This window comes from Oncorhynchus nerka, linkage group LG13, assembly GCF_034236695.1.
Source record: "Oncorhynchus nerka isolate Pitt River linkage group LG13, Oner_Uvic_2.0, whole genome shotgun sequence".
Classification (NCBI taxonomy): Eukaryota; Metazoa; Chordata; class Actinopteri; order Salmoniformes; family Salmonidae; genus Oncorhynchus; species Oncorhynchus nerka.
Genome location: NC_088408.1, coordinates 26,700,565 through 26,821,263, shown reverse-complemented (window position 1 = coordinate 26,821,263; position 120,699 = coordinate 26,700,565). Strand labels below are relative to the sequence as shown.

At 44.1% G+C, this 120,699-nt stretch overlaps 3 protein-coding genes across 3 annotated transcripts; all 3 read left to right on the top strand.

Moving 5' to 3' along the window:
- Positions 1 to 4,206: 4,206 nt before the first annotated feature.
- Positions 4,207 to 11,784, top strand: LOC115139273 (uncharacterized). Its single transcript, XM_065026965.1, has 3 exons — positions 4,207 to 7,036; positions 7,160 to 11,154; positions 11,469 to 11,784. Exon 1 carries the CDS (start codon positions 4,207 to 4,209, stop codon positions 6,064 to 6,066), a length of 1,860 nt encoding a protein of 619 aa, XP_064883037.1. The 3' UTR covers positions 6,067 to 7,036; positions 7,160 to 11,154; positions 11,469 to 11,784.
- Positions 11,785 to 23,282: 11,498 nt separating this feature from the next.
- On the top strand, positions 23,283 to 73,689 carry LOC115139274 (metabotropic glutamate receptor 1-like). Its single transcript, XM_065026297.1, has 10 exons — positions 23,283 to 24,144; positions 27,350 to 27,602; positions 63,028 to 63,263; positions 63,552 to 63,560; positions 63,828 to 63,839; positions 64,881 to 65,127; positions 65,810 to 65,978; positions 67,100 to 67,226; positions 70,638 to 71,568; positions 72,856 to 73,689. Exons 1-10 carry the CDS (start codon positions 23,418 to 23,420, stop codon positions 73,679 to 73,681), a joined length of 3,537 nt encoding a protein of 1,178 aa, XP_064882369.1. The 5' UTR covers positions 23,283 to 23,417; the 3' UTR covers positions 73,682 to 73,689.
- A 2,961-nt stretch (positions 73,690 to 76,650) lies between these two features.
- Positions 76,651 to 107,572, top strand: LOC115139275 (ras-related protein Rab-32-like). Its single transcript, XM_029676465.2, has 3 exons — positions 76,651 to 77,032; positions 95,399 to 95,676; positions 106,207 to 107,572. The coding sequence occupies exons 1-3, from the start codon at positions 76,819 to 76,821 to the stop codon at positions 106,354 to 106,356; spliced, it is 642 nt and encodes a 213-aa protein (XP_029532325.1). The 5' UTR covers positions 76,651 to 76,818; the 3' UTR covers positions 106,357 to 107,572.
- Positions 107,573 to 120,699: the final 13,127 nt, after the last annotated feature.

Below are 120,699 nucleotides of genomic sequence, written 5' to 3'. Positions count from 1 at the left end.
TCTTGAGAACTAGTCTGTCTGCTAAACGTTAGTCGAGCGAGCTAATTCAGGAAACCCAGCAGACCAATTGCAGACTTTCATAGTCAAATCTCAGAATAGCCATTGGATTTTAAAACATCTCATTCTATCTTTTTTTGTTTAGTAGCGGTATACCAGACCACGTGATAAGCAATACCACCTCCAGAGAAGAACAGATATAGCCCTTGGTTCACTCCAGACCTGACTGCCCTCGACCAGCACAAAAACACCCTTTGGCCGACTGCAATAGCATCGAATAGTCCCCGTGATATGCAACTGTTCAGGGAAGTCAAGAACCAATACACACAGTCAGTGTGCAAAGGCTAGCTTTTTCAAACAGAAATTTGCATCCTGTAGCTCTAACTCCAAAAAGTTCTGGGACACTGTAAGGTGCATGGAGAACAAGAGCACCTCCTCCCAGCTGCCCACTGCACTGAGGCTAGGTAACACTGTCACCACCGATAAATCCACGATAATCGAGAATTTCAATAACCATTTATTGAAATTACTGAAAAAAATACTTTATTTACTGAAAGTACTTTATTTATTGAAAACCAACATTTTCAGACAAGATAGAATGGCCAAAGGGGGCGGTAATTGCAATCTACTGCAAATATAGCCTGCAGAGTTCTGTCCTACTATCCAGGTCTGTACCCAAACAATTTGAACTTCTACTTAAAAATCCACCTCTCTAAAAACAAGTCTCTCACCGTTGCCGCTTGCTATAGACCACCCTCTGCCCCCAGCTGTGCTCTGGACACCATATGTGAACTGATTGCCCCCCATCTATCTTCAGAGCTCGTGCTGCTAGGCGACCTAAACTGGAACATGCTTAACACCCTAGCCATCCTACAATCTAAGCTTGATGCCCTCAATCTCACACAAATTATCAATGAACCTACCAGGTACCACCCCAAAGCCGTAAACACGGGCACCCGCATAGATATCATCCTAACCAACTTGCCCTCTAAATACACCTCTGCTGTTTTCAACCAAGATCTCAGTGATCACTGCCTCATTGCCTGCATCCGTAATGGGTCAGCAGTCAAACGACCTCCACTCATCACTGCCAAACGCTCCCTGAAACACTTCAGCGAGCAGGCCTTTCTAATCGACCTGGCTGGGGTATCCTGGAAGGATATTGATCTCATCCCGTCAGTAGAGGATGCCTGTTTTTTATTTAAATGCCTTCCTAACCATCTTAAATAAGCATGCCCCATTCAATAAATTTAGAACCAGGAACAGATATAGCCCTTGGTTCTCTCCAGACTGCCCTTAACCAACACAAAAACATCCTATGGCGTTCTGCATTAGTATCGAACAGCCCCAGTGATATGCAAATTTTCAGGGAAGCTAGAAACCAATATACACAGGCAGTTAGAAAAGCCAAGGCTAGCTTTTTCAAGCAGAAATTTGCTTCCTGCAACACAAACTCAAAAAAGTAAACACTGTAAAGTCCATGGAGAATAAGAACACCACCTCCCAGTTGCCCACTGCTCTGAAGATAGGAAACACTGTCACCACCGAGAAATCCACTATAATTGAGAATTTCAATAAGCATTTTTCTACGGCTGCTCATGCTTTCCACCTGCCTACCCCTACCCCGGTCAACAGCACTGCACCCCCCACAGCAACTCACCCAAGCCTTCCCCATTTCTCCTTCTCCCAAATCCAGTCAGCTGATGTTCTGAAAGAGCTGCAAAATCTGGACCCCTACAAATCAACCGGGCTAGACAATCTGGACCCTTTCTAAAATTATCTGCTGAAATTGTTGCCACCCCTATTACTAGCCTGTTCAACCTCTCTTTTGTGTCGTCTGAGATTCCCAAAGATTGGAAAGCAGCTGCGGTCATCCCCCTCTTCAAAGGGGGGGACACTCTTGACCCAAACTGCTACAGACGTATATCCATCCTGCCCTGCCTTTCGAAAGCCAAGTTAAACAGATCACCGACCATTTCGAATCCCACCGTACCTTCTCCGCTGTGCAATCCGGTTTCCGAGCTGGTCACGGGTGCACCTCAGCCACGCTCAAGGTACTAAACGATATCATAACCGTCATCGATAAAAGATTGTACTGTGCTGCCGTCTTCATCGATCTGACCAAGGCTTTCGACACTGTGAATCACCGTATTCTTATCGGCAGACTCAGCAGCCTTGGTTTCTCAAATGACTACCTCGCCTGGTTCACCAACTACTTCTCAGACAGAGTTCAGTGTTTCAAATCGGAGGGCCTGTTGTCCGGACCTCTGGCATTCTCTATGGGGGTGCCACAGGGTTCAATTCTCGGGCCGACTCTGTTCTCTGTATATATCAATGATGTCGCTCTTGCTGCTGGTGATTCCCTGATCCACCTCTATGTAGACGACACCATTCTGTATTCATCTGGCCCTTCTTTGGACACTGTGTTAAAAAACCTCCAAACGAGCTTCAATGCCATACAACACTCCTTCCGTGGCCTCCAACTGCTCTTAAACGCTAGTAAAACTAAATGCATGCTTTTCAACCGTTCGCTGCCCGCACCTGCCCGCCCGACTAGCATCACTACTCTGGACAGTTCTGACTTAGAATATGTGGACAACTACAAATATCTAGGTGTCTGGCTAGACTGTAAACTCTCCTTCCAGACTCATATTAAACATCTCCAATCCTAAATTAAATCTAGAATTGGCTTTCTATTCTGCAACAAAGCCTCCTTCACTCACGCCGCCAAACATTCCCTGGTAAAACTGACTATCCTACCGATCCTCGACTGCGGCAATGTCATTTACAAAATAGCCTCCAACACTCTACTCAGCAAATTGGATGCAGTCTATCACAGTGCCATCCGTTTTGTTACCAAAGCCCCATAAACCACCCACCACTGCGACCTGTGTGCTCTAATCTGGCCCTCGCTACATATTTGTCGCCAGACCCACTGGCTCCAGGTCAACTATAAGTCTTTGCTAGGTAAAGCTCCGCCTTATCTCAGCTCACTGGTCACGATAACTACATCTACCCTTAGCACGCGCTCCAGAAGGTATATCTCACTGGTCATCCCCAAAGCCAACACCTCTTTGGCCGCCTTTCCTTCCAGTTCTCTGCTGCCAATGACTGGAACGAATTGCAAAAATCGCTGAAGCTGGAGACTTATATTTCCCTCACTAACTTTAAACATCAGCTATCCGAGCAGCTTACCGATCGCTGCAGCTGTACATAGCCCATCTGTAAATAGCCCATCCAATCTACCTACCTCATCCCCATATTGTTTTTATTTAATTTTCTGCTCTTTTGCACACCAGTATTTCTACTTCCACATCATAATCTGCACATCTATCACTCCAGTGTTAATTAGCTAAATTGTAATTACTTTGCTACTACGGCCTATTTATTGCCTTACCTTCTCACGCCATATGCACACACTGTATATACACTTTCTTTTTTTCTATTGTGTTATTGACTGTACGCTTGTTTATTCCATGTGTAACTCTGTGTTGTTGTTTGTGTCGCACTGCTTTGCTTTATCTTGGCCAGGTCGCAGTTGTAAATGAGAACTAGTTCTCAACTAACGTACCTGGTCAAATAAAGGTAAAATAACAATATATATATATTTTTTTAAATCACTGCATTAAATCTCTGCAAGTCATTCTATTTGATTTATTTATTGAACATTTATTTAACTAGTCAAGTCCGTTAAGAAGAAATTCTTATTTACAATGGCGGCCTGCCAGGGATGTGGGTTAACTGGTCTAGGAACAGTGGGTTAACTGCCTTGTTCAGGGGCTGAACGACAGATTTTTTACCTTGTCAGCTCGGGGATTCAATCCAGCAACATTTCTACCCTTTCTAACCACTAGGCTATCTGCCGCCTCTATAACTCCAAGCTATGTATTTGAGGTATATGGTTATTTTATGACTTGGGGTTGTTGGTTATTGTTTTAATAGACTTTACGTTACATTACAGAAAGAAAGCACACTGCACCTAAAGGAAATATCTTAAGTTGACCGATTGTGGGAAGTACTATAGTATGACTACTGTTAGCTCAAGGGACGAAGCACTCTTTACCTCTCCTCTAGTCACCTGCCTGCTACTTCATAGCCCTTTATGTGACCCTAGAGTCATACAATTTAAAGCTAAAAACAAATCTATAGCTGTAAATGACGTTGTCTCCAGATGGGCAGAGGTAAAACAGACGGGGCAAATGTTCACTAATGGCCTGCTACAACACTGCTGCAGATGCTATACCATCCAGCTACAACGCTGCTGCAGATGCTATACCATCCAGCTACAACGCTGCTGCAGATGCTATACCATCCAGCTACAACGCTGCTGCAGATGCTATACCATCCAGCTACAACGCTGCTGCAGATGCTATACCATCCAGCTACAACGCTGCTGCAGATGCTATACCTTCCTGCTACAACGCTGCTGCAGATGCTACAACGCTGCTGCAGATGCTATACCTTCCAGCTACAACGCTGCTGCAGATGCTATACCTTCCTGCTACAACGCTGCTGCAGATGCTACAACGCTGCTGCAGATGCTATACCTTCCAGCTACAACGCTGCTGCAGATGCTATACCTTCCTGCTACAACGCTGCTGCAGATGCTACAACGCTGCTGCAGATGCTATACCTTCCAGCTACAACGCTGCTGCAGATGCTATACCTTCCAGCTACAACGCTGCTGCAGATGCTATACCTTCCAGCTACAACGCTGCTGCAGATGCTATACCTTCCTGCTACAACGCTGCTGCAGATGCTACAACGCTGCTGCAGATGCTATACCTTCCAGCTACAACGCTGCTGCAGATGCTATACCTTCCTGCTACAACGCTGCTGCAGATGCTACAACGCTTCTGCAGATGCTATACCTTCCAGCTACAACGCTGCTGCAGATGTTATACCTTCCAGCTACAACGCTGCTGCGGATGCTATACCTTCCTGCTACAACGCTGCTGCAGATGCTACAACGCTGCTGCAGATGCTATACCTTCCAGCTACAACGCTGCTGCAGATGCTATACCTTCCAGCTACAACGCTGCTGCAGATGCTATACCTTCCAGCTACAACGCTGCTGCAGATGCTATACCTTCCTGCTACAACGCTGCTGCAGATGCTACAACGCTGCTGCAGATGCTATACCTTCCAGCTACAACGCTGCTGCAGATGCTATACCTTCCTGCTACAACGCTGCTGCAGATGCTACAACGCTTCTGCAGATGCTATACCTTCCAGCTACAACGCTGCTGCAGATGTTATACCTTCCAGCTACAACGCTGCTGCGGATGCTATACCTTCCAGCTACAACGCTGCTGCGGATGCTATACCTTCCTGCTACAACGCTGCTGCGGATGCTATACCTTCCAGCTACAACGCTGCTGCGGATGCTATACCTTCCAGCTACAACGCTGCTGCGGATGCTATACCTTCCAGCTACAACGCTGCTGCGGATGCTATACCTTCCAGCTACAACGCTGCTGCGGATGCTATACCTTCCAGCTACAACGCTGCTGCGGATGCTACAACGCTGCTGCGGATGCTATACCTTCCAGCTACAACGCTGCTGCGGATGCTATACCTTCCAGCTACAACGCTGCTGCGGATGCTATACCTTCCAGCTACAACGCTGCTGCGGATGCTATACCTTCCAGCTACAACGCTGCTGCGGATGCTATACCTTCCAGCGTCTTCTTCAAAGGGTCAGACCAAATGTCTAACCTCAACTTATTTGTTTCAGCTTACCCTTATGAAGTGTTCCACTACTCATCTGAAATTGGGGATTTGGACAAAACGTTTTTCAAAGGGTGGTATCATTTATTCATTTATTTTCCTGTGAAGGACCGTCCGCTTGTGCTGTTTGTCAAAGAAGAAACAGATCTACTTGACTCTGATATTATCAATGAAGCAGGCAGTGATGGTGTGATATTGTTCAGTATCTACCTGCCACCAGACTTTCCCCCTGTCCTGCAGCCACTAACCATGGAGTTCTTTGGGCTCTTCAAGGCTGAGTTTTTCAGTGATGCTTGTGACATCCCCCTCTTTATAGGGACTTTGTCCTTAGGCACATAGTTGCCACAGTGTTGAAGCAGACATAGGATGCTTTTGAAACTGAGAGGACTGTGAAGGATGGGTTCGGGAGGACAGGTATCTTTCTATTTGACCACCATGTCATGGCTTGGTCCGTTTGGTGTGGGAGGGAAAAGATGAGGCCCGAGTTTGGTTCTGCTGGACCCTGTGATGATGGGCCAAAGGAAAAACGACCCGAACTTGTGACAGACAAGTGTGACAGACAGTTCTTATGACAATAAGAAGGCATTAAAGGCAAGTTCTCTATATAACAATTACTTTGCGTCTCGGAATATCCCGTGATTAATTTACACAAAATTAATATAACGTCATGTCACCATTGTATTGGTACATGTTGATCTTATGATTTACAGGTGGAATCTGACGCCAAACCAGTGTTGCCTGGGTCGTTTCTGCCAGTTTCTCTGCCATCAGAGTCTGTTAAGAAAGGAGATATTAGATGTGGTGGTTAAAAAATAGGAGGAAATTAAGGAGGAGTTGAATGTTGTCAGACATATCTTCAATAGACCCAAATATTTTGAAAAATGCCAATAATCAACATTAGATGATTATCAAAGAAAAACTGTCATGCTCCACTTTTCATTCTGTATACCCACCCTGATCACAAGAGCCAGCTATAGTTCACTTTTCATTCTGTATACCCACCCTGATCACAAGAGCCAGCTATAGTTCAATTGAAGTGCGTTTGGCATTTCTATTATGTTAGCAGTTTGTAATTAGAAGTTTTACTTTGAAGCCTTCATCATTTTTCTGTTCTGATGACTTCATTGCAGTATTTCCCAAGAGATCACAGCCATGACTCCATTGAGAGATGGTATGAGACTTCGGGCCCTGACGATATATCGGAAGCGTCCCAGGAGATAACAGAGGATTCTTCAGACTTATCAGACGGCCCTGATGAATTGTTTGACATCAAACAGATTTAGAATCCGTTGACGAAGAAGAAGAAGAGGTACTTATCATTTGGCCTGATATGGAACAGAATTCCAAGACCAACATCAGAATCTATTGTGAAACAGGGGGAGAATGTAGCCTCTGTTCGTTCATACACGTGTTTATCTCTGTTTTGTTGCAGTTACCTGAAACTTCACAAGCTGTGAGAGGAAAAGCATCTTCAAAGTCACTGCTGCCAGAGAAACAGTCACCTCATTGTGAAACATTTTTAATTGCACTATTGGGCCTAATCTAAGTGTCTAACCACAGAAACACCGGTTAGAATGGTCTCATTTGAATTTTTAGCTCATCTATGCCTTTACTACGGAGATTTAAGTTGTGCTTCAAATATAGTTTTTTCATGCTGACAAGAAGTGAGTAAACAATAGATACAGGGCTTGACATTATGGCTTGTCCGCTTCTCCGGGGGCAATTTTTTTTTAAACTGTCGGACAACCAGAATATGGATTTCAGATGTCCGAATGGACAAGTTTAAAAAAATCACAATATCAAACCTTCTTAATGCTTTTAATTCTGAACAGAATTGGAAAAGGCAGCACACATCAGGGCAGTGCATTTTTTTTGTGTTTTTTCCCCCACCTTTATTTATTTATTTAACAAGGTAGGCCAGTTGAGAACAAGTTCTCATTGACAACTGCGACCTGGCCAAGATAAAGCAAAGCAGGGCGACAAAAACAACAACACAGAGTTACACATAAACAAACGTACAGTCAATAACACAAAAGAAAAGAAAAATAGAAAAATCTATATACAGTGTGTGCAAATGTAGAAGAGTAGGGAGATAGGCAATAAATAGGCACTAGAGGTGAAAATAATTACAATTTAGCATTAATACTGGAGTGATAGATGATGATGTGCAAGTAGAGATATTGGGGTGCAAAAGAGCAATAGGGTAAGTAATAATATGGGGATTAGGTAGTCGGGTGTGCTATTTACAGATTGGCTGTGTACATGTACAGTGATCGGTAAACTGCTCTGACATTCTTACTAAATTGCTTATATTCCTATTTGCTATAGCCTATTTAAATAAATATGTTATATTTACACAAGGCAAGAGAAGGATGTAGATACTAAGAGTCTCACCAAAGCAGCGCAGAATATCCGGTCAGAAAATATATATATATATTTTTCGCTCTCTAGAATGTTGGATGATCTGGGCCAAAATCTATTTTTATAGCGGACACTCTGGTGTTTTATTGTTATAGAAGCCCACATTTGATATTTTCTCTCCATTTTATATGAATATGACTTGGCCTCTTAAGCCACTCTTTCAGTTTAAGGCATGCTAGACTTTTCCTGCCGCGCTAGTTCATGATCAAACAAGTTTGAAGTTGTTTTTGAATAACCCTAAAACATGGGAGCCCTAAGGTAATAATGAACGGGATATAAGAAACAACAGCAAGTTATAGAAATCAAATGAGACATTTTTACAAACCGTATAGTTGAGCAAAGCATTATAACACAAATGATGCATGCATGCGAGGCCGGGAAAGAAATCCTCCTTTTGCCACCGAGCAAAAGCCTAATCCTACTAATTAAAATATCATAAAATCATTAAGACAATTAAAATGATGAGTATTTTCCAAACTATTCTAATACAGACAACCCATAACACACACAACCAGCGAGGCTCGTTGACTGTGACTCACTCATTCCATCTGCGACCTCTTCAGCACACACACACAGATAGCTAATGCAACCTGGTCTCAGAGCATTTCGTATCATTCTGTGCGTAAATCCGAAACATTTGATTTAGTGTGATATGTTTCATATGGTATGTATTAACTTGTGATTACAATTCGTATGATATGTTACGAATAGAAATTCGTACATTATGTTACATTCGTATACATTTAGCTAAATTTGTGAAACGTAGGACATGTTACGAATTCCAGTTTATTGTTGCTTTGGTTAATTAAAGGGTTAAGGTTAGGGGAAGGGTTAGCTAACATGCTAAATAGTTGCAAAGTAGTTTAAAAGTATTTGTATAGTTGCAAAGTTGCTAATTAGCTTAAACGTTAAAGTTGCCCATGATGAGATTCAAACACACAACCTCACGACAATTTCATAAATGTGTCAAGTGCAGCGTCTGGTTGCTCTTCATTACACACCACAGACCAACACATATTCTTTACATCTACAACATAGGAATCATTACAAAACTTGTATGACCTCTTAAACACTATATTAGGCCCAGCCTTTGGAACTTTGGTTTTCATAGACTATATTGTGATCACTACATCCGATGGATTTGGATGCTGCTTTAACGTAGATTTCTGCAGCGTTAGTAAAGATGTGATCAATACATGTTGATGATTTAATTCCTGTGCTGTTTGTACACTGAAAACCTGAACCAGGTTGCAGGTACTAGTTACAGTTTGAAGATGTAAGCCAGTCAATATGTAAATCACCCAGATAATATAACTCTGTTGATATCAGATACCTTATCAAGCCTTTCACATATGTTATCCAGATACTGACTGTTAGCACTTGGTGGTCTATAGCAGCTTCCCACCAGAATGGGCTTTAGGCGAGGCAGATGAACCTGTAGCCATATTACTTCAACAGTATTTAACATGAGATCCTCTCTAAGCTTTACAGAAATGTGGTTGTGAATATAAACGGCCACAGCTCCAACTTTGGCATTTCCGTATTTTCTGTAACTCTTATAACCATGTATTGCTACCACTGTACCATCTAAGTGAGTTTCAGAGATTGTCCGAATATGAATGTCACCTGTTACTAGCAAATGATTGATTTCATGAACCTTGTTCCTTCAGCTACATATGTTAACGTGGGCTATTTGTTGCACTTTTCTTGGATGCTTGATTGTTTTATTGCTTTACTGGGAAGCTTAGCAGAGGCAGACATACTCAGGTTATTTGTATTAGTGCAGGGTGAGCTGGACACAGTGGACTTCCAACTAGGGCACACCGCCTCAGTGCTAACAGTATCACTCTGGTTCATAAGCACATGATTACTGCATACATAAGCTGTGGGATCAGCAGAGGCATTCAGGGAAATAAATTAGGTTACTTACATTGCGTCTTCCAACGCACCTGGGATAATGTACATTTGCTGAAGCATTATGACAACTAGTCTCGAAGCCAGTTACAGAGGGCTAAAAGTCTGCTGAACCATTCAATGCCTCGATGTAGGCAGCGAGACAGATATTATGGGCCGTTTGTTGGTGTCAAGTAGTGGCCCAATCAGTTCTTTAAAATCCATTTTCAGCTGTTCTGAGCTGCCCTTCATAATGTCATTGAATCCCACAGGAACTATGATAGACTCCATTTCCTGACGCTGGTTTAAAGTGTTTGCGAGCTGCTTATTGATGTTCTGTACTCGTGCTCCTGGATAGCACAAAGTGTTTGCTCCAGGGACTGAGACATTGAACTGCCCAATACAATGGCTGGAGAAGGGAATGGTGAAATCTGCACATTCCCACCCATCACACAATTCGTTGAGTATTTCACGAGCCCACGAGAGGCAGGATAGCATACGTAACATGTAACATCTTTTAGTACAGAAATAAAATAAAATTGGGATGGCCCGCAAGAGGCAATAATATCATCAATGGGTAAGCACAGAAAATGATTTCCGATCCCTCCTATGTACTTCACTAATGTTCAGTCACCCTTTTGGCCGTTGGAATTACAAACCTTTTGTTTCTTTGGGACAAGTAACTTCAGCTTTTGTCCTACTTGTCCGATGGACAAGTGGCTAAAAACGTTAATGTCAAGCTCTTGACATATCACTGTGTCAGTCAGAATACAGTGCCCATCCCATCTAACATTTTCCCCCTCGTAATCTCAAATAAGGGGACTTTGTCTTTGTCCCATCCTAGGCCAGAGCCAGATGTGCTTTGTAGGAATTAGGATTAGGCCTGTGATTTAGAAACTATGTTACAATTGATGAATTTGCAATCTAATTTGATTGAATTATGTAATTTGATCATCAGACTTGGTGGATGAGTCTGGTGACAGCTCTGACCACGAGCCATTGGTTAAGATGATCAGGAAGCCTCCAACAGACTGCCAGCTGAGCGAGAGAGTGAAGGCACTGCTGAAATACACAGACATGGCGGATGTGACAATGAAGCAAATCTACAATAGAGTAAGAGGACATATATCCAACGTTATTAACATTTCCAGATCTAACTTAAAATCACATGCTGCACACCAGATTATGTAATCCTTCTCTCCGGATGATGTTATCAAAAACACTTAACTTCTATCATTTTTTACTCCAAAACAGAAATCTGCTGTTGGGGTGGTGCTGGAGATATGTTAATGTTGGGGTGGTGCTAGATATGATATGTTAATGTTGGGGTGGTGCTGGAGATGATGAATTTGATGTTGAAAAAGGGTGGAATTGTCCTTAAAATATTTTTGTGTAATCATTATCTTCCATTGTGTGATCTCTCTTAGGTGTTTGAGAGGTGCCCCCGGTATGACCTGTCTAACAAGAAGGACATCATCAAGCAGACAGTGAAAGAGGGGATTTCTTTACAACCCAGGGTTTTAATCAAGCCATATTCATAGCTTTGACAGATAACATTATAATCAATGATCTCAGGAAAACATAGTTGATATCGTGACAAAGACTCTGGGATTCCTGTATATGCTTTTCCAGGACGTTTCATTTATATTTTTAAGTTCAGACTGTTTAAATACTATACAATTTCATGCAACTTATTTGTTTTACTTGCCTAAGTTTTGTAAATAAAGTATTTATTGTACTGTACTGATTTGGTTTATGGTGCTCCTCTCTACGGTACAGTGTACACACATTGCATTATTTATAAGCACTACCCAAATAAGATTTTGAGAAATCCCCACAGAGTGAATTTTCATTGTGATCCACAGAATGTTAGAGATGTTTACTAATCAACTGTAAACAACACCTTTCAATTTGGATTTGTTGTGGATACCTACAGCAGATGAGACAAGGCAATTAGCTTGCCCAGCAGCCCTGCCCTCAGGCCCCACTGCTTGGAGTAATGCTCCTTTGCTCTCCCTTCATCTCCCCCTCCTCCCATAACAAGATGACTCATTCTCTTCATGTCGTCAGACGCCATGTTCCCAATGTAAGAGCAGACTGACTCACTCTTCATTTGCATATGATAATACAAATCTTTAATGCTTAACTCATGTCCTCTTGACTAGGACGAAAGGCGGTTTCACCAAAAGAGCTGGCAGTACCTCTGGAGCACTTTCTGGCATGGCAAGCAGAGGTGGTATGCCTACTATAAAATGCATCGAATGTTGTCACCACCAGCTAATTCATAAGGAACAGGGAAGGCTGTCCATGATATCAGTGCATAACTACCATGAATGAGACAGAATGTCCATATAGGGTTTTCTAATTGTGTGTACTTTTCATATACATAGCCTTTGATTAAAATAGCCTCTAGCCTATAGATTCTCATTGACAGGAAATTCCTAAAGTTCCCAACAACTTTTTAAAGTTTTGACTTCATGCGAACTTGCACTCGAACGGTTTTGTTGAAATGTTAGGTTTGCCAACAGCGTTTCATTGATTTCATTGACTGCTGAGTTTTCAGTTGACTGACGGAGGGAGGCTACATTTCAGTAGTCACTGCAGCGGTCGCGTGCATAATGACTTCACAGCGGGGATTTGTTCCTTTTGATTTCATCCTGTTACAATGTATCTGGTAGACCTACCGGTAGCGGTAAGTGGGGAAGCCAGAAAAAAAGCCATGTGACAACTTACGTGTTGTGATAGTTGCATTGTTTGCTCTATTACCTGTTAGTTCAAATGCCTTGCGACCGTGATATATAGGCCTAAGGCTGAGACGATAAGGAGACACAGTGGCATAATAAATTCAACCACACCTTTATTTCATCACAAAACTAGAGAGCAACCTCTGTCCAGTGAAGTCCACAAAGCATATCGCATGTAACAAACAGTTACATCACCTACAGCATGGTCAAGTAAGTTAATGTTTCTGACATTCTCCCAACTACTAAATTACTATTGATTGAGAACCACAGAGTTACCGCAAGTCACAAAGAAACAGGAGCTGCCTCCACTATTCCAGCACCATTTCAACTTCAACATTTCAACATCATCAAATCACCAATGTTTAGTCTAATACAGTGACAACTAAAAGATACCGAAAACTATTTAGTCTAATCGACGTAAGCTACGCTGATCAAAAATAAGAATACAACATGCAACAATTTCAAAGATTTTACTGGTTCATATAGGGAAATCGGTCAAAATTAATAAATTAGGCACTAATCTACGGATTTCACATGACTGGGCATACAGATACTTTTATAAAAAAATAAGTAAGTATCTGGTGTGATCACCATTTGTCTCATGCAGCTCGGCATCTTCACATAGAGTTTTTTTTGGGGGGGCACTCTGTCCACAACGCCATCAGCAAACCGCTCACCCACTTGACACCATACACCATGCCTGCCATCTGCCTGCTACAGTTGATCCTGGGATTCATCCATGAAGAGCACACTTCACCAGTGTGCCAGTGGCCATTGAAGGTGAGCATTTGCCTACTGAAGTTGGTTACGAAGTGGAACTGCAGTCAGGTCAAGACCCTGGTGAGGATGACGAGCATGCAGATGAGCTACTTGAGACGGTTTGTGACAGTTTGTGCAGAAATGATTCAGTTGTGCAAACCCACAGCTGTCCCGGGGGCTGGTCTCAGATGATCCCGCAGGTGAAGAAGCCGGATGTGGAGGTCCTGGGCTGGCGTGGTTACACCTGGTCTACGGTTATGAGAACGGTTGGATGTACTGCCAAATTCTCTAAAAACTGTTGGAAGTGACTTATGGTAGAGAAATGAACATTCAATTATCTGGCAACAGCTCTGGTGGACATGCAGTCAGCATGCCAATTGTACGTTCCTTCATAATTTGAGACATCTGTTGCATTGTGTTGTGTGATCATGTTGTTTAATCAGCTTCTTGAAATGTCACTCCTGTCAGGTGGATGGATTATCTTGACCAAAGAGAAATGCTCACTAACAGGGAGATAAACATATTTGAGTGCAACATTTGAAATAAATAATATTTGTGTACATATGGAACATTTCTGGGATCTTTTATTTCAGCTCATGAAAAATGGGACCAACACTTTACATGTTGTGTTTATATTTCTTTTCAGTGTAAATATGTGGCTGTCCATGATTATGATTTCTCTGCGTGTGTGTGTGTGTGTGTGTGTGTGTGTGTGTGCGTTCGTTCGTGCAAATAGAAAAAAACATGTTGACTCACTCTACTTGTAGAGAAACTTCAATGCCATCCTCCTATTTTTCATGTTGACGAAACGGTCTATGACTCATACAGTACAAGTTGAGTCAGCTAGTTAACATCAGCCTTCTACATTTTGCTACATATTGAACTACCATCCTACCAGGCCAGGGGCACAATGGTTGGACCAGAATAGCCATTATAATCATTGGCCAGTACGGAGAATGTAGTGAAACTACAAGTCCAAATCCATATTTCCATCCATGGCTAATTTAGGAAATATCCTATTTTAGCTAGATAGCTATCCACCGGAGGACAACAATACAACAAGGTGCAACAATTCAAGTTGTTTCTGTCAGTGATGTTTGGCTCTTGATGTGATTGGGGTAAAGCCAAATCCAATCTGTCTTCCCTTGACACTATTTTGGTGTGCCAGGACTGTTTATAGAGTTGAGCTCACTCATTTTAGCTCAATGCTGACTGGCTATTATTTTATACTTTTTTATGAAGTGAGGCCAAATGCTCGCTGGCTTCCCTTGCATTCAATACCATACTTATTTTGACCAGACAACATCAGATATACATGTATGGCCTACACATGCAGAGACAGATGCTTTCTCTGGTGAGATACATTCAGCCTCTTGCGAATTGAAGGGAAATTATGAAACACAGTGAGACGAAAGATATGATTTTAAATTGTTTAAATTTTTATTCGTCATTTTTGGGTGGAAGCATGGCTTTCCTTGGCATCCATGAATACACGTCACTGCAGCCTACATAGGGACACAGCGGTAAGGGTGGTCGACTTCGAAGCGGTGGTTAGATCTAACAACTCCTTGTTTGTGCAGCTAGCACAGTACGTGTTCCGTCTGGCAATGATGCTTGAGCAACAGGCCGTCACTTGGGCATTTATTATTCTGGAGATGGAACTAAAGTACCCATAAAAGGCCTATTTGGTTCAGCAGTTAACCAGCTCCAATATCTTGTATTGCAACGGAGCTGTTCATTGTAGCCAGTGCTGAAACATTCGTATTTTTGCATATTTAGGCCAGAAGTGTTTTACAGTGTGATATAAATAAAGTAATGTTGGATCTTTGATTGAAATTCAAATAAACCTCTTAAATACATTACATTTTGTAAATCCCAATTCACTCTATATGACAAGCTACATAAACTCTTCATTATAGTTCTGATGGGCCATCAATCTCGTTGCAGTAACTTTGATGGATGGGTGTAGACCACCCTTTTCAAGACAGTTCCAGCTGTCACCAATGACGTCAGGCCGAACATGAAGGGTTGTCCTCTCAAAAGGTGAAAGATTGATTGATAGGTCTTCACTTCACACGGAAACATAGATCGGCAACATTTGACTCGGTTTGAGATATGAGATCACACCATTTGTCACAATGTCCGGTCATGATAGTGACATCAATATTGTAGAGGGATAAAACACTACCAAGGCTTGGCAATAACATTCAGTTGTGCATTCCCTGATGAAGGCACTCTTAGCTATTATCCATGGACATAATTTGCACCTTGCAGAGACCGCATATAGCCCAAGCTATAGCAGGAGAATATTTAGGGAGACCCTTCTAAATAATAGGATCTGTATCTAGGCTACGTCCGACTTATATCTCAAATTAACTCTACGATAAACACTGAGGTCCCCCGAAGCACCTACTGCCGACGTCTCCCTACCCCTCAAAATGTCACTGTTAGTCTGGATCAATATCAGCTTCACGATCCTGGGGCAGCAGCAGTTGCAGTTTCATAGTCTAGTCTCCATAAATGTTTATTTGTGTTGTGGAGCGCCGGACGGACTTGACTCACACCTCAACCCTATAATGTAAAGAGGAGGCTGCGGTCATGCCCCAGGGTCCGGGTCGCATCTGTCTAGGGTCTGCGTGGGATGCTCACGCGGGTTGCAGACTGATGTACTGATGTAGCCTAAAAATATAAATATTAAAAGTTACTTCGTAAACTTGGTCGAGACAAACCACAGACCCAGAGTACTTATCAATAAGGACTAGCAAGCAAAGAACTATCTGTCTGTAGTCTATTTGATGTTTAGGCGTAAGGCCTACTTTTTCAGTAAAAACTGGTTTAATTCGACCTCACACATTTTCATGACATTCATAGGCTCGGCCTACGTATGCTGCGTTTACGCAGGCAACACAGATCTGATTTTTTGCCCAATTATAGGCAAAATATCAGATCTGATAGGTCAAAAGACTAATGGCAAACATAGCAAACATAGACTAGTGGCAAACATATCAGAATTAGCCTGCCTGTGTAAATGAAGCCTTGAACACCTGCAATGTCAGATAGTGAGACCTATCATGATTTTTGATCATGTTGGCCTACATGCTGGTCGAAGCTATAACCACAAGAGGGCGAAATTGTTTCATAAACTATTCTTTGCTCAGACAAGTTGCACTACAAAGTTACTAGACCTACAGTGCCTTCAGAAAGTGCATGACTTGACTTTTTCCACATTTTGTTGTTACAGTCTGAATTTAAAATGGATTATATAGATTTTTCTTGTCACTTGCTCTACACAATACCACATAATTAGTTATTTTTTGACAAATTCATTAAAAATGAAAAGCTAAAATGTCTTGAGTCAATAACTATTGAGCCCTTTTGTTATGGCAAGCCTAAATAAGTTCAGGAGTAAAAATGTGCTTAATTAGTCAAATAATACATATCATGGCCTCACTGTTTACAATAATAGTGTTTAACATGATTTTTGAATAACTACCTCATCTCTCTACACCACTCATACAATTATCTGTAAGGTCCCTCAGATGAGCAGTGAATTTTCATTCATTACACTTTGGATGGTGCATCAATACACCCAGTCACTACAAATATACTGGCGTCCTTCCATGGAGAGGAAGGAAACCACTCAGGGATTTCACCATGAGGCCAATAGTGACTTTAAAACAGTCACAGAGTGTAATGGCTGTGATAGGAGAAAACTGAGGATGGATCAACAACATTGTAGTTATTCCACAATACTAACCTAAAAGACAGGGTGAAAAGATGGAAGCTTGTATATAATACAAATATTCCAAAACATGCATCCTGTTTGCAACAAGGCACTAAAGTAATACTGCAAAAGAATTTGGCAAAGCAACTCACTTTTTGTCCTGAATACAAAGTTTTATGTTTGGGGCAAATCCAATCCAACACATTACTGAGTAGAATGCTCCATGTTTTCAAGCCTAGTGGTAGCTGCATCATGTTATGGGTGTGCTTGTAATCGTTAAGGACTGGGTAGTTTTTAATAATAAACGGAATGAGCTGAGCCCAAGCAATACCCTAGAGGAAAACCTGGTCCAGTCTGCTTTCCACCAGACACTAGGAGATGAACTCTACCTACATGTAAATTGTTCTTAAAACTTCTTAAATCATTGTTGGTTAAGGGCTTGTAAGTAAGCATTTCACTGTAAGGTGTTGTATTCATGTTTTATTCGGTGCATGTGACAAATAAAATTGGATTTGATTTGAATTCACCTTTCAGCAGGACAATAACCCAAAACACAATGCCAAATCTACACTGGAGTTGCTTACAAAGAAGACAGTGAATGTTCCTGAGTGACAAAGTTACATATTTCACTTAAATCTACTTTACTATGGCAAGACCTGAAAATGGTTGTCTAGCAATGATCAACAACTAATTTGATAGAGCTTGAAGAATTTTGAAAAGAATAATGGACAAATGTTGCACAATGAAGGTGTGGAAAGCTCTTAGAGATTTACCCAGAAAGACTCACAGCTGCAATCGCTACAAAAGATTATTCTACAATGTATTAACTCAGGGGTGAGAATACTTACGTAAATTTGATATTTCTGTTTTTCATTTTCAATACATTTCAAACCTTTTTTTAAGTATGTTTTCACTTTGTCATTATGGGGCATTGTGTCTAGATGGATTAGAAAAAAATAGCACAACAAAATGTGGAATAAATCAAGGGGTATGAATACTTTCTGAAAGCACTATAAGAACGTTTAAAAAGATATTCGGCAAACACCAGAGGGCAGTCTGTTGCTTTAAAAAAGAAGGTTGGTTGGAGTCACTGTCCTTGGTGCTGAAGCTGTCCAACGCATGATGCTGTGTGCCACTTATTTGAATTTGTGGATACGTTTATTAATTCATTATTTTTTACCATTGACGCAGGCTATATTTTCCCTTCAAGTCTATGTGAATTTATTTCTGATTGAGGGGGGTTGCAATAGGCCTACATTGCTCTCTGGCTCAACATACAGTACCAGTCAAAGGTTTGGACACACCTACTCATTCACGGGTTTTTCTTTATTTTCACTATTTTCTACATTGGAGAATAATAGTGAAGACATCAAAACTATAAAACAACACATATGGAATCATGAAACAAAAAACATGTTAAACAAATCAAAATATATTTTATATTAGAGATTCTTAAAAGTAGCCACCCCCTTGACGACAGCTTTGCACTCTTGGCATTCTCTCAACCAACTTCATGAGGAATACTTTTCCAACTATCTTGAAGGAGTTCCCACATATGTTGAGCACTTGGTGGCTACTTTTCCTTCACTCTGAGGTCCAACCCAATCTCAATTGGGTCGTAGTCGGGTGAATGTGGAGGTCGGGTCATCTGATGCAGCACTCCATCACTTTCCTTCTTTGTCAAATAGCCCTTACACAGCCTGGAGGTGTGTTTTGGGTCATTGTACTGTTGAAAAACAGTGCAGAATAGATGGGATAGCGTATCGCTGCAGAATGCTGTGGAGCCATGCTGGTTAAGTGTGCCTTGAATTCTAAATAAATCACAGACAGTGTCACCAGCAAAGCACCTTCACACCATCACACCTCCTCCTCCATGCTTCATGGTGAGAACCACACATGCGGAGATCATCCATTCACCTACTCTGTGTCTCACAAAGACATGGAGGTTGGAACCAAAAATCTAAATTTAGACTCTTCAGACCAAAGGACAGATTTTCACCGGTCTAATGTCCATTGCTTGTGTTTCTTGGCCCAAGCAAGTCTCTTCTTATTATTGGTGTCTTTTAGTAGTGGTTTCTTTGCAACAATTTGACCATGAAGGCCTGATTTACACAGTCTCCTCTGAACAGCTGATGTTGAGATGTGTCTGTTACTTGAATTCTGTGACGCATTTATTTGGGCTTCAATCTGAGGTGAAATTAACTCTAATGAACTTATCCTCTGCAGCAGAGGTAACTCTGGGTCTTCCTTTCCTGTGGCGGTCTTCATGAGACCCAGTTTCATCATAGCGCTTGATGGTTTTTGTGACTGCCCTTGAAGAAACTTTCAAACTTCTTAACATTTCCGGATTGATTGACCTTCATGTCTTAAAGTAATGATGGACTGTTGTTTTTCTTTGCTCATTTGAGCTGTTCTTGCCATAAAATGGACTTGGTCCTTTACCAAATAGGGCTATCTTCTGTGTACCACCCCTACCTTGTCACAACACAACTGATTGTCTCAAATGCATTAAGGAAAGCAATTCCACATATGAACTTTTAACAAGGGCGGACCTGTTAATTGAAATCCATTCCAGGTGACTACCTCATGAAGCCCATTGAGAGAATGCCAAGAGTGTGTAAAGCTGTCATCAAGGCAAAGGGTGGCTACTTTGAAGAAATCTCAAATCTCAAATATATTTTGATATATTGGTTACTACATGATTCTACACGTGTTATTTCATAGTTGTGATGTCTTCACTATTATTCTACAATGTAGAAAATAGTAAAAATAAAGAAAAACATTGGAATGAGTAGGTATGCCCAAACTTTTGACTGGTACTGTATGGAACTCATGTTGTCTTGACTGTTAGGCATATTTGGATATGGTTGAGTGGGGCAGTCAGTGACTTATAATGTTATTCTAGTGCGTTTTCACACGGTTCTGTCTGGCCTACAGTCACGCTTGTCATTGTGCTCAGGTAACATCTGCTATAGCCTTCAGTATCTTAAATTCCATTCAGTGGTGGAAAAAGTACCCAATTGTCATTCTTGAGTAAAAGTAAAGATAACTTAATAGAAAATGACTCAAGTAAAAGTGAATGTCACCCAGTAAATTACTACTTGATTAGAAGTCTAAAGGTATTTGGTTTTAAATATACTTAAGTATTGAAGGTATAAGAATAAATAATTTCAAATTCCTTATATTAAGCAAACTAGACAGCACCATTTTAAAAACATTTTTACGGATACCCAGGGGCACACTCCAACACTCAGATATAATTTACAAACGAAGCATTTGTGTTTAGTGAGTCTACCAGATCAGAGGCGGTGGGGATGGCCAGGGATGATCTCTTGATAAGTGCATGAATTGGACCATTTGTGTGCCCTGCTAAGCATTACAAACGTAACGAGTACTTTTGGGTGTCATGGAAAATGTATGGAGTAAAAAGTACATTATTTTCATTATGCGTGTTGTGGGGTAAAAGTAAAAGTTGTCAAAAATATAAATAGTGAAGTATAGATACCCCAAAAAACGACAAGTAGTACTTTACAGTATATTTTACTTAAGTACTTTACATCACTGATCCCATTGACTGTTCTCGGTAGGCTATCAAATAGGGTTTTGACTATATACCGCTACGACCAGAAGTGACTTTTTCATAGCAGATTAGGAAAATTAACGTAGTAGGATAGGAAAATTAGGTTCAGGTTAGGAAAAGGGTACGGGTTAGCTAAAATGCTCTCCTAACCTGCAACGAAAATTAACTTCCGTTCGTTGCTAATCACAATCACCAAATAGGTAGGCAGGCTACTACAGTGTGTCAACCATTCCTATTAAGTGTTCTCGCTCTCTCTTTCTCTCTCTCAGACACGCACATAATTATGCGCGGTCTCCATATCCACACTCCACGGGGTGCGTGTCAGAGACACGAGACATGTCCTCGTATGCGCTCCGGTTGTTTACCGATTAAATGCCTTCTGCTACTGGCTCCCCGCGTGCCCACGGAACACGCCCCTCTCTAGCTTCGTGGAGTCCTTGTTAGTTCTAATTGTTTTTCCAAACGCTGTTTGATATTATGTACAGTTCTTCCTCTGCTGTCGCCCAAACCCATTTGGGCACAGAAATGACCCAACTCTAAACCAAGCACACCTCCAAAAATTGCAGAACTTTCGCATTTGCAAAATACCAGTTGACTTTTACCAATTAACTAAATCTAGCTCTTCTGCCACCAGCTACCCGTTAAGGTCTTCAACTTCAAATATAGGCGGGAAGCCAAGATTTTTCGAACCTTGAGGTGCTTCCTTAAAAGGGTACTACTTCGATTTAAGTCAGACTGCAACCAGCAGGCATTTCTGGCATCCATCCAGTGCCCTCCGCTTTTAAAGGTCAGACAGTGTGGATGAAAATGTACAATGTATAGCCTATAGGTGGATTATCTAGGGTGGACCACGATGATGGTCACTGAACCCTTAATATAAAACATTACATTTGTTTGATGATTCCTCCATTACCTGGAAAAAAATGGGGGTATTCTCACACTGAATGTGCTTTTGCTGTGAGACGGGTCCCGTTGTGGCATTGGGTAATGGCAGGGTCACAATTCTGTAGATAAACACCATTTATCTTACCCGTCTAAGCGGCTCGCGCACCGCTCAACTCTCCATTGCGGCACCACTGTTTGAAGCTGATTAACCCTCGTGTGAAGAATGATACCATTGTCTATTGTATAAGAATAAGTGACCTGTAGTGGGGGTTTAAACGTTCAGCGTTTTGCCCTATTAAGGCTGCAGCTTTTATGACCCGGTTTATGAAATGTGGTGAGAAACTGTCAGAGCGAGAGAAGAAGAAGAGGAGGGGTGGGGGGCTCTCGTGCTCTCACTGGAGGAGCGTGAAAAAAACGTCCGTTCGAGCGATACAAACTCAACTATCAAAGCCAAGGACCGCGCTGCACAGAAGACCGAGCAAGACACGCGATATGTCTCGCGGATTCAGGTACGTCCCAAGTTTTTCTACCAAATTAATTTATGAAAGAAGAGATGTACAGGTTAGGGCAGGTGTCGGTTTTGATATGCTCGTGACAAGGACAGCTAAGTGTAAAGACTATGTATCGGCTTCTCTCCTGTTCGATAATGCAATATCATTGAATGTTTGGAATCAGGCCACTGAGGTTTGTGAGCAATGAATTCGGACAGATGAGGGTGAAAAATATTGCATGCTGCGCGTTGGATCGTACAGAGCATGATATATGGCTTATATGCCTAGAGAGACAGCATGGAAATCTGATCTGTATGTTCAAATATAATTTCACACCACTCAGTGCAACGATGTTCCATGTCATCAGACTGGGTATCAAGGATTTGTTCAGTAGTGTCCAATGAAGGGAATATAAATGGACATGGATTGGTTTAGGAACTCAATTAGATACTTTCTAAACCGTGGAAATACCAGCACATAGCTTCACTAGGCAGTAGCCTACATCAGCAGCACCTGTACGACGCCGTTTCTCAATTATCGTATGACTTCGTTAGTGCGCTGTCCAATGTGCTGAAATTGCGTTCCGGGCAACTCGGTTTCTCAATGGACCGTACGATTGCCATATGCTCTTATGGGGAAATTGGGGGAAACGATGATAAACTGTCTCAAATTTTAAGTATGCTATAATTTATGTTACCTGTCTGAGACAATCGAACGACTAAAACAAATTGACTTCAGTGTTATTCTCAATAAACTTGTAATGATAATTGCCCCCGTGGGATAAATAAAGTATATTGAATTTAGTCGAATTCTTATTTTATGTTCTGCAGTTCTTGTTTGCAAATGGATACTGAATTAGCCTTATTTCTAGTAGGCATGTTGTGTTTGGGCTATGAACCTAGTCAATTTAATAAGAATATGCTCGTGTTTATTGCGAGGGCCACCATTATTTACAAACCCATGTAATATAGAGACTATATGATAACTGTAAGACGTTGCATATCTGTTGCTGCCTTCACAATCTTGCTTGATCTTTTATGATCTCTCTCCAGGTCTGTTTGGATATGCTCAGGGCGCTGTGTTTCCAAACAATGGTCACTGGGTTAAACGTGGATATACTGAGAGACTGTCAAGGTTTCTGCTCAACTGCCCGGAGCGGATAGTACGCCCGTGCAGCTGGCACCGCTCACAGGATGTGGAATATGGCACATGTAAATATGGGTTTCCTCGCGCTCCTGTGTCTTCCGACGCTGTTTTTCGACGTCCTCGTGCTGTCCCACAAAAGCAACATCTATGAGCGGTCGGCAGTCCCGCGAGCCGCACCTCGCTCCGTGGCCCGGATGGATGGAGATGTGATAATCGGTGCCCTCTTCTCCGTCCACCACCAGCCGTCTGCTGAAAAAGTGGCTGATCGTAAGTGTGGGGATGTTCGGGAGCAGTACGGCATCCAGCGGGTAGAGGCCATGTTCCACACCCTGGACAGGATCAATTCCGACCCTTTCCTGCTCCCCAACATCAGCCTGGGCTGTGAGATCCGGGACTCCTGCTGGCACTCCTCCGTGGCCCTGGAGCAGAGCATTGAGTTCATCCGGGATTCCCTCATCTCCATCCGGGATGACAAGGACGGCTCCAAGTGGTGCATAGACGGCACGCCGTCCAACCAACCCCCGCCCTCCAAGAAGCCTATTGCGGGGGTGATTGGGCCGGGTTCCAGCTCCGTTGCCATCCAGGTACAGAACCTCCTACAGCTCTTCAACATTCCTCAGATTGCTTACTCAGCGACCAGTATCGACCTGAGCGACAAGACTCTGTTTAAGTACTTCCTGCGGGTCGTGCCCTCTGACACGCTCCAGGCCCGGGCCATGCTGGACATAGTCCAACGCTACAACTGGACCTACGTGTCTGCGGTGCACACGGAGGGTGAGTCACTCAACCCACTCAACACAGGGGTTCTGAAAGCTGTGTGTGGGGTAGGATAGGATTAGGCCCAGTAGGCATGGGAGGACTGGCTCGGCTTTGGAGAGGGTTTTTACATGCTGTCAAGTTGATTTTGTCTCGTATGTGTTTGGGTTTGAGATAAGATAATGGTTAAGGTAAATATGCCTAGCTATAGAGGTGGTGGATAAATTGTTAATGTGGTTTGTACACAGATAAGTACTTGCTAGCAAGCATGTGTGTCCTCCTCCCTGTCATCCTCGCTATGGGTGTGCTCCTATGTGCAATATTGCTTTGGAGGGAAACTTGCTGTGTAATGGAATTCCCGCTCTCCAGACAGAACTATACATCTGGTGCAGTTTAAGTATTCACACACCACAGGCAAAGTCGGTTCTTTAGCCGTTCATCATACCTACACCCCAGCAACACATCCAATCTCTCAAGCCACAATTCAGTCAAATTGTGGTCAATGTTATCAGAATGGAAATGCATTTGGGTGTTTATTGGTATCTATTTATATTAAAAGGAAATAAGATGCTAGATGTTATGTCTCCCAGGATGTTAAATTTGATGCTAATTCTATTCCATTAGAAAATAACAGGCATGCTCTATCGTCTTCATTATTCCTAAGCATGTCTTAATTAATCAATCAGCCTATCCATATTCAACAGGGGCACTAATGGACTGTTTCCCCTCTGCTCTGTGTGGTGTAGCCTACTATCAGGCTGGGGTTACAGGTGGTGGAACCACATCATTAAATAGTCATTTAAAGTATCTCTGGGTGGAATCATAGAAATAGAATCCCGCTGGTCCATCCATACTAGTAATTCTAATTCTATGTGTGTAACTAATACATACAAAAGTTCCCCCGTTATGTGTATTGATAGAAATCAACTCCCATCTGTGTTATTGCTATTCAGATGTAGCGGAATTACTGTGTTGAGGGTGTTTCCATCATATCTATCCCTGGAAGGGATGTGTAGTCTAAGCACAGCTTGCAAAGGGGTTCTGGCAATGCCCCTCAATACCTGAAATAACAGCACATCAATACAGCAGCCCACATAGCTTCTCAGCAGCACTTGTCTGAAGGTGTTATCGGCTGTGTGTGAGTGTGCTGTCCAGGGTGCTGAACTTGTTAATATACCAGTAGAGTACTCCACAATGCAAACACACACCATGTAACTCAATCACATAAAACTCTTTCACCAGTTTACCACTATTGTAAGTGGACGAGGGTAGAATGAGATGTGGAGATAGCTAAATTGTAGTTACTACAAGTAAATCTCTGCCATTAGCAATTAGCCAAGGCTCCTCAGCGTAAACCTCAATGAAATGTACCTAATGATGAGAGTAGGTAATGATTGACAGGCGGAGTGTATGGCCACTAAGGAATTCTGGGAGTTGTTAGAGGGATATGTGATAGAGAGGCCCTAAAGGGAGGGTTGAACTTTGAATCAGCTTGTAAAGGTGGAACCTAGAAACCATTTAGTCTGGAAAACCAGACCCTAGGCAACACAGTGTCTAAGGTCTGGTTTCAATGATGGACTCTTTTGCAACTACGTCACTGCCTATGCTACTACTTTATCCACTTGAATAAAATACAAAATAGTCGCGAGCAAGATGGAAATCACAGAGGTTATTTTTAATGTGATTTTCACAAGTGGCTAGTATGCATCAACTATCTTAACCAAAACCACTGTAAAGGTTGTGCCTGAAAACGTCGCTTTTGAATCATGACATTTTGGCATGTCTGCATCGTGATTCGTTGGGAGATTCCTCAGAAGGTTTTTATTCCTCTTATTAGCGTTGAGGCAGTGACGTAGTTCCTCTATGCCAAAAGAGTCCATCATTGAAACCAGACATTAGTTACTGTGTTACCTAGGGTCTGTTTTTTCAAGACTAGAAACCTGTAGGGGGGTCACAAAGTTCACAGGTCACGGTCAGGTTGAGGGGCAGGCAGGGCCAGAAGAGAGTGGAGGTGAAGTGCCATGAGGCTCAGCTAGGGGGTGCCAGGTATCTGACTGTCACCAGACCTGGTAGGTAGCAGTCCACTGGGACCAAAGATAAGAGTGTTGGCATAATAAGGGTGTTGTATGTGAAGGAAAACAGTGGAGGATAACAGGATGTGTAGTAGCCACAGTCAGAGTACAGGGCCCCTGTTTTGATCTTCTACAAGGACCATTTTGCCCAATGTGATGGCCACAACATTGGATTCATTGGATCTAACTAAACACATCTCTTCAGTTTGAACTATAGGCCTACTTGCCTATTTGACGTTTAGAATATTAAGTGTATTGGGTAAATGGTGTTTCTGCACTTTGGGAATGCTTTTGGATTGGTTAAAAGTGTAGTATCTGCGGTGAGATGAAAATTGAGTGAGTATGTTAATTGATATGAGATATTTGACTGAATACAACACTGAAATCCTTACATTGAAATGCTATGAATCTAAGGGGTTTATAATTGATCAACCATTATGTGAATTCACCTGTTCAGATAGAACTGTTATACTGGCAAACTAACAATTGGAGCCTAGTCTATAATATCATGCCAGAGTAATGCCAATTCAGCCCTTTCTCATTTTTCAGAATAAGACAGGTGTGTATGAGGACAATGATTGTGTAAACAAAGGCACTGCATTAACATTGCAGACACATCTTTGATTGAATCCAGCACTTTGAATGTACATAATCCTCTTTGCAGCATCCTCCATGCACTACTAGGACTATGTCCCAAATGGCACCCTTCCTCTACAGTGCACTTCTTTTGGCCAGAGCTTCATCAGCTCTGGTCAAAAGCAGTGCACTGCATAGGGAATATGATGCCATTTCAGACAGTCTATCTATGTAAAATAAGACAGCATTGCAAAGCTTGTACAACTGATTAGGATGTTATCATGGGAGAATGTAGCGCAGTCCTCTCCACCCCATTCAGCATCCCTGATTGCAATCAGTAGGCACTAGACTATCTGGCTATATCAGAAGATGGATCAGGACAGCAGCACAGTCACAATACACTCACGGCCTGATGACTCAAAGTCATCAGACTACCACAGTTGTTAGTATGGCTGAATCCAGTCACTATCAGCCTGGAGGAACTTGAGCATTTTCTGTTCCAAAATGGTGACTCCTCGTTGGCCATTTTGTGTCTGCAGTGGTGACTTACCCCTCTGTTTCTCTCTGAACCCTAGGAAACTATGGGGAGAGTGGCATGGAGGCCTTCAAGGAGCTGGCCACCCAGGAGGGTCTGTGCATCGCCCACTCTGACAAGATCTACAGCAACGCTGGGGAGAAGCACTTTGACCGCCTGCTTAAGAAGCTCCGTGAACGTCTGCCCAAGGCTCGCGTGGTGGTGTGTTTCTGTGAGGGAATGACTGTACGCGGCCTCCTAATGGCCATGAGACGTCTGGGTGTGGCTGGAGGAGAGTTCCTCCTCATTGGCAGGTAAGGCACAAGCCTTTAACCTCATAGTCCGCCCCATCCCGCATGCGGTATCGTTACTACAGCCTCAAGCTCATTACCATAACGCAACGTTAGCGATTTCTAAAAATCGCAAATGAAATGAAATAAATATGCCTGCTCTCAAGCTTATCCTTTTCTTAACAATCCTGTCGTCTCAGATTTTCAAAATATGCTTTAGAACCAGAGAAAATCAATAATTTGTGTAAGAGTGGTGATAGCTAGCTTAGCATTTAGCGTTAGCATTTAGCACGCAACATATTCACAAAAACCAGCCAAGGAATCAAATAAAATAATTTACCTTTGAAGAACTTCAGATGTTTCAATGAGGAGACTCTCAGTTACATAGCAGATGTCCAGTTTTTCCTGAAAGATTCTTGTGTAGGACACATCGTTCCCTTTTGTTACTATGCATTTGGCTACCGAAACTAACCGAAAATTCAGTCACCTACACGTCAAACTTTTTTCCGAATTAACTCCATAATATCGACTGAAACATGGAAAACGTTGTTTGAATCAATCCTGAAGGTGGTTTCTCATATATCTCTCCATTGAAAGCACCGTCCTTGAAGCCTGCTTTGTTGTCTGATTCGAATGGAAAAACACTGGGAGCTGACTTTTGCGCACCAAATGCCACGCAGACACCAAGCGGGACATTTGGCAATTGTAGTCTCTTATGGTCAATCTTCCAATGATATGCCTACAAATACGTCACAATGCTGCAGAGACCTTGGGGAAACAAGATAAAGTGTCCGTTGATTCCTGTCGCATTCACAGCCATATAAGGCGATCATGGAAAACGTAGCCTCAAAAATCCTGTTCATTTCCTGGTCGGTCATACATCTTGGTTTTGCCCGAAGCATTTGTTCTAAGGGACTCACAGTGAAAATCTTTGCAGTTCTGGATACGTAAGAGTCTCTTCTTTCCAAAACTATCAATTCCAAGCATATTCGAGCATCTTTTCGTGATAAAATATTGCGCTTAAAACGGGCACGTCTTTTTATCCAAAAATGAAATACTGCCCCTAGAGTACTAACAGGTTTGAAGGCACTGATTTCTGGGTAGTTTTGGGCAAAGGGTGGCTTTGTGCCGCATACTTCCAGACACGCATGTCACCAAGGCAACCAAATCAAATCAAAGTTTATTTGTCACGTGCGCCGAATACCTTACAGTGAAATGCTTACTTACAGGGTCTAAACAATAGTGCAAAAAAGTATTAGGTGAACAATAGTAAAGAAATAAAAACAACAGTAAAATGACAGTGAAAAATAACAGTAGCGAGGCTATATACAGGCACCGGTTAGTCGGGCTGATTGAGGTAGTATGTACATGTAGATATGGTTAAAGTGACTATGCATATATGTTAAACAGAGAGTAGCAGTATCGTAAAAGAGGGGTTGGCAGTTGGTGGGTGGCGGGACACAATGCAGATAGCCCGGTTAGCCAATGTGCAGGGGCACTGGTTGGTCGGGCCAATTGAGGTAGTATGTACATGAATGTATAGTTAAAGTGACTATGCATATATGATAAACAGAGAGTAGCAGCAGCGTAAAAGAAGGTTTGGGGAGGCACACAATGCAAATAGCCCGGGTAGCCATTTGATTACCTGTTCAGGAGTCTTATGGCTTGGGGGTAAAAACTGTTGAGAAGCCTTTTTGTCCTAGACTTGGCACTCCGGTACCGCTTGCCATGCGGTACTAGAGAGAACAGTCTATGACTGGGGTGGCTGGGGTCTGACAATTTTTAGGGCCTTCCTCTGACACCACCTGGTATAGAGGTCCTGGATGGCAGGCAGCTTAGCCCCAGTGATGTACTGGGCCGTACGCACTACCCTGTGTAATGCCTTGCGGTCGGAGGCCGAGCAATTGCCATACAAGGCAGTGATGCAACCAGTCAGAATGCTCTCGATGTTGCAGCTGTAGAACCTTTTGAGGATCTCAGGACCCATGCCAAATCTTTTTAGTTTCCTGAGGGGGAATAGGCTTTGTCGTTTCCTCTTCACGACTGTCTTGGTGTGTTTGGACCATTTTAGTTTGTTGGTGATGTGGACACCAAGGAAGTTGAAGCTCTCAACCTTACAGCCCCGTCGATGAAAATGGGGGCATGCTCGGTCCTCCTTTTCCTGTAGACCACACTCATCTCCTTAATCTTGGTTATGTTGAGGGATAGGTTATTCTTCTGGCACCACCCGGCCAGGTCTCTGACTTTCTCCCTATAGGCTGTTTCATCGTAGTCGGTGATCAGGCCTACCATTGTTGTGTCGTCTGCAAACTTGATGGTGTTGGAGTCGTGCCTGGCTATGCATTCGTGGGTGAACAGGGAGTACAGAACGGGACTGAGAATGCACCCCTGAGGGGCTCCAGTGTTGAGGGTCAGCATGACAGATATGTTGCTACCTACCCTCATCACCTGGGGGTGACCCGTCTGGAAGTCCAGGATCCAGTTGCAGAGGGAGGTGTTTAGCCCCAGGATCCTTAGCTTAGTGATGAGCTTTGAGGGTACTATGGTGTTGAACGCTGAGCTGTAGTCAATGAATAGCATTTTCACGTAGGTGTTCCTTTTGTCCAGGTGGGAAAGGGCATGGTGGAGTGCAATAGAGATTGCATCATCTGTGGATCTTTTTGGGCGGTATGCAAATTGGAGTGGAATTAAACCAAGTGGAACCAAGTGCAATTAAAGCAGATACCACTAGTGCCAGTGAGAAATGTTTGCCAGTAATTAATAATTTGTATCTGTTAAAGACACAAAACTGGAGAGGAAGTGCTGTCTCTTCATATGTTGTTTCAATGTGTAGCTTTTGGAGACCTTAAGAATTGGCATGGGCATTGTAGGATAATCACCTATATCCACTACATAAAACATTCCACAGACTATGAGGACCTACCAGTATCACATACTAGGTACATACTGTAGCTATAAGCGTACCGGTATGAAAAGAAAGTTTTGTTGAACGTGATCTTCACAAGTATATCCACAAAGCCTTCAAAGGTGTTACACGGAGTGGAACAGGGGAACCCAAGAGCAGACTCAGATGAGGAGACTGGCATGAAGTAACCCAGGTATTTATTGACACACAGGGGGGAGATGGAGTGCAGGTCAGGGGAAGCTCGGGCGGGTTGCTGGAAACCAGGTGCAGAGACTGAGGCTGGAGCGAGAGGGGTTGAGGCAGGGTAAGCAGGTCCGGAGGGGAGTCCAATGTAGTAGTAGAGTGGGGAATCCAGGACAGAGTAGCAGGATAACGAGATGTGGGACAGGAGACAGAGACCAGAGTCAGAGCGGGCAGAACTGTAGCGGAGAGGAAAACAGCATCAGGCAAGGAAAACAGGCACAACAGGTTCTGAATAGTAACACATGGCTGGAAACGGAGACTGACTGAGCAGAAATTACGATCTGTCAGTGTGGAGGTGACAGGGCTGAGTATTTGTAGAAGTCTTGATTATGGAACACGTTGCCAGCACACCTGTCCCTGCCCACACAATCACACAGAGAGAGAGAGAGGGAGAGAGTACTGGGGGAGTGGCGTCAGGTCAAGGAGACACAGGATGAGCAATAGAGGGCGTTGCAGGAGCAGATGTGACATTACCCCTCCCCCTCTATTGGCACCACCCAGATAAGCCCGATCAGGCTTATCTGGGTGTGAGGTATAGAAATCCCGTAAGAGGGAGGGGTCCAGAATGTGACTGCGGGGCACCCAGCAGCGCTCCTCCGGCCTGTATTCCTCTCAGTTCACCAGGTACTGCCAGCCACGATGGTGCACGTCCAGAAACCGCCGGACGGTACAGGCAGGATGGTCATTGATGGGCCGAGGGTGTGGAGGAGCTGCTGCAGGAAGAGACAGGAGACTGGAGCAGACAGGTTTAATCAGGGATACATGGAAGTTAGGTTGGATCCTGAGAGAGGTTGGGAGTTTCAGGCGCACCGCAGAGGGGTTAATGACACGGTCAATTTCAAAGGGACCAATGATTCGGGGTGAAATTTTCTTCGATGCTAACTTCAATGGCAGATCCTTCGATGAGAGCCATACCTTTTGACATGGGGTGTAGTCTGGAGCTGAGGCCTGGCAACGGTTGACTTGGGACTGGGTCCTGTCTGAGACACGAAGAAGGGCAGCCCGGGTCTTCCTCCAGGTACGGTGACTATGGCTGAGATGGTCCTGGACAGAGGGAACCGCAACCTCTTGGGCAGGGAACAAGGGGCGTTCGTAAACCAGAGCACACTTGAAGGGCGACATACCTGATGAGTCGTTGGTGAGGTGGGCATATTCAACCTAGGGTAGCTGAGCACTCCAGGATGAAGGGTTAGCAGAAGTCAAGCAGCGTAGGGCAGTCTCCATCTCTTGGTTGACCCGTTTGGTCTGGCCGTTGGTCTGGGGGTGATATCCAGAAGAAAGACTGACATTAATACCAAGAGCTGAACAGAAGGATCTCCATGCCTGGGAGGTAAACTGGGGACCTTTGTCACAAACAATGTCAGTGGGGATGCCATGCAGACCAAACACATGGGCTACTAACAGGTCCATAGTCTCTCTGGAGGACGGGAGTTTGGAGAGGGGAAGAAGTGAGCCATTTTGGAAAACCTGCCAATTAAGGTGAGGATGACGGAGTTACTGTTAGCTGGGGGGAAGGCCAGTGACGTAGTCCAGAGCTATGTGTGACCAGGGATGACTGGGTATGGGAAGAGGGTGCAGCAGACCGGAAGTCGGTTTAGTGGAGGTTTTGTTTCGGGCGCAAACCGAACAGGCTGAGACATCTCTCTCCATGGTGGGCCACCAAAAGCGCTGACGCAGGAAGGTGAGGTTCATACCAGGGCGACAGGTGAGGTGGGTAGAATGGCCCCACTGAAGAACATCAGAGCGAACACAATCTGGAACAAACAGAGCATTACTAGGACCGTTACCTGGGTCAGGCTGGTTCTGCTGAGCCTGGCGGAATACGGGACTCGATCTCCCAGGTGACGGCGGCAACGTTGCAGGTGGATGGCACAATGGCTTCTGGCTCGGTACCCATGTTGTCGGTGGTGAACTGGCGAGAGAGGCCATCAGGCTTGGTATTCTTCAAACCAGGGGCATTAAGTGAGTGTGAAATTGATTCTACCAAAGAACAAGGCTCACCTGGCTTGCCGGGAGTTCAGACATTTGGCGGTCTGGATGTAGGACAAGTTTTTATGGTCAGTCCACACGATGAAGGGGTTTACAGAGCCCTCCAGCCAGTGACGCAATTCCTCTAGAGCCAGCTCAACTGCCAGGAGTTCCCGGTTTCCGATGTCAAAATTCCTCTCTGCAGGTGAGAGCTTACGGGAAAATAATGCACATGGGTTGACCTTCTGATCAGAGGGGGAATAGTGAGACTAACAGCACCTACCCCGGTGTCAGAGGCGTCCACCTCCACAATGAACTGGAGTTCTGGGTCAGGCTGAGTAAGGACCGGAGCGGAGGTGAAGTGATGCTTGAGTTCCAGGAATGCTGCCTCTGCCTCAGGAGTCCAGTGGAATGGAGTGGAGGTGGAGGTGAGAGTGGTGAGAGGTGCTGCCAGATGGCTGTAGTTGCGGATGAAACCTTGGTAAAAATGAGCAAACCCCAGGAAACGCTGTACTCATCTCCTTGCTTCAGGTTGGAGGGCGCAGACCACTGTGACTGCCATGACCTTGGCGGGGTCCATACGTAACTGTCCCTGTGCAATAATATAACCCAGGAAAGACACTGTGGCAGCATGGAACTCACATTTTTCAGCTTTAACAAAAAGCTTATTTTCCAACAGCCATTGAAGAACTTGGCAAACATTTTACTGGTGAGCCTCAGGGTCCTTGGAAAAAATTCAGGATGTCATCTAAATAGACACAATCAAAGCATCCAATCACATCCCTCAGCAAGTCATTGACTAGGTTCTGGAAAACAGCAGGAGCGTGAGTGTGTTCCGTTAGTAAGACCAAAAGGCATTACCAAATACTCAAAGTTACCAAGTGGTGTGTTGAATGCAGTCTTCCACTAGTCCCCCTCTCTTATGCGGACAAGGTGGTAGGCATGCCAGAGGTCGAGTTTGGTAAACACTGTGGCACCATGGAGGGGGGGAAAGCAGAGCTGATGAGTGGCAAGGGGTACTTGTTCTTAACAGTGATATTATTCTGCCCATGGAAGTCTATGCACGGCCTCAGTGACCCATCCTTTTTCTTCACAAAGAAAAACCCAGCACCCACTGGGGAGGAAGATGGCTTGATAAGTCCTGCAGCCAGAGAATCCTGGATGTACCTCTCCATAGCCTCTTGCTTGGGGCGAGAGAGGTTAAACAACCGGCTACTGGGGAGAGAAGCTCCAGGCTGGAGGTCAATGGCGCAGTCGTACAGCCGATGAGGCGGCAGCGACAGGGCATGGTGCTTGCTGAACACAGGAGCTAGATTGTGATACTCGGGAGGGACTGATGACAGATCCGGAGGTTCTGAAATGAACTGGGGCACAGACAAGGCAGGGGGAAGGACAAAATGTAAACAAGTTGAGTGACAAAATTAACTCTTCAAAATGAAGTGGTTACTTTTCCGGTTGTCCAGTCAATCTGTGGGTTGTGTAGCTTTAACCATGGATGGCCAAGAACCAGGACAGTCGAGTAAGGACAGTCGAGAGTAAGGACAGTCAATGTGGAAACTGATCTTTTCCTGGTGATTTTCAGAGAGACGCATGATGACAGGGACGGTTCCCTCACAGACACGGGGCGAGGAGCTGTCCATTGAGAGCGTTGGCATCGAGGGGTCATCCCTGGACACCAACTCGTCCTTGAAGGTCTCAGTGAGTGTGTTCCGGAATGCTCCCTGAAGGGCCTCCTCAATCCAGCCACTCTCAGGGGCGAGGGTGCGAAACTCATCAATCATCAATCTCAGCAACACTATGGGGGCCTTGACGGAGGGACAGGAGTCGTTTAGCTGCATCCTTACCGCAGACGGGTGGTCGAAGACTTTCTTCATCTCCTCCGTGAATCTGGAGTAGGAGAAGCCGATGGGGGACTCTCCCACACCGCCGTGGCCCAGGAAAGCGCTGCTCCACGGAGGCAGCCAATCAGAAAGGAAATCTTGGCACGTTCGCTAGCAGAAGAGTAGGGCTGTTGCTCAAATACTAGTGAACATTGTACCAAAAAGGCTCTGCAAGCTCCAAGGTTGCCATAGTAACGCTCGGCAGTTGGAGCAAACGGCTCCGGGAGTGGAGGACTTGGAACTGGTTGTGAGCTCTGGGTGAAGGGTCAGCCCTGTAGGTCAGACAGGCTCTGTGAAAGCTCCTTGATGTGCTCCAGATCATACTGTTACGCGGAGTGGAACAGGGGAAACCAAGAGCAGACTCAGACGAGGAGACTGGGATGAAGTAACCAAAGTATTTATTGAAACACAGGGGGAGATGGAGTGCAGGTCAGGAGAAGCTCGGGCAGGTTGCTGGAAACCAGGTTCGGAGGCTGAGGCTGGAGCAAGAGGGGTTGAGACAGGGTAAGCAGAGGAATCCAAGGGAGTAGTAGAGTGGGGAATCCAGGACAGAGTAGCAGGATGACGAGATGTGGGACTGGAGACAGGGACCAGAGTCAGAGCGGGCAGAACTGTAGCAGAGAGGAAAGCAGCGTCAGGCAAGGAAAACAGGCACAACAGAATAACAGGATCTGAATAGTAACAAACGGCTAGAAACGTAGACTGACTGAGCAGAGATTACGATCTGTCAGCGTGGAAGTGGCAGGGCTGAGTATTTGTAGAGGTCTTGATTATGGAACACGTTGCAGCTGGTGGGGATCTGCTCTGACTCCAGTACACCTGTCTCTGCCCACACAATCAAACAGAGAGAGAGAGAGAGAGAGAGAGAGAGAGAGAGAGAGAGAGAGAGAGAGAGAGAGTACTGGGGGAGTGGCGGCCGGACAAGGAGACACAGGATGAGCAGTAGAGGGCGTTGCAGGAGCAGATGTGACAAAAGGGCTTTCAGCTGCTCTTTTGAAGTCAAAACAACCCTTTCCCCTCTCTCTATCTCCCACTTTCTCATTCCTCCCCCACCCTCTCTCTTTTCTGATGGGCCCATCCTGGTGGCAGAGGGCACATCCATTGTTGTCTGAGAGGCTCTCTATGTGTCAACGCTGGGTGACTCCAGCGTGAATCTCTCCCATTAGAAGAAGAGGAAGGGGGGAAATGGAGAGATACATTCACAGTGTGACAAACATCCAGTACACCCTCAAGACTAGGGTTGCAAAGGGAGGGTATATTACTAAAAACTTTAGTTTAACAGTAAAGTACCCAAATTTTGGTACCTTTCAAGTTTTTGGAGGGTTACCATAAATTGCCATAAATTACATGTTAATTACCAACATTTCAGAAGATTCCGGTAACTTTGGTATATTCCCGGTAGCTTTGCAACCCTAATCAAGACCTTCGAGGACAAGGACAATCCTCTGTTGTCATCAAAAGTGATGTCTCAAACCTGACCTCCACTGTCTCCTTTCATGGTACATGACATCCTCTCTATTTATTGGGGATTTTTGGGGTGTGGAGGTTGGTTGTAGGACATTGGTTCTTCTAGCTGCCAGGCTTATGTCTGAGGAGGACATTGATGAGACAGGCAGAGTGATAGGGGGGGCAGTAGACTCTAAGCCAGGGTAAGTACCGTTCTTAGTGGATTTGACGAACGCTTCTCAAAACATTGCCCAAACGCTGCTCCATCATCAGGGCCATCTTCGTGGAGAGCCCTTCTGTTTTCTCTCACAGCTCTGGAGATGGAGGCTGTTATGTCTAAACAGCAGGGATGAAGGGAAATCAGTTGCCTTCGTCAGGTTGTCTTTGTGTTGTTTGTGTCACATTCTATTCTATGGGAATTCGGTGTTTTTTGGAGGGGAAACAGAGGCACTCTCTCTTTTCCATATTAATTATCCATCCTAATGAAGCTCCAGTGTTTCCCACTCTCTCTCTTCTCTCCTTCCCTATTCCTTCCTCGCTCTCTCTCTCATAGGAGAGTGGGTCTTTTTTTAACTGGTGTGGAGGTCTCTATGGGAGAGAGAATGAAACTGGTGGCTTAGCTCCACATGCTTCTGGGTCAGAGAGAGCGAGGAGTGAGAGAGGAAGAGAAAAAGTGAAAGAAAGAAAGAGAGGAGTGAGAGAGAGAAAAAAAGTGAGAGAGAGAGAGTGCCTGAGAGGAGAGAGGGGAGAGAGCGAGAGAGAGTAATAAGAGAGAGAGAGAGGAGTGAGAGGAGTGAGAGAGCAAGAGGAGAGAGAGAAAGAGGAGTGAGAGGAGTGAGAGAGAGAAAAATCAATTGAACGAGAGAGAGGGGAGAGAGAGAGGAGTGAGAGAGAGGAGAGAGAGATGAGTGAGAGTGAAGAGAGAAAGAAAAAGGAATGAGAGAGAGAAAGAAAGTGAGAGACAGTGAGAGAGAGAGAGAGAGAAAGAAAAAGTGTGAGAGAGAGAGAGAGAGTGAGAGAGAGGAGTGAGAGAGAGAAATAAATAAAGTGAAAGAGAGAGAGAGGAGTACGAGAGAGAGAGGAAGAAAGTGTGAGAGAGAGAGGAGTGAGATGCGTGTGAGAGAGAGGAGAGATAGATAGATAGATAAATAGATAGATAGATAGATAGATAGATAGATAGATAGATGAGGAGTGTGAGATAGAGGGGAGAGATAGAGAGAGAAAGGAGTGAAAGAGAGAGAAGAGTGAGGGAGAGATCTAGGAGTGAGAGTCAGAGAGGAGTGTGAGACAGAGAGAGAGAGAGAGAGAGAGAGGAGTGCGAGAGAGAGAGGAGGAAAGTGAGAGAGAGAGAGGAGTGAGAGGTGTGTGAGAGAGAGGAGAGAGAGAGGAGTGAGATGCGTGTGAGAGAGAGGAGAGAGCAAGAGGAGTGAGAGGCATGAGAGAGATAAATAAAGTGAAAGAGAGAGACAGGTGTGAGAAAGAGGGGAGAGAGAGGAGTGAGAGAGGAGTGAGAGAAGGGATTGAGAGAGACCGGAGAGAGAGATGAGTAAGAGAAAGAGAATAGAGAGAAAGAGGAGTGAGAGGAGTGAGAGAGAGAGATTAATAAAGTGAATGAGACAGTGAGAGAGAGGAGTGAGAGAGAGAGGGGAGAGATAGAGAGAGAACGGAGTGAAAGTGAGAGAGAGAGAGAGAGAGAGAGAGATAGGAGAGAGAGAGAGAGGAGGGAGAGAGGGAGAGAGAGAGGAATGAGTTAGAGAGGAGTGAGAGAGGGAGCAAGGGAGAGAGGAGAGAGAGAGAGAGCGGAGTGAGCGAGATAGAGAGAGGAGTGAGGGAGAGAGAGAGAGGAGAGAGTGAGAGAAAGAAAGGAGAGACAGAGAGAGATGAGTGTGAAAGAGATGGAGAAGATATGAGTCAGTGAGAGAGAGTGGAGAGAGAGGACAGAGAGGGAGAGGAGAGCGAGAGAGAGAGAGGAGTACGAGAGAGAAAGAAAGTGAGAGAGAGAGAGGAGTAAGAGGCGTGAGAGAGAGAGCGGAGAGAGAGCAAGAGGAGTGAGATCCGTAAGAGAGAGAAATAAAGTGAAAGAGAGATTGAGAGAGTAGAGAGAGAAAGAGGAGTGAGAGAGATATAAATAAAGTGAAAGAGAGAGACAGGAGTGAGAGAGAGACGGGAGAGAGAGAGGAGTGAGAGAGAGAGGAGTGAGAGGAGTAAGAGAGAGAGATAAATAAAGTTAAAGAGAGAGAGTGAGAGGGAGCAGTGAGAGAGAGAGGAGAGATAGATAGATAGATAGATAAAAAGGAGTGAGAGAGAGGAGTGTGAGATAGAGGGGAGAGATAGAGAGAGAAAGGAGTGAAAGAGAGAGAGGAGTGAGAGAGAGAGCTAGGAGTGAGAGTGAGAGAGGAGTGTGAGACAGAGAGAGAGAGAGAGAGAGGTGTGCGAGAGAGAGAGGAAGAAAGTGAGAGAGAGAGAGGAGTGAGAGGCGTGTGAGAGAGAGGAGAGAGAGAGGAGTGAGATGCGTGTGAGAGAGAGGAGAGATAGATAGATAGATAGATAAAGGAGTGAGAGAGAGGAGTGTGAGATAGAGGGGAGAGATAGAGAGAGAAAGGAGTGAAAGAGAGAGAGGAGTGAGACAGAGAGCTAGGAGTGAGAGTGAGAGAGGAGTGTGAGACAGAGAGAGAGGAGTGCGAGAGAGAGAGGAAGAAAGTGAGAGAGAGAGAGGAGTGAGAGGCATGTGAGAGAGAGGAGAGAGAGAGGAGTGAGATGCGTGTGAGAGAGAGGAGAGAGCAAGAGGAGTGAGAGGCATGAGAGAGATAAATAAAGTGAAAGAGAGAGACAGGTGTGAGAAAGAGGGGAGAGAGAGGAGTGAGAGAGGAGTGAGAGAAGGGATTGAGAGAGACCGGAGAGAGAGATGAGTAAGAGAAAGAGAAGAGAGAGAAAGAGGAGTGAGAGGAGTGAGAGAGAGAGATAGGAGAGAGAGAGAGAGAGAGAGAGAGGGGAGAGAGAGAGAGAGAGAGGAGGGAGAGAGGGAGAGAGAGAGGAATGAGTTAGAGAGGAGTGAGAGAGGGAGCAAGGGAGAGAGGAGAGAGAGAGAGAGCGGAGTGAGCGAGATAGAGAGAGGAGTGAGGGAGAGAGAGAGAGAGGAGAGAGTGAGAGAAAGAAAGGAGAGACAGAGAGAGAGGAGTGTTTAAGAGATGGAGAATGGAGTTAGAGAGATATGAGTCAGTGAGAGAGAGTGGAGAGAGAGGACAGAGAGGGAGAGGAGAGAGAGAGAGAGAGAGAGAGAGTAGTACGAGAGAGAAAGAAAGTGAGAGAGAGAGAGGAGTGAGAGGCGTGAGAGAGAGAGCGGAGAGAGAGCAAGAGGAGTGAGAGCCGTAAGAGAGAGAAATAAAGTGAAAGAGAGATTGAAAGAGTAGAGAGAGAAAGAGGAGTGAGAGAGATATAAATAAAGTGAAAGAGAGAGACAGGAGTGAGAGAGAGAGGAGTGAGAGAGAGAGGAGTGAGAGAGAGAGGAGTGAGAGAGAGAGGAGTGAGAGGAGTAAGAGAGAGAGATAAATAAAGTTAAAGAGAGAGTGAGAGGGAGCAGTGAGAGAGAGAGGAGAGATAGATAGATAGATAGATAGATAAAGGAGTGAGAGACAGGAGTGTGAGAGAGAGCTAGGAGTGAGAGTGAGAGAGGAGTGTGAGACAGAGAGAGAGAGAGAGAGAGGCGTGCGAGAGAGAGAGGAAGAAAGTGAGAGAGAGAGAGGAGTGAGAGGCGTGTGAGAGAGAGGAGAGAGAGAGGAGTGAGATGCGTGTGAGAGAGAGGAGAGATAGATAGATAGATAAAGGAGTGAGAGAGAGGAGTGTGAGATAGAGGGGAGAGATAGAGAGAGAAAGGAGTGAAAGAGAGAGAGGAGTGAGACAGAGAGCTAGGAGTGAGAGTGAGAGAGGAGTGTGAGACAGAGAGAGAGGAGTGCGAGAGAGAGAGGAAGAAAGTGAGAGAGAGAGAGGAGTGAGAGGCATGTGAGAGAGAGGAGAGAGAGAGAAGTGAGATGCGTGTGAGAGAGAGGAGAGAGCAAGAGGAGTGAGAGGCATGAGAGAGATAAATAAAGTGAAAGAGAGAGACAGGTGTGAGAAAGAGGGGAGAGAGAGGAGTGAGAGAGGAGTGAGAGAAGGGATTGAGAGAGACCGGAGAGAGAGATGAGTAAGAGAAAGAGAAGAGAGAGAAAGAGGAGTGAGAGGAGTGAGAGAGAGAGATTAATAAAGTGAACGAGAAAGTGAGAGAGAGGAGTGAGAGAGAGAGGGGAGAGATAGAGAGAGAACGGAGTGAAAGTGAGAGAGAGAGAGAGAGAGAGGAGAGAGAGAGAGAGGAGGGAGAGAGGGAGGGAGAGAGAGAGGAATGAGTTAGAGAGGAGTGAGAGAGGGAGCAAGGGAGAGAGGAGAGAAAGAGAGAGAGCGGAGTGAGCGAGATAGAGAGAGGAGTGAGGGAGAGAGAGAGGAGAGAGTGAGAGAAAGAAAGGAGAGACAGAGAGAGAGGAGTGTGAAAGAGATGGAGAATGGAGTGAGAGAGATATGAGTCAGTGAGAGAGAGGGGAGAGAGAGGACAGAGAGAGAGAGAGAGAGAGAAAGAAATAAAGAAAGACTGATGGAGCATCACAGACGCCAAACCTGTGTGTGTGTGTGTGTGTGTGTGTGTGTAAAGCTTGGCTACAGTGTCATGGTCACAGGCTTGGAGGTTGGTTGACAGATATTAGCTCATCAAAACACAGCCTGCTATTCCATGCTAATTTGTGCCCTCGCCTGCCAGCCGAGAGAGAAGCTGTTGATGTGTATGTGTGTTTGTGAGACAGAGAGAGAGAGAGAGAGAGAGAGAGAGATTTAATTTAGAGAGATTTAATTTAGAGTTTAGGGTTTTAGAGGGAGTGTGAAAGACAGGCAGAGATACAGAGAGAGACAGAGATGAAACAAGGTTAGGAGGGCTCATAGTTGAAATAGGGAGTGTGATAGAGGGAGAGTGACTTGAGTGAGACATAGTGAGGACAAGAAATGGAGAGAGAGAGAGACAGAGAGAGTGAGGGGGTAGAGGATCTCTCTCTATGGCTGACAGTAATACATAAAATCACAGTGTGAGAGAGAGAAAGGGCCCGAGAGAAAGAAGGAGAATCAGACAGAGAGAGATACAGACAGGCAGATGGGCAGGTTTAGAGTCTGAGAACTGTCAACATCTCTGCTGTTGAACACTCGCCTGCTCTTCAGACGAGGGCCAGGTGCACTCTCATACGGGAACACTTTATTCCGGCAGCCCTAGGCCTGCCCCACTATCTCCCCAACTCACTCTCCTCTGCTCTTCTATTCTATTCTCAGTCATATGGCTCGTCCTTTGTCTCCATCTCTCTGTGATGTTGCAGAGGGTAGCTAGCGAGGGAAGGAATCAGACTGTTGCAGATTGATCGTCTCCATGGTTTCACTACAGCGTGTTGTATCTTTTGCTCTGGACGTTTATGTCAATCTTTTGGGCCCTGTCGCAATCTGTGCGTGACAGATCTGTCTGTAGAGATCTCTGGGGATTAAACCAATGCCTCGGTCTGTACTTTGAATCAAAGTGTTTTTCATGACTTCAGCCAGTTTCATGTCAGCAATAGATAGATAAATATATTCAGAAAGAGAATGTGATTGGTAAGCAATTGTATTATGTGTCAAGGCACAGCTAAGCAAAAGTGGAAAGTAGTTAGGTTGGGTGTGATGTTGCATGCCATGTCACTATGGTGAATGGCTCTCATTGTCTGGGAGCTCTTTGTTACAGACTTAATATCCCCTTCTATCTCTCTCTTCTGACTGTCATACACTTATGCAGAACTAGATCACAATAAATGAGCAGTTTTTCATTGATGACATCCGACAGCCCAGAAAATGAGTCTCCCCCCTTTCTTTTTGGCTGAACATTAAAACGTTACTCAGGATCATCTTAGGTAACTCAAATATTTACTTTCTTACAACATGTTTCGTGGAGTAGCGTTTACATGCAGCCACCCATGGATTTCCCATTAAAAGTGAATCATCCAAGCAGGTATTTTACATGTCTGGTTCCCTACCTTAGATTGTCTGGGTGGTCATTGTGCCTAGCAATAGCATGAGCAAGTGATTCCTTCAATTAAAATGAATGTTTCCATTGAGCTTAAACAAGAATGAATGCTCCTCCCTCGCTGACTGGATGAAAGTATATTACTTGCGGCATTATTTATTCAATTACATTTTGTTCCCTGGCCGTCAGTAGATAGAAAAATGAATGAATTTGATCCTGCCTGTTGTGTGGTTGGGTTTGTCTAAAGAGATGTATGGTTCAGGATTAGTTCTATCGTTCTTATCACAGCCATGGGTCCCAGGTTCAGACCAGACCTTCGGGGTTTAGGGTTCTGATTAGTCACTTGGCGTTAGATTTGATGTCTGATGGCGTGATGTCTTGGCTGGTGTTGGAGGCATGTGAGAGGAACTGTATATTCGAACCCAGGATGTGCTTGGGTGTGAATACTGAACAGATGTCGCATCACAAGGGGGCACTAGCACCTCATGTCAGTGGGACGTCCCGTAGAGGGAATCATAGATCTGGGGAGAAGGGACTATTATCACACGTTGAGCTCTGACCCCGGAGTGAGCTACAGACACTGGTCTACTCTACACAGACTCCCAGTATAGCGTACTGAGCTGTGGAGAGAAGCACATCTGTGACTCTAGAACCCTTGCGAGCTGTCTCCTCTCACTCATAGTATATCTCTTTCTTGTATGGAATAATATGCCTGACCTTCTTACTGATTTGACTTAATTATCCATGGGGTAAAGTACAGTTCTGTTAGCTCAGCGGTGAATCTGTCTGTTTGATCATGATTGACACACAAAGTAGCGATTAGTGGGGTGAAGAAACACTGCTAAGAGACTATTTCCCTCAACGGTGTTGGCTGTTAGTCGCATCATATCTACCTTTAGTCATCACCACCAGTGCCTGTTCCATCCATTAACCAACCTCCCCCATTAGAATGACTGTGTGGGGAGCAGAGTCAGTCCCACCCACCTGCTCGCAATTAGTACCATTCATATCCTATATCTCCCCCTCTAATGCTGCCTGCATCAATGCTGTTATTACTACAGACATTTGCATAAGCTGCTTTTCCACTTGTTGTACTCACTCATTTTAGCCCCAGTCTTTTTTTCATTTAGATTTTTGTCTGTTTCCTATTTTGTATGGCAACCATAAATCCCTCACACTCTTCAATTTTATTTTGCAAAATGGAGATAGGCAGGCAGAGACAGACAGACAGGAAGACAGGCACATTAGCAGCCCAGGGACTTTTATGTCTGAGAGATGGAGGTGAATCAGTATTTTCTGTCTCTCTCTTCTCTCTCTGTCTCTCCCCTCTCTCTCTTCTCTCTCTGTCTCTCCCCTCTCTCTCTTCTCTCTCTGTCTCTCCCCTCTCTCTCTTCTCTCTCTGTCTCTCCCCTCTCTCTCTTCTCTCTCTGGCTCTCCCTTCTCTCTCTGTCTCTCCCCTCTCTCTCTTCTCTCTCTGTCTCTCCCCTCTCTCTCTTCTCTCTCTGTCTCTCCCCTCTCTCTCTCTGTCTCTCCTCTCTCTCTCTGTCTCTCCGCTCTCTCTCTTCTCTCTGTCTCTCCCTCTCTCTCTTCTCTCTCTGTCTCTCCCTCTCTCTCTTCTCTCTCTGTCTCTCCCCTCTCTCTCTTCTCTCTCTGTCTCTCCCCTCTCTCTCTTCTCTCTCTGTCTCTCCCCTCTCTCTCTTCTCTCTCTGTCTCTCCCCTCTCTCTCTTCTCTCTCTGTCTCTCCCCTCTCTCTCTCTGTCTCTCCCCTCTCTCTCTCTGTCTCTCCCTCTCTCTCTTCTCTCTCTGTCTCTCCCCTCTCTCTCTGTCTCTCCCCTCTCTCTTCTCTCTCTGTCTCTCCCCTCTCTCTCTTCTCTCTCTGTCTCTCCCCTCTCTCTCTTCTCTCTCTGTCTCTCCCCTCTCTCTCTGTCTCTCCCCTCTCTCTCTTCTCTCTCTGTCTCTCCCCTCTCTCTCTTCTCTCTCTGTCTCTCCCCTCTCTCTCTTCTCTCTCTGTCTCTCCCCTCTCTCTCTTCTCTCTCTCTGTGAGGCAGTGCCTTTTCCATTTCCTTAACGACTGGGCTCTGGTTATTCTCCCAGCTTAAATAAATGAAACATTTAAGGAGGCAGAGAGAGGGAGAGAGAGAGAGAGGAGTACGACGACATATTTAGCTGTGTCCTGCTTTTCACAGGCTTTTATCTCTCCTCTTCCCTATCTCCATCTCTGAGGAATGAACGAACAGGTAGCAATTCCTGCATATTCATTATTGCACAGCCAGAACAGAATGGAGTGAGCAGATTCATTATCTCCCTAAATTAATGGGCTACTTTCTCATTAGATTAGTACTCTGCAATCACTGATAATGGTTCAGATTGAATAAGTACCTATGTAGTCAGGTAATGCAGGGCTACATTATGAACATTTGATAGGGAGACTTCTCACCTTCTTCTGGATTTACTCCTGTTTTGGCATCCCTCATCCCCAGTGTTGCTTGGGTAGGCCTAGGACAGCCTAGGACAGCCTGGGCAACCAGCATGGGGTGCATTATAGTGAAGTAGGTCAGTATAGTGGGACAGACGAGGCTTGCCTGTGATTCCTGCCTTACAGCTTATATTTGTACCCTTTTCTCAGAGAAGGCTGTGAAGTGAAGGGTGCTGTTTTTCTTTCAATTTCCTACAATTCTACACATTTTGCCATGACATATGCCATGTTAATATGGTATCTGAGTGAGAATGAGAACAAAATCAATGTGGGCCCCTGAAGCTTAAGGCCCCTGGGCATGTGCCCTGTGTGCCGGTCAGTAATTCAGCCATGATTACTACAGCTGGCGCATGCACGCTGACACGGTCGTCAGTTGTACGGTGTTTCCTCCGAAAACATTGGTGCGTCTGGCTTCGGGGTTAGTGAGCAGTGTGTCAAGAAGCAGCGCGGCTTGGCAGGGTCGTGTTTCACAGGACGCATGGCTCTCGACCTTCGCCTCTCCCAAGTCCGTACAATGGGACAAGACTGTAACTAACAATTGGATATCACAAAATTGGGGAGATGACGTTGCCAAACGACGTTGCCATGAGCAGCACCACAGATAATGAGTGAGATGCAAGACTTCACTCTCCCACAGTCACACACAGATGTGTACAGGTTCACTTCACAGTGTGGAAGCCACGGGACCAAAACAGCAGAGAAGTTGAGCCTCACTCTATTTGAAGAAATTACCAAGGTCGGGACCTAGTTGTCCTCATATGTAGCTACGGCCCTAGATAGAGGGAGAGGGAGGGAGGGAGGGAGAGAGAGTGGGAGAGAGTGGGAGAGAGAGAGAGAGAGAGCGAAAGTGAGAGAGGGAGGGAGAGACAGATAGACAGAAATAAATAAATACATCTCTACTCTTCTCCTTTCTGTGCCATGTTGCTACCCTTTTTACCCATTTTACAAATCTGGGTTTAGAATCTGGGTTTAGAATCTGGGTTTAGAATCTGGGTTTAGATGTGATATTATTTTGAGTGATATTAGATGTAGTTGATTAGGGCATGTTGTGGGGGCGTTGGCTAGTCGAGTGATATTAGATGTAGTTTATTAGGGCATGTTGTGGGGGCGTTGGCTAGTCGAGTGATATTAGATGTAGTTTATTAGGGCATGTTGTGGGGGCGTTGGCTAGTCGAGTGATATTAGATGTAGTTTATTAGGGCATGTTGTGGGGGCGTTGGCTAGTCGAGTGATATTAGATGTAGTTTATTAGGGCATGTTGTGGGGGCGTTGGCTAGTTGAGTGATATTAGATGTAGTTTATTAGGGCATGTTGTGGAGGCGTTGGCTAGTTGAGTGATATTAGATGTAGTTTATTAGGGCATGTTGTGGGGGCGTTGGATAGTCGAGTGATATTAGATGTAGTTTATTAGGGCATGTTGTGGAGGCGTTGGCTAGTCGAGTGATATTAGATGTAGTTTATTAGGGCATGTTGTGGGGCGTTGGCTATATTAGATGTAGTTTATTAGGGCATGTTGTGGAGGCGTTGGCTATTAGATGTAGTTTATTAGGGCATGTTGTGGAGGCGTTGGCTAGTCGAGTGATATTAGATGTAGTTTATTAGGGCATGTTGTGGGGCGTTGGCTATATTAGATGTAGTTTATTAGGGCATGTTGTGGGGGCGTTGGCTAGTCGAGTGATATTAGATGTAGTTTATTAGGGCATTATTAGGGATGTTGTTAGGGCATGTTGGCTAGTTGAGTGATATTAGATGTAGTTTATTAGGGCATGTTGTGGGGGCGTTGGCTAGTTGAGTGATATTAGATGTAGTTTATTAGGGCATGTTGTGGGGGCGTTGGCTAGTTGAGTGATATTAGATGTAGTTTATTAGGGCATGTTGTGGGGGCGTTGGCTAGTTGATATTAGATGTAGTTTATTAGGGCATGTTGTGGGGGCGTTGGCTAGTTGATATTAGATGATTTATTAGATGTGGGGGCGTTGGCTAGTTTATTAGATGTAGTTTATTAGGGCATGTTGTGGGGGCGTTGTTGAGTGATATTAGATGTAGTTTATTAGGGCATGTTGTGGGGGCGTTGGCTAGTTGAGTGATATTAGATGTAGTTTATTAGGGCATGTTGTGGGGGCGTTGGCTAGTTGAGTGATATTAGATGTAGTTTATTAGGGCATGTTGTGGAGGCGTTGGCTAGTCGAGTGATATTAGATTCAGTTTATTAGGGCACGTTGTGGAGGCGTTGGCTAGTCGAGTGATATGAGATTCAGTTGATTAGGGAGGCATTGGCTAGTCGAGTGACACTAGATTCAGTTGATTAGGGAGGCATTGGCTAGTCGAGTGACACTAGATTCAGTTGATTAGGGAGGCATTGGCTAGTCGAGTGACACTAGATTCAGTTGATTAGGGCATGTTCTGGGGCGTTGGCTTGTCGGGTGATACTAGATTCAGTTGATTAGGGCATGTTCTGGGGCGTTGGCTTTTCGGGTGATACTAGATTCAGTTGATTAGGGCATGTTCTGGGGCGTTGGCTTGTCGGGTGATACTAGATTCAGTTGATTAGGGCATGTTCTGGGGCGTTGGCTTGTCGGGTGATACTAGATTCAGTTGATTAGGGCATGTTCTGGGGCGTTGGCTTGTCGGGTGATACTAGATTCAGTTGATTAGGGCATGTTCTGGGGCGTTGGCTTGTCGGGTGATACTAGATTCAGGGTATTAGGGCATGTTCTGTGGCGTTGGCTTGTCGGGTGATACTAGATTCAGGGTATTAGGGCATCTTCTGGGGCGTTGGCTTGTCGGGTGATACTAGATTCAGGGTATTAGGGCATGTTCTGGGGCGTTGGCTTGTCGGGTGATACTAGACTCAGTTGATTAGGGCATGTTCTGGGGCGTTGGCTTGTCGGGTGATACTGCACAGATATGTACACTACATCATGTCCCTTTTCTGTTAACTGGGATTTGTGATTTTATAGAGAAAGTCCATTTTGCTCCCCGATGTTAGCATGTTGCTAACGTTACAATCACCATGGAGATGTGGTTTTGTTTGATGAGAGGCTAGGAGGCTTGGCTGATTGTCTCTGAGTCTAGACCTGTCAGTCAGTCAAACAATAGCCTCTAAGGAATATAGCTCAATACTCTGAAAGTCCACAGTTTTAATTCTAGCATATATCACATAAAATGTCACAGAGAAGGCAACGATAGGTCTGCAGCTTTTCTGGGTGATTATACTCAATAGTAGTTCCAAAGTATTTTACAATTGACTTATGCATCTAAGTTGCATCTCTTTATGTTTCACTGAACAAGAGGTTTTACAACATGAATTAGAATATTCCTAACGTATCACAGACTTTAATTGAAAGCAGAAAAACATTGTCACGGATGCCTTGTTTTTTTTCTAGTATGAAGGACTAGTATGAAATGATCAGAAGAGCATACCTGGGTTGGCATCTGGATGTCATTGTGACAGAACACGCTGAGGTTGAAACAATGTCCCTGTTATGATGGCCCCCTTGCTTATTTTCTGTTTTTATAGTTTGCACACATACACAAGTAAGCAATTACACACAGTTACACACACACACACACACACACACACACACACACACACACACACACACACACACACACACACACACACACACACACACACACACACACACACACACACACACACACACACAGTCTAACTGTAAAATGTTCTCTCCCTATGTGGGAAATGTGTAGAGTTGCAGAAAATTAGCTTTAAAATAGTAAAATGTTGTCTCTTCGGCCAAGAACACAGACTCTTACATTTTTGGTGGGAGCTGCGCCATTGGCCATGCCCGCTGTCTGCTTGTGTCAAATGGGTCAAAACAAGGGAATGCATAATGAATCTCTTACTTTAACCTTTTTTGGAAACTCTTGTACAATCAATTCTTTCCCTCAGGAGACGGTGCATGTGATTAAGATTCTACCCCGCCAATTAATTCATGGCTTCATAAATATACAAATGTGTTAGCTATCCAACTGGAACTAGATCATCTGAAATAGTCAGGGGATTCGTTCGTTTGTTCTCTCTCCTGGCACTCGGCTGAAAGCTCTGTTGTGTTTTAGACATGAATTATCTAACTGTTGGTTCAGCAGCTCCTCCACAGCAATGTCTCACAACACTGAGGATCAGTCAATCATCTAGCCAGTGTTCACACACACACTGATCTCTAATTGACCACTTGATGCATGTGGTAATTTGGACTTGAATATATTTCTGTAAGAATAAAAGGAAGGGTGCTGCCTCCAGTGATTCAAATAGCTGTGATGTGGTGCGACTAATATTAGTAGCAGTGGTAGGTGTTGAACAGTCTTAGTCTAACTGTGGTTAGGTCTGTGTTTTCATGAGATACAGTGCATTCAGTATTCAGACCCATTGACTTTTTCCACATTTTGTTACGTTACAGCCTTATTCTAAAATTGATTAAATGATTGCTTTTCGTCATCAATCTACACACAATACCTCATAATGACAAAGTGAAAACAGGTTTTTAGAAAAAACTGAAATACCTTATGTAAATAAGTATTCAGGCCCTTTGCTATGAGACTTGAAATTGAGCTCAGGTGCATCCTGTTTCCATTGATCATCCTTGAGATGTTTCTTCAACTTGATTGGAGTCCACCTATGGTAAATTCAATTGATTTGACATGATTTGGAAAGGCACACACCTGTCTATATAAGGTCCCACAGTTGGCAGTGCATGTCAGAGCAAAAACAAAGCCAAGAGGTTGAAGGAATTGTCTGTAGCGCTCTGAGACAGGATTGTGTCGAAGAACCGATCTTGGGAAGGGTACCAAAATATTTCTGCAGCATTGAAGGTGAAATTCGATGAAAATCTGCTCCATAGCATTCAGGACCTCAGACTGGGGCGAAGGTTCACCTTCCAACAGGACAACAACCCTAAACACACAGCCAAGACAATGCAGGAATAGCTTCTGGACAAGTCTATGACTATGTCCTTGAGTGGCCCAGCCAGAGCCCAGACTTGAACCCGATCTAACATCTCTGGAGAGACCTGAAAATAACTATGCAGCGATGCTCCCATCCAACCTGACAGAGCTTGAGAGGATCTGCAGAGAAGAACGGGAGAAACTCCCCAAATACAGATGTACCAAGCTTGTAGCAGAAACTACTCAAATACAGGTGTGTCAAGCTTCTACCTTCATACCCAAGAAGACTTGAGGCTGTAATTGCTGCCAAAGGTGCTTCAACAAAGTACCGAGTAAAGGGTCTGAATATTTAAGTTTTTAAAATTTGTTAAAACCTGTTTCTGCTTTGTCGTTATGGGGTATTATGTGTCGATTGATGATACAGTTGAAGTCGGAAGTTTACATACACCTTAGCCAAATACATTTAAACTCAGTTTTTCACAATTCCTGACATTTAATCCTAGTAAAAAATTCCCTGTTTTAGGTCAGCTAGGATCACCACTTTATTTTAAGAATGTGAAATGTCACAATTTTTCGCAACAAAGCATCCTTCCGTCACGCCCTGACCTTAGTTATCTTTGTTTTCTTTATTATTTTTGTTAGGTCAGGGTGTGACGAGGGTGGTTTGTTTAGTTTTTGTATTGTCTAGGGGTTTGGTATGTCTAGGGGTTTACATGTCTATAGTTGCCTAGATTGGTTCTCAATCAGAGGCAGCTGTTTATCATTGTCTCTGATTGGGGACCATATTTAGGTAGCCATATTCCTTGGGTATTTTGTGGGTTGTTATTCTGTTTCGTTGCCTGTTCTGCACTAGCCAAATTAGCTTCACGGTTTGTTTTGTATAGTCTGTTCAGTGTTCATTCTGTCATTAAATAAGTATGTACGCTTACGACGCTGCGCCTTGGTCTCCTCCATATGATGACTGTGACACCTTCACTCATGCTGCCAAACATACCCTCGTAAAACTGACCATCCTACCGATCCACGATTTTGGCGATGTCATTTACAATATAGCCTCCAACACTCAACAAATTGGATGCAGTCTATCACAGTGCCATCCGTTTTGTCACCAAAGCCCCATATACTACCCACCACTTCAACCTGTACTCTCTCGTTGGCTGGCCCTCGCTTCATACTCATCGCCAAACCCACTGGCTCCAGGTCATCTACAGGTCTCTGCTAGGTAAAGCCGCACCTTATCACAGCTCACTGGTCACCATAGCAGCACCCAGCTGTAGCAAGCGCTCCAGCAGGTATATCTCGCTGGTCACCCCCAAAGCCAATTCTTCCTTTGGCCGCCTCTCCTTCCAGTTCTCTGCTGCCAATGACTGTCATACTTTCCAGGTCCATACCCAAACAGTTCGAACTACTAATTTTGAAAATTACCCTCTCCAGAAATAAGTCTCTCACTGTTGCCGCCTGCTACCGGCCACCCTCAGCTCCCAGCTGTGCCCTGGACACCATTTGTGAATTGATCGCCCCCCATCTAGCTTCAGAGTTTGTTCTGTTAGGTGACCTAAACTGGGATATGCTTAACACCCCGGCAGTCCTACAATGTAAGCTAGATGCCCTCAATCTCACTCAAATCATCAAGGAACCCACCAGGTACAACCCTAACTCTGTAAACAAGGGCACCCTCATAGACGTCATCCTGACCAACTGGCCCTCCAAATACACCTCCGCTGTCTTCAACCAGGATCTCAGCGATCACTGCCTCATTGCCTGTATCCGCCACGGAGCCGCAGTCAAACGACCACCCCTCATCACTGTCAAACGCTCCCTAAAACACTTCTGTGAGCAGGCCTTTCTAATCGACCTGGCCCGGGTATCCTGGAAGGACATTGACCTCATCCCGTCAGTTGAGGATGCCTGGTCATTCTTTAAAAGTAACTTCCTCACCATTTTAGATAAGCATGCTCCGTTCAAAAATGCAGAACCAAGAACAGATACAGCCCTTGGTTCACTCCAGACCTGACTGCCCTCGACCAGCACAAAAACATCCTGTGGCGGACTGCAATAGCATCGAATAGCCCCCGTGATATGCAACTGTTCAGGGAAGTCAGGAACCAATACACGCAGTCAGTCAGGAAAGCTAAGGCCAGCTTCTTCAGGCAGAAGTTTGCATCCTGTAGCTCCAACTCCAAAAAGTTCTGGGACACTGTGAAGTCCATGGAGAACAAGAGCACCTCCTCCCAGCTGCCCACTGCACTGAGGCTAGGTAACACGGTCTCCACCGATAAATCCACGATTATCGAAAGCTTCAATAAGCACTTCTCAACGGCTGGCCATGCCTTCCGCCTGGCTACTCCAACCTCGGCCAACAGCTCCTCCCCCCCCGCAGCTCCACGCCCAAGCCTCTCCAGGTTCTCCTTTACCCAAATCCAGATTGCAGATGTTCTGAAAGAGCTGCAAAACCTAGACCCGTACAAATCAGCTGGGCTTGACAATCTGGACCCTCTATTTCTGAAACTATCTGCCGCCATTGTCGCAACCCCTATTACCAGCCTGTTCAACCTCTCTTTCATATCGTCTGAGATCCCCAAGGATTGAAAGCTGCCGCAGTCATCCCCCTCTTCAAAGGGGAGACACCCTGGACCCAAACTGCTATAGACCTATATCCATCCTGCCCTGCCTATCTAAGGTCTTCGAAAGCCAAGTCAACAAACAGGTCACTGACCATCTCGAATCCCACCGTACCTTCTCCGCTGTGCAATCTGGTTTCCGAGCCGGTCACGGGTGCACCTCAGCCACGCTCAAGGTACTAAACGATATCATAACCGCCATCGATAAAAGACAGTACTGTGCAGCCGTCTTCATCGACCTCGCCAAGGCTTTCGACTCTGTCAATCACCATATTCTGATCGGCAGACTCAATAGCCTCGGTTTCTCGGATGACTGCCTTGCCTGGTTCACCAATTACTTTGCAGACTGAGTTCAGTGTGTCAAATCGGAGGGCATGCTGTCCGGTCCTCTGGCAGTCTCTATGGGGTGCCACAGGGTTCAATTCTCGGGCCGACTCTTTTCTCTGTATATATCAATGATGTTGCTCTTGCTGCGGGCGATTCCCTGATCCACCTCTACGCAGACGACACCATTCTATATACTTTCGGCCCGTCATTGGACACTGTGCTATCTAACCTCCAAACGAGCTTCAATGCCATACAGCACTCCTTCCGTGGCCTCCAACTGCTCTTAAACGCGAGTAAAACCAAATGCATGCTTTTCAACCGATCGCTGCCTGCACCCGCATGCCCGACTAGCATCACCACCCTGGATGGTTCCGACCTTGAATATGTGGACATCTATAAGTACCTAGGTGTCTGGCTAGACTGCAAACTCTCCTTCCAGACTCACATCAAACATCTCCAATCGAAAATCAAATCAAGAGTCGGCTTTCTATTCCGCAACAAAGCCTCCTTCACTCACGCCGCCAAGCTTACCCTAGTAAAACTGACTATCCTACCGATCCTCGATTTCGGCGATGTCATCTACAAAATTGCTTCCAACACTCTACTCAGCAAACTGGATGCAGTTTATCACAGTGCCATCCGTTTTGTCACTAAAGCACCTTATACCACCCACCACTGCGACCTGTATGCTCTAGTCGGCTGGCCCTCGCTACATATTCGTCGCCAGACCCACTGGCTCCAGGTCATCTACAAGTCCATGCTAGGTAAAGCTCCGCCTTATCTCAGTTCACTGGTCACGATGGCAACACCCATCCGTAGCACATGCTCCAGCAGGTGTATCTCACTGATCATCCCTAAAGCCAACACCTCATTTGGCCGCCTTTCGTTCCAGTACTCTGCTGCCTGTGACTGGAACGAACTGCAAAAATCGCTGAAGTTGGAGACTTTTATTTCCCTCACCAACTTCAAACATCAGCTATCCGAGCAGCTAACCGATCGCTGCAGCTGTACATAGTCTATTGGTAAATAGCCCACCCATTTTCACCTACCTCATTCCCATACTGTTTTTATACTGTTTTTTTATTTATTTATTTACTTTTCTGCTCTTTTGCACACCAATATCTCTACCTGTACATGACCATCTGATCATTTATCACCCCAGTGTTAATCTGCAAAATTGTATTATTCGCCTACCTCCTCATGCCTTTTGCACACATTGTATATAGACTGCCCATTTTTTTTCTACTGTGTTATTGACTTGTTAATTGTTTACTCCATGTGTAACTCTGTGTTGTCTGTTCACACTGCTATGCTTTATCTTGGCCAGGTCGCAGTTGCAAATGAGAACTTGTTCTCAACTAGCCTACCTGGTTAAATAAAGGTGAAATAAAAATAAAATAAATAAAAATAGGAAAAATTACTTGTGTCATGCACAAAGTAGATGTCCTAACCAACTTGCCAAAACAATAGTTTGTTCACAAGAAATGTGTGGAGTGGTTGAAAAACAAGTTTTAATGACTCCAACCTAAGTGTATGTAAACTTCCGACTTGAACTGTATTTTAGTTTTTAATCCAGTTTAGAATAAGGCTGTAATGTAACAAAATGTGAAATAAGTCAAGGGGTCTGAATACTTTTTGAATACACTATTTAAAGGTATGTACAGCAGGGTACAGCGACAGCATGAAGACAGTGTAATTTTGTCTTTATTGCAAACTCTGATGTGAATGTAGCAATGTCTACCTTGGCAACAGTTCATGAATAATTTATGGGGGCGTTAAATAAATGCTCCACACACGCAGTCTATTTCCCAAACACACACACACACACACACACACACACACACACACACACACACACACACACACACACACACACACACACACACACACACACACACACACACACACACACACACACACACACACACACACAAAAGTCTATTTCCCTAACCCAATCTGTCTTTGCCATAGCCTGCTGTTGCACTACTCCACTTCTCTGTGTGGACACATATTGGAGGTCCCTGTATAACACTGTATCAAATATAGCACTGCAAATGCAGTTAGCTACCTATGCCCTGAGCATGGACTGGTGATGGGAAGGGAGGGAGGGGTTTGAGGGTGGGGTAGTAGGCACAGTGCACAATAATGATGGTTGTTTTGATTGTGAATATCTGATGGGAGGAAGAGTGACGGTGGTTTGGGATACGCATGGAAATGCACATAGAGCCTCAGACGCAAAAGTAACCGTGACTAATCAATTTCATGTGTTTCTGGCCTGAACTCAATTAAGAGAGGGGAAGATAGGATTCTGTTGGCCAACCTTTCTAAAAAATAGAACAAAAACACCCAGAATTCAGAAGCGAGTCAGTGGAGGATGATTAGGTGTTAACAATATTGGAGTGGTGAACATAAGTGAGCTCGACAGGGAGACATTTCCCTGTGCCTCTATCAGTGCTAAAAACGGTAACCCTACGAAATATTCGAGCAGCCAACTATATCACTCCTTATGCTTTGTTTCTCGTGGATATAGACCCTTAAAATGGTTGAACATGGCATCCACATACACTCCTCTCATACAGACTCCTCACACACACACACACACACACAGACACGGAGTATACCAAACATTAGGAACACCTTCTTAATATTGGGTTGCACCCCCTTTTGCTCTCAGAACAGCCTCAATTCGTCAGAGCATGGACTTTACAATGTGTCAAAAGCGTTCCACAGGGATGCTGGTCCATGTTGACTTCAATGCTTTCCACAGTTGTGTCAGGTTGGCTGGATGTCCTTTGGGTGGTGGACCGTTCTTGATGCACACAGGAAACTGTTGAGTGTGAGAAACCCAGCAGCGTTGCAGTTCTTGACACAAGCTGGTGCACCTCGCACCTACTGACGAATTGAATACCCCGTTCAAAGACACTTAAATATTTTGTCTAGCCCATTCACCCTCCGAATGGCACACACACACAATCCATGTCTGAATTGTCTCAAGGTTTAAAAATCCTTCTTTAACCTGTCTCCTCGCCTTCATCACACTGATTGAAGTGGATTTAGCAAGTTACACCCATAAGGGATCATATCTTTCACCTGGATTCACCTGGTCAGTCCATGTCATGGAAAGAGCAGGTGTTCTTAATGTTTTGTACACAGTGTTTGCTCTTGTCAGGGGTAATTGGCTACTGGCTGACTCACTCTCTAATTGGAGGATAGCTGTCAACAGTACAGGTATTCAAGGATGCTGCAGCCAGCAGCACAGAGAAAATAAGAGCCAATGAGTCTAGCCACATTACAGATGGAGAGAGAGAGTATAGCCACCGCCCACAAACACGGACAGCCACACCAAAACGAACACGCCAGAGAAGAGAAGAGCACAGCTTAGAGGAGCACTGTATATCTAGTCATTTATTTTCTTCGTCTGTCTCAGGCTTCAGATGCTTGTCTAAACGAGCTTCATTTAATGGGGAATCTAACACAGAGGGAAAGAAAACAAACAAATAGGCAAATTGGGGGACCCTAGTAGACAGTGGCAGTCAGTGCCGTTTAATATGGAGGATGATTACATTTTGAATGGGCATGGCCTTGTTTCTATTACAGCGTGTTGGATGACTGTCATTCATATTCCATTCACCTAGTGAAATGTAGGATAGGTTTAGGCTACTACATGATACGCAAATTTTCCCTGTAGCCATCATGAGGTTGCTACAACCTAGCCTATGACTGAACATTTACAACGTAGGTGCACAGGTCGAGAGAATTTTGACTAATCAATGTGACAGTGAAACATTCAATACCTCCTTTCACACACTTGCCTGCACCTAGCTGGTCTAGGGTGCAATCATTAGTCCAACAGCTGCAAACAAACGTCTCTATTGGACAAATTCAGGTGTGTTTATCCCTGTTTCGTTCCGTTAGAGAAACATTTTTCAACAAAATAGGCACAATGAATACACCCCTGATCACACACCCACAAAGTTAACTTTCATAGCAACCACATACAAACAGCTCATTGTATACAGTGCCTTCAGGAAGTACTCAGACCCCTTGACCCCCCCCCAATTTAAAAAAAACTTTACATCCTTATTCTAAAATGGATTTAAAAAATAAACATCTCCTCAGCATTCTACACACAATACCCCATAATGACAAAGCGAAACAGTTTTTTTGAAATGTTTGCAAATGTATTAATATTAAACAGGAAATACCTTATTTTACATAAGTATTCAGACCCTTTGCTATGAGACTCGAAATTGAGCTCAGGTGCATCCTGTTTCCATGAATCATCCTTGAGATGTTTCTACAATTTAATTGGAGTCCACCTGTGGTAAACACAATTGATTGGACATGATTTGGAAAGGCACAACTGTCTATATAAGGACCCACCGTTGACAGTGCATGTCAGAGCAAAACCCAAGCCATGATGTCAAAGGAAATGTCCGTAGAGCTCCAAGACAGGATTGTGTTCCCAAGAACAGTGGCCTCCATCATTCTTAAATGGAAGAAGTTTGGAACCACCAAGACGTTTGATAGAGCTGGCTGCCCAGCCAAGCTGGGCAATCGGGGGAGAAGGGCCTTGGTCAGGGAGTTGACCAAGAACCCGATGGTGACTCTGACAGAGCTCTGGAGTTCCACTGTGGAGATGGGAGGATCTTCCAGAAGGACAACCATCTCTGCAGCACACCACCAATCAGGTCTTTAACTATGCAGTTTTTTGTTTTTTTACGTGTTATTTCTTACATTAGTACCCCAGGTCATCTTAGGTTTCATTACATACAGTCGAGAAGAACTACTGAATATAAGATCAGCGTCAACTCACCATCAGTACGACCAAGAATATGTTTTCCGCGACGCGGATCCTGTGTTCTGCCTTACAAACAGGACAACGGAATGGATCGCATGCAGCGACCCAAGAAAAAAACTCAGAAAAAGAGGGAAACGTAGCGGTCTTCTGGTCAGACTCCGGACAAGGGCACATCGCGCACCACTCCCCAGCATTCTTCTTGCCAATGTCCAGTCTCTTGACAACAAGGTTGATGAAATCCGAGCAAGGGTAGCATTCCAGAGGGACATCAGAGACTGCAATGTTCTCTGCTTCACGGAAACATGGCTTACTGGGAAGACGCTATCCGATGCGGTGCAGCCAACGGGTTTCTCCACGCATCGCGCCGACAGAAACAAACATCTTTCTGGTAAGAAGAGCGGCGGGGGCGTATGCCTCATGACTAACGAGACATGGTGTGATGAAGGAAACATACAGGAACTCAAATCCTTCTGTTCACCTGATTTAGAATTCCTCACAATCAAATGTAGACCGCATTATCTTCCAAGAGAATTCTCTTCGATTATAATCACAGCCGTATATATCCCCCAAGCAGACACATCGATGGCTCTGAACAAACTTTATTTAACTCTTTGCAAACTGGAAACCATTTATCCGGAGGCTGCATTCATTGTAGCTGGGGATTTTAACAAAGCTAATCTGAAAACAAGACTCCCTAAATTTTATCAGCATATCGATTGCGCAACCAGGGGTGGTAAAACCTTGGATCATTGTTACTCGAACTTCCGCGACGCATATAAGGCCCTGCCCCGCCCCCCTTTCGGAAAAGCTGACCACGACTCCATTTTGTTGATCCCTGCCTACAGGCAGAAACTTAAACAAGAGGCTCCCACGCTGAGGTCTGTCCAACGCTGGTCAGACCAAGCTGACTCCACACTCCAAGACTGCTTCCATCACGTGGACTGGGACATGTTTCGTATTGCGTCAGATGAAAATATTGACGAATACGCTGATTCGGTGTCGAAGATGTCGTTCCCATAGCAACGATAAAAACATTCCCAAACCAGAAACCGTGGATTGATGGCAGCATTCGCGTGAAACTGAAAGCGCGAACCACTGCTTTTAATCAGGGCAAGGTGTCTAGTAACATGTCCGAATATAAACAATGCAGCTATTCCCTCCGCAAGGCTATTAAACAAGCTAAGCTTCAGTACAGAGACAAAGTGGAATCTCAATTCAATGGCTCAGACACAAGAGGCATGTGGCAGGGTCTACAGTCAATCACGGACTACAAGAAGAAACCCAGCCCAGTCACGGACCAGGATGTCTTGCTCCCAGGCAGACTAAATAACTTTTTTGCCCGCTTTGAGGACAATACAGTGCCACTGACACGGCCTGCAACGAAAACATGCGGTCTCTCCTTCACTGCAGCCGAGGTGAGTAAGACATTTAAACGTGTTAACCCTCGCAAGGCTGCAGGCCCAGACGGCATCCCCAGCCGCGCCCTCAGAGCATGCGCAGACCAGCTGGCCGGTGTGTTTACGGACATATTCAATCAATCCCTATACCAGTCTGCTGTTCCCACATGCTTCAAGAGGGCCACCATTGTTCCTGTTCCCAAGAAAGCTAAGGTAACTGAGCTAAACGACTACCGCCCCGTAGCACTCACTTCCGTCATCATGAAGTGCTTTGAGAGACTAGTCAAGGACCATATCACCTCCACCCTACCTGACACCCTAGACCCACTCCAATTTGCTTACCGCCCAAATAGGTCCACAGACGATGCAATCTCAACCACACTGCACACTGCCCTAACCCACCTGGACAAGAGGAATACCTATGTGAGAATGCTGTTCATCGACTACAGCTCGGCATTCAACACCATAGTACCCTCCAAGCTCGTCATCAAGCTCGAGACCCTGGGTCTCGACCCCGCCCTGTGCAACTGGGTACTGGACTTCCTGACGGGCCGCCCCCAGGTGGTGAGGGTAGGCAACAACATCTCCTCCCCGCTGATCCTCAACACGGGGCCCCACAAGGGTGCGTTCTGAGCCCTCTCCTGTACTCCCTGTTCACCCACGACTGCGTGGCCACGCACGCCTCCAACTCAATCATCAAGTTTGCGGACGACACAACAGTGGTAGGCTTGATTACCAACAACGACGAGACGGCCTACAGGGAGGAGGTGAGGGCCCTCGGAGTGTGGTGTCAGGAAAATAACCTCACACTCAACGTCAACAAAACTAAGGAGATGATTGTGGACTTCAGGAAACAGCAGAGGGAACACCCCCCTATCCACATCGATGGAACAGTAGTGGAGAGGGTAGCAAGTTTTAAGTTCCTCGGCATACACATCACAGACCAACTGAATTGGTCCACTCACACTGACAGCGTCGTGAAGAAGGCGCAGCAGCGCCTCTTCAACCTCAGGAGGCTGAAGAAATTCGGCTTGTCACCAAAAGCACTCACAAACTTCTACAGATGCACAATCGAGAGCATCCTGGCGGGCTGTATCACCGCCTGGTACGGCAACTGCTCCGCCCTCAACCGTAAGGCTCTCCAGAGGGTAGTGAGGTCTGCACAACGCATCACAACGCATCACCTACACCACCCGATGTTACAGGAAGGCCATAAAGATCATCAAGGACATCAACCACCCGAACCACTGCCTGTTCACCCCGCTATCATCCAGAAGGCAAGGTCAGTACAGGTGCATCAAAGCTGGGACTGAGAGACTGAAAAACAGCTTCTATCTCAAGGCTATCAGACTGTTAAACAGCCACCATTGAGTGGCTGCTGCCAACACACTGTCATTGACACTGACCCAACTCCAGCCACTTTAATAATGGGAATTGATGGGAAATGATGTAAATATATCACTAGCCACTTTAAACAATGCTACCTTATATAATGTTACTTACCCTACATTATTCATCTCATATGCATACGTATATACTGTACTCTACATCATCGACTGCATCCTTATGTAATACATGTATCACTAGCCACTTTAACTATGCCACTTTGTTTACTTTGTCTACATACTCATCTCATATGTATATACTGTACTCGATACCATCTACTGTATGCTGCTCTGTACCATCACTCACTCATATATCCTTATGTACATATTCTTTATCCCCTTACACTGTGTATAAGACAGTAGTTTTAGAATTGTTAGTTAGATTACTTGTTGGTTATCACTGCATTGTCGGAACTAGAAGCACAAGTATTTCGCTACACTCGCATTAACATCTGCTAACCATGTGTATGTGACAAATAAAATTGGATTTGATTTGATATGGTAGAGGGGCCAGACGGAAGCCACTCCTCAGTAAAATGCACATAACAGCCTGCTTGGAGTTTCCCAAAAAGCCCCTAAAGACTTTCAGACTATGAGAAACAAGATTCTCTGGTCTGATGAATCCAAGATTGAACTCTTGGCCTGAATCCCAATCATCATGTCTGGAGGAAACCCGGTACCATCCCTACGGTGAAGCATGGTGGTGGCAGCATCATGCTGTGGGGATGTTTTTCAGCGGCAGGGACTGGGAGACTAGTCAGGATAGGGGAAAAGATGAACGGAGCAAAGTACAGAGAGATCCTTGATGAAAACCTGCTCCAGAGCGTTCAGGACCTCAGACTGGTTCACCTTCCAACAGGACAACGACCCTAAGCACACAGCCAAGACAACGCATGAGTGTCTTCGGGACAAGCCCGGACTTGAACCCGATCGAACATCTCTGGAGAGACCTGAAAATAGAAATGCAGCGACGCTCCCTGTCCAATCTGACAGAGCTTGAGAGGATATGGAGAGAAGAATGGGAGAAACTCCCCAAATACAGGTGCGCCAACCTTGTAGCGTCATACCCAAGAAGACCTGATGCTGTAATCACTTCCAAAGGTGCTTCAACAAAGTACTGTGTAAGGGGTCTGAATAAATGTGATTCTTTTTATTTCTTTTTTATAAATTAGCAAAAATGTTATGCTCAACAGAAACAGGATGCACCTGAGCTCAATTTTGAGTCTCATAGCAAAGGGTCTGAATATTTATGTAAATGAGGTCGTTCTGTTTTTATTTGTAATAAATTTGCTAAAATTTCAAGAAACCTGTTTTCGCTTTGTCATTATGGGGTATTTTGCATTGATTTGATGAGGATTTTTATTTATTTAATCAATTTTAGAATAAGGCTGTAACTTAACAAAATGTGGAAAAAGTAAAGTGGTCTGAATACTTTCCGAATGGACTGTAGACCTTCATTGCAAAACAGTGTGTTTTAATTCATTATTTGGTGAAGTGAATATATTTAGAATAGTTTTATCTAAAAAGGATAACTTTTGAAATGTTTCACAATTTATTAATTTTTTTATTCACTGAGGAGGATGGTCCTTCCCTTCCTCCTCTGAAGAGCTTCCACTGTTACTGGAGCTGACAATTAAGATGGAAGCCATCTTTGTCCTGTCTTTGTTATATTATCCACAAAGAGATGGAGATAGTAGTGGAGAGAGACATTGTGTCACGCCTTCTCCCTCTCTTCCTTCCTCTGGTGCTCTAGGGCGCCAGACTGCCCAACATTACACACTCAAGCCACCTTCAGTACGCACAACTGCTGTTCCCCGTCACGCGCATCAGCGCTCATTGGACTCACGTGGACTCAATTACTTGCGTAATTTCCTTCCCTATATCTGTCTGTTTCCTAGCTCTGTTCCCTGCTGTTTGTCATATGTCCTTGTTTTTCCGTGTGCTGATGCTGTTCCTGTCGGGTTCTATGTCCGTTCCTGAATAAATGTTTGACTCCCCGTACCTGCTTCTCCTGTCCGGTGTCACTCCTTACAGAATCCCGAAGCCATCACACAAAGCATCGGGTAGTACTGGTGTTCCGTTTGGTGGTGACGTCGGTTCTGGGTCGCCGCCGATGGAACCCGGGGGTGCCTAGCCAGCTCGTTGGACTTCCACTCCCTAGCTGGCTCAAGAGGTTTCCTTGCCCCGGTTGGCTCGGAAGGAGCCAATTCCATTTTATATTCCCTGCTTCGGGATTGCTTGTCATATGTCCTTGTTTTTCCGTGTGCTGACGCTGTACCTGTCGTGTTCTATGTCCGTTTCTGAATAAATGTTTGACTCCCCGCACCTGCTTCTCCTGTCCGGCGTCGGTCCTTACACATTGGGATTAATCAATGGCCACAGAGCTAAAGCTAAGGGGCTAGTGATCCCTACAGATTCCATAGAAACTATAGTAGACTTGAAGGTCACTGCCTATTAGCTTGAAGAGGAAAAGATGGACCTTTGCAGTGGTTGTTATCTGATTGTTGGGACAATTTGACACATGGCCTAAGCTCTGCTACACTTTTTTCCCCTTCTCTCTTAATGTGGCCTGGTCTGAAAGGATATTGTCAGTGAACTTAACAATGACAAGACAGTGAGTCTGTTCTAAATTGCTCACCTCAGAATGGTAAGCAGCCAGAATGTAACAGCACCATTGCTCTGGCTAGCAGTGTCACTGGATGAATGCCGGAAGCCCTCCTTATGAATTCATGTGGAAATGTAACACAGACATAATTCTTTAGTAAATTATTTAATTGGTTTTCTTTTGGGTTGAAAGCTTTTTTCTTCAAAATGAACTTGCCCTTCCCTCTTCAAAATATTGAACTGACTGTGCATCAGGGCCCTGATTGAACTATTAAATTAAACATTCATTATACTGTAGTATAAATAGCCTTTCTTGATAATTGATTAGTTAACCATGCACGATTTAAGTGAAATGGGGTTTTACCAATAAGTGCCCGATCAGCAGCATTTTCATTGTTTTACAAAAGTCTCTCTCTCCCCCCTCTCTCTCCAGTGATGGATGGGCAGATCGTGATGAGGTGGTAGAGGGGTATGAACAGGAAGCTGAAGGTGGTATCACGATGAAGCTGCAGTCAGAGGAAGTGAAGTCATTTGATGACTACTTCCTGAAGCTGCGTTTGGACACCAACTCACGGAACCCGTGGTTCCCAGAGTTCTGGCAGTACCGCTTCCAGTGCCGGCTGGCCGGACATGCACAGGAAATGAAGAAATACAAGAAAGTCTGCTCCGGTGAGAATCACTAATAAACTACATTACCCAGAGTCATGAGGAATTAGCAGGGTTTACGTTGGGAGGAGGAAGGAAATACCTCTTAAAATCAACGAAAGCAATCGGAAGAAAATGATCTAAAATCATCACAAAAAAGGAGGTTATATATTGACTGCAATTTCAATACATGATGAGTTAGTTAATATGAATAGTTAATCTTAATGCTTTGAAATGGCAATTGTATGATAATGATATTGATGTCTCCCTTTTTCCCCCTTTCCAAATACTCTCTCTGCTTTCGAACAAAAGGTGATCTAGGTAAACTGAGTTGTTGCCCCACCAAAATCACTAACACATTTTTTAATGGATATTATTCACAACAAATCACAATTAACATACCGATTAGATGTATCACCTGAAACCATGCTCAATAAGCATGCTTTCAAACATTTTGTTAGAAAAGCTTTTCCAAGTATCGATGCTGTTATGAGTATATTCACCTCAACCTCTCTGAAGACTTATTACACCAATATGGGTTGATCTATGATAGTTTGCTGTATCTCATGTTATGTTCTCTTCCTAAAGATCTCCAAGGTGGTAAGTGTATATTTCAGGATTAAGAGGATGATGACTTTTCCCGCACTTGCATCGTACTGTATAAGCATATCACTTCACTTCGGCAAGACTTGTAGAGTTTGACTGGTGCCATCTCTGAGGATCATGTTGGACCCTTGTTCTACCTCTAGACCAGTGAAATAAATAGAAGCTTCAAATTGGCTGCTGTGTTCGGAGAAAGCCTGGGGTAGGGTCAAATCAGTCAAACTCTACTGTACAAGCTTTTGGGTTGTTTTTTTGAAAGTACTGCAATGTGGAGGGAGCACAAGGAAGAATGAGTCACTGAAACACACTGTTCACGACCCCTTTCAGTAGAACACTAGAGTATGAGAGCGATGTGTATATAGAATACCCCAATGCTGCCTATCTGCATGATCACCACAGACAAAATACGGCCATTTTGTAAATGAATTAAGAAACAATAGGAAAATATGGCAAGAAAATAGTTTGAGATTTAAGCAGTTAAACATTTCACGGAGTAGCACCTCAGGTACAGTATGATTATAGGGTGAATGAATGTATCTTTACAAAAATGTCACTATTAGTGCTATGGTTGCCCTATTCCCTGTGCTTGGTTAATGTCCACCTTTGATTTGCCAGTTGTATTGCCTGACAATGCTTTCAGCTAGCTGACCAAAAATGCCTGTTACACAATATGGTGTCCACAGACTTAACTCTTTCTCCCTCAAGATTCCTCCAAGTTCTGTATCCTTTGGAAAAAACAAGCCTTTGGACACCTTATTGTGATTTACTGTATGGTGTGTGCCAATTCTATTGTGCTGCAAAAGAGAGATGTTTTTGTTGTACGTTTTGATCCAATTATAATTCAAAACTCAGTTCTTCATGGGTTGGAGAAAGAGGTTGTATAATTCTCTTGTAGTACAATATTCTGTGTGATAAAATGTTCCCATTGATACGACACTGTAAATCCAGCACAAACAAACAAAATGTTTGCCTCCTTAGGAAAACAACATCAACCAATCCCCCATTTTGACATTCTGTAAATTTCTCACCAATCCCTAGGCAACGAGAGTCTTCATGAGAACTACGTCCAGGACAGTAAGATGGGCTTCGTCATTAATGCCATCTATGCCATGGCCCACGGTCTCCATGACATGCACAGTGAGCTGTGCCCTGGCCAGCCAGGCCTGTGTGAGGCCATGGACCCCATCGATGGCAGTAAACTGCTGGATTACCTGCTCAAGACCACCTTCAGAGGGGTATCAGGGGAGGATGTGTACTTCGATGAGAACGGGGACACTCCTGGCAGGTGAGGGCGATGGATGGAGTAGGAGGAGAGGAGGAGGAGGATGTAGGGGAGGTGGAGGAGGAGGAATAGGGGGATGAGGTTTGCTATGGAGAATTGTTGGTGAGCAGATTTTGTGTGAAATAACGATGAAAACATATGCATGGGCACACACACACACACACACACCTTAACCACTCAGAATGAATGCATGAACTGTTAACCTTTGAATTATTTTAGCCCCTTAACCACGTGGAATTAATGCATTGAAAATAATACGTTGAATTTCGAATGGAGAATATGAGATCTTGTTGCCAGCCAGCTACAGACAGTTCCTGAAAGACAGGTGAAAAACACCCCCAATCATCTGTTTTTAAGCCAGAGGTCAGAACTAGTACTTAGGCATGGCCTCATAATCAAAATAGATCTGGGTTCTAAGCCCAAAGGTGATGTTCTGTACCCCTCTGAGTGGCTTTACCTGAAATTGCTTGGCAAAACTTCCAACTATATAGTCTATAAACTGTTAGTGATTTTGAATAAAGGGGTCTGCTCTAAGCAATGTATTTAGGGGTTATCATTAAAACACCTGCCACTAATTCACTCTTAATTTCTCTTTCTCCATTTTGTCCTTGCTCTGTGTCTTTCTCTCTCTCTCTCTCTCTCTCTCTCTCTCTCACCCATTTACCCTCTCCTTTCCCCCTCTCAGGTATGATATCATGAACCTGCAAAGTGTGGGAGACGGTAGCTATGACTACCAGCAGGTGGGCTCGTGGCACGAGGGCATTCTGAACATCGATGACTGGAAGCTGTGGATGAACAACAGTGACATGGTCCGCTCCGTCTGCAGCGAGCCCTGCTCCAGGGGACAGATCAAGGTACAGACACTGAAAAACCACGCTGAGCCAGGCTGGGCCAGGCTGGATTGGGATAGGTCCTGAACCAGTCTGTCAGGAATAACCAGAACTCAGTTTAGTGCACAACTACTTTCACTATTTCTCTGCTTTAATGCTTTTGTTTAATCTTATTTAAACTAAGTTTGCTCTGTAAATTGATCCCTAGCTTAGGAATTGATGAGCAGATTCCATTCCTGGTTGAAAAGGTATACTTTCATTGTGAATTAACAAAATGCAGTGGAGCCTATATTATCTTGAGGAAACTCAAATCAAATCAAACCAAATGTATTTATATAGCCCTTCTTACATCAGCTGATATCTCAAAGTGTTGTACAGAAACCCAGCCTAAAATCCCAAACAGCAAGCAATGCAGGTGTAGAATCACCTTGAGTCTCTTCAAACAGGGCCAGTATTATTCAGCCTGGCCATAAGCCCACCATAGGGAGCATGCACACTCTCCTGTCTGCTTTAGTTGGGCCCGCTAAAGCTTCGTTTACAGTCCTGTGCATCACCCTGTTTTACATATCACTGCTCTGGTAACATACACTCTGGGAACAGGACAAAGTAAATGCAGCTGAGCTTGTCTTTTGGAATATAATTTGTGTACCGCTAAGGAAAAACTGTTACACCATATAGGTTCTTATAAAATGGGCTCCCGAGTGGTGCAGCAGTCTAAGGCACTGCATCTCAGTGCTATAGGCATCACTACAGACCCTGGTTAGATTCCAGGCTGCATCACAATCCTGCTGTGATTGTCCCATAGGGCAGCACACAATTGGCCTAGCATCGTTTGGGTTAGGGTTTGGCCGGGGTAGGCCATCATTGTAAATAAGAATTAGTTCTTAACTGACTTGCCTAGTTAAATAAAGGTTAAAAACATAATACAAAAAATATATATATATTATGCACCTGACTTGACTTATTCATTTTAGCTCCTAGTGGTGCGAAGGGCCTAAACTTGCACCATCAAGGCCATATTAGACACTAATACCCGTCTTTATATCTGATTGGGGTTAGTGGTGTGGGGGTTGTGATTTGTTGTGGTTTGGGTATTGTTACTGTTTTGACTGATAGCCTGTGACCTCTGACCTCTGTGTGATCAGGTGATCAGGAAGGGCGAGGTGAGCTGCTGCTGGATCTGCACTACCTGTAAGGACAATGAGATTGTCCGGGATGAGTTCACCTGTCAAGCCTGTGACCTGGGCTGGTGGCCCGATGACGAGCTGGAAGGTAACTAACTAACTCGGAAGTATGTATTTATGAGCCATGATGACTGACTACATGGATCTCCTCCAGGTCCTACCCCCTCTAACCCTAACATCTTCTCTAACCTGTATGTCACTATCCCCTCTATCTATACCTCCCCCAGCCTTGGCCCATCTCCTCTAACACCCACCTCCCTAGTCTCCCAATCCACCACCACATACTGACAATATATCCCAGGTTTCTGCTTAAACCCAGTCCCCAACTCCCTGCAGACTGCACTCTGCTTTGTTCTCCATGTGAAGGGACTGCCAATGTCTGTCTATGCTTCCCCATTCCTTGCTGATATACTGATTTATTTTGTGAAATATTTTTTAATTTTTATCATTCTCTTGTGGGGGGGGTGGGGGCTACAGACAATAAACAAATTCATTGTAATTTCATAGCTTGCACCCACCTGTGGAATGCCACTCAAAAATAAGAAGTTTTAAAAAGTACACAAATACAAATGATCATACCACAGAGACAAAAAGCAATACATTTAGTATGTAAAGAAACAACTAGTGACGTTCTATTCTTGACAAAATACATTCTTTACCATTCACTTCTTTTGGGTACAAAATAATCTGAAACACAACCAAAACAAACAGCACATGCATCCAACAAATGTGTAGAGTCACCAGCTTGATGTCGTCATTGTGTGCTATGAATATGGGACCAAATACTTACATTTTTACTACTTTAGTACACACAAATGAATTGGTCCCAATACGTTTGGTCCCCGAAAATGGGGGGAGCATGTACAAAAAGTGCTTTAATCTAAACGATTCACCTCGTATGGATGAAAATATCCTCAAATTAAAGCTGACAGTCTGCACTTTAACCTCACAGTCATAGTATTGTAACAAAAGTGCTGGAGTGCAGAGCCAAACAACAACAAAATTGTCACTGCTTTTGGAGCTCACTGTATTTTTCCATATTCTGTTCCAGTTATTTTTTTAATGGCTAGCTCAGAATGAGATTTCCAAAAGTTGTTTATATATTATAGAGAGCACAGATAATTGATATAAAAACTAACATCATTGGATGGTTTAGTAGTTGGGTTTACGGTCAATTACTGTCCATGATATCAGGATATGGATTCCACATTTAGACCATTGGGGGGATGCTAAAGGCTGCCCTGCAGATCGCAAGGCATTATTGTGAATTATTGGATTGTGGGCATGCCATTTTGATTCCCAGTTAAATTGTTTTTAAATTTTCCACCGAATAGAGATTGTGTAAGCAATAATAGAACCAATCTGTAGTTTACATAGTTTAAGGGATAGATCAGTGAAGACCACTGCTTTCAGGGCAATAGGAGACACCATACTTCTTGCTATACTTAGCCAGGGGGTGGAAGGATCATGTCTAAACCAATTCAGGATGGGATTAAATGCCTGGAAACAGATTGAAAATGTTGGTATGGATTTTGGCTACATCTTTCCCTCTCTGTAGGTTTGTTAAATTGACCTGGGATCACTTACTTTGACATATACATTTTTAAACTGAACTATGGATTTTATCCCAATAGCCAGAAGGGGAGAAGGGAAACATTGAACTACAGAAATTCACCCGTGGCAATATATTCATTTTGACAATCGATATTCTGCAGGTTAAAGCAACTGGGATGTTATCCCATCTGCTGAGGTGGGATTGAATTGATTTGAACATTCTGTTAAAGTTTCAAACAATGGTTTTTATCTAAGGTCTTGATAAAGTAAGATATTGTCAGCGTATAAGGAGATGGCGTGATCTGTAGAATTTAGAGATATTGGTGTACTTTATTTTGATTGTCGAATTAACTGGGCCAGGGGCTCCAGAAACAACAAAAAAATAGCAGAGGTGAGATGGGATCACCTTCTCTGCTACTTCCAGTTTTTCTAAACGGAACAGAGCAGGTATTGCCCGTTATTACTATGGCTGAGGGATTGGCATATATTATTTTAATCATATTAATTAAATTGGAGCCAAGTTCCATAGGTTCCAAAACCAACCAAAGATATGAACATTCTAGTCTATCAACAGCTTTTTCTGCATTGAGAGATAGAACTGCCCAAGAAGCGTTGGTTTCTGATGAAGGATATAACATATGTAATAGACAACGGAGTTTCTGAGAACAATAGCTTTTTACCAATTTGGGTTAGTAAGTTTCGAGAAGGGACGACAGAATTTTTGAAAATATTTTAATATTTGATTTCTATACTCTTATCACCTAAAGACATTACTCTCTCCGTCATGTGCTCTGCCTTCCCCAACTCCTTTCATCTCACCTTCTGCTCTCTTACCTGCTGTCTATTAGTCTGTCTGTCTCATCTTCCCCTCCCTCTTGCCTTCTCTTCTCAGCTCTCTCTCTCTCCACTGTCTTCCCCCTTCCCCTCGGTGCCTTCTCCCTGACCCAGGAGTTGTTTTGTCAGCGATTCGAACTGAGGGGAGCTCTCTTCTCTCACAGCTGCTAGGTGAAAAATCCCATTAGCTATTTTAGAGGACACGGATAGATTTCCAACAGTTTGTCATCTGAGATGAAATTGCTCCCTTTCCTGTGTGTTCCTAAGCATGTCTGGGGAATACTAATAGGGAATATCATTCCCACATCCGAATGGAAAAGTGGAAAGGTGGATATTTTTATGACTAGTTTTTTGGTTCCCATAGCTCTGTCATTCTTGGTTACTGGGGAAACCCACGTTTAGAGAAGGGAAGGTGTTGTGAACATGAGGAGCGAGGAGGGAGTGAATCTTTTATAAGTAATGTTAGAGCTTTAAGGTCTTCTTAAAGCTTTAACAGGATTGTGTAGGGAAGAGAAATATGGGATTTGAAGATTTTTGAGAGAGAGGATGATGATAACTGCATTTCATATTTGCCTCCCTTTTCCATTGGCGGTGTGTGAGCCTAATTAACTAAGCTTGGAGGCCAGAAATGTTAAAGTTCTTGTGATTTGGCTGTGAGGACTAAATTATGCTGGTTGTGGTAGCATAGATGTAGGCAGGCCTAGCCTGTGGTGGCGCTGTAATGCTATTAGCTAGGAGCACTGTAATACAGGGGTTTTAAGCTGAGTCTGGGGACGTCACATTCCTCCCATTAAGCCCTTGCGACTCTCAGTGTGTGTCAGATGACAAATCACCACCAATGAGGCATGATGGACAGCCACACACACACACACACACACACACACACACACACACACACACACACACACACACACACAATTTACGCTGCAGCATAAGCATGGGAGGAAAATCTGACAGATTTGGAGCGTATGTGTGTGTTCTTGAGTAATTCTTTAGTCTACCCATGTTCCCCTCTTTTCCATTTGCAGAGCTTCCTATTTCTTTTCCACAATTTACACACTTCAATGATTAGATAGACAACAGCATCTCTCCTTTCCTCTGTCATCTGCAGGTTGTGTGCCCCTGCCTCTGAACTACCTGGCCTGGTCAGACGTTGAATCCATCGTGGCAGTGTGTTTGTCCTGCGTGGGCATCCTGGTCACCCTCTGGGTCATCTTAATCTTTGTGGTGTACCGCGACACGCCTGTGGTCAAGTCGTCCAGTCGTGAGCTGTGCTACATCATCCTGGTGGGCGTCTTACTGGGCTACATCTGCCCATTCACCCTGATCGCCTATCCCACTGTGGCATCCTGCTACCTGCAGCGCCTCCTAGTCGGCCTCTCAGCCGCAATGTGCTACTCCGCCCTGGTCACCAAAACCAACCGCATCGCCCGCATCCTGGCCGGCAGCAAGAAGAAGATCTGCACCAAGAAGCCCCGCTTCATGTCGGCCTGGGCCCAGGTATTCATCTCCTTCTTCCTCATCAGCCTGCAACTCATCCTGGAGATAACCCTGATCATCCTGGAGCCTCCCATGCCCGTCAAGTACTACCCCAGCATCCGCGAGGTCTACCTCATCTGCAACACCAGCACGGTGGGCATGGTGGCCCCGCTGGGCTACAACGGCCTGCTCATCATGAGCTGCACCTACTACGCCTTCAAGACACGCAACGTCCCGGCCAACTTCAACGAGGCCAAGTACATCGCCTTCACCATGTACACCACCTGTATCATCTGGCTGGCCTTCGTTCCCATCTACTTCGGCTCCAACTACAAGATCATCACCACGTCCTTCTCCGTGAGCCTGAGCGTCACCGTGGCGCTGGGGTGCATGTTCTCGCCCAAGATGTATATCATCATCGCCAAGCCAGAGAGGAACGTGAGGAGCGCCTTCACCACGTCCGATGTAGTCAGGATGCATGTGGGAGACGGCCAGGCGGCTCAGCAAAGCAAGAGCATTCTCAACATGTTCCGTAGGAAGAAGAACAAAAACGGAAGCACCAAGTGAGTAACCTTCAGTGACGTTCAGAACTCAGGGCCTAAAGAGGAGGGCATATAGAAGGAGAGAATAGGGGCTGCACACGTATTTGGATCCAAAAGGTGTCTTGTGACTACAATTAACAATTTTTTGTAGACCCTACTCTTTCATTCTACAGTTTTCTGCCCAAATATGATGACATATAATGTGTGGTAGATTAGCCGATTAAAAACAAAATGTGCTAGATATTAACATATGTAATCTTTAGGTAATATATGTTGATTTAACTCAGAACTGGGCGTATCTTCAAAGCTAGTCCGATTGGAAGATTAGCACTAAATAATGGGAGCGTATACTATGTATGATGATTCAAGAATAGATTGTATAGATTTAAAGTGGATTCCTAATAGGCGTTCCACAAAGACACTGACAGTAAGGATTGAGACGGAAGATGAGAGAATGTTGTCTTTGAGTGTTGTTTCTCACCATTGCTCTAATATGCTCCTCTCAAACTCTTCCAACGGACAGAGGTTGACTCTGACAGGCTAATTTTTAGACAAAGGGCTTGGCAAACTCCTATTCTTGAGGGCTGCAGTGTCTTCGGAAAATAAGGGCTCAGTGGTTAGTAGGAGGGTCTACTAATCTTTCTTTATAGCTCCAGACTGGTTGGTGATTACAAGGTATGAATGACAGCCAGTAGACACTGCAGCCTTCAAGGGAAGAAGATGTACACACCCCTGGTTTAGGTGCTTTTGGTGTATCCTGAATTGCCCTAACATTTATCCCAGTGTCGAAAGCATGAATGCCTCTCTGTCTCCCTCACTAATCACATAAGAGAGACAAATCTAACCTAGCCGGCTAAGCACAGCACTAAAACCTTGTGTCATTACTTTGTGTCAGACAGTACAGGCACCACATTTTGCAAGTGCATGTTGCCCATCTCAGCTTGATAAGCACTTTACTGTAGATAGACAGGTCTACATTTGGTGGACGGCTCAAAATGCTTTGAATTCAGCCATCTAGGGTTCATAATTCTGTTCAAACAGAACATTATGAAATTATGAATCACTAAGTATTTAGTTAAGTGCGCAGAATGATTATTAAAAGCATTGGCTCTTAGAATGAATGAATGACCCACAGCATTGTTGCCTCTTAATGTCGTTAAAATGTCTTTAAAGTATTTGAACATGCATAGAGAAATGTTGAAATGCTGCTGTTATGTTCTATTGTGCTATGTTGTTTTTTGTTGCTGTTGTCTAACCCTTCCCCCTGGTTGTCTCTGTTAGTAACTGCAGTCTTTATCTCGTTCATAGTTCTAATGGCAAGTCTGTGTCATGGTCTGAACCAGGTGCAAGACACCCTCAGAGGGGGGGGAATGTGTGGCACAGACTGTCTGTGCATGTGAGGAAACAGGAAGCCGGCTCGAATCAGACGGCGGTCATCAGGCCCCTAACTAACGTCACCGTCGACCCCCACAGCTGCGACCCCCACCACCATGGCCCTGGCACAGACCCCCACCTCCCCCACCCCGGCACCAAGGCTCTGTACAACCTGGCGGAGGAGGAGGACGAGGGGGGGGAAGCACGCCCTCGCTGGACTCCCTCCCACTCCCACTCTGGAATGCTCCACGGGCAGGACTCGGAGGAGCCACCCTCTTATTCTCACTTAACGGACTGTACCACTGAGCATTTGCAGGGGGCGATGGTGGACACGCACAGCTCCAATGTCCCTGGATTTAATGACACAATGGGTGCCCCCGGCATTCAGGCCAGCTCCACCAACCAACCCCAAAGCTTCACCTTCTCCCAGCGTTCCCATCCCCTGCAAGGGGGTGCTTCTTTTGGAGAGGAGGACCTCATCTCCTCCCTGGAGGGGGCTGAGGGGGAGGCACTGGACCTCCTACACAGCTACACAGAGGAGGAGGAAGAGGACGATGAGAAGGAGGAGCTGGCTCAGAGTAAGCTGACTCTGGAAGACTCCTTGGCTTTGACTCCACCCTCCCCCTTCAGGGACTCAGTGTGTTCTGCCGGGTCGGTTCCCGGCTCCCCTGTCTCTGAGTCGGTCTTCTGCAGCCCCCCGAGCTCCGCTTATTCCTCCGTCATCCTCCAGGACTTCAGACAGAGCTCCTCGACACTGTGAGAGCTACCAGGCACTGACACACACACACACACACACACACCGACACACCATGTTACTAAGAGGTAACATCAACAATTTTATTATTTATTTATTTATACATTTCTCCATTTGCTTTGTCATTCGCTTGCTTGGATTATACAATACCTTTTACATCAAGGGGGAGTCTAAGTGAGAGAAATAAATAAATAAATAAATGGAATAGTAGCAATCATGTTTCTGAAGGGCTGTGAGTTCCCACCAGCCTGTCAGCGAACTTTGAGACTGGGAACAGTGCCCAAACTACCTGGTTCTTGAGCCAAATTGATTGGCAATCACAATGATGGCTGCAGCTATATGGTTTGGTTTTGCTATTGTTGTGCATTTAACATATCTTATGAGACAAATGGAGGGAAGCCCTATTGCTGTGTATAAGGTGCTTGAGACTTCTATGATTTCAGTGAGATACAGGGACAAAGCTGGCTAAAGACTACAGATCACAGAATGCACTGCCTGTTTGGTCCAATACTGTACCTGTGCAGTTTATAATATTATGTGTAGCAGACGCAGCTGTTTCAAGACCCTTTGCCTTTTTTCATAGACTTAGTCGTCAATAAGAAGCATTCACCTCAGCTTACCAGTACTTTTACTACTGACCTCATTGCAGCTCAAACATTTGCTCTCTGATAGGAAATAAACTTTCTTTATGAACAGCAGGATATGCTACAGTATATTATATAAGACTGAAGTTTTCATGCAGTATTATGTGTCTCTGACATTGCATACAAGGCCCCAAGGTACTGTAACATAGTATACTTGAATTGGAGATTGAGTATTTGCGCTGTGAGATACTTTGCAACATGTTTTGTTATTGTGCCATTGAGAGTAGGTTTCCTGTTCTCTGCATTAATGTTTACTGTATTGCTCTTTGATCGCACTTTGCAGAGACTGGTGATAAGGCATCTTCAGGAGATTCTGAGATTGTGTACAGTATTCTACATTATATGGTGGGTTTGATTGTAGGCGACAGTAATGTTATGATATAGGTTTAAACATATTCTATGAAATCCTGAGACATGTTTGGTTCACACAGAACGCTATAAAGATGTGCTTCTGTTTTCCATACTGTGTAGGGTGTCCACCCACATTGCCCAGAGTGTTTGAAAACATGTTTTGGTGATGAAATTTCACTTCCTTATGTTATACAATACATTTTTACTAAGACAAATATTATTATTCATGTTCTGAATCATTCAGTCTCTAACATATCATTAACATTATTACCAAAAAGACGGATTTCTTAACCTAATACATTAGATAATAAGCACAGAGCTCCGTTGACATACAGTAGCGTTGCAAGTTTCTCCTAACAACTTTGGAGGATTTAACATTTTGTGGTCGTCGTCTCCAAAGTTGTTTCCGCGGGCCACAAAAACCAAAATATGCATGACGAGCTGAATTAAAGGTAAAGGGCTTTGAAAATAAAAAGCTAGGTATACGCTCTGTGCTTCATTGACATTTCACAGAGATAAGCATGTTTTGGTGACAAATCTTTAAAAATGACAGGAATTTTGAATTAATATGAAAAGCGTATACTAAAATATGAAAATACTACATGACATGTCTCAAAATCAATATCCCATCTATATTTTTATAAGGCCCTGCGAATTCGGGAAGAGAAATGACGAGTTCAACAGGAAAGTGAACCTGTCAGGTAACCATAGCCTTAATTCTTGCACATAATCAAGCCTATCTGACACAATGTACATTTCCTGATTTTTGTACCACTTTTTTTTCTAGCCTCCATTGATTTAGTCACCCTAATACTGGCCATCCTATAAGGGTAAATACTCCAATAACATTTGAATGGATTATGATAGAGATATGAGGGTTGGACCATTAGTTTTCTTTGAGGATTATCTACACAATTAACATATTTTACCCAAAGGTCAAAAGATGTGTTTCTGATTGGACACCCTATACTGTGTGTGATGATATTTTTTTTTCTGAGGCCGCAGTGTCATTGTAATGGGAATCTACTTGTGTATGTTTTCAAAGTTTGTAATACTGTTGAGCCATCTCTCATTTTTTCACACGGATGGTATGTTTGTAATATCAGTAAATGTTTATATATTTAGAATGTTAACCTATTTATACATTTTAAAACTTGTCTTACAGATGCTTGTGGAAGAGCTGTGTGTTGACATTGATTTTGCGTAACTTTTCAGATAAACTTTACAAGTCAACTGTATCCACTTGGAAATATTAAGATGTAAAGCTTACCAATGGGTAGTTAGTTGCTTCTTGTGGTAAGATTATACACGCTTCAATCTCGCTTAGATCTTGTACTATAAAATTGCAGTTGGTTTACTTGATCATAAGTTTATTAGTACTTTATCTGTAAGAATGAAAATCCAAAGTATATAAACATGAATATACAGTATGTATAGTACTATAGTATTGTAATTGTTATTACAAAATGTTATATTTAGTCTATTAGTGTAAGTTGATTGAAGATTTTAACATTTCTTAAATGTAAAGTAACAGAAAGATCACGTTTTACACAGTCTCAGCTTGAATGAGATAGGCCTACATGTTTTTGGCAAGGTTGAACAATGCTGTAAAATAAACATATTTTATAGTAAGATGCCTGTTGATTGCATGATTTCATTATGCTTTAATTTGGGTTAATCTGCATTTTTTCACCAGTTAAATGGCAGTCCCGATAAACTTTACAATGGATTTGGTCCAAATAGGTCCCTACTATTTGTTTGGACGTTTTGATTACAGGTCAAATGTGCATGAATAGAAAACATCATATATGAGGAGCAAAAAGTGCGTTTCAGGAATTAGCATGAGCAGAACCGCTCAACAAAAACAAAGTGCAAGTGTGTCTCTCTGTCAGACTCACCCTGGTTACCATGTAAACACTGGAGTAGAGAAAAAAAGTTGAACCGAAAATAAACATTTCCGGGTCCTATGACTTATCAGGTGGTTTTGAGCAACCAGGAGGAGGGAAGTAGAGCGCTTTCTATTGTAGTTACCATATTTCCAAACAACACAGAAGCAGAGAGGACAGATTCATTTTTCCTCATCCAGTGAGAAAAAAAGGAAGTTGTTGAGTTTGAGAAAGTTGTCAGTGTCACTCAGAGTTTTACACCATGGCAGGCGGCTCGGTATCGGAGTGTAAGGAATACTTGTTCAAAGTCCTAGTCATCGGGGAGTTAGGTGTGGGGAAAACCAGCATCATCAAACGATATGTCCACCAGCTATTCTCCCAACACTACAGAGCGACTATTGGGGTAGATTTTGCACTCAAAGTGATCAACTGGGACAGCAAAACGTTGGTGCGGTTACAACTATGGGATATCGCAGGTAGGACATGGATGCACATTTTCATTAATCAATATTTTTTAGATTATGTTACAAAAAAATTGAGAATGAAATGTTATGCACAGAAAAAATGATCGAGTGCAGTGACTGCGCACTTCTAAAGGGGAAGTTTTGGAAATCACAGGCGCTCGTGAAATCACGATGTTCGCACAATCGCAATACGTTTATTTTTTAAAACTTTTTACCCAATTACGTAGGAGAACATTCAGATTGAATTTAAAATTCCTGTATAGACTGGTCTGTTTTGTTCCCCCCGTGGTATGATGATCAGGTTAGCGCATATAATTGCCAACGGAATGTAGGTCATGGGCTGGTCGCCTGAGTGCCCACCCAGTACGGAGAGAGAGGAATCCAACCTTTGCCAATTGGCATCATATTTCTACAGGTTGAGTAAGTTTCAGTTGGCCCAGTCCACATACGGAGTGAGAGAGAGACTTAAGAATAGCCTACAATCTAGTCTGTGGGGTGTTTTCCAAACTCAGTCATGCATGCCAGCACATTTTCTCTGTTCTCTTTCCAGTCTCTCTAACCCTCCATTCTTCTTTTGTCAACCTTATGACAACCCATTTTGTCAACCTTATGACAACCCATTTTGTAAACCTCATGACAAGTTAAGATTCTAAAATTAGATTGGGAGGCAGATTGCCACAGGCCACTTGAAACTGTTTACACTGTGTTTAAAAAGATCCTCATCACACGTTTGAGTTGTGACTCTGCAAACATTTACAATGGGTTTCGGTTCTATGACCTCAAGGCACTTCACTAGTGGGGGGCATTCGGTCAGGGATTCATGGGAAGAAATCATCATCCATCATCACAATAAATCAATTAGTTTGACTTAAAGGCCAACCTCAGCCTCCTACCATGACCAATACACAGCTCACATGATCCTATATGTAATTATATTTCTTCTCACATATTTCTTCCCCCCCCCCAGTCCCAGACACAGACTCTTCTGAACTGACGGTAATGCAATCTGCCAACAGGACTCTCAATGAATGGTTACATTTAGTATTGGCTTCCACTATGCGTCACATGCGAGTCCTTTATTAGGCCAGGCAGGAATACAGGCAGCCATATGGGCACAGCTGACTCTGTTATACACCTAGCAGCTGAGAGAGAGGCTACAAGTTAGTCATTAGCCAGCAGTCACGGTCAGGCCAGGAGTAAAAGCTCTGTGATTCAGTTTTAAAAAGGGGTGTGTGAGAGAGAGAACGGGAGAGTGATCTATTGGTTTTATAGCCAATCATGAGGTTGTGGGATTGGGATCAGGACATGCACTGTAGTCTATAACTGTCATGATTTTGAATTTGTGAATTACGTTGTGACGGATGTTAAATTTACTATGAATGAGGTTGAATTTGAAACTAGATATAGGACTAGGGAAAACCACTCTGAGGAGACAAGTCTGACTTGTAGGGTGGCAGACTGACATGGACAGAGACAGACCGGACACACAGTCTACACAATAAAACAGTCTTCAACAGTCTTTAACCGTCTTTGTGATCTCATCACACACTGGCAGCGCTATGAGACAGGTTTTCACGACAACCATCGTCTGTCACTAGCTCTGATAGGTGACACCATTGTCTCCAATCAGATGGCGTCACTCCTCCGTGACGCTGGTCCCTCAACTGATCTGTCTTCTAAGACTTTGAACTGACATTCAAATATTGAGCATCCACCATTAAAAAATTGCAAACATCGTTCCACATCACTGATCTCGTATGAAATAGGCAGAATAACTATCTTGCTAAATTGTGAGAAAATAAAAACTAACCAGTGGCTATCTCCTGCACAGATTCTGTGCAGGGACGTTGGTCGCCAGTGCAGTGGCTTGGTCAGCTGTGTAGCTAACTGTTGTAGCTAGCTTACTGACATAGATAGCTAGGTAGCTCTTCCATCACTGACATAAGCTTGCTTAGCCTGTTTAAATTACCCTGAAGTTGTAGACGTGCAGCTCATGCACAATTAAGAAACACTGTCAGTTATCAGAAATCAGTCCGTAGATCAGCATGTTTCTCTACGATCGTATTGTTGGGTCAGCTGAGCACAGCAGCTGACTCGGGAGGCTACTGTAATGTCTCGTAGCAGAACATCATCTGCTTCATGAAAACCAATACTAATGTAAGCATTAGCACTACTAGCTACAGTAGCTTGCTAGCTAGCTTTTGTTGGAAGATTCAACATTGTGTGTGCAGCACTAAGTAGGTAGCTAGTTGGTCAGCAGCAGCATTTCACTTAAAGAGGATTTCAGTGACTGGCTCAGCTGTTAGACATGTTTATGCTAGCTTTCGTGCCCATAGTCAAACTTCAGAAATACTGCTATTTGAAGCACAATAATCCTTAGCTAGATGTAAAATGGGGTGACACTTTCTCACCAAAAAAACAATTTTTATTGTTTTAACATAGATTAATTCAAACAGTTTTGAGGCAGAAATGGGGTTCAGCAGACGATGTCACCTAGGTAATATTTTTGAATGTTATGGCAGCCCATTGTCGCCAGACTACTTTTGTCTATCCCATTACCCTTTGCGAGATACGAGACAGTGCAGGCAGAATAGATGTGCTATCTGATGTAAGACAATGAGGTGACACAGAGAGAGTAGGACAGGGTGCAGATACCCACCGGGCATGGGTGTTCGCTCATACCAGGAAAGGCTGCCTCTCACAGCTTGAAAGGAGCTTTGCGGGCAAAACACACACACTTCCTCATTCATATTTACTGATTGTATCATTGCGAGAGACAAGCTGTGAGAGAGAACACACTCACACCCACACAGATATCACATTGGATGAGCTCTGAGGGGGATCACACACACATACACAATTATATACATTATACACACCCTCCCACACACAGACATATACACACCTATACACCAAGGCCTACTCTGGAGACATTGAGGATGACAATGAGTCAGAGAAGAGAAGGAATGGGGGAGAGAAAGTGAGAGTTGTTTTGCCAAGTTTTTTAAATATTTTTTTTAACCTTTATTTAACTAGGCAAGTCAGTTAAGAACAAATTCTTATTTACAATGACGGCCTAGGAACAGTGGGTTAACTGTGTCATTAAGAACAGTTAAGCCTTTTAATTGTGCAGAAAAAAGGGGTGGGCTTGTCCTCATGGCAACGATAAGGACCAACCAACGTCAAACCAACATCGTCTTTACTCTCCCATAATGATTACAATCTGGGATGGAATGATGGTAATCAGGGCCGAGTGGAAGATGGATGTACGTTGGAAGTCAGCGTGAAGCCAGGGCCTTGCCCGCCCCTGTGGCCCAGAATAGCTGCCCCTTCTCTGGGCTTGTCTGATCTTGGGGACAGGATAATTACAACCATGAGGTGATGGTGAAGTAAATAAGCCAGCACCTTGTGCCAAGGATTTAGACATCCTGAGAGAAGGGCACCTCACTGGTTCACTGAGAGGGGAGGTGAGGAAGGAAAAGCAGAATGGGTGAAAGGGAGGGAGGGGCAATTGTCTAACAAGGGTATTACCATATTACAGTATGGGATTATGTGGCAATGGTCATAGTCTTAAAGACTGTAGAGAGTAACGATTAGGTTTGCATGCTCCATAGTGCAATGTGACTGTGAATCATGTGGTTTAGTTATGGTCTTTGTTTTACAGCTTCTCCTATGCAACTCACTCTGCATGTTGCAACTTCCTATTGGCCCTAGCTGTCTCGTAATAACCACCATATGTACAGTATCTCTGCCAGAGAAATGTTTGGCTGGCATTTGAATATAATTCTGTGGGGGTTGGTTCATAGCCCCGAGCCTCCAAACAACTAGAAAGGGTCTGTAATGGAAAGCAGCCATTTTATGGGCTCCTGACCAACTCTGCTGTTTTGTGTTTTTTTGCGCTATTCACATTTTTGGGGGGACATAAGGTTTCCACAATGACCGAAAGAGCTTCTGGACATCAGAACAGCAATCACTAACCTTGATTTGGATGAAGATTTCTACTTCAACGAGTCAGAGGCGCACTTCATACTGCTCACCCCGGACCAGGCCCTAATCCTGTAGACTCAAAAAAGAACAATGCGGTTTAATTGGATAGTCTCGAACGGAGCTCGTCCAGTTTGTTCTCCGGTGATTGTACGTTCGCCAATAGAACTGAGGGTAGAGGCAGTTTATGCACTCACCGTTTCCTCTGCGTGCCCTCCTCTCTTAACAGGACCTGAAGAACTGTAATATACTAGTTTTCTTGGAGTCGTGGCTGAACAAGGACATTGATAATAAACATCTAGGTGGTTTTTCTATGCATCGGCAGGACAGAACATCAGTGTCTGGTAAGCTCAGGGGGAGAGGTGTGTGTCTCTTTGTTAACAGTTGGTGAGCCAGCTCTAATATTAAGGAAGTCTCGAGGTTCTGCTCGTCTGAGTTAGAATACCTCATAATAAGCTGTAGATCATATTATTTACCAAAAGTGTTTTCATCTATATTTTTCTTAGCTGTCTATATACCACCACAAACTGATGCTGGCACTAAGACCGCACTCAATGAGCTGTATAGGGCCAGAAGCCAACAAGGAAATGCTCACCCAGAAGCAGAAGCGTTGGTGATGGCCTGGTGATTTTAATGCAGGAAAACTGAAATCCGTTTTACCTCCTTTCTAACAGCATGTCACCTGTGCAACTAGAGATGAAATAAACTAGATAACTTTCAACCACACACAAACACATACAAAGCTCTTCCTAGCCCTCCATTTGGAAAATCTGACTATAACTCTATCCTTCTGATTCCTGCTTACAAGCTAAAACTCAAACGGGAAGTACAGTTGAAGTCGAAGTTTACATACACCTTAGCCAAATACATTTAAACTCAGTTTTTCACAATTCCTGACGTTTAATCCTAGTAAAAATTCCATGTCTTAGGTCAGTTAGGATCACCACTTTATTTTAAGAATGTGAAATGTCAGAATAATCGTGGAGTGATTTATTTCAGCTTTTATTTCTTTCATCACATTCCCAGTGGGTCAGAAGTTTACATGCTACCAAATACTAATTGAGTGTATTGGCTTTAAATTGTTTAACTTGGGTCAAATGTTTCAGGTAGCCTTCCACAATCTTCCCACAATAAGTTGGGTGAATTTTGGCCCATTCCTCCTGACAGAGCTGGTGTAACTGAGTCAGGGTTGTAGGCGTCCTTGCTCGCACACACTTTTTCAGTTCTGCCCACAAATTGTCTTTAGGATTGAGGTCAGGGCTTTGTGATGGCCACTCCAATACCTTGACTTTGTTGTCCTTAAGCCATTTTGCCACAACTTTGGAAGTATGCTTGAGGTCGTTGTCTATTTGGAAGACCCATTTGCGACCAAACTTTAACTTCCTGACTGATGTCTTGAGATGTTGCTTCAATATATAGACATAATTTTCCTGCCTCATGATGCATCTATACATCTCATCTATTTTGTGAAGTGCACCAGTCCCTCCTGCAGTAAAGCACCCCCACAACATAATGCTGCACCCCCGTGCTTCACGTTTGGGATGGTGTTCTTCAGCTTGAAAGCCTCCCCCTTTTTCCTCCAAACCTAAAGTTGGTCATTATGGCCAAACAGTTCTATTTTTGTTTCATCAGACCAGAGGACATTTCTCCAGAAAGTACGATCTTTGTGCCCAAGTGCAGTTGCAAACCAGAGTCTGGCTTTTTTATGGCGGGTTTGGAGCAGTGGCTTCTTCCTTGCTGAGCGGCCTTTCAGGTTATGTTGATATAGGACTCGTTTTACTATGGATTAAGATACTTTTGTACCTGTTTCCTCCAGTATCTTCACAAGGTCCTTTGCTGTTGTTCTGGGATTGATTTGCACTTCTCGCACCAAAGTACGTTCATCTCTAGGAGACAGAACGCTTCTCCTTCCTGAGTGGTATGACGGCTGTGTGGTCCCATGGTGTTTATACTTGCGTGCTATTGTTTGTACAGATGAACGTGGTACCTTCAGGCATTTGGAAATTGCTCCCAAGGATGAACCAGACTTTTGGTGGTCTACAATTGTCTTTCTGCAGTCTTGGCTGATTCCTTTTGATTTTCCCATGATGTCAAGCAAAGATGCACTGAGTTTGAAGGTAGGCCTTGAAATACATTCACAAGTACACCTCCAATTGACTCAAATGATGTCAATTAGCCTATGAGAAGCTTCTAAAGCCATGACATCATTTTTTGGAATTTTCCAAACTGTTTAAAGGCACAGTCAACTTAGTGTATGTAAACTTCTGACCCACTGGAATAGTGATACAGATAATTATATGTGAAACAATCTGTCTGTAAACAATTGTTGGAAAATTACTTGTGTCATGCACAAAGTAGATGTCCTAACCGATTTGCCAAAACTATAGTTTGTTAAGAAGAAATATGTGGAGTGGTTGAAAAACGAGTTTTAATGACTCCAACCTAAGTGTATGTAAACTTCCAACTTCAACTGTATCTACCTCCAATTACCTAGTACACCTGTATATTGACTCTGTACTGCTACCCCGTATATAGCCAAGTTAACATTACTCGTGTATTTATTATTACGTATTTTACTCTTTTTTTTTCTCTTTTCTTTCTCTGCATTGTTGGGAAGGGCCCGTAAGCATTTTACTGTTAATTTACACCTGTTGTTTATGAAGCATGTCACAAATAAAATTTGATATGGTTTGGATGCAACAGACTGGTGAGACTGTCTCTGTTGCCCCTGCAGCATCTGTCTTGGACAGTTTCCATGGTAACCCACTCACAGATAGCATCTCAATGGAGACCGTAGAGCAGTAATCAACTACAACCAGCCACGGGCTTTAAAAAACAAAAACATTCTTGAGTTGATGGTCGGGGGGCCGGAAGGTAATTACAAATAATTTGTAGACTGCAAATTGACCGCAAGAATCCCAAACAAATATAGACTTATACATTCATTTCAAACCTTGCTTAAAATTGTATATGATCACGTGTCTCTCTATTATGCATGGGAATACTTAGGAATAGATTTCCAAAATTAAAAGTAATTTAAGCTGATTTCCTGGTGTTTTTGTCTTTTATGTTCAACAGTATATTTTTTAAAATAAATAATTGCCAAGATTGCCAAGATTCAGCCTATGGCCCGCCAGTTGGAGAACCCTGCCGTAGAGGAATCTCAGTCTCCTAGGGCGCAGGGTGATGAATAGATTCACATTCTGTGTTTCCCTCTTTCATGAATACAACTCCCACAAGGACCATGGAGAAGATGTACACACTTTCCATTATGTGTCTGTAGAAAGGAAAGTTGACTTTCCCTCTCTGACTAACACTGCATGACCTAAAGTATCTATAAAGTATGTGGACACCTGCTTGTCGAACATCTCATTCCAAAATCATGGGCAAAAATATGGAGTTGGTTCACCCTTTCCTGCTATAACAGCCTCCACTCTTCTGGGAATGCTTTCCACTAGATGTTGGAACATTGCTGCTATAACAGCCTCATCTCTTCTGGGAATGCTTTCCACTAGATGTTGGAACATTGCTGCTATAACAGCCTCATCTCTTCTGGGAATGCTTTCCACTATATGTTGGAACATTGCTGCGGGGACTATCAGAAGCTTCTAAAGTCATGACATAATTTTCTGGAATTTTCCAAGCTGTTTAAAGGCACAGTCAACTTAGTGTATGTAAACTTGTGATACAGTGAAATAATCTGTCTGTAAACAATTGTTGGAAAAATGACTTCTATCATGCACAAAGTAGATGTCCTAAAAGACTTGCCAAAACTATAGTTTGTTAACAAGAAATTTGTGGAGTGGTTGAAAAACAATTTTTATTGACTCTAACCTAAGTGTATGTAAACTTCCGACTTCAACTGTAGCTACCGAAAAATTATCTGAGGGGAAAAAGCTGGTCACTCAACAACACATTCAATGACATGACATCATCCTAGCAGCTAGCTAGCTAATGTTAGGCTCTGTGTTTTTAGCTTGCTAAATAATTATATACGGTCATTTTAGCTTGCCTAGTTATTTAACTAGGCATGTCAGTTAAGAACAAATTCTTATTTACAATGACGGCCTACCGGGGAACAGTGGGTTAACTGCCTTGTTCAGGGGTAGAACAACAGATTTTTACCTTGTCAGCTCTGGGATTTGATCCAGCAACCTTTCGGTTACTTGCCCAAAGCTCTAACCACTAGGCTATAGCATTTCTGTATGGTGGACTCAATGTCTTGTACTGTAGTTGAGTAGCCAGCCTATGCTACCGCTCAGTTGTTGCTGTAATAGGCCTACATGTTTCTCCTTTGCATGGTGTTTTGATGCAGGTTTAGTTTTTTTTGTTATTAATTCTCAAGCTTTAAAAACCGAAGCCATATTTCATCTCCATCCCAAAACCCTTGCTTGGAAGTGTAATTACAGACTGCCAAGAACCTTGCCCTCATCCAGGCCAAGGTGGCGAGATGCAGTAGTGATCGCACCATAGGCCTTGTTGATCTCTGCACCAAACAGGATGCTCTTGCCAGCATACTTGGGGTCCAACATGTACGCTGCGGCATGTATGGGCTTCAGGCAGAAGTCTTCACGCTTTTTGATGTATTTCAGAACTGCAGTTTCCTCTGCTTGGAGCAACAGTGAAGTGGGCAGGGCAGTATGAATGTATTCTCTTACATCTGCAAGCAGAGTGTGAACATCAGACAGGATTTCATTGTCTCCCTTAATCCCTGCAATGGCTACTGCTATAGGTTTCAGGAGTTTCAGGCTGCTTACCACTCTCTCTCAAAATACATCATCCAGGAGGATCCTCTCAATGGGGCTGTCCATGTCGGCAGACTGTGATATGGCCATTTTTTGGAGAGACTCCTTTCCCTCCAGCAGAATGTCAAACATGATGACAACACCACCCCAACAGGTGTTGCTGGGCGGCTTCAATGTGGTGCTCTTATTCTTCTCACGTTGCTTGGTGAGGTTGATTGCTGCTATAACTTGATGCCCGTTTACATACCTAACCATTTCCTTGGCTCTCTTGTAGAGTGTATCCATTGTTTTCAGTGCCATTATGTCCTTGAGGAGCAGATTCAATGCATGAGCAGCACAGCCAATGAATGTGAGGGTAGGACTCCTTCACTTTTGACCACTTTAGACCGAACATGAAGCAGCCTTCATGTTCGCAGCATTGTCTGTCACCAGTGCAAATACCTTCTGTGGTCCAAGGTCATTGATGACTGCCTTCAGCTCATCTACAGTGTAGAGACCGATGTGTCTGTTGTCCCTTGTGTCTGTGCTTTTGTAGAATACTGGTTGAGGGGTGGAGATGATGTAGTTAATTATTTCTTGCCCACGAACATACAACCACCCATCAGAGATTTTCTGCTTTCTCTATGATTTGCTTGACCTTCACTTGAAATCTGTTGAACTCTGCATCCAGCAAATGAGTAGATAAAGCACGTCTGGTTGTAGGGGTGTATGCTGGGCAAAGAACAGTCAGAAATCTGTTCCAATACTCATTGCCTGTGAGCATCAGGGTTGAACCAGTTGCATACACAGCTCGAGCAAGACATTCTTCAGCATTTCTCTTGACTACATTGAGTCAACAAAAACGTATGATTCCGGGAGGATCATGAGCTGTTGCTATCGATAAGGTATCTTATTCATCATTTTCACCTCCAATAGGAGTATAGGGACTTTTGTCAGAAGGTTGCTTGTTGTGAGTGCTGAGGGAACTTTATGCCTTGGTCAGATGATTCTGCATCTTTGTTGCATTCTTCACATTTGGCACAGTATTTGCAAATGTACACAGCTTTTACTTCTACATTAGCTGCAGTGAGATGTCTCCACACATCACATAATGCCCGTGGCATTTTCCTGTAAATATTAGAAGAATGAGTAATGTTAGAAAATATTTAAACACACTTTGCTTTAGGTTACTATTTACTAGTTAACAAAAAATCATGTACGTCATATAAAATATATTCACTCCACCCAGTATTGTAATCAGAATTTACCAGAAAGCATGTAGGCCTTGGCTCCGACAGTGTAGTAGTGTGGGCTCAATAGCATCTCATTAGTGTGCAAGATCTTGAGAATCAGCTGTAGATGTGATGGAAGAATACACTGTGCATGCAGAGGGTTGCAATTCCATTGAATTGGGGATAGTTTAACTAAAATATGCCTCAAGAACTAAAATTGCCTTATGTGTGTCCCACAAAAAAGGCTCACTGTAATAACTTCTTTGATGAATTTAAGCAAAATTCCCCAAATTCCCGGGCTCAACTTTCCATGGAAAATATACCGGAAAGTTTCCAACCCTTTGCAACCCTAAGTGTTCTCCTGTTAACAATGTTGAATTGCAGCCTACATTGAAGTAATGCCATCAGGGATTAGAGCTATTTACAAGACTGCCTTGGAGGTTGCAGTATAATAGATAGATAGCAAGTCATCTATTGTCTAACCATTGAACCTCATCCTGCCTCGAATGGCCAAACACCTCAGCACAAACTAAAATCATCACTATGGTGTATTGAACGCTTTAATCAATCTCTATGAATCGTTTTGACTTCCCCCCCCTCCCCCCCCTCCACTGGGAAGGTGAGGGCTACTAGTCTGGCTAGCACTTAACTAGAAGTCCTCCTGACTTCAGAGTTTTGCAAGGCTGTTTTGATGTTGTCGGCATGATGCATTGATAATGAAGGGGGCTGTGATTTTACATGATGATTCTCCTTTGTGTCTTTCTCAATCAATCAGGCACAGCCACATACAGCCTCCAAGTGCTGCCCCCTTCCATTACAACTGTTGGATTTTCAATTCCAAGCAACGAGAGGTCTCAATCTCCCAGAAAAAAAATGTTTGAGAGAACCAATCAATGCGTCCGCTCAATTTCTGAACAAATATTGCATTAACAAACCGCCTTCTGTCCAGACCAGTGAGTCACAGCTCTTCCTCGCTGTGTGGTCACATGGGTTGTGTGAGCAAGGCTAGAGGTCTACCCCAGCAGAATAGCAACGCTTACATATCGAACACACCATCTGAGTGGCACTGAATATTGAGCCAGGTGTTGAAGGCAAAAAGTTACATTTCCTTCTGACATCGTCTTCCCTAAGCATCTTACCTCCTTTTATGATTGCATTGAAGAAATCCATTTCCAATGGCTTTCAATAAAGTGAAGCTTATTAAGCCGGCTCCAGGTTGATTCCATGCCAGCATGACATCTTCAGTGTGTAGGTACAAACCTTTTTCATTCAAAGCAATCGATGAGCACCAGTGTTGCTACTCATCTGCCAATCAGGGATCTGGCTTCCCTTGTCTACAAGTTACATTCACAAAGAAGTACAGAATTCTAGGGTATGGATGCAGGCACGAAGGGTAATTGGGGGGCATCAGGTGCAAACTCTTAATGAAGAGTAGGTGTCTACTCACTTCGATACATTATATATATTTATGAGATAGCTTTCCACAAAGGACCTCCGCATCGGCCGTTCTTAAATGTGTGGGGCTAACTCATAAATGATATGCAAAATATGATATGGACACTGTCCTTGAACAATGGTCTAAATTTGGCCGGTAGGAAGGAGGTCATCTAGTTGTTTAAAACATGTGGGGATACAGAGTTGAATTTATATATTCACATGGCTTCTCTTTGGAGTAATTTGTTATAATCAACTCCTCTGCTTGGTGGATTTAAAAAAAATCCTGACGCAACACAATTAATGATTAGAGTGATTTTGTTCTCGAAAGTGTTTCATACCACGGCGTACTTTCAAGGCGCGGGATGTTTTTCCAATATAAATCTTATTGCAAGAACATTGTCAAATATAAATGACTACTTTAGTAGTGAAAGTTATACATGACTTTAACTCATAGGTCCTAGAAGTCTGTGGGCATACAAGTACATTTTGTTATGATCCTACATGAGGTACATGATCTACCTGAGAAACATCCTTTTATTAATGTCTCTTTTCTCTCTCTGACCACATCTGATCAAACCAATATGTTTGGTAGATTTCTTGATCGTTTTCTAGGTAAATAGAAGGTGGAGTCTGATAGTATATGCCAGTGCTTATTGACGAAGACGTGATGCCATTACGGCTGTCATTGAAAGTAAGTAAACAGTTTACAGAAAACGGTTTCTTTGGTTTTTGTTGGGATTTATTAAGTAACTGGCTTCAGTTCAAGCTTTTAACTTGTTTTGGAGCTTCATCAAGCCAGGTCTCGGGGTGTCCTCGAGCTGAAATGCTCAAGGAGAGAATTCTTACTGTCCATCGTATTCTTCCTCTGTGTCACAGATATGCAATGCAGTCTATGAAGTTGGCTGACTAGTAAGTAAACCTCTTTTTTAGGGGGAGAGGATGGTACAGTAACTACCATCTGTCAGTATGGTATTTTCATCTGTAGGTTTTCTGTAGTATTTAGAGATTATACATTTCTTAGGTTACAAAAAAGGGACAGAGTTGATATTCTTTTCCATAGTGAAGGAAATTGATTGTACCCTAGAGTTAATATAATTAAGAGATTCATTTTAATTTAATTTCGGATCCCGTCCAGATCATAAAGAAATCGTCTACATCAGGGGTGGGAAAAACTCCAGTCCGCAGGGGCCTGATTGGTGTCACACTTTTGCCCCAGTCCCAGCTAACACACCTGATTCCAATAATCAACTAATCATGATCTTCAGTTAAAAATGCAATTTGTTTAATCAGTTGTGGATGCTAGGGATGTGGACAGAGTGTGACACCACTCCTGCCCTGAGGACTAGAGTTGCCAATGTCTGGTCTATAGCGGGTCCAATATTTGACATGCTCTTTGTATGGATTATTTTCATACATTTAAATCCAAAGAGATTTGCGCAATTAGGGGCTAATGGGGTTCCCTTCGCTGTTCCAAAGGTCTGTAGGTAGTAATATTAGTCAAATACAAAATAATTTTTAGTGAGCACTAGTTGCGCAAGTGCCTTCAAATTATATAATTGAACAAGGCATCCGTGGTCGGAGAGGAAGAATTTGAGGATCTCCATCATTCGTAATATTGGTGTATAATGATGAGACACCGAGTGACTGGCCAATTTCCTTAATTAATTACTGGTATACTTTGTTATTTCGATATATAGTCAGTGGTGTCTTTTAAACAGGATGGCAACTGCATGTTGGAAGAATGTTAAACATGCTTTTTACATTTTGTATCACACATCTTTTTTTTGAAAATCATTCAAGTTTGTCCGACACACTGAATTCTTCCACTGCTATATCTATCGCTACATCTGCCATCATTGAAGTCGTTTGTGTTGACGAGGGGCGTTGTACAAAACAGTTAACAGCGATTGAATCGTCTAACCAATCAGAGTATCAGAATTTTCAAAACGTTGCTTTACTTGCGTGTGTTCTGGCTCTGGTCCAACCCATCAGTTTCTGGGACCAATCAGACAATCCATTTTCCCATTCACTGTTTTGGTGGTGCTCATAAAATGTATCAGAAGTTTAAAAGTAGCAGAGAGCTCACTGTAGTCTGACTACAGTGAATAGAGAGAGACAAGGCCATGTGCAGGGAACATTTCATAACATCTTACTTGACTTTTGCACAGTGGTGAAAAGAGGAAGAACAATGAAAAGGAGTTTCACTGCTTTGTCACTCACAACCTGGAGACAGGTTCACATACTATACATACCAAACTTAGAAAGTTAGCTTTTTGCGAAAACAGACTTCTAAAGTTCGGTATTTACAGTATGTGGACCTGTTTTGAGGTTGGGAGTGAAAACCACATAAAATCGAATCAAAATGTTTTGTCACATGCGCCGAATACAACATGTTCTTCCCAACAATGCAGAGTACAAAAAATTGTAACTCAGAGGAAAAGCATACACAAGAATGGGGCTATACGGAATGGGGCTATACGGAATGGGGCTATACAGAATGGGGCTATACGGAATGGGGCTATACAGAATGGGGCTATACGGAATGGGGCTATACGGAATGGGGCTATACGGAATGGGGCTATACGGAATGGGGCTATACGGAATGGGGCTATACGGAATGGGGCTATACGGAATGGGGCTATACGGAATGGGGCTATACGGAATGGGGCTATACGGAATGGGGCTATACGGAATGGGGCTATACGGAATGGGGCTATATGTAGCAGTACCAGATCAATGTGCAGGAGGGGTATGATGTATTGGCGTGGGAAAGTGACTAGGCATCAGGATAGGTAATAATAAGAGAGTAGCCTTCAGAAGCTTCTCAATGTACCAATCCTCTCTCGTCTCTCATCAACAAATAGCTGACATTTTGAAAGTATTAGAGTACCTCTGTCTGTATCCATCTGATGTGTGTGGTAATTTATATATATTTACATTTCTTTTTTTTACTGAATCATCTGCTTCTCTGAGTCTTATTTAGTAAATGCTTTATTTTCTAAAGTTGTTGCCAGCAGGCATGCCAGCTAAAGTAGTTAGGCAGGCTAGCTACTCTAACTTGATTGATAGCCTGAAATGGCTTCTTGGTAGCTAGTTATGAGGTTGGTACATGGGGAGTCTCTGGGCAGCTAAAGCCAACTTCATTAAATGTCTAGGTGGCTAGTGGTATTACAGAGAAACGACAACATTTTTACATTTAAAAAATATGTATATATTAAAAAGGACATCTGAGGGCTTGACACCTGTTTTAGTTACCCTTTAAAATAAAGTGATACCCGAGAAATATGCTCGGAAAACGTTTAATGAAGTGAGGTTTTTTATTTCTGTATTCCTCTTCTAAGACTTCTTCTCTTGGATCTCTGGGCACCAAAAGGCCTGTAAATTAAAGCCTTTATTTCAATCCATCATCTCGCCTTCCCACTGTGCCGTGTCCCCAGTGAATTCACCTGGGGTTAAACCGACTAAATTTAGACCCTCAATTATGAGCAATTACTGAGCAGGCCTGTAGGCCCCTCAGTGTATTGACTCCCTCACTCACACCCGCACTGTGACACGCAGTTTCCAAACGTAGCTGGGTAAGTACCTGTAATGAAGTGAAACTGCAGGGGGAGAAACTGCCGTCACGGTTCCTGAAACGGCTCTCTTTATTCAGTGTTTAACTTGGATGCAGTGGAGACTAGTTCTGTGCAGTGAGATGAGCTACTCCTCATTCTTTAATTGGATTGTGTGCAGCAGCAGCAATGTCCATTTCTGTTGTAACTTACATGTGTTCAGACTGCAACCATTTTTAAACACTGCCACGGCATTATCCTTCTAATTTGATGTCCACGTTCCAACACAGTTATTTCTTGGATGGTCATTTTAGAATTAGGGGAGTAGGTAACCATGAGTTATGCAACCCCTTAAAATATTGGCATTGGCATTGGCCACCTGCGCTCAGAGCTGGTACATACTAGTTTGTTGTTTGTGGAACTGGCAATTAGACCATAAATCAATCATTCACCAGGCTCAGATGTATCAAAACCAACTGAACTGTTGCCATATTAGCATAGCAACCTGCCAGATCTCTCCAATAACATACCATGGCTGCTCTATTGTCTTCTAATGTGACTCTCTCGCTCTCTCGCTCTCTCTGTGTGTGTTTCTGTCACTCTCTGCCTGTCTCTCTCTCTCTCTGTGTGTGTGTGTTTCTGTCACTCTCTGCCTGTCTCTACATCCGTGCCCACATGGTTGTAAACAGCCGTATAGACACGCGGACATGGTTGTAAACAGCCGTACAGACACGCGGACATGGTTGTAAACAGCCGTACAGACACGCGGACATGGTTGTAAACAGCCGTACAGACACGCGGACATGGTTGTAAACTGCCGTACAGACACGCGGACATGGTTGTAAACAGCCGTACAGACACGCGGACATGGTTGTAAACAGCCGTACAGACACGCGGACATGGTTGTAAACAGCCGTACAGACACGCGGACATGGTTGTAAACAGCCGTACAGACACGCGGACATGGTTGTAAACAGCCGTACAGACACGCGGACATGGTTGTAAACTGCCGTACAGACACGCGGACATGGTTGTAAACTGCCGTACAGACACGCGGACATGGTTGTAAACAGCCGTACAGACACGCGGACATGGTTGTAAACAGCCGTACAGACACGAGGACATGGTTGTAAACAGCCGTACAGACACGCGGACATGGTTGTAAACAGCCGTACAGACACGCGGACATGGTTGTAAACAGCCGTATAGACACGCGGACATGGTTGTAAACAGCCGTACAGACACGCGGACATGGTTGTAAACAGCCGTACAGACACGCGGACATGGTTGTAAACAGCCGTACAGACACGCGGACATGGTTGTAAACAGCCGTATAGACACGCGGACATGGTTGTAAACAGCCGTACAGACAGGCGGACATGGTTGTAAACAGCCGTACAGACATGGAACTGAGAGCATTCTAAACATTATTCCTGAACATTCTGGGATGCGTGAACAGAACATCCCAGAACAATCTGAAGTCTTGTATGTTCCATTCCGACTAAGTATTCTGCTGAGAGACGGCAGAGGTGTGGATTCGCAAGAGCTCAGATATGGGAGGATGATCACAGCTCTGTCTGTTCCACTTTTTCCCTCTCTTTTTGGAATGTGTCTGTGAGGCAGTGGGGCAGGCAGCAGTGTTCAGGGTTCAGTGGAGTGCAGAAGCTCTTTCATCCCCTGATATGGCTGTCAGTCTCACACACAACCTGCCTGACACAACTGAGGAAGCCTTATGATCTGCAAATGAGACATGTAGAAGAGGCCAGAGAGAGAGAGAGAGAGAGAGAGAGAGAGAGAGAGAGAGAGAGAGAGAGAGAGAGAGAGAGAGAGAGAGAGAGAGAGAGAGAGAGAGAGAGAGAGAGAGAGAGAGAGAGAGAGAGAGAGAGAGAGAGAGAGAGAGAGAGAGAGAGAGAGAGAGAGAGAGAGAGAGAGAGAGAGAGAGAGAGAGAGAGAGAGAGAGAGAGAGAGAGAGAGAGAGAGAGAGAGAGAGAGAGAGAGAGAGAGAGAGAGAGAGAGAGAGAGAGAGAGAGAGAGAGAGAGAGAGAGAGAGAGAGAGAGAGAGAGAGAGAGCTGCATGGGTGTGGTCCTGGACCCCAAACAGGTAAAGCAGAGGTATAGTCTTCCCATTAATCCCCCGACCAAAGATTCACTTTTAATTGAGGTACGCCTCAGTGAACAATCACTCACAGGTTGATTGATTTCAGCAGTTTGTGGAGATGGGGCTCCACCTCAAATCTGTTTGCTCTAAAGGTTTTGTCCAGTGCTCATTAATGTAATTTGATGGAACTTTGTGAGAAATCTAAAAAATAGTTAGGGTCAATTTTGTTGCAATATCCCAGTGAGAAACCGAAGGGGGTGATGGGAGAACCATCCTTATATTATTGAGTACAACCCATGCTCCATGTCAACTAAAGCTTGCAGATCGAAATCCTATGCATGCAAATTGTTAATCAATGCCGCAGGCTTTTGGCCATTCATTATCAGGGTTTGCATTTTCACTACTCTCTGAGATTAATAGCTAATACACAGACTGATAATATGGCTATGGAATAATAGTCTTGCCATCGTTGTGACTGTATTTTGAGTAGTGCCTTGCTTAGACCACCCAGTATCCCGGTGGTAATTCCACTTGCTTTCACTTTGTAAAGCATCATTCCAGATTTCTCCCAGTAAGACTGGAGAGAATGGGTTCATTATTCGAGAAGGCAGATTTCTTCCTTGGCTTGAGTCTTTGGATTAGAGTCATGACAAACTAGAGAAAATGGGTCAAGATCCATTTTGGTCATTTGGTGGGGAAGGGGAACCAAAGTGAAGGCAAAACACTACTCTCACACAGCACTTTAGAGCAGGAGAATAAAATATGTTCGTCTTCTGAATGACTTTTACCTTCCTTTGTCATCTGATGAAACACTGGCAAATCCTCACTCAGTTTTATATCCATGTCTAAAACATGTACATATTCCTGGTAAACTGGGCTAATTCTCCCCAAACTGGCACCTTTAAATGTCTCAAATGGGAGTGTGGTGAGTGATTTTAGCGGAGTAATCGATCTCACAAGTGGTCCTTGTTGTGCTGTACTAACTGCGCTGGGTAATGGGGCCTGTGGAATCTCCTGTCACAGGTCTATCTGTGTGTGTACAGAAGGAAAAGACCCTGCTTTGCTGCCTCATTAGCAACACTCAAAGGCTAAGTTGCTTCCACCCCTCTATAGGCTCCTCTGTTTTGTACATTCAGGTGTCTTGTTTTTTCCTTGAATCTTTCTGATGTCCTCTTATGGGCTAACAGAATCTCTGCATCTGGTAACCCATTGAGCATTTGACCCAACAGCCTTTTGTTTACTAACTAGTCCATCTCCTTAGTTACTTTGACGCAGGCCTACTAGGTTTAATTGTGTACTGTACCATTGACCCATTGAGTTACTGATCGTGTTGCTTCCCTGTCCCCATGCAGGTCAGGAGCGATTTGGGAACATGACGCGGGTGTACTACAAGGAGGCGGTGGGGGCATTCGTGGTGTTTGACGTGACGAGGGGCTCCACGTTTGAGGCCGTGTCCAAATGGAAACACGACTTGGACAGCAAGGTGAAACTGGCCAATGGGAGCCCTATCCCCTCAGTGCTGCTGGCCAATAAGTGTGACCAGAAAAATGAGACCTCCAACAACACTTCCCTCATGGACAACTTCTGTAAAGAGACTGGCTTCCTGGGCTGGTTCGAGACCTCGGCCAAGGTATGACACGCACACACGAGCACTTTTAGTTAGGAGAGACAGAAGCATACCCCACCGTGCCACGCTGAGCACTTTTAGTTAGGAGAGACAGAAGCATACCCCACCGTGCCACGCTGAGCACTTTTAGTTAGGAGAGACAGAAGCATACCCCACCGTGCCACGCTGAGCACTTTTAGTTAGGAGAGACAGAAGCATACCCCACCGTGCCACGCTGAGCACTTTTAGTTAGGAGAGACAGAAGCATACCCCACCGTGCCACGCTGAGCACTTTTAGTTAGGAGAGACAGAAGCATACCCCACCGTGCCACGCTGAGCACTTTTAGTTAGGAGAGACAGAAGCATACCCCACCGTGCCACGCTGAGCACTTTTAGTTAGGAGAGACAGAAGCATACCCCACCGTGCCACACTGAGCACTTTTAGTTAGGAGAGACAGAAGCATACCCCACTGTGCCACGCTGAGCACTTTTAGTTAGGAGAGACAGAAGCATACCCCACCGTGCCACGCTGAGCACTTTTAGTTAGGAGAGACAGAAGCATACCCCACCGTGCCACGCTGAGCACTTTTAGTTAGGAGAGACAGAAGCATACCCCACCGTGCCACGCTGAGCACTTTTAGTTAGGAGAGACAGAAGCATACCCCACCGTGCCACGCTGAGCACTTTTAGTTAGGAGAGACAGAAGCATACCCCACCGTGCCACACTGAGCACTTTTAGTTAGGAGAGACAGAAGCATACCCCACTGTGCCACGCTGAGCACTTTTAGTTAGGAGAGACAGAAGCATACCCCACCGTGCCACACTGAGCACTTTTAGTTAGGAGAGACAGAAGCATACCCCACCGTGCCACGCTGAGCACTTTTAGTTAGGAGAGACAGAAGCATACCCCACCGTGCCACACTGAGCACTTTTAGTTAGGAGAGACAGAAGCATGCTCGCCAGCATCACAATAACAACCAAAATGGAAGCTGTCTTCAATGCCGTTCCAAGATATGTTAAAGGCCTTCAATTGAGTGCTTTTCCTCATCTGAAAACACTATTTTGTTTGACAACTTAAAGGAGGTTGTTAGGTAAGGCCTTTAGGGAGAAATTAAATTAGGGATCAGTGAGCAGGATTTAGTTAGTTTGTGTATGTACAGTCGTATGAAAAAGTTTGGGCACCCCTGACAATTTCCATGATTTCCATTTATAAATAATTGGGTGTTTGGATCAGCAATTTCATTTTGATCTATCAAATAACTGATGGACAGAGTAATATTTCAGTAGTGAAATTAGGTTTATTGGATTAACAGAAAATGTGCAATATGCATCAAAACAAAATTAGACAGGTGCATAAATTTGGGCCCCCCAATAGAAAAATCACATCAATATCTAGTATAGCCTTCTTTTGCTAAAATAACAGCCTCTAGACGCTTCCCATAGCCTCTAATGAGTTTCTGGATGAAGGTATTTTGGACCATTCCTCCTTACAAAACATCTCCAGTTCAGTTAGGTTTGATGGTTGCCGAGCATGGACAGCCCGCTTCAAATCATCCCACAGATTCTCAATTATATTCAGGTCTAGGGACTGGGATGGCCATTCCAGAACATTGTACTTGTTCCTCTGCATAAATGCCCGGGTAGATTTTGAGCAGTGTTTTGGGTCGTTGTCTTGTTGAAATATCCAGCCCCGGCGTAACTTCAACTTTGTGACTGATTCTTCAACATTATTCCCAAGAATCTTCTGATATTGAGTGGAATCCATGCGACCCTCAACTTTAACAAGATTCCCAGTACCGGCACTGGCCACACAGCCCCACAGCATGATGGAACCTCCACCAAATTTGACTGTGGGTAGCAAGTGTTTTTCTTGGAACGCTGTGTTCTTTTGCCGCCATGCATAACGTCCCTTGTTATGACCAAATAACTCAATATTTGCTTCATCAGTCCACAGCACCTTATTCCAAAATGAAGCTGGCTTGTCCAAATGTGCATTTGCATACCTCAAGTGACTCTGTTTGTGGCCTGTGTGCAGAAAAGGCTTCTTCCGCATCACTCTCCCATACAGCTTCTCCTTGTGCAAAGTGCGCTGAATTGTTGAACGATGCACAGTGACACCATCTGCAGCAAGAGGATGTTGTAGGTCTTTGGAGGTGGTCTGTGGGTTGTTTTTGACCGTTCTCACCATCCTTCGTCTTTGTCTCTCCGATATTTTACTTGGTCTGCCACTTCTGGCGGCCTTAACAAGAACTGTGCCTGTGGTCTTCCATTTCCTCACTATGTTCCTCACAATGGAATCTGACAGCTTAAATCTCTGCGATAGCTTTTTGTAGCCTTCCTCTAAACCATAATGTTGAATCTTTGTTTTCAGGTCATTTGAGAGTTGTTTTGAGGCCCCCATGTTGCCACTCTTCAGAGAAGAGTCAAAGAGAACAACAACTTGCAATTGGCCTTAAATACCTTTTCTCATGATTGGATGCACTTGTCTATGAAGTTCAAGACTTAATGAGCTCACCAAACCAACTGTGTGTTCCAATTAATCAGTGCTAAGTAGTTACAGGTATTCAAATCAACAGAATGACTTGACTGATTTAATTTCATACAACTTAATATTGCTACACTAAAAATCTTTGTCTGGACAATACCCCAGTACTCAGCTTTTATTAGAAAATGAATGGCATGCCACTGTGATCATTTTCTGTGACAACAGAGTAAATTATTATGCAGCCTCAGAGGGGTGCCCAAACTTTTTCATACGACAGTATGTATGCTGAACAAAAATATAAACACAACATGTAAAGTGTTGGTCCCATGTTTCATGAGCTGAAATAAAAGATCCCAGAAATGTTCCATATGCACAAAAAGCTTATTTATCTAAAATGTTGTGCACAAAAATTCTTTACATCCCTGTAAAAGAAAATTTCTCCTTTGCCAAGATAATCCATCCCCCTGGCATCTCCATCCATGTGGCATATCAAGAAGCTGATTAAACAGCATGATCATTACACAGGTGCACCTTGTGCTGGTTACAATAAAATGTGCAGTTTAGTCGCACAACACAATGTCATCTGTTTTCACTTTGTCATTATGGGGTATTGTGTGTATTGATAAGGAAAAAATATATAATTGAATCCATATAGAATAAGGCTGTAACGTAACAAAATGTGGAAAAAGGGGTCTGTATACTTTCCGAATGTACTGCAATCGGCTCTCTGTGTGAAAATGAGGTCAACTGGGGTCTGCCTGTCATGAAGCATTGGAGGGAACTCTCTCTCTCTCTGTTTGTGTGTGCGCGCCTCAATTCACTGGGGCTTTAGGTTTCTGCTTGCCCCTGTCACCTCAATTCTAATGCCCCCACAAGCCACCAACCCTGGGTAAATGACAGTTACCTCTCACACATGTCCCCCTGCAGTGTCCCTGTCCCCGACACACAGTAGCACCATTCCAGACAGACACTGTACTAGGTCTGAGCAAGGGGTCACACACACCAATGAAACAATATGGTGTATGTGTTTGAGCAGAGTTTGTTTAGGCAGTTGTAGCATTTACGCATGCGTGCGCGCACACACACACACACACACACACACACACACACACACACACACACACACACAGGGACATCCCCATTCCCTAGCCCAGTGGTTTCCAACCTTTTTAGGTTACTGCACCACCAACATATGTTTTTCTCTGCATGGAGGACCCCTGGAGTAACCCTTCCTATGCATTTTACCAGTAGGTCTATGGACTCATGAGTCTTCTCAAGTACCCCCAGTGGATAGGTAGTCCTGGTTGGGAACCACTGCGCTAGCCCATGGGGAGACCTTTTAGAGCCACACAAACTCTGTGTCTTTATCAGCTTTGAGGATGTGATACCCTCAGCGTTTCCCAGCTCTAATCCTGAGCTGTTAGACCTGTAAGAGCGTAGACATGTCCTTTGACTGATCATAGCGTGTGCCACTAGAAACCAAAGCAGGCCACTGCTATTTCAGCCCCATCTCTGCTATAGGAGAGAATTCCTCCCTGCAGAATTGGTCAAGTCCAACCTTATACAGATACTCATAATAGGCCATCATGTGTTGAATCTTGTAGCACAATCCATATTCATATCCAATGTAAAATGGCCTTCATAAAGCCACCCTGATTGTTGCAACAGCTTGATGGTCAAATACTGATGTACTGTAGAAGGTTCTGTGCTTTAAACTTGATTTCCTGTGTAATTTCTCATAGGATCACCTATTAACCTTCATTGTGAGAAAGACTATCTATGTCTGTTCAAAGCCTTGAGAATTGTGTGTGAGTGTGGGGGATTGTATGCAGTAAGCACTTCTGTCAAACAGTTCAACAGAATGGCAAACATTAGCCTTCAGGAAATTTCAGCCTTCGTGAAACGCAAAATGTCCCTGCTTGCTGAATTTACTTTTCTGTCATCACCTGCAGCTGTGCATACGCATGTGAGTGTGTGTGTGTGTTCATGTGAGTGACAGAAGGTGTGCTAGTACCCAGCATGCACCAGCACATGTTCCTGAGATAAATAACTCTATTAGGGGACATAACTCAGATGGTTGGCATGGAGCGCTGGCTGTGAAGGCACGTACCACACGTGTGTTTTAGAGACATGTCTGCTCTTATTTTGTGCTGAACCTCTATTCCAACAACCATCTCCTTAAATATGAGACTCAAGGGAAATATCACTCTCTCTCTTTCTGCTTCTCGCTGTCTTTCTCTATTTACCTCTCTCCATCGATCCCCCTCCTTCTCTCCCTTTCTCCTTCCCTTCCTCGTCTGTCTTTCTCTCCCTCTCTAACATGAAAGGCTCTCTGAAGAGCTCACCAGCCTCATGTTTCTGAATTACTGAGGAATTCAGAAAAAACTACTTGGCTCTAGGGAACCGACCAACTACACCGCAGATATACTGTAGCAACCAGGAAAAATAGACTCAAAACAACAAACAAAACGCTAGTTGAACTTGTTACAAGACAAAGTATACCACCCCACGTTCATGGACACACATGCAGTTTGCCCTAGACATTCACACTTCAGTTGATGCTCAGTAATGCGTTGGCCATGTTAGCCATACAGGATTCATATTTTTATTATACATTTTTTGTATTGAATTTTCAAAACATACAATCTACCTGCAATGTAGCCACTCAACAATTACATTTAGTCATCTAGCAGACACTCCCATCCAGAGCGACCCACAGGAGCAACCAGGGTCAAGTGCCCCTCCCCACACAGTTCACCGAGAGATGCCCCTCAACCATCCGAGATCTCCCCTTCCATTACTATATGGACTTCGCTTTGTGCACGGGGCATGCTGAAGCAGAAAGGGCCTTCCCCAAACTGTTGCCACAAAGTTGGGAGCACAGAATCGTCTAGAATGTCATTGTATGCTGTAGGAACTAAGGAGCCTAGCCCAAACCATGAAAAACAGCCCCAGACCATTATTCCTACTCCACCACTCTTTACAGTTGGCACTATGCATTGGAGAAGGTAGTGTTCTCCTGGCATCCGCCAAACTCAGATTTATCCGTCGGACTGCCAGATGGTGATGCGTGATTTATCACTCCAGAGAACTCGTTTCCACTGCTCCAGAGTCCAATGGCAGCAAGCTTTATACCACTCTAGCCGATGCTTGGCATTGCACATGGTGATCCTAGGCTTGTGTGCGGCTGCTCGGTCATGGAAACCCATTTCATAAAGCTCCCGACGAACAGTTCTTGTGCTGACGTTTCTTCCAGAGGGAGTTTGGAACTCGTAGTGAGTTGCAACCGAGGACAGACAATTTTTACTCGCTTCAGCACTCGGCGGTCAAGTTCTGTGAGCTTGTGTGGCCTACCACTTCGCGGCTGAGCCGCTGTTGCTCCTAGACGTTTCCACTTCACAATAACAGCACTTACAGTTGACCGGGGCAGTTCTAGCAGGGCAGAAATGTTACGAACTGACTTGTTGGAAAGGTGGCATATGACGGTGCCACATTGAAAGTCACTGAGCTTTTCAGTAAGGCCATTCTATTGTCATTGTTTGTCTATGGAGATTGCAGGGATGTGTGCTCAATTTTATACACCTGTCAACAATGGATGTGACTGAAATAGACTTCCACTAATTTGAAAGGGTGTCCACATACTTTTGTATATATAGTGTATCTTTCAACAATGCTGTGATGTTTAACATACAATTTGAATCTATCAAATAATAGAATCCACAGATTGTGAGTTGAAGATAAATACTTATACTAAAAGTATTAGTATATTAGTAATTTACTGAACAGGTCTCTCCAAATCTCCCAACAATGCTATTTCTACAGTCAATTTTACATTTAATATTATGCTTTTTCAGTCATTCCTGAACCTGAAACCAGAAACAGGCTACCTGAGGGCAATACCAGACAAATGGTCTATTGATTCAGTTCAACAAAATCTGCAGAGCTGCTGTGATTCTATGCCCCAAATATTCAAGAATTTTCTATATATAGTTTTAGCTAAAAAGCACAAAGTCTTGAATCTTGCAACGTTTTATATATCAACTCATACACTTTGTACCATGTAAATCGGTAAATCAAAAATCTCTTCCCAGCTATTTTGCAATCTGTATGGCGCAGCCGTCAACATCCTGGTCCTCAAAATGAAACCGGTATACTTTCCTATTTATTATATTTTTGTTATTCTGACAGTTTTTTTGGGGGGGTAGTGCTGTAATCTTGGATTGAGCAGACCTTCCCATACAATTCCAATAGCTCCATGAAAGACAGAACTCTACCATTCTAATATAATTTAAAAACAAAATAATTATTTGTTAAAATATATTTTCTGGGGGATGAAATTGCTCTGCATTGCTGGTTTGAAAAAGAGATACTTTGAACATGGTTTCATTTTCAATTAATCGAAAATGAGACAGCAATCTGCACAAAGGCAATTTTTAAACAAGGGATGAGCTTTTCTTAGTATCTACTTGAGAACCATTTTGGGTTAAAGTAAAACTTTTGTATAAGTGAAGCTTTTAGAGGTTTAGTGCTTTTACATTTAATAATCTCAGCCTACCCAGTTCATATTCATTTTATAGATAGGCACGCTTCATCTTGTCTGGTTTAGCGTCCCAGATAAAGTGAAATATGATTTGAATAACGAATCAGGAGTAGGCAGTGCCATAAGTGAGTAAACTGAGATATGACTAAGGAGTTAATCTGTGTAATTTTCCCATTAAATAGACAGGTATTTACCTCAGGATCTTGTCTATTTTTACTAGTTTTCTATTGAAATTCATTGTAGAGAGCTTATTTATAGCTTTTGTGATATGAATACCAAGTACATCTACTTCACCGTCAGCCCATTTATAGGTAAGCTGCAGGGTAATATAAAAATGTTGTGTTTTTAAAGATAAAATACATAATATGGTACACTTAGCATAATTAGGTTTTAGTCCAGAGAGGCCAGAAAAGTTATATCTTCAATGAGACATTTCAGAGATCTTGCTTGCAGACTTAATATAGAACTTCAGTCAACGGCATACATGGACACCTTTGTTTTTAAGCCTTGGATTTCTAATCATCTAATATTGTTATTTGATCTGATTTTAATAGCTAGCATTTCGAAGTCCATAATGAATAGATATGGTGACCACGGACAACCTTGTTTAACTCCTCTTCACAGTTCAAAACTATCTGAGAAGTAGCCGCTATTTACTATTTTACACATGGGTTTGCTATACATTTGAAGAAGAGACTCACCAAGATTAGGAAAAATCCAGGCATTTATATATACAGTCCATATATAAAAAGCCTTTAAAAAATCTTCTATGAATACCAGGCCTGGCTTCTTAGATGTTTATTCTTCTATTTCTAGTAGTTGTTATACAGTATATTGTCTTCAATGTATCATTCATGTAAAAAAAACTGTCTGATCAGGATGAATAAAATCTGGTATAACCTCTAATTCTGAGTGTTAGGCATTTCACTACCTTGAAAATTTAAACATTTACTGTGAACACTGAGGCTGTACCCGCTTTTAAGTTACAATTTTAACAGTGGCCAAGTAGACGACTGGCTATTTGATCATAATGTAGGCCTACCAGAGTGTTGCCTACTATCAAAAACAATGGCTAAAATGCATCCCGTAACATTTTAACATGGAAATAGCTGTTCTCATTCAGCCTAAAGTAGCAGCCAATGTGTTGTGTTCAATGTAGGCCTACATTCCATGAGACTTTTGGAAAAAAACAAAACATGCAGAGCTTGACATTAGCCTGTTTATCCACTTGTCTTTCAGACAAGGAGGTGACTGAAAATGTTGTTTGATGCAAGAAACCGCTTTACAAAATAAAATGCATTATTTTCATGCCCTATGAGCTAAATCTGCACATGTGGCTACATGCAGCTCTCGCGTTGATCTTAAAACAAGTGCATCTACTCACAACCGCTCATGCTGTAAACACAGTCCAGTTCAATGTAAATGGCACAGTTCCTATAATGGCAATGGTCTATTTGCATATAGGCCTACTGCAGCTCTGAATTGTTTATGCCACACTGGTCTGTGTAGACGAGTATGGGCTGAGTAGTGCATGTCAATGCAATAGAATCCTACTCCGATGCGTTCTGCCTACAACAACATCTCTTGCATAGTTCATTTGTTTTGGTATGTTGCATTGAAAGTGGCTAATATTGAGCTGATTCGATCACAATTGCCACAGTAAAGGGAAACGTCGATTAGTGTCGATTTAACTAGAAGTGGTCACCAAGTCAAAATGCAAGCCGAGATCTACCACTCAGATTTTAACATGATTAAAGCCTATTCAACATTAACTAATTAAAAACAGAACTGTTGCAATGAAGTTTGTGCAGTAAGCTATAGGCACAATACAATACCACCGCATATTGGCTTTGCTTGAATTGCCCTGCCAATGCATAGTTTTTCGGGCCTTTGAAAAAATTATATTACAACATTTGAGGTATGATCACACCAGTAATAGATCTGATGTTGTATTACTTGTGAAGCACAGCTGAGTCAGCATACATTTAAATAAGTTGCTTTTTATTTTATTGGGCTGATTGTGCCTGCATCTCAGCAGAGGGTGAGAGCAGCAGACTGAGGGTCCACCTCTCAACATCCCTCCGCTCTCCCTGACCAAAAAGGAGCACCGTCTTCCATATGATGGTGAAACTCGAGTCGCACCGCATTATTTCCGCCTCATGCACAAATTCATGCGACTCCTATTGAACAGAAAAAGTTAAATATTCCTCCATATTAAAAAAGACCCAAGTCGTTAATAATAACAACAATGCAAGCTTAAAAGATACACTTTCATTACTGCTGCAGTGCTTGTTGTAGTGATGAGGGGAAATAGGAAGAACGTGCATTTTATGGTTTTTAGCGTGATCGACCAGTTGGTGACCACTGCTCTAGAGAGTGAAGTTCAATCTCGTGCTTTCTCTCTGTGGATATTGTAGCTTGTATGGCTCCCTGGGCAAAGCCCCCCCTTCAGCACCGCCGCTGCCACGGCAAAAAAATGGCCCCTTTCTGCATTAACTGAATTATTACACTTACCCTATTGCTAACAAAAAACACAAATAGAATAACACACTTATAAAGAAGAGAACCTGATTATTACACTATTGCACTTCAAACAAGAAACACAAACTAAATTGCACAACTAATTGCATTACTAATTGCATTTGTACTGTACAAAGTTAGAGGTGCGTTATTTAATAGATTCCCCCGCTTCCAGTGGGGGAGACCTAATGTCAACCTATTTCCCCCCCCCCCCCCCATCTCGTACATCTGAGTGGGAGACCTTCCCAGGCAGTAGCCTGCCTGGCTCACAAACTAGAATCAGGGCTCCCACTCCGACAAGGTTAATTGACCCACAGTTCCACACGGTGACATGATATCATTGACGTGACGTGCAAATGAGCAATAGAAAACCGATTGCGCACATTTTTTGTGCGGGGGCCCTGTGCCGCCCCCGGCAAGATGGCGGCTGTCCATGTCGCCTATACCTAAATCCGCCACTGCTCTATGGGCTAATATTTCTCTGCGGCAGTCCCGGGCGCATGCACAGCTTAGAGGGAAAATTGGTCACCCTGTGAAGCGTTGGCCAAGCATTCAGAAGCACGCCTCAGGCTACAGTCCCTAAAGGTTGGGGAAGGCACACGGGTCAAATGACTTTCTGTGACATCTTGTGGTCAGGACATCAACTGTTGGACAGCTCAGAGAGAGACCCTGCATCGTTCCATCATTTTCTTCATTTTCTCTACCATAAACTCTCTAAACATAAACATCCATATGTCATGGGGAAGGTGGTCATCTTGAGTTGACAGCTGAGAACATAACTTATTTTACTTGGATAGAGGAGAAAGCTAGAGAAATAACCAGTGGTTTATATATTTTTTTGACTAATGTTCTGTGTAACAAATGGATGCGGCCAAACCGGTTTCACCAATGTTGCCACCAATTAGGTAACTGCCAAAACCAATATCCCCCAGCAACTGTATTCGTGTTTTCATGTGAATTGATATGACCTTTAACCCTAAGCCTGTTTACTTTGTTTTACCTTTCCCAGGACAACATCAACGTGGATGAGGCAGCTCGGTTCCTGGTGGAGAACATCCTGCTGAATGACAAGGGCCTGCCGTACGAGGAGAGCAACGGAGACCGCATCAAACTGGACCAGGAGACGATGGCTGCCGAGAGTAAGTCAGGCTGCTGCTAGCAGTGAGGACTCCTTCTGTGTCCACCCTCTGGCTCGCACCCCAGCCCGCCTCACACAGAAGGCCTAGAGGTCAAGGACTGGGTCTCCGAGCCCCCCCCTACCGCAGCCCCCATCTTCTGTCTCTACTATCACAACAGGGGCTGCTGTTCAGGGAGGGTGTGACCCTGAACCCAATTCCTCACTCCAAGCTGTTATTACTATGGACTTCCTAACTTCTAACCCCCCCATGCGGAAGGGGTACTGTCCAGGGAGTGGGTCCCGGCAGATCTCAACCCACTGACTCTGGACCCTGCCAACCCCATCCCAACACCCCACGTTTCCCCCCCTCCTTGCCCCCAGACGTGATCTATAGTGCCCTCCCTGATGCTCTGTGTTATGAGGCTCTGGTTCTGGAAGACAGAGGAGCACCCTGATGGAGGTGACATTAGATATAGAAACTTACCCTCTTACCATTACCAGTATGTTCTCATTGTTCTGACACTGTTGTCACAATCACGCATGTAACTGTCATGTTTCATATGGTGCCAAGAGGTTTAAAAAGAATAATAATGTTAAGGTGTGAACAAAGGTGGGACTAAGGCTGTGGTATAACTAATATGTTTTTGTCTGTTTTTTATCATGATGATCTGTGTACTGTTTGAGTGTTCTAGACAATGCTAGTCACACATAAGTCTTGAAAGAAAAAAAAATAACAGAGGGTACCATAGGATAGATCAGTTTTAATATTGCAGATAATTTGATAGAACCTAAAATCTAATAGTTTGCATAATTTCTAATCCCGTTTATTTTTACCCAACACTACCACCCCTGCCCAGATTGGAGTAAACTCACGAACAACAATACTTTATCTGCTCAACAATACTTATACTGCTACTTACAGCTTTCACATGTACGGTGCATGTAGTTAACTAATTATACATATATTCCTAATTTCCTCTTTCTGCAGTTGCTGGATTTTCACTTGATGTCTTTGTGATAGATGTACTCTTTTGTACTAAGAGGTGTATTTTTTTAAACATTGTGTTTGATCATGGATGTATAATTCCTTGTGAGGTACAAAAAGCATCAGGCAGGGGAGTGAACCATCCCTCTGCCCAGGAAGTTGAGTATCATAGGCAAGTGTAAATGCTTTTTTAAAGTGCTGGGTCTATCAAATGTATGTGACATTATACATTGAATCAACTACAAGAACAAAAAATAAAACATTTCAATTGCATGTTTTGTCATCTTGGCTTAATCCTTTATTAGTGACAATATTTAACAGAATGGAATTGAAAGTGTGTGTTAATGAAAACACTAGTAGGAGGTGATCCCTCAAGGCTCAACATAGGAGGAACTGAATGTGATCAGAGAAATGGAAATTCACGTTATAAAATGTTTCACAACATAATTTGCTGGTCTCGTGTGTGTGTGTGTGTGTGTGTGTGAGGCATGGCCATGCGGTATCACTTAGGGGAGGCTGTGTGTTTGTGTGATAGTCATCAGACTGTTCTGCTCACCGCTGCAGCTCGTGCTCTCCCATGCTCTTATTATTACCAGAAAAGAAACCAACGTCAAAGGCCTCCAGGACACACACACACTCAGCAATGTCTACTACTGCCCATTCACTTCCTCACTGACTTCCGCTCATTTATACTGTAAAACAGTACTGGTCTATCAGTGCCAGTTTAACAAAACTAAGCCTCTGATTACTTTTATAAAGTGGACACAAGTGTAATTTTATAAAGGCAAAATGTACACTAGACCTACTTGCTACTTCCCCCATATACAGTAAAGCTGTTTTCACATTATGCCAAGTTGGCTGATACTTAAACACACTCCAGCAGTGTCCCTTAATTTAGTAATAACAATAATGCTTTTAACTACCCAATGTAATGTATACAAATGTAAATGTTGCTACATTCCCTTCTGTTTTGATTTGAATGCATAGCTTTGACTACTCAAATAGTCAAGGTTATCTTTATAGGATATGTTTTAAGTAGCCAATTAATGTTTTATTTAAGAAATCGCAACAGTCAAATTAATCTCATTAATGACAATACCCAGAAACAGACAAGGAAACAGTCTTTCTATTTTGACCAGTGGCATTCCTTTAGTCAGCAGGAGCCAAACATAAATGGAAAATTAGATTAGGCCTGCACACGAGTACAATAGGCCTATATAAATCTGATTGAAATACAGAATTTTAAAAAGCAATTTTATTTTAATGCACACTTCTTTTCTTCTCAGTGTATCTGGTCAGTGTATGAAAAGTAAAGTCCCCCATAAATGTTAAAGGGAAGAGAGGAAAGGGATATTGCTGAGTTTTACAAAAATGTAAATATGCATGAAGGCAGATTCAAGTCATTTGACAAGATGGGGTAACTGCATCCCAATATGGCAACCGGAGTATGGACAAGTGGGTGTGTTGAAAGGAAAGTAGTAGTGGGCGTGTCGAAAGGAAAGTTGTGGGTGTGTTGAAAGGAAAGTAGTAGTGGGCGTGTCGAAAGGAAAGTTGTTGGTGTGTTGAAAGGAAAGTAGTAGTGGGCGTGTCGAAAGGAAAGTTGTGGGTGTGTTGAAAGGAAAGTAGTAGTGGGCGTGTCGAAAGGAAAGTTGTGGGTGTGTTGAAAGGAAAGTAGTAGTGGGCGTGTGTCCCTTATCTCACCTCACTTGCTCACATCGTACATAGACTTGTTTTTGTACTGTATTATTGACTGCATGATTGTTTTACTCCATGTGTAACTCTGTGTTGTTGCATGTGTCGAACTGCTTTGCTTTATTGTGGCCAGGTCTCAGTTGTAAATGAGAACTGGTTCTCAACTTGCCTACCTGTTTAAATAAAGGTGGGGGAAAAAACATGCAGCTGATGGCAATTGTGATCATAGTCACAGTTCTAACTTCCAATTTCATTAACTAAACATGGACATTAATAATTGCTTAATAACACAAGCCTACAAGAACAAGAAACTGAAGTTATAGGCTTTTTATTAAAACTGTTTGGCAGCTCCAGGCAGGCTACACAAGTGGCACAAATTGACTTGCAATGACTCCAGTGATCATCATTTCAACACATTTATTGTATAAAGTGGAAGACTACAGTAGTCTACATATGCATATAAATTAATAGGATAATTGATGGACAACAGATGTAAATGTATCATTGTCCACATTTAATGTCAGTTTCTTTGTGGACTCCCCAGAAGACTGCCAGGGAGTTCTTTAACTTCTTCTAGATAGGTTGGCGCTCTTTTAATTTTTGGATAAAAAACGTTCCCGTTTTAAACAAGATATTTTGTCACGAAAAGATGCTCGACTATGCATGTAATTGACAGCGTTGGAAAGAAAAAACTCTGACGTTTCCAAAACTGCAAAGATATTATCTGTGAGTGCCCCAGAACTAATGCTACAGGCGAAACCAAGATGAAATTTCATACAGGAAAAGGTCCAGATTTTGAATGTGCTGTGTTCCAATGTCTCCTTATATGGCTGTGAATGCGCCAGGAATGAGCCTGCACTTTCTGTTGTTTCCCCAAGGTGTCTGCAGCATTGTGACGTATTTGTAGGCATATCATTGGAAGATTGACCATAAGAGACTACATTTACCAGGTGTCCGCCTGGTGTCCTCCGTCGAAATTATTGCGTAATCTCCAGCTCCATGCGCATTTCCATTTTCTTCAGAGGAGAAAGTCAACTGCCACGAATGATTTATCATCGATAGATATGTGAAAAACACATTGAGGATTGATTCTAAACAACGTTTGCCATGTTTCTGTCGATATTATGGAGTTAATTTGGAAACAAGTTTGCGTTGTAATGACTTAATTTCCGGGTTTTTTTCTTACCTAAACGTGATGAACAAAACGGAGCGATTTGTCCTACACAAATAATATTTTTGGAAAAACTGAACATTTGCTATCTAACTGAGAGTCTCCTCATTGAAAACATCTGAAGTTCTTCAAAGGTAAATGATTTTATTTGAATGCTTTTCTTGTTTTTGTGAAAATGTTGCATGCTGAATGCTAGGCTTAATGCTATGCTAGCTATCAATACTCTTACACAAATGCTTGTTTAGCTATGGTTCAAAAGCATATTTTGAAAATCTGAGATGACAGTGTTGTTAACAAAAGGCTAAGCTTGAGAGCTAATATATTTATTTCATTTCATTTGCGATTTTCATGAATAGTTAACGTTGCGTTATGGTAATGAGCTTGAGGCTATAAATAGGATACCGGATACGGGATTGCTCGTCGCAACAGGTTAACTTCTATTTTAAATTTCCACTTGCTCGAGGCCCAAGAACTAAGCATGCGTAAAACCCATGGCTTGCTATGGTCTTCCATAAGCAAAGTCGATGTTAGAATGCAGTTTAAACCACCTCAGAGCGAATTTATGTAATGTGCTCTAGATTGCCAAAATCGCTTTTCTGTGCTTTGTCACCGTTATTTCTTGATGCGCATCAGTTCTAGCGGATTAATACGTTTTATCGAAAAAGGGTTGGAAATAGTTCTCCATAATGGCAATTTAAATAGCCTACCTACAACTTGGTAAAAGGTTGTCACGACGTGGGCTCGTGCTTCTTTGTCTCCTTTCACTCACGAGACTAAGCTGCCTGCTGCAGCCCACAGTCTCAACACACACATCCGCCCGGGCCTCCCGCCCTCCCCACCACTCACTCACTCACTCACTCACTCACTCACTCACTCACTCACTCACTCTCACTCACTCACTCACTCAGAAACAGGCTGACTCACTGCCTGATAGTCAGCAGCAGAAGGGCACAGTGAAATTGCCGCGACCAATGCATTTTCGCCAGCGAGATCGTTTTCAAAGTCGTACAATGTCGATTTACTGCGAACATGGCAACCCTGTCGTCACTAGTTACCACAGCCACAACATCATAAACCCCGCCTATTTCTACAATTTATATTCTTAAAATCAGATTAAGTTTAGCCCTAACCTTCACCACACTGCTAACTTTATGCCTGACCTTGAATTCAGACCAAAGAACTAATGTTTGTTTTCAATAATTTGTTGTTAAAGTCAACTTGACATTGTGGCTGTGGTAACTAGTGACAACCTAGGGACCAGGGAGGCTCCAGCCAAAGGTCTCCTCGATCTTCTGTCGCTGGGGCTTTGTCGCTAAGAAACATATCAAACTTTATCTGGCTTCCCAGTCAAAAGAAACTGCTCTCAAGTCATGTAACATTAACATTAGCTAGCTAGCTAACAATATCATTTATTTTAGGTACTAGTTCAGGAGAGACAGCCAGAATTTCAAAAGCTCCACCAAAGAAAAATTAGTAGTCCTCCAGCACCAAAAAGAGTGAGGGTGTGGTTGTAAATTCAGAGTGCTCAAAGTGCGCTCTGGGCATTTGTAAATTCAGAGTATTGTCAGCTTGTCTATTCATAAATTCAGTAGACTGATTCAGAGCGTTTTGCTCTCAAAGGGTTCAGAGCGCACACTGGCGGAGGAGTAGGGTTGATTTGAGCATTTCGGACCTCACAATGGCAGTCAAGCACCCAAGCTAACCGGCCAAAGTTGGCTATCTTGGTAGCTAATGCCAGACAAATGAGAGAACACCTTGTTAGAAATTGGATATGAAGATGGGTGAGCCGGTCAAGGATCGATTCAGACTAAGTGGTAAATTTTATGACAAGTAAACAGTTTATTCAGAGTGAAAATATGTAGTACAGCGCAATTACGGCTCTTCCGTTAGTTCGTGTTGGAACAGCAGGAAAGAGACCGTTATTATTCAGTACACCACTAATATACGGAACAGACAGAAGGTTGATTCTAGGAAGATCGGATCTCCGGATTGGTTCAGCTGGTTGTAGTCTGTAGTCTTCCGCCATTGGCTCAGTTGTCTGTCCGTCATCGTAGAATCTTCTTCGGGCACAGTGTTCGGTTAAAAGGGAGATTATGTGTGTAATGTGGGAGCTATCCTGTAGGGGACCCCACAGGCTTTACTGTGAGTTGTAGCCATGTAATTAGCAGTATGTTAGTCACCTGCATACGAAATAGCAATTCCTTACAAAACCCTCTCTTCACGTCTCACCAGAGACGTGACACAACCTAACTGGATCCAGACACAAAGAGAAACTTCTCCCATAAGGGACTATGAAATAAGGCACGGTATTAAACAGAAATAGATATATATGTATTACCATCATGTTCTCCATTCAATCCCACTATGTACTAAGTTGGCTACCAGCCACCTAGGAACTTACAACCCTCATTTAACAGAGCAGAGAACAACAGCTCAAAATAAAAGTAAAAATGCTTGTCTACATAAGCCAACTTTTTCCCGCAGGAAAAAGTTGTGATTCCCTCTCTTCACATCTCCAAAGAGATGTGACTTAAACTAGGCAAGTCAGGCGGAATGATCCACTTGCATAACACATGCATACATCCCCATAAGGCAACAGCAGATATAATGTAAACCTAATAGGCACTCTCCTCCTCATCCTCGAATTCAAGTAGGTCTTTATCCAGCAGAGGAAACATCTGGGAAGGGGAGGAAGGGTCAATAGCTCTAGAGATAACCCTAGTGGTAAGGGAACGGATACATGGAATGCAACAGCATCCACAGAGAACTAAAATGGCCGCGAACACCGAAATGGATACCAAAATGGAGGACACCAGGGTTTTATATTTACCAAACGCACTCATCCAGGAGTCCCACATCGAGGTATCTATCCCAGAATGAGATTTCATTTTACCATTAAGCGTCCGCAGACCTTCCAGAGCGACCGTCAAACTTCCATCCGAGGCTGTGTTATTAGGGATGAAAGTACAACACTGGTCACCAAACATAGAGCAAACTCCGCCCTTCTCAGAGAGTAACATATCAATGGCAATACGATTTTGGAAAGCCATCAGGCTGGTTGCAGCCAGTTGACCATGTACTGCTTCAAAACCCTGCTGAGTCCAGTTGCCTAGTCTTTGGACGTTGTAATGAATATAGTTAATACGATCAACATTCTTGTTAATTGTGCACCACCAACAGATGGATGATTCAAACCCTGCAGCTACCTGATCTATTAACTTATACTCATCAGGCACTCCCTAGGGACTCCGATAGCGTCTATGTAGGAGGGGTCTCCACTAGATGGGGTGGTGGTTCTCCTGAAACGTCCCCTATATCCGGGATTCACTCCTGGATCCGCAGAACAAGGTCCTCGGCTCCTATAGGGTAGATAGAAACAGGCAACAAGAGAGTAACAAGTGCACAGCGTCCAGTACTGTTGGAGGGTAACTTATCAAACAGGACCGTACTACCACACCACCACCACACATCTGCTCTGGATATTGGCCTGAGGCTCCCCTTAATATTAATTGTATCCAGACACCAATCCGCAGGAATCCCTCCCACCTCGGTTCCTCCTCCCGTCATATTGACACAAGTAAAATTTGCCCTTGCAACCTGGTTGGAAAACACTGGGTTCCTAGTGGTGAATTTAGTAACCGGATAGACCTCATCCCAGGCAGTACAATTATCCCTGGGGTTATCTGTAGTCATAAGAGGGATTAGACATGCTAGAGTCACTACTGCTGGGACAATGCGGAGCAATGGACGAGCTCCCATGCACACCACACAACTCTGCCTGGTGGTATTTGCAGCTTCCTCGGTCAATAATAGCCAATTATTGGAAAAACCTGAGATTCCTGTGGCTGTTAAAATTACATCATCCGGACTTTTAAGCCTGGATATTGCCTCCACCGGGCCAAACAGTGGGGATGACGGGGACCCTTTTACGGGTGTGGCCATGTCATTCCTTACTGTAACCGAAGTCGGTTTAGAATTATTAGTCACGCAAATTCGCCACAACCAATAACTGACCCCGGAATTCCCTGGGGCCAGTATGAAATCATAACACCCTAAGGGCTGGCCCCCTGGCCTGACAGTAAGTTTCAGTCCCGTATTTGTCTTAGTTAAAGTCAGTCGCTTCCGCCATTTCACTGCCCCCTCGTCTGTTGTCCAGTCTTCCCACCCATTACCTGTCTCCCCCACCAAATTCCTCCAAGACCAATCTCCAACCTTCCCTAATGTCATATACCAGACATATCCGGCAAACCGGAGTGCATTGGCCCCCACCTGTTCCCTCCCCTTTAGCCTAGAGTACCCTAAAGTCCCCCAAGGGATGTTAATGATATTAGTTGCGTGTGCGGGGACGCAAACGGTCGTGCTCCGTATGTCGTTGGCCTTACAATCAGTGTCAGGGGTGGTGGAATGCCTCTTATGCAAATGATTGGTCAGTTTTATATGTGCCATGGATGTGGTCAGGTTGGATGACCCATTAGGGGGTCCTATATCTGCTTGTAATGTGGGTGTATGATGCTCTAATACCCACAGGAGAATCCCCATGGAAACTCCTGTGACTACAATGAAAATAACAAACACGGGGCCTGATATCCCCAATCTCGTCCAGGGATAGCCCCTATCTCTGGACGACCTGTTAGTTGGTGTGCTGGGGAGTTGCTCCCACATCCTCACCAACTAAGGGTTCTGTGGTTGTAATCAAATTTAGGTCGCTCAAATCGACCCTGACTTCAGTCAGAGTTCTGGAAGGAGTCGGTGCTGGTGTACAATGAATCAGGTGGTGCCAAGGTGCGCCCGATTTACCTTTGACCTGGACTGAGTGTGAAGTAACCTCCTTCACTTCGTACGGTCCAGTCCACCTGGGATCCGCCCACTTTCTTTTGTGGACCTTGATCCTCACCCAATCGCTGACCTTTACCCTCAGTTGCTCCGGATCTCCCGTCAGCTCCCCCTCATGGACTTTGTGTATCTGTTTGGAAAGAGCTGCGGACAGTTCCGTCAATTTTCTTACATAGTCAGTCATACCTATCTGGTGTACATCAAGAGGGGGCATATGACCTCCCTCTCTTGGTGGACCTGGCATTACTCTCCCTGTCATTATTTTGTGGGGTGAGAGATGAGTCCCTGCCCCAGGTGATGACCTCATGGCCATCAACGCCAGTGGCAGGGCCTCCACCCATGTCAGTTTGGTACCAGCACACACTTTGGCTATCTTACACTTAAGAGATTGGTTGCAGCGCTCCACAAGGCCTTGGGCCTGCGGCTTATACACGGAACCAAACTTGTGTATAATGCCGAACATCTCCTCCACCTGTCTCAGATGTTTGTTTGCGAAGTGGGACCCATTGTCGCTTCGGATATGTCTAGGGACCCCATATCTAGGTATTAGTTCTGACTGCAGCCACTTAATGACCGTTTGCCCATCCTCCTTAGCTGTTGGAATTGCTTCTACCCATCTAGAGAATCTATCTACCATTACTAGCAAATATCTCTTCCCGTTCTTTACATTGTCTTCTCCCATGTCTGTATAGTCTATACTGATGTCTTGGAAACATGCGTTTGGCACCGGGAAAGCCCCCATCGGGGTCTGGTAGGGATTCTTTGGATTGTGGCTCCCACATATGTTGCATTCGTCACAGAATAAATCTGTCATGTCCTTCATGTGGGGGTGCCACCATATCTATGAAACCTTCTGTAAAGTTCTGGGTTTCCCTTCATGAGTGGGTCCATGGGCTTCCCTTATCAGTTCTGGACAGAGATTAGCCGGAGCCACCAGTCGGCCGTCAAGGCATCTCCATATTCCATCTGGTCCCTTGGAGCCTCCCTTCTGTGTCCAAACCGAATGTTCGTAAGGGCCCGCCTCTTCCTGTAGTTCTAGTATGTGTTGGCTTGTCAATTCAGTCCTTGCCGGTTCTATCCCGAGCACCATCTGTCGGGGGCTGTATCCTCCTGCGGCCTTGGCTGCCAGGTCTGCGGCATAATTTCCTTGATTGATTCTGCTGGTCAGTCTTTGGTGGCCTCGGCATTTCATTATGGCCACTGTCTTTGGTAAGGACACGGCATGCATCAAACGTTCCATTTGGGCTCGGTGCTTGATGGGTAGGTTACCTGTGGTGGTAAAGTTGCGTCTAACCCATTGTGGTCCATCTATGTGCACAGCTCCGTGTGCGTATGCCGAGTCCGTGTAAATGTTTACAGTTTTTCCTTCGGTTTTCTCTAGAGCTTGAGTCAAGGCCACAATTTCCGCAAGTTGTGCCGATGCTGGCTGGGGGATAATTCCTGATTCCAACGTGACATGTGTTTTGTCATGCAGCTGCTGTACGACCGCATAGGCAGCTACGTTTCCTGTGTCTCCCTTGTAGCAACATCCGTCTGTGTACAGCCATAGGTCTGGAGATGTCAGTGGTTCATTTTCCAGGTCTGGTCTCAGTTTGAGCTCTTGTGCTGCCCTCTCTTGGCAGGAGTGTGCTAGGCCATCTTCTGCGGTAAGTGCATCTGCCATGTTCTTGTCGGTGTTCACAAAGGTGATGTGTGACTGGGTGCATTTGTTCTGGATTTTGTTTTTTCTGTCCGCACTGAAGGTAAATTCTTTGCCGATGAGGTATGCTGCCACCCCGTGGTGGGTGTGTATTTGCATCTTGTGGCACATTACAATGTGGTCAAGTTTTGAAGAGTGGTACATAAGTACTCTTCTCTCCCCCTCATGTTTCTGAAAAAGGACGGCGGATGCAAAACCTTCCTTTTCAGAAACATCCAAGTGAAATGTTTTACCGTAGTCTGGTGCCGTGAGAGCAGCAGCCACAGACAGGTCAGTCTTCAGGTGCCCAAACGCCGTTGAAGCTTCAGGAGTCCATGTAAGTGGGGCCTGTAGGTTTCTTGGGCCAGCTTCTCGAACAATTTCTCTCAGAGGTTCAGTTCTTTCAGTATAGTCTGGGATGTGAGTACGGCTGTATCCCGTCAACCCCAGGAAAGAGAGCATTCCTGAAACAGTAATGGGCCTGGGATGATGTAGGATTGAGTCTCGGTGTGATTTTGAGAGGCCGGCCCCCTCGCTTGAGATTTCCCTTCCCAGGAACAGAACGGTTCGTCTGCATGATTGGACTTTTGACATCTTGACTTTGTAGCCTTTGACTGCCAGAAAGTCTAACAGGGTTTTAGTCATTTCTAGACAGAGGTCTGAGGTGGGAGCCCCCAACAACAGGTCGTCTACGTATTGTATGAGTATCACTCCTTCTGGGATTTTTAGTTCTGCCAGTTGAGTCTTCAGAATGTAATTGAAGATTCTCGGGGAAGAAGTGTAACCTTGGGGAAGTACGGAATAGGTAAATTGCTGATTCTCGTAGGTAAAGGCAAAAAGTGGCTGGGAAACCTCATCCAATGGGATGCTGAAAAAGGCATTGGCCAAGTCCACTACGGTGAAATACCGATGTTTGGGTGACAGGTTGCTCAGTATGATGTGTGGGTCTGGAACCGGGAGATCGATGGGTGTGGTAACTTCATTTACAGCCCGGAAATCCTGCACCATCCGGTATGTTTCTCCTCCTGCCTTCAGAACAGGAAGTATGGGGGTGTTCCAGGGTGACCGAGTCCTGTATATGCACCCAGCTCAACGGAGGCCTTCGATAGTGGGTCTGATCCCCTCTATCTGTTCTTGCTTCAGTCAATATTGGGTTCGAAATATTGGTACCTGTGCCGGATTGGTTAGGGTAATGCACACTGGTTGGACCGGTAACTTTCCCACGTCAAATGGTGTGGTTGTCCATATTGCCTTGTCTATGGACTCCAAGACAGCAGGAGAGGAAGGGTGATCAGAATATGGTTTCCCGTGATGCCTGGGGAGAGTGAGGCGCTCAGGCTGGCACTGTTCTTCAGTGTCCACCATGGTCAGACGCCACATTTCTTCAGTGGTTGCCTTCAACAGGTCTGGTGCACTAGTCGTTTCCCAAGTGAGTTTCGAGGCCCTTTTTATCATTGGACCCAGAGTTCGGGCCTCGTGTCCATTCCCTACTGCGAGGGTCACGTGTGGAGCAGAGTCGGGTCCCAGTTGATACCAAGGTTTAATATGGTGTGGGAGTATGACTGGGGCTGCCACCCCCTCAGGGCCGCACACGATGGTAAGGCAGCGTATGTTTGGGGTAAGATGCATCATGTTTCCATCCCAATCTTGTGTGTAAGGCGTGTCTTCGTCGTCAGTGACGTTGAGAGTGCAGTGCAACTCTGCCTGTGGTGTCTTATAGGGATGAAAGGTGTATATTAGCTTCCTCCATTGGTTGAATTGAAATTGGATGGCAGGAGTTCCAGGTCCAGATGGTAGGCACTTGAACCAGTAAACCTCCTGTGTGGTGGATAGAGCAGGTGCGGGTATAATTGGGAGCATCAGGATTCGGGCCCTTGGCGGTGGATCGAGCACGACCTCCACACCTGACTCAGTTAGGTAGATTGCGCATCCTAACTTACAGAGTAGGTCTCGACCTAGTAGGTTGATTGGGCAATTTGGACAATATAGGAATTGGTGTTTCAAACTGGAAGGGCCCCACTGGAACAATAGGGGAGTAGTTTTGTATTGATCTTCAGGATTTCCTGAAACCCCCACCACTTTTACCTTGTCTGAAGAGAGGGTTTGATTAGAATTGATGGCGGAATATGTACATCCCGTGTCCACAAGGAACCTGTGGGTGACCCCTTGTACTACACATGTAATAGTGGGTTCCGTGTGGACAGAGAATTGTTGGCCATCTAACCCGACTGGTGGTGGTGGGCAGCCTCATTCCCATGGGGGATATCCCTCGGACATCCCCTGGAAGGTGGGACCGGTAGGGGGCGCTGGGTTGTAGGCTGGTTGATATCCCTGGGCAGGGGCTAGTGGATATCCCTGGGCAGGGGCTGGTGGATATCCCTGGGCAGGGGCTGGTGGATATCCCTGGGCAGGGGCTGGGTACCTTGGGGCCCCTCTTCCCCGTTGTCCACCTCTCCTCCCCCTGTAGGCCAAGTATGACTGGCGCTGCTGTGAGAGGGGAGCGGGGCAGTCTCTGGCGTAATGGCCTACGTGGTTACAGTTGTAGCAATGAATGGGTCTTGCTTGTGGCGGTCCCCCCCCATGCTGGTCCTGGGGGGTTGGAGTAACTCAGCTGGGCATAACCTCCATATCCGTAGCTGGCTCCTGGATTTGGAGGGGCGGCGTATACGACCGGTGCCTGTGCGGGGGTCGGTGGTGCTGGAGCGGCCACCAACATCTGGTTCATGGTCTGAGTGAAAATCTTGGCTATATCAGTGGGTTCCTCCGCCACCATTTGCTTTTTAGGCTTTGCGGTCTTTTGGGCCTCATTCAATTGTAATTTGAGCAACTGGAGTTGCAGCGACAGAACTTGTGAATCAGCCGTGCCCTTGTCTTTGTTGTATTGAGAGATGTGATGGTGGACATGGGAGTTGAATTGGGCAGTGGGCAAGGCCATCAGCCCCACTGTGGCCCTAAGCTTGGTTTTCACTTGTGGGTGTCCCATTCACCACCATCTCCTTCCACATGCTGAGAGTGGTTCCGCTTTGGTCATGGGGTTCAATGTGGACTGACCTCCAGGTGGTCTTGGCCCTATCTAGGTATTGAGCTGCCTGCTCCCCATCTTCCATGGCAAAAGAGGTAAGGGTTGCGTAATTTTTCTCGGTGGGATATGCCCTTCTGAGCTCATTCCACAGTGATACTCTGTATTTCTCAGGTTCTGTTGCTGACCCCAATTTTCCCAGTCCTGCTATGTTTATTAGGGCATTCATGGTCGTGTAGTCGGTTGACCTAGCCAATAAGGCCTTCATGTCCCCCAAGGCAAGCCGGACCCCGGAAGTTAGGGACTGAAGCTGAAGCAGCCAGGCTGAGGCACCCCCATGTAAGCTCGGGAGCTGTTCCATCAGGGCCGTTAAATCTTGCATCTTCCAGGCAACGTATTCCTCTCGGTGCGTTGTGTCGTCCATGCTGAGTGGCATTTGATGCGACCCATGTCGTCTTTGGGCTTCTTCTTCTTCTTTTCTCCTTTGTCTGGCTATGAGGCGCCTCGACCGTCTTACTGCCGTTTCAACGGGGGTTGATTTTCCCTTAAAAACTCCTTGTATCAGGACTATTTCATCCGTTTCTCCTGCGACTTCTTCCATGAGTTTCAGTTGGCTTTCTGCCTCCCATACACCTGCAGCCGTGAGGGGAACGTCTTCCTCTGTCTCCTCTTGTGGTTCCATATCATCTCCTTCCTGTTCTTCCGGTTCGCTGAAAGACATTAAATTTTCTTCTTGTCGGAGGCCACTTGTGAAATACTCCTTACTAATATCGCTCCTTGATTCCCCTCTATGTTCTCTGTACACTCTGGATGTGCAGGAGGTGGGGGTTCCCCTCCCCTCTGACTTCAAGCTGCTCCCGCTGCCCCCTGCTCCATCTATGAATGGATTCCTCGTGTGGCCACTGGGGTGGAGCTGTTCTCGCATAGATCGAGGGGCATGCATGTCAGATGGCCCTGGTGTACACCTTTGTGCGCCCACTGGTGTGGAGTAATCCTGTGGGCCAGGC

Bases quoted from the DNA above. Each gene is read 5' to 3' on its own strand.
- LOC115139275 (XM_029676465.2), top strand. From the start codon at position 76,819: ATGGCAGGCGGCTCGGTATCGGAGTGTAAGGAATACTTGTTCAAAGTC. The intron at 77,033-95,398 runs GTAGGACATGGA...GTCCCCATGCAG, and splicing joins ACAACTATGGGATATCGCAG to GTCAGGAGCGATTTGGGAAC. The intron at 95,677-106,206 runs GTATGACACGCA...TACCTTTCCCAG, and splicing joins GGTTCGAGACCTCGGCCAAG to GACAACATCAACGTGGATGA.
- LOC115139274 (XM_065026297.1), top strand. From the start codon at position 23,418: ATGTGGAATATGGCACATGTAAATATGGGTTTCCTCGCGCTCCTGTGT. The intron at 67,227-70,637 runs GTAACTAACTAA...TGTCATCTGCAG, and splicing joins GCCCGATGACGAGCTGGAAG to GTTGTGTGCCCCTGCCTCTG. The intron at 71,569-72,855 runs GTGAGTAACCTT...TCTCGTTCATAG, and splicing joins AACAAAAACGGAAGCACCAA to TTCTAATGGCAAGTCTGTGT.
- LOC115139273 (XM_065026965.1), top strand. From the start codon at position 4,207: ATGGCCTGCTACAACACTGCTGCAGATGCTATACCATCCAGCTACAAC.